The sequence below is a fragment of the Microtus pennsylvanicus genome, chromosome 20 (assembly GCF_037038515.1).
Source record: "Microtus pennsylvanicus isolate mMicPen1 chromosome 20, mMicPen1.hap1, whole genome shotgun sequence".
NCBI classification, from domain to species: domain Eukaryota; kingdom Metazoa; phylum Chordata; class Mammalia; order Rodentia; family Cricetidae; genus Microtus; species Microtus pennsylvanicus.
This window is the reverse complement of record NC_134598.1, coordinates 17,214,088-17,358,266: the sequence shown is the minus strand read 5'-3', so window position 1 is coordinate 17,358,266 and position 144,179 is coordinate 17,214,088. Positions and strand designations below refer to the sequence as shown.

At 42.2% G+C, this 144,179-nt stretch overlaps 2 protein-coding genes, 1 long non-coding RNA gene and 1 pseudogene across 5 annotated transcripts; 1 reads left to right on the top strand and 3 right to left on the bottom strand.

Moving 5' to 3' along the window:
• Positions 1-28,539: 28,539 nt before the first annotated feature.
• Csrp2 (cysteine and glycine rich protein 2) lies at positions 28,540-46,466 on the top strand. The gene is made up of 6 exons (XM_075954487.1): positions 28,540-28,664; positions 39,831-39,943; positions 42,535-42,703; positions 44,834-44,963; positions 45,562-45,655; positions 46,166-46,466. The coding sequence occupies exons 2-6, from the start codon at positions 39,832-39,834 to the stop codon at positions 46,240-46,242; spliced, it is 582 nt and encodes a 193-aa protein (XP_075810602.1). The 5' UTR covers positions 28,540-28,664; position 39,831; the 3' UTR covers positions 46,243-46,466.
• Positions 46,467-48,888: 2,422 nt separating this feature from the next.
• On the bottom strand, positions 48,889-116,692 carry Zdhhc17 (zDHHC palmitoyltransferase 17). 3 transcript variants are annotated; one of them, XM_075954857.1, is made up of 17 exons: positions 116,493-116,692; positions 95,363-95,466; positions 86,884-87,006; positions 82,905-82,982; positions 82,246-82,390; positions 77,904-77,968; positions 77,235-77,397; positions 70,896-71,021; positions 66,027-66,169; positions 64,846-64,946; positions 60,500-60,624; positions 59,602-59,664; positions 56,064-56,157; positions 54,898-54,981; positions 53,760-53,917; positions 52,775-52,869; positions 48,889-51,653 (listed from the first exon to the last, which is right to left on the bottom strand). In XM_075954857.1, exons 1-17 carry the CDS (start codon positions 116,583-116,585, stop codon positions 51,515-51,517), a joined length of 1,899 nt encoding a protein of 632 aa, XP_075810972.1. In that variant the 5' UTR covers positions 116,586-116,692; the 3' UTR covers positions 48,889-51,514. The 3 variants fall into 3 exon arrangements, with proteins under 3 accessions (XP_075810972.1, XP_075810973.1, XP_075810974.1); XM_075954858.1 differs by lacking the exons at positions 95,363-95,466; positions 116,493-116,692 and having other exon boundaries at positions 77,235-77,356; XM_075954859.1 differs by lacking the exons at positions 77,235-77,397; positions 77,904-77,968; positions 82,246-82,390; ... (2 more) ...; positions 95,363-95,466; positions 116,493-116,692 and adding an exon at positions 72,159-72,266.
• On the bottom strand, positions 90,747-91,894 carry LOC142838690 (ADP/ATP translocase 2 pseudogene; annotated as a pseudogene).
• Positions 116,693-128,583: 11,891 nt separating the features above from the next.
• Positions 128,584-132,797, bottom strand: LOC142838742 (uncharacterized). Its single transcript, XR_012908626.1, has 3 exons — positions 132,711-132,797; positions 131,865-131,949; positions 128,584-128,681 (listed from the first exon to the last, which is right to left on the bottom strand). It is a non-coding gene; the product is annotated as an uncharacterized LOC142838742 (long non-coding RNA).
• Positions 132,798-144,179: the final 11,382 nt, after the last annotated feature.

The following is a 144,179-nucleotide window of genomic DNA, read 5'->3' as shown; positions in this document are numbered from 1 at the left end:
CTCCCCTCCCCTCCTTTCCTTTTTTGAGACGGGGTTTCTCTGTGTAGCTCTGGCCTCTATCCTGGTACTCTGTACACCAGGCTGGCCTCAAACTCAGAGGTCTGCCTGCCTCTGCCTCCCGAGTGCTGGAATTAAAGGGGTGTGCCACCAATGCCCGCAGAATTTCTGTTTCTAATGAAGTCCAATGGAGCAATGATATATGAGCAGAAAAGAAAAGCCACTGTTCAAGGAGTTATGGTCCAGCAGGAGCAGTCAATATACAAAGGGCCCCAATAGAGGCTCAGCTGAAGCTCTGACCATCTCCCTCTTGAGGAGGACAACTCCTGTCTCTCCCCACTTCTCCCCTTCTCTCTCTCTCTCTCTTCCTCTCTCTCTCTCTCCCTCTCTCTCTCTCTCTCTCTCTCTGCCTCTCTCTCTGCTCTTCTTCCCTTTTCCCCTCCATAACCCACTAAATAAAAACCCAACCTCACTCTGCATGGCGTGCCTATCCATGTTTCTGTCTCACTGTGTGGCTCCCTGCCACCTTCGGAGACCTGCGGCTTGGTCTCATGGTGCCCATTTGTCTCCTTGTGGCACGCGCTGCCCCTGGCTGCCCATTGCTGCCAGTAGGGGACCTGCAGTGCCTCTGCCACCGCAGCCACTTGGGGATCCGCAGCGATTTTTACTTAATCCATTAAAATCTGCATAAGCTCCCCTCCCCACTGTCACCTGGCGAGCAAGGTATCTTGGGTTACTCAGAACTATTTGGGAAAGAATGCATAGCCCCAGTGTGGTCCTTCACCCTCATCAAATTGCCTTGCTTTTGTTTTCAGCATGCTGGCTTCTTATCTCATGTTTTCTTATTTTCTTTTTCTCCCAGCTGGAACTCTATGCAGCGTGGGAGAAGGGCCTTGTGGGTTTTATTCACCTCCATAGCTCAAGGCCTGGAACATAAGAGATTCTTGATAAAACTTTTTCAAAGAAATAGTAAAAAGGTGGGTGGAGCAGCAGAAGGAAAAAGAATAAGCGGTGGCTTTTATGTCTGTGTTGAGGTAATAGTCCTCTTCTCTGAAAAAGGCTGGTGATTCAGTCTGCATTGAATCCAAAGCAGGCGAGAGAGTCAAGGATGATTTCAACACTTTTACTCCCTCCACCTGAACTGCTTTTCATTCCCATCTGACGCCAAATATGTGGGACCTTTTCCCCAGACCAACGCATTCTCTAGCTTACCAGACACCAACTCACGTCTCCACATTCCGTTCAGTTCTGACACTACCTAACCAACTCTTTCCTCAGAGCCCACAGGTAAAGCTCAGTCCTTCAGACCGTCACTATGTCAGACAACAAGCCTATGTCCCATTGCCTCTTCCTCTTGGAGTTGGCAAGCTAACAGTCGCAAGCTCCCATAATCCTCTCTTCACGGCCAACTGTTTGCTAGCACAGCTCACAGGACTGAAGAAGATGGTTTCGTTGGAACGTACTGGAATCAATGCATAGATGAAGCGCAGGATAGGGCTGTAGATAGAGCTTCCAGGAATTCTTTGGGAGTTTCACCTCCATAGCCTCCCAGGTCGTTCACCAACCTGGAAGGTCTTGGGAGTGGTGTCATTTAAATGAGAGATGTCTTATGCATATGTGATTAAATCATTTGTCGTTAGTGACTAAATTCAACTTCTCAACTCCCTAAGTTTATGCCTAGCTCTTCTGGCAACCAGTAATTGTCTTAAAGCTACTTAGGTACTACGAGCCACCAATCCCATCCCTGTGACAATCACCTTGTAAAGAGAAAAGGGTTGCTTCAGTCCATGGTCAACTGACTGACTCTTTGCTTTGGGTCTGTGGCAAGGTGGTCCACCATGGCACTACCACGTGACAGAACAAAGATCCTCATCTTGTGCCAATCAGGAAGCAGAGAGAGACACAGAAAGTGGTCAGTGTGTCTACATCTCTGTCAAGAACGCATCCTCAAAACTCTACCTTCCTTTCAATAGGTCCCACGCTCTAAATCAGCAGTCCTCAACTTGTGGGTGTGACACTTTCCCATGGGTTGCCTCAGAAAACAAGAGATATTTATATTAAGACAGTAGCAAAATTACAGTTATGAAGCAGCAATGAATATAATTTTATGGTTGGGGGTCACCACAACATGAGGAACTGTATTAAAGGGTCGCAGCATTAGGAAGGTTGAGAACCACTGCTCTAAAGGGTCCTCCCTCTACCAGTTGTGCCGCAAATGAGAGACTAGACTTTGTGCCTGTGTACTTTTGGAAATATTCAAAGTCTAATCTACAGTGGTTTCTTTATTGTACACATTTAAAATGCATGCGATACTTTGGGACATTCCTTATCTTTAAAGATAACAGAAAGTCTTAAGAAATAAAATTAAAACTGGGGAATGTCTCAGTAGTTAAAAGCACTGGGTGCTCTTTCAGGGGGCCCAGTTCAGTTCCCAACACCCACAAGGTACTCCAGTTCTACGGAATCCCGTTGTGGAAATCAATTTAGTCAATTGACTTGTAGGGGACCAGTGCTTTTGGTGTCTGAGCTGCTACACGTCCACTGATAACCTACAAAAGAAAGCATGTGGACTGTCTTGCTCTGGCTCTTGCTTAGTGTGAGGGGACAAGAGGAGACCCAGGACAGCAGAGAGGTAGCGAGGGATCAGCAGTGAGGTCAGCCTTTCTCTATGCCTTGTGAGCTCGTCCCTTTCTATTTGCAACCCCTTAATAAATTGGTTCTGTTTACCTCTGTGTGATTATGCAATAGGTTCCAGTGCCCTCTTCTAGTCTCTGTGGGTACCAGGCACATGCGTAGGACACAGACATACGTGCAGGCAAAACATCCATACACATAAAGTAAAAGTAAGTAAATCTTTTTGAATCAAAATAATAAAATTGTCAGGGGGCTTTTACGACATCTAAAAGGTCCTAAGTGGCAGGGAACTTTAGCTTATAGCTATTTGATCTCTGATTTCTATTTTGGGAATTTAATTTCATGATGTCTAAGCTAGGGTGATAATTCCCAACCTGCCTTGTGTTGTTGTTAAAAGCGGCGCGCAGAGAAATGTTTTAAAGCTTTGCGACAGGCTCTGCAGCCAGGGATTGGTTGAGACACAGGAGCTAGGGACTAGCCACCGGTCAGCTGTTCTGACCTATGCCACCAAGTCCCTCGCCCAGGGTGCAAACAGGACTCTCCCAGTTGTAGCGTTAGTCCTTGCCAACCGTGCAGTACAAACCAAGGTTATCAATACCACTTCCCTTTTGGAAGCTGCTTCCTTGTTTATAGCAAAAAGGGAAAGCCAAACTGGTTTTTCTGAGTATCAAGTGTATGGTGTGGAACTGGAAGCTTACCATTAGCGTGCTCAGAAAACCTGGCCACCAGGTTGAGTTGAAAGGGAGCGAGCAGTTATGTTTGTTGAGAAACAGCATTTTTGCAAGTTCAGCGGGCAGTAAAAATGGTTCTAAGACTTCTAATTAAGTTGCGTGGCAAGTAGCTCAAATGACACTGTTTAGAACTCCCAACCAGCCAGTGTGGGTCCTTACACATTACCCAAAGCACTAGCCCCAAAGAGAGCAGAGCCGAGAGGGAGAATTCCAGAGAAGCAATGGGTTTGGCCAGATCATGAGACCAGGGGAAAAGAATGCCTGTGTCTAGTTGAACAGAGAAAGACTAAAAAGAGGGAAGAGGTCCATTTATAAACCTCCTTTAAGTAAATAATAATTTCACTCCTTTCTTTTTGCTGTTTTATGTTCTTAAAAACAAAATCTCCCTTTACAACCCAGGCTGTCCTGGATCTGCAATGTAAGCCAAGCTAGCCTCAGATGTTCAATCCTCAGCATCAGCCTCCCAAGCGCCCCTTTTGTAGGAGCTGCTCTGCCAGGAGCTTCTCTTGTTCACCTGTGGACCAGCTCCTTCCCCGGTTCTTCTTCCTTAAAAGTCACTGTTCCCACGAGATCTTCCATGATGCCATGAGATCTTCCATGATGACATCAGGAAAACTGGGTGCCCCTCTTGGGGTTCTTTGCCTCATTAATAAAACAATTTTAAAATGGACTCAAACAGAACATTGAGAACACAGTTATTAGAGTTTAAAAGAAAAATGCCCAGGACAGGCAAGCTCTGTAGCTGGAGGGAGGGGACATGCTGGTCCAGAGATCTAACATGGGGGACAAGTAGACTCATAGTAGGGAGGAGAGTTTTCAACAGAGTAACGAGACCCAAAATACCAGCAAAAGTGTACTTAGATCTGGCCAGCATCCAAAAGAAAGAGACAGGGAAAAAAAAAAAGCAAAGTTGCGCCTTTCTGGGGGCCTCAGAAAGGTGGGAAGACCCAGCCAAACTCATGGGGGTCCTAGGGACTGTACTCAGGGGTAAGAACTTGGGTGAGAAAATTACAGTATCTTATTAAATGGTTGTTTCCTATTTCTTTAGCATGGATTAAGATGAATCCACCTTCCAATGGGTGGTTTCTTGAGGTGATTGACCTGGTCCAACTGCAAGGTTAGGTCCCACCCAGGCCAGAGAGTCTTTTTTTCTCCGTTGACTGCCAAGTTTTTCCTTAACAGGTCTATACTGCTGCTCTAACGATGACATGAATTAGGCGTATCCCTAATTCCATACCAACTAATTCTGTTAGGAAAGAGTAAACAGTAGCTATGCTGAACACACAAAGTCAGTAAGTACTCCAGGCAATCATATGACCTAACACAAAGAGCTCTGCCTTAGGCTACCATCTCTAGTTATCAAGTCAACTAGCTAGGTTTCATAAAGTGTGGGTGAATTATATGATAATGTAAAAAGCATGAGACATAATCACATAAAGTTATCCTTATTTTTAATGGCTGTTGTCAAGGAGACCCAGATCATCTTATTTCTTATGGGGAGAAAAAAAACAAAAGCAAGATTACACCATCTGCTGTCTTTCTAATGAAGGCTGGAGTCCAAGGAGAACGCCTGGAGGATGCTCACCCCACCCACCCACCATTGTCTGTGGCTCAAACAGTGCGAATTGGACGTCCAGTGGGCAAAGTCCCAAGCCCAAACATGTTTGATATGAATGACGAAATGTTTTAAACGGGTTCTGAACTGACTTCTTTAAGAAGTGGACTGTCTAGCAAACTGTCTACCTCAGCTTCCCTCTGGTCCCACCTTAAACACACTGGTCCATTTCATCTAGATTTCCTGCTTAGCCCCAGGAGATAGGAATTTTCCAGGCCTGCCAAAAGAACCAAGGTCCCCCAGGCTAGAGTCACCTTTGTGGGGATTTCCTTTTTTTACAGCACAGTAGAAAGGGCTTTCCTGTTTCTGAGGTTTTTATCTTGGTATCAATATAACAGGGTTGGCTCAACAGAAATAGACTATGGTCTTTATATATATACTAGTAATAGAGCCAGTGAAAGCAGGAACAATAAATGTGATTGAAAAAATATATAATATCCAAATTTAAGAAAAAAGTCATAAACACCCCCCAACAGACTCAAGAAACTCACTATAAATAAATGAACAAAGAATATAGCTCAGTAGTAAAGCAACTGTGCAATGTGGTTTTAATTCTCAGCAACACACATCCCTTCCACACCTACACGCACGCACACACACACACACCAAACACACACATACACACACACACACAAATACACAAATCTACAGTCTAAGAAAAAAATGTCATTAATCACAAAGACCTGAAGAATTTACTTTCTGGTAAATTCCAAAACAAGACAGTTTTATATAAGCAAATATATATGTTTGTGTATGTATATATACACATATCTATGCAACTGGCCTATTTTGTGTATAGACATATATGCATACATATATACAAAAATAAAATGTATATAAACTGAAGGTATCTTCATAAAACAAACCAGTTAAAGGCTAGGAAGATATCTACACAATTCAGTCTGCAATTCTAGGTCAGAAGTTTCCACATCAACCAGGTGGTAGCGGTGCCCATCTCTTTAAATTCCAGCACTTGGGAGGCAGAAGCAAGCAGATCTCTGAGTTCAAGGCCAGCCTGGTCTACAGAGTGAGCTCCATGACAGGGTTTTCTCGAAAAACCAGGACAGAAAAAAAAAATCTAGTGGCTAAATTCACTCCAAGAATTCAGACTTGCTAGTATAAGGTATAGCCTAGACATTAATTTTCAAAAGTTTTTCACGTACATCTAAAATTGAACAAACAAGGTATGACATCGCATAGCTTGGGAGTCCAGCACTTGGGAGGAGAAGGCAGAAGGACCAGGAGTTCAAGGTCTTCCTTACCAATGTAGGAAGGAAGGGAGGAAGTAAATAAATAGAGCACGAACAAAAACTAAGGCAATGCTGTAAACATTGCATTGACTATCGTTAAATATTAGAACTATTGCACCTTTAAGAGCCAACCGTATGAGCTGGTGAGCCGGTCAGCATGACGTGTCTGTCACCCACTGACTGCTTTGACCAACGACATACGCAACAGTGGGTCCCCAGGAGTACCTGCAGCACCTGTGACATTTTAGCCCCATAATTCGGATAAGCATGCTCTCTCATTCACGCGGTGACACAATTAAGTAACGTCTCATTTGCAGAACGTAACCCCCGTCATTACGGAAGACACAGCGTCAATTATGCAATGGCTTGTGGTCTCCTTGGATAGACAAACGCTCGTTGAGAGAAAAGGGGATTAAAAACCATTTATCAGCAGGGTTGAAAGTTCCTTTCTTCTCATATCGCTTCATACAACTGTCGAGGTCGGGAGGCACGATCCTCAAACCTTGAGAACAAACTAGAGATGAGCTGGAACAGGAGAGCCGCAAAAGAAGGCGCTGCCAAGGGTCATGTCCTTCATAAAGGAAAACAAGCATATTTCACAGGCTGGTTTTCTATTTCAGCTGTAATCAGTTACTTGGTGGTTTAAACAACACAAATTTATCATCACATAGCCCTGTGGGTTAGAACGCTAACATGGACCCCTGAGGGCTCATACCAATGCAGGAGTAGGCTACATTCCTTTCCTTGGTTCTGGGGTTCAGATTTCTGGCCTTTCCCATCCTCTCTAGCTCCTTGGTCTTGGCTCCCCTGATCTGCCTTCAGGCCGACTACTCCGGCTACCAGCTTGCTATTTCCTGATTCTCTTTCCCAGCTTAAAAAAAAAAAAGTCCCCTCTGTCTGGCTTTTGTTGATGTGTTTTGCCTTTCTCTTCTACTTTTAAAGACGTGGTTTTAGTGGAAACTCGAGATTCTTTTCCTACTTAACGGCAAAGGATTGGCAACTTCATTTCACCTGCCCCTTAATGTTGCTTTGTCACGTGACCTAACATAGTCACATAGCAATGACAATGCAGAGGCAAGTCAAGCTAGACTGCCAATCACAGAGCAGCCAGGGAACACCCAACTCTCAGTTTGGTCAAGACTGACTACCACCTCAAATCCAAGAACTATGGTATAAGCATCCTTGGTTGGAGGAGGTGGGCACCAGTGTGCCTTACCGCCTTGACGTTTTGCTAACATTAAATAAATAAATAAATAAATAAATAAATAAATAAATAAAGAGGTAAAATCTTCATTCAGCACGTGAAACTTGGAATGCTGACCCAGTGCATCTGGTTGTCACAATGTCTCTGCTTTTATTTTTAACAACATCCTATCATTTATAATTACGCGCATGTGTCTGATCTGTCCATGGGCTTGTGAGTGGCTGGTGTAGGAGGGTCTTCTTTTTATGTGTTGCTTTCATTGGTTGAATAAAGAAAACTGCCTTGGCCTTTTGATAGGGCAGCCCTTAGATAGTCAGAACAGAATGCTGGGAAGAAGGGAAGTGTGGCAGACGCCATGATTCTAAGACCTGAGAGAGATGTAGGTTAGAATCTTGCCGGTAAGCCACAGTCACGTGGTGCTAGAGGTGGTACTTGGAGGCCGGAGGTGGCAGAGCCCCCTGGAGACTGAGTTACAGGTAGTTGTGAGCCACCCAACATGGGTGTTAGAACCCAGATCAACTTTAAAAGTAATGTGTGCTCTTAACCAATGAACTGTCTCCAGACTCGCTATGCTTTTATATTATCCGCTCTTCATTCGATAGCATCGCCACTTTGAACTGTCTTGAGTGTCATATTCTTTCTTAAATATACGAAAACTCATAGTGAAGCATGAGCTCTGGATTGCAAACGACGGTTGTTTTCAAGCCTGCTTTATGTCCACGCCTACTAGTTCAACAAAAACACAAGTGCTAACCCCGACTGAAGAACTAATAAGGAGCTTTGTTTTGTAAAGATCCAAGACAGCAGTAATCAACCGCCCAAGGCATGTATTCACAAGGCAAGTGCACCTTCCTCTTCTCCAGACCTGTTCCATGGCAGACATCACTAATCAGCCAGGAGTAACTTTAAAATCCTTCAGAGCTTGCGAGGTAATTACATTAGGAATAGCCAATCATAATTGGCGCATAAGCTCTGTTTTCCTTTCCATGTTAAAACAAACAAACAAACAAAAAACCCACAACAGAAAGAGATTCTCCCAAGGGTTTTTCCGAGAGCCGCTGTTGATCTAAAACAAAGCACCGTGGCATTTTATAAAGACGCTATGCAAGTAGTTCACGATCATGATGGAGAAATTAGGAGGAAAAAAGAAACAAATAACAAAACCCACACAAAATCCTACCCTTCAGAAATAAGCCTTCTGCCAGACGTCAACCTTTGTCCTGGTTTCTCTTCCTTTTGCATTGACAAAGGATTCAGCCCAAAGGCACTGACAGGAGACCGGGTTTGTTCAACGCTCAGTTCCAGGTTAGAGTCTGTCATAGCAGTGACGTCACAGCCGCAGGAGCTGGAGGGAGCTGGTCACGTCGCACCTGTAACCAGGAGCAGAGAGCAATGAATACAGGCAGACAGACTAGACCTGGGGCCCACTTTCTCTACTCTGACACAGTCCAGAATTCCCTGCCTAGGGCTGGTACCACCCACAGTGGGTGGTTATTTCCACCTCGATTGTCACGGACATTCTCAACAATCTCCCTGATAATTCTAGACTTTTGTCAAGTTAACAATTAACACTAAGCGTCAGATAGCCATTCATTCTTTATTCAACACATTTTATCGAGCGCCTGTGCAAGGCTAGGCTTTGAGGGTATGGCATTAATAAAGCAGACAAGAAAAAAACCCTACAGAAAAATTTTAAAAAGTCAAATATGTTATCAAATTTTATATATGGTATATCATTGCTGTTTTTTTTCTATGTCATAATTTTTGGAATTAATCTTGGGCTCTTGAGGTTTTCTCTATAGGCTTGACTAAACTAACAGCTAAGATGATCACTGTGTGCTATATCTAGACAGCCTAATCGGGCAGCTCTTTCTATAGCTTATTGCTGTGTGAGCAAAACAGACCGTTCTCCCCCACCCTGCCCCAAATAGGTAATTTGGTGACCACTGCAGACCTCAAAAACCTACTTAGGACACTAAAAAGAATACCAGTTCTATTCCAGTAACCTATTACTGCATGTGTTCCAACTTAGTAGCTTAAAATTACAGCAACTTGTGAGAGGAAAGGGTTTATTTGGGTTATACTTCTACATTACTGTTCATCAAAGTAAGTCAGAACAGGATCTCAGACAGGGAGATAGGAGCTGATGCAGAGGTCATGGAGGGCGTTGCTTATTGGCTTGCTTCCCATGGCTTGCTCAGCCTACTCTCTTATTTATTTGTTTGTTTATGTATTTATTTATTTATTTATTTATTTATATTTTATGTATGAGTGCTATGTCTGTACACCTGCATGTCCGAAGAGGACATCAGATCCTATAGATAATAATATCTATAATAGGATATATAGACAGTTGTGAGCCACCATGTGGTTGCTGGGAATTGAACTCAGGACCTCTGGAAGAGCAGCCAGTGCTCTTAACCTCTGAGCCATTTCTCCAGGATCCTAGCCTGCTTTCTGACAGAACCTAGGACTACCAGTCCAGGGAGCCCCACCCACAATGCTCTGGGCGCGCCCACATCAATCACTAGTTAAGAAAATGCAGGTTTGCCCGCAGCCTGGCATTATGGAGACATTTCTCAACTGAGGTTCCGTCCTCTGAGATGAAACTAGCTGTGTGTCAAGTTGGCAAACTAACTAGCACAACCGACCGCTTTTCCGCTTGACACACAAACGCTTCACGGTGAAGCCACAACGTTGCCTTTCTTGTTCATGCCCAAGATTGTACATTACTATTGACACTACAACATAAAACATTTTACAAACTTAAAAACTTCCAATCTTTGCAAACTCAAACAATTTAAAATTCGGCCTCTTTTAAAATCTCTTTAAAGATTCAAAGTCATTCAACTGTGGATTCCCGCAAAATAAAAACTAAGTTAAACATTCCCTTATTTTAAGAGGGAAGAAGCAGGGCACAGACACACTCCGAATAAAGTTAAAACCAAATTCCTGCTGTGTAAATAACTCAGTGACCGATGTCTAGGATCTCCTTACAATGTTCTGGGCTCCTCCACAGGGCTTGGGTCACTGCTCCAGTTCCGCCCTCGGCAGCACACACAGCTTGTCTTCTAGGCTCAGGCTGGCTCCGCTCCACCACTGCTACTGTTCCTGGCGGTCGTTCCATGATCCTGGCACCTCCAAAATACTGGGGTCTTCTGCTCCAACTAGAATGCACTGCCACCAATAGCCTCTCCTGGGCTCTCTTTAGGGACTCCACCCCTGACACGTGGTTATCTACCCTCAGCTGCTCTTCATGACCCCTTGGTGCCTTCAAAACCAGTATCAACTGGGCGACGCTTACATTGCAGAGTTCAGCTACAGGTGCAAGCAACCTTGGCCTTCTCTGGAACACGGCTTCTACGTGCTTCTACGTGCTCTCAGGAAACACTTTCCAGAAGCTTTCACGTCAGTGAAGCTGGTCTCTTAATCACCACGAATTTCTCAGCTTCAGGTGACCAGCATCAATTGTCCCAGCAAAGCAAAGGCTTCACCTCAGTAGGCCTGGGATCTTGTTAATCACAAGTGATTTCTTCAGCCCCGGCTAACCAGAACCACTGTTTCTTAACTCAAAATAGTCAATGGCCCGAACAGAGACTTGGAGTGACTCTCAAACTTCACAAGCCGGGCCTCCAGGAGCTGCTTTCCTCTCCACATTCTTCTCTTCCAAACTCCCACACTAAGCTTTGAACAATCAACGACTTTCCTAGCGCAAAGTTCCAAAGTCATTCCACAGTCCTTCTAAAAAGGACTAAAAAAGATGCATTTAATGACTTCTACACAATATTCCAGACATCACATTAAGTGTCAGGGGATATAGTAGAAAAAAACAGAAAGGTAGTCTCTGTCCTTGTGAAATAGAACTAATTATTATGGGGACGTGTCATTGTCATAGGTGACAAAAATATAAGGCAAATGTTGTATAGTTTAGACCTCTTTGCATTCCAAGTGGCTAAATCCTTACATACACCAACAGTGAGGGGGCCAGTTTAAAAGCCAAGGGTCAGCTGCAGCACATGCTGGCACGGAGTCTCACCGTCACCACTGAGAGACCCACTTCCTCAGAGTTTTGCCCTGCTTGTCTTCCTTTGTGTTTAACACCATGGTCAAATGCTGAGATCAGCAGAATTTCTCTTTCTCAACGGCTTTGATTGTGGCTCAAAATAAATCGCACCCACGGTCCTTGGCTAGCTACTCTGAGCCGGTACAATGTGGGTCTCTGACTGGGCAAATCTAGGTCTTATGCTCAACACTGGAGTTGAGCTGCCAGGAGCAGCCAGGGCCAATGAGTCAGTCCCTAGAAGACGTGAAAATGCCTTATAAAGGGAATAGACATTGGCCACCACACACACCAGTTGTCCCCTTCAGTGTTCCCAAGGAACAGTCTGTGCTCCCTATTCCGGTAAACACAGCAGCTACAATTGTACTGAGGTAATTCCTATCCTTCCTGATGCCTCTTGAAGACGATTGGAGGGGTTTGAGTGACCTAGAGACACATTAGCTGTTCCTATGCCTTTTCCCTCACCCCCAACATCCCACGTGTCCCGTAGTTTTTCCTGTGTTTCCATGAACATCATATACCCCAAGTCCTGCCCGCATTCCAGCCTCCCCTCACATCCCAGCCGCCTGCCCTTATTTATGGTGCCTCAGCTCCCTTTGCGCCCATTATTCTCTCGGTCCTAGTACTTTTCCCTCTGGTTTCCAGGCTTTCCTGTTTTTCAAGTTTCCCATCCGTCTCACCCAATCTACATAATGGAGTCCACCAATTTTCCTAAACAGTGGCCGTAGGGGAGACTTGGAGGCAGAAGACATCTGTTACAATCCACACAGGTAATAAACACACTCTGAAGGTCTTTGCCTCCGCCTCTGCCAACCAATCATGCGCCACACTGTAGTTTCAAACTGTGCTGAAAACCTGGTATCAGATGACGCGTTGGGCTGGGCAGGTTTTGAATTAGTATGGCGTAGGCATTAGTAGTAGGGCTTGCCTACCGTGCACCGTGCAAGGCCTTCCCTGACCCCTCAACACCACCTAAGACAGTGTGGAGAGCAAAAGAATGAGGCAAAGGAGAAAGATGGAAAGAGATAAAACTGGTTTTGCAGCAGGTGCAGCATTAGACAAGACCCAGGCCCTGGAGGAAGCCACATTCAGAATTCCTAGTGAGGGTGTCTCAGCACAGACAGAGCCCCTTAGGGGTCACCCCCAAGCAGTGGGCTGCAAATGACCAGGCATTTCTCCACAAAACAACCATCTGGCCAGCAGGTCTACAGAATCTCTGAGAACCTGAATAGGACTAAGGGAAAGTCTTTCCCTTTTGACCCCTGCCTGGGTTGTTAGGCTAGAGCAACCTGAATTAAGGAAGGGCTCTGCGTTGAGTCTCTTGGCTGAACCTGCTAAGCATCTTTCTGTGAAATGCTTAGGTCAGAAAAGGAATCGCTGCCAGGAGCGTTTTTTGCTGTTGTAATCACAGTTAATTCAAGTTTCTAATCCTCTGCTCCTCTAGAGGAGAATTTTGATGTGGAGAGAGAGAGATCAAAGTCAACTTGTTGACTTGCGTAAGAGTTGAGGCCGGTGCCATGGCAACATGGTTTACAGTCTCTTCTCCCTATCCATTTTTGGCATGACTCATCTTATCTCCTCTTTGTTCTGTTTCTTCTTTTCTGCATTCTTTTGCATTACGTGAATACTTTTATGATTCTCTTTACTCCTTTCTGCAACCTATTAGGTAAAACTGTGTTGTTCGGTGTTGGTCATTGCTTTGGGGTTTACCCTAAACTTACTACAGTCTCCCTTAAATGACAATGCATCACTACATAAGTTACACAAAATGCTTCTGACAGCTCCTTTCTCCCCCCAGCTCCAGGCTTTCCTGACGTCATTGCCATACATCTCGCTTGGTATTTACAGTCACATTTTGCGTTAAGCTATAAACTCCATACAATACATTGTACACATTTTGCATTAAGCTCCATACAATACATTGTACACGCTTTCAGAGCCTTCCTATTAACCTGCCCAAATACCTTTGAAACCATTTATTTTTAACAAGGAAACCGATCTTTTAACAGCTATCTGCTTTTTTTTTTTTCCTTTCTAGAAACAAGACTCTTCACTCCTTCGGGAGACACTCGCTTTTCCTCTGGCGAGAAGGAACTGTTGGTCATGGCTTGCCCTTCAGCTCTGCTGCGATGAAGCATTTCAGTGCTCATGTGAGTGAGAGAAACATTATTTCTCCTTCAGTTTTTAGGGCATTTTTGCTGGGTTTTGATATCCAAGCTGACACTTTTCCCTTCAGTAAAGATACTGCTCCATTATGAGCGCTCTTACGCTGTTGCATTTTTATTTTGTTTTGGTTGTTTGCTGTTTGTTTTTTCTGTTTTGTTTTCAATGCAGGGTTTCTCTGTGTAGACCTGGCTGTCCCGGAACTCACTCTGTAGACCAGGCTGGCCTCGAACTCAGAGATCTGCCTGTCTCTGCCTCCTAAGTGCTGGATTAAAAGCGTGTACCACCACTTCCCAGGAGGTCAGTTCAGACAAGATGTCAGACACCACTGTTACTCTCTACCCGGCTATGTATACTGCTGTGGTTTACCATTCAACTGCTTTTTAAAAAGACTGATTGATTGATTTTTATCTGTACTTAAGTGTTTTTCCTACACACACACGTATGTGCACCGTGTGTGTCAGAAGAAGGCATCAGATCCCCCTGGAACTGGAATTACTGATGGCTGTGAGCCACGATGCAAGAGCTGGAAACTGAACCTGGATCCTCTTCAAGAGCAACAAGTGCTCTTCACCACTGAACCACTGGCCCAGCCCCTCTTAGCTGCTTTTAATAATTTGGCATTGTTAATAATTTATATTCCTTGGTTTCCTTTCATGGTTTTTGTTCTTAGAGTTCGATAATTAAATTTTCATGTCTTTTGGCAACTTTCTTGTTTATTCATGCTTTTCCTGACCCTCTATGTACACCCATTTGGTCATTTAAATCTGTCCCACAGATCACTGAGGCTTGGTTCATCTGTCCTATCCTTTCTCCACGCATCTCGGTTGGATGTTTTCTACTACTACGTCTTTATTTAATCTTCCACTCCGCAGAATTGAGCAGATTATATCTCATCTCAGATGTTGGATTTCCACCTCCTGAAGTTCCATTCAGATAATTGTGTATTTCCCATGCATGTCTGTAGCACAACGCCTGCTCTATGCGCTAAGGTATGGTTCGCGAGTCGGGCAAGGGGCTGGAGATTGAAACACATACAGACAGAGGCACTGGTACCATGAATGCTCCAAGAATGCCTCAAGAATGTCCCCTTTATTGTGTTGCAGGGCAGCTTATATACGGTCTCCTTGACTAATGGCCACACCCTAACTCTCAGCTGCAAGCCCACCAGAAACCACTCCCCTGCCATCAGGAACTCCTGAGGGTCTCGTGCTCAGAGCAGCTGCAAAACAAGTTGTTTGCTCAGAGCAGCAGCAAGCATAGGAAAACAAGTTGTTTACTCTGGCAGGCAGGGGGGTTCACAGGAAAATCAGGGTCTGGGGGTCCACAGTCCCCAACACATGTCCTTAACTAGAACTGTAGGTCAAAATCCATGTGGGGTTACATGATTGAATATGAAGATTATGAAATATTGGATGAGAGAAGGAAGTTTCAGAATGCAATAAAAAATAACAATATAAAATTAATTCAGATTAAATGTATAATGGATCTGACATGTTTAGAGCAGTGTTCATCCATGTTGTATTGCGGGCAACTTCATTATAGCCTTGGTTCTGAGTGGCCAATGTGCGCTGTGCATGTTGTCATGTCACGCAGTGTGATCATGGCTGCCTGACACATCTGCTCAGATTCAGACCGTTCCTTGTCAACACAAGGCAAAGCCCTGGGCTCAACACCCAGAATTATAAAGCAAAATAAAGAAAACGACAAGCAATGTCACTTTCCGGGGCCTGAGAATTAAGGTTTCTAACAAGTTCTTGGGTGTTCTAGAAACGGCTGTCTCGGGACCATACCTGAGAATCACTATGTTCAACCACTGGTCTAAGAAAGGCTAAGGTTCATCAGTGAATGGGCGGTAGAGGGTGAGCCACAATAATAATTGGATCAAGACAAAGCCTGTCACTGGTCAAACAGTCCTGAGTTCATGCACAGAGCTGCTGCACTCCAGTGGGGGACACAGAGAACAAGCTCGTCCCCTCCTACAGGCAACAGGAGATCAACTCCTTAGGAACCATACATGCATCTAAATTAGGTTCTGTTTTTTTTTTTCTCAATAGAAAAGACAACTATGGAATGGTTCATGCATTTGTATGTTACTCTTGCTCAGGGTCCATGCTAATCATCTCTGTATTCAGTAGTTGTGTATGTATGTGTGTGTATCTCTCTGTGTGTATGTGTTTTGTTTTGGTTTTGTTTTTAACTCTTTGGGGGCCCACCACCCAACTTCCAAATAAATACATGGAGACATATTCTTTCTTATGAACGTCTGGCCTTAGCTTAGCTTGTTTCTAGCCAGCTTTTCTAACTTAATTATTCCATTTCTACTTAACTACGGTTGCCTCTGGGCTTTTACCTTTTCCTGTTCAATACACCTCTTTTTCCTTCTTACTCTGTGGCTGGCTGTGTGGGTGGGTGGCCCCTGGTGCCCTCCTCTCCTTTTCTCGCTCCTCCTCCGTCTTTAGATTTCTCCTCTTATTTATTCTCTCTGCATGTCAGCCCCATCTCTTTCTCTCTGCCTAGCTATGCCATTCAGCCTTTTATTAGACCAATCAGGTGTTTTAGGCAGGCAACGTAACACAGCTCTACAGGGTTAAACAAATGCTACATAAAAGAATGCAACACATCTTTGTATCATTAAGCAAATCTTCCACAGCGTAAATGAACGGAACATGTCTTAAGCTAATATCTCGCAACAGTATCATTCCAGTTTGCCTATAGGCAGCATCTTCTATCTCCAGCCTCCCTCTGGCTACACTATGCTTAGTCCAGAGTGGGAATCAGCCTCTCCCCAGACCAGAAGGGCAATCAGTTGGCAACCTTATGACTCAGGATTTGCTCCTATGATGGGTAGAATTATAGGAGTCAAATGATAGGAGAGAATACATGTTAAAGGCAGCCTCCCAAAGTTGGCAGGAAATTTGGTCTATAAGCCGTTATGCATATTCTGCTGCTCGTGTGAAAGTATATAAAACGATCCATGAATTGTTTTAGTACGAAAGAAAACTTGAAACGAGACATTATGTACGCAGTTGCCGACTGAATGGTAAGTAAGATACTGCCACGGTCCTGGAGAAGCATCTCGGCAAAATTACAGACAGTAAGTATGCTCAAGTAGAAAATAACATTGCATCTAGAATCCGAAGGAGACGTTTCATTACACATTCCGATATTAATCACTGGAGTGTGACTCGAACTGGCCATATCCCATGGAAACAATTGACCCCGAACTCAATGCCTCACAGGAGAAAAACCAGAGAAACAAACTTCTTGTGTCAAGAGACATGAAAAGTTACCAAGAGCAGGGTCACGATGACCCCTTTACAAGAATCTGGTCTCAGGTTGTTCTATTCCCTCTTTCCCATCCAACTTAATAGTTTTTTTTTTCTCCTTAGACTGAAGACTTCTTCCCAAGCTGAGTAGGAACACTGTTTCCAACAGGGTCAGAGCCAAAACCGGTAGGCGCTAGTGAATAGACACTCTGGCTTCTCTGTCTCTTAGGTAGAATAACTCCCCCTCTGTGTTTCTAGGTTTCGCTTCCTGATTTTCTAGGGCATTAAACTCACAGTCACAGAGGACGTGGCTCCTCTGTGGTTCTACTGGCCACCCCCTGATATTGTTTACTTTCTGGAAAGGCTACCTCCCCACACTGTAAACAGAGTATCGAGGCCTTTCCTTATCTGGGCTCCTAGTCCCACGATGACAAGCCTCACCGTCCACACTGCAGGCTTCTGTGAATGTCTTGACACTCTTAAACAAACCACGCATGCTCTAAGGACAGAATACTTCTTTAATTGCTGTATCTCTCACAGCCTAACAATACACAACCAGCACTTGAAAAAGACAAGATGGGTGGGCAAGATGGCGTCCATAGCAGTATCATCCTGGGGCCGAACACTGCTTGCTTGCTTGGGCTCCCTGTGTAGCCCTGACTGGCCTGAACTTGCTACGAAGACCGGACTGACCTTGAACTCACACAGGTCTGCAGGCTTCAGCCTCCCAAGCCTTGGGACTAGGGGTGTGTGTCACCCTGCCTGGCCCATCATCTGCTCTCTTGTTCATGGTATTCCATAATCTACAACCAAGAACCTGTTGGATGCATGTGAGCACATGTCCTTGTCCAAAATCACATGACCATAATATTATATAAATATTGAATGATGTTTTACTCTTTTGGCTTTTTGGGGGCACCACCATCCATCTCCAAAATAAATTATACATGAAGGTTTATTAGTTATGAATGCCTGGCCTTAGTTTGGCTTGTTTCTTGCCAGCTTCTCTTAACATAAATTATCTCGACTACCTTTTGCCTCTGGGCTTGTTTCTTTCTCTATTTCTGTGTATCTTTCTCTCCTTCTTTCCCTGTGGCTGGCTGTGTAGCTGGGTGACTGGCCCCTGATATCCTCTTCTCCTTGTTCTCTTGCTCTTCCTCTTCCTCATTATCTCCTTCTATTTGTACTCTCTGTCTGCCAGCCTTGCCTATCCTTGCTCCTTCCTTGCTATTGGCCATTCAGCTCTTCATTAGACCAGCAGGTGTTTTAGGCAGGCAAAGAATCATAGCTACACAGAGTTAAACAAATGCAGCATAAACAAAAGCCACACACCTTAAAATAATATTCCCCAACACATAAATAGTACTACTAGTTGAGCTGCAGAGTTTTAGAGCCAAGCAGAACTTTAGCAATAAGTTCTACTTAAATTAATCTCAAAGCAATAACTCACCTAAGCTTCCATAAATGGAGACAGAGGCAAAACCACAGAAAGTCTCCTTATTCTGACTCTACATAAAGAATTTATAGCTTCCTTATGCCCAAGGAGTCAGTGAAACAAATGCCCACCTGGCTGTGCTCCAGGTTACACACCTGCATTTTTGTTAGTATAATGTGTTCATCTGTAGTCTTACTGGCTGTAGTCAGGGGATAGTATAGATGGAAGTTTCTGTCCCATCAGGTCTCACCGTCATTTGGTACCAAAGAAACACACAGGCTTATATTAAATATAAACGGTTTTGCCTCTTAGCTCAGGCTTATTATTAATTAGCTCTTAACAACTTTAAATTAACCCATAATTCTCGTCTATGTTTAGCCACGTGGCTTGGTACTTTTTTTCAGTGAGGCATTCTCATCTTGCTTCCTCTGCATCTGACTGGTGACTGACTCTGCTTTTTCCCTTCCCAGAATTCTTCTAGTCTGGTCTACCCACGTATACTTCCTGCCTGGCTACTGGCCAATCAGCATTTATTAAACCAAAATAAGTGACAAATCTTTACAGTGTACAAGACCATTATCCCACAGCAGGATAGATAGAATGTGATACCTCTTTAATGAGTTTACTTCTCTACAGAGGCCCCATTTCTACACCTACTCCCCTGTCTGAAGCCCACCTAGACTGCTGCATGGGGCCAGTGGTTTCTTGGTCTTCATTGCTACAGAGCATCATGTAGAGGCCTGTCTGTAGGATGATAAGGTCTGTGCTTTGTTTCCCAGAAGGCATCTTCCCAGGAAGCTGGAGCTCTATAAGGTCTTCAAGGTAAGAAGAATTTAACTTTTGATTTGTTTTTTGGTTCTGTTTTGTTTTGCTTGGCTTGTTTTTAAAGTTCTTCTAGTGTGACACCAAAGAACCATTGTTGAGAGAACTTAATAATGGAAAATATGTGATATTAGATCCAGCCTGAATTTAAATCCCTCCCTGTTCTGCCATTTGTTTACTATGTGAGCTTGGTAAGTTATTCAATAGCTCACCTCTCTCATGTAAGATAATAATCAATTTGCAAGACCTCTGGAAGGACCAGAAAAAATACTCCTGCAATGTTTGACATTCAAAAAAATTAATGGATGATTATTGTAATTCTATTGAAATATTATTCAATTGAAGAACAATCAACCATGTGGATTTTGGTCCTTTCTCATTTATGATCTTACAGCTGAAGTAAGTTATAAGAGGGGTCCAAGATGGTTCAATGCCCTCTCATGGAAGACTCAACTGGCTTTGAGACCATGTGCTATATGTTGACTACTGTAAGGAGGTTTCTGGAGATCCAGGAAGGTACAAAGGGAGATGCTATCTTCAGGACTTTGCTCTTATAATTCAGAGTATTATCTCGGGAGTGTGCTAGTGATTGGATGAGTAGGTTTCTGATTTTTCATAAGAGCTCAAGTTAGGACCTCTTCTCTTTCTTTGTCAGCCTTCTCTTGCCCTCTCACCTTTTGCAGAAGAGCCCTTTGCCTTGGACTCCCAGACTCCTGGGAGAAATTTGTCTTTGTTTTGTTTTTTTATCCATAAATTACTAGGCCTTAGGCACCCTGCTTCAGAAGCACAGAATGAACCACGTCAACCCCATCCTTACGAAACAGTAGGGTGGGTCTCATTACAGCACTTCAGGCTGTGCTATGGAGTAAGTAATGAAGTCAGAACAGAAGGACAGGGAAATAAAAAAACCTGAGTCCTCCAACATATACCATTAAGAATCGGGATTGGGGTCAGGCAGTGGTGGCTTACACCTTTAATCCCAACACGCCGGAGACTGAGCCAGGGGGATCTCTGTGAATCTGAGTCCAGCCTGGTCGACAAAGAAAGTTCCAGAACTGGCTCCATAGTTACCTTGTCTCAAAAAAACAAAACAAAAAAAGAAAAGAAGAAAGGAAGGAAGGAAAGTGTAGGTCCATATTTCTCTATGGCACAAGAGCCATAAGCCCGGTCTGAGGTGGTCACGAACTCTGCAGACAAGCTGTCTCTGTTTAACAATAACCAGGACGTGCTGCTCCTAGTTTTTTTTTTTTTGTTATAAATGTAGATCACCTAAAAAGAGATGTTGGCTAAAACTGGTCAGGATATTTGATGCTTATTTCTTGGTAATTTGGAGAAAGTCTTATAGAGATGCTAATTCATGGCCTATGTGACAGCTTGCATACAGGTAGATGCGGACGTGACTAAAAGCCCATTCACCTGGTTGCCTAGGAGACAGCCTAATGTGTTTTCCCGCTCAATTGATGTGATGATATATAAGGTGTTTGGATAATAAACGAGAGATCTTGCCCTTCCATGATGACCGTGTAAGCTGCGTCGGTTTATTCCTCGCGACTCCGTTCCAGTCCAGTTAGGGAATCTTGTGTTGGACCCACATGGGCTTCAACAGGAGGGGAGGAAGGAAGGGAGGGAGGGAGGGAGGGAGGAAGGGAGGGAGGGAGGGAGGGAGGGAGGGAGGGAGGGAGGAAAGAAGGAAGGGAGAGAGAGAGAAAGAGAATTTGGAACAGGAACTACATCTTCCTGCACCGGTGTTTCTCAACCTATAAGTTGTGACCCCTTTGGGGTCTCAGATCAGATATCCTGCATAACAGATATTTACACTGTGATTCATAACAGTAGCAAAATTACAGTTATGAAGTAGCAATGGAATAATTTTATGGTTGGGGCTCACCACAACATGAGAGACTGTGTTAAGGGATCCCAGCGTTGGGAAGGCTGAGAACCACTGCTTTTTACTCCTTGGAACACTGTGGTCCAACAACCTTTAAAGTAAAACCTAGGTAGGTTTATTATGCACATAAATTGTATGACTTATAGGAGATTCTTTTTGTTTTTTTTTCTAACATTAACTTTTCCCTGTAGCTCAACACTTTCCTTATGATGTGAGAGCTATGGAGATATGACAGATTTTATTTTCTTTTACAAGAAAAGGTTCAGTTCAAATGACTGTTAATCCCACGTTGTGAGGATTACACAAAAATCCTTGCAGGCATATGTCATAGACAATAAAGTGTCTATTAATTACACAATTCATTATTGTTCCTAAAACTGCGTCAACTTTCCCTGCCTCTGTTCTCATGGAAACACACACACACACTCACACGCACGCTCGCACCCACACACGCACACACACGGTTCTAAGTGGACATTCTCCGGAGCTTTGTTTCAGTGGCCAAGACGTATGGAGATCTCATTACCTACATTTAAAGTGAAGCATACGCCTGTAACTTAATTTTAAAATCTCAAATTGCAGTGATTTTTCTAGTATCTTCCTGAATGTGGAAAAATACTCTTTTGTGTGTGATAAGCTCTATTACACATTCTAAAATTTTTTTCTTAAAATTTTGTAGTTAAATGTATATGTTTTTATTTAACCTTAGCATGATGAAAAAAATAATGTAACATAAAGGAAAATGAAGAGGTTTTATTTTCCTCAACATATCTGGTTGTTTGGGGTTGGAGATATGATGCAGTGGTTAAAAGCACTGGCTGCTCTTCTACAGGACCTGGGTTTGATTTCTAGGACCCACAGGTGGCTCACAGTCTGTGTAGCTCTTGTTCCAGAGGATCCAATGCCCTCTCCTGGTCTCTGCGGGCACCAGACATGCTTGTGGTGCACAGACACGCATGCAGTTCAAACACCCATAAAATAAGTGATATAAAACAATTAAAATATTCCTGGTGTATCTATTAACACGTAAGATAATAATTACTTACCATATTGCCTGATATCCTCGGTCCCCCACAGCACAAATCTTCAAGGGGAAGGCATGTTCACTAGTGGTTGGAATTTATTCCCGTGTTTCGTTAGACTAGTACTTACAGATGGATCTTAGCAATTGTGTGACCTCAGGAGATTATGTGTGTGTATATATATATATATATATATATATATATATATATAATTGCATATTTAGTCAGTGATGTCAAAGAGTGAGAGAGTCTTTGAGAGGAAGGCCTGAAAGATCTCAATTGGTTTGGGAGCTAGGAACTCTTCGAAGGCCCCAACAAGGGGCCCAGGGTCTCTCAAGGCTGTTGAAGTGTTAGACAAGGCTGAAATCATTTCGTTTGACAGAACCAGAGGGTCATTCAAGCTCAGTCTTGTTTTTGTTGGCCAAGGGCTTCTCTGGACTCGTCAGGAGCTCTCTGTTCCTCACTGTGTGAACCCTCCATAGGGCGTGAGTGTCTTTCTAACATGGAGGCTAATCTCCTGTCTAGTAAGTGTAAGGAGCACACCAAGCACAGCAAGCATCAGTGAGCAGCATTATTAAGCACTAATTCTTGCTTTAATGTACTTCTTAGTAGCCTTTCCTTCTCCAATAAAACATACAAGGTTTGAGGACACTTCTATTGTTTTTTGTTTTTAACTTTAAGATAGCATTTTTGCGATCTGAAAAGAAAAGATGCTCTAGAAACAGAAGTCGAAAAGCTATCTTTTTTTTTAAATATTTCTTTATTTATTACGTATACAATATTCTGTCTGTGTGTATGTCTGCAGGCCAGAAGAGGGCACCAGACCTCATTACAGATGGTTGTGAGCCACCATGTGGTTGCCGGGAATTGAACTCAGGACCTTTGGAAGAACAGGTAATGCTCTTAACCACTGAGCCATTTCTCCAGCCCCCTCGAAAAGCTATCTTAAAGTTAAAAACGAAAAACAAAAATCAGGATTAAAGAAAGCAAAATAAGCCAGCATGTTGGTACGCGCACGCATAGTCCCCGTATCCGCGAGATGGAGGCAGGAAGACCCTTTCAGCCCAGGAACGTGCCACCAGCCTGTATACTGTACCAAGACGTTTGCCCAAAATCAAACCAAGCCAGACAATAAGAAACAACAAACGCTGAGACAGTCAGCGGTTGTGAATTTGTGAAGTGGGAAAGCCAGGCGTGCTCGTGAGACCAGGGACGGTAAATACAAACTCTAGAGAAAATGTGGACGTTTTGAGACGAGGTGGATGAGGGCTGAGGTAAGGTCATCTGCTGACTGTGAATGTCAGTGAAGAAGCCGGTGCCGCTGATTGAAAGCTACAGAGGAAAGTGCGCCAGCTCCCGAGGGTTATGATAGCACAATGACATGAGTCGCCTTCTCACATTCTGAGTAAGGCTAGACCTCAGCTATGACAAAAAAAAAATGCATTTATGAGCTAGAAAAGCTGGGAAGCCCTTGTGTAAAAGAAGGCATAAATAACACGGTAGCAAACGATAATACAAAAGGAAATTAGTACCCACTGATGAGACGGGGTTAGAAAAAGAAACACGGATGAGGCAACAGGAGTCTGTGGAAGATTTAAAAACACACAACTCTGTCAAGTACCTAGAACGAGAGACTCGTTAGAATTTAAACATGTGAAACTTGTTTCCTTTATCAGAAAATGCCTTTGAGCGAATCACTGTTGGGCACCGGCATGTTAAAATCCCCACAATGCTACTAAACCTTGACTACACAATAGAGCAGCTGTGGTTTTGTTTTGTTTGTTTTGCTTTGCTTTGTTTTTCTTCTCTGTTGTCCATCAGCAAAATGAGAACTTTCCCTCTTTGGTTAGTATGCACTAAAAAAAATCCCTCTTCAGCTAGCCTGGCTGGCTTCTAGGGACCTTAAAATAAAGAGGCCTTGGGCTTGTGTTCACCACCGCCTGACTGACAGTTTTGAGGGAAGGAGGCAAGAAATGAAAACAAGGGAACTATTTGAAAAATTTAAGCTCCAAGCACAAGGTTATAAAGAAACACAACCTTGGTTCGAGTTGCCTCAGGACACTGGCCTTGATAGGGAATTTTAACTGAAAATTGGTTCCAGAAAAAATGAAGGATTTGTTACAAAGGTACCACATGTTTTGAGTGGGAAAATAAAACCTCCTTCTGGACGTTTTATTGACTCCATTTTGCCTTCAAGGTGGAAGGGGTCAAACCAACAAGGACTATATGGCAGTCAATAGGGCTCATTCTTGTCCAAAAGAACAATTTTTCCAACTAGCCTTTCTCAGGGCACACGAATTTCTTTCTACTAAAGTCTCTTACTTGTTTTAGAGAACAGTTAATACATTTGTACTACAAAATTTTCAAGAAGGCATCATGACTGGTTAGCAAAGGACAACTTCTGTTTCTCAAAAAAACAAAACAAAACTATACAGGATTTTATGATATCCATTCCTTCTTATATAACAATCATTTAGTATTTACTGTGGGCCAAGTGCTATGCTTGGTATTTTGCATGCACCACGTGATTTGTTCTCCTACAAGATACATAGTATTATTTGACAGATATGATGGTTTGAATAAGAATAGTCTCCATAGGCTCACGTATTTGAATGCTTAGTCATTAGCAAGAGGCACTGTCTGAGAAGGATTAGGAGGTGTGGCCTTGTTGGAGGAAGTGTGTCACTAGGGGTGGGCTTTCCCCAGCCAGAGTCCCTCTCTGTGTGCTTGCAGATCAGGATGTTACTCTCAGCTATTTCTCCAGCATCCTGCATGCCTGCCACTGTGCCCCCTGTCATGAAGATAACGGACTAATCCTCTGACTGTCAACAAAGCCCCCATTTAAATGCTTTCCTTTTGTAAGCACTGCCTTGGTCATGGAGTCTCTTCACAGTAATAGAACAGGACTAAGACAGCAGATAAAAACAGGATCAATAGGTTACTTATCCCAAGCTCACAGAGTTATGAGGTGACTGTTAGCTTTCCTTCCATAAATACCTAAGACAAATCAACTTACACAGAAGGAAGGTTTTCTTATGTAGCTTGGTGGTAGAGCACACACCTAGCAGGTGCTAGGCTCTGGATGGAACTCCCAGCGTCTCAAAATGAAGGGGCAAAGGTTTGTTTTGGCTTATGGTTTTGGAACTGCACATTATAGCCCAGAGCACATGGGGAAGGAGGCTCCATGCTCTCCAGGCATCTTGGGAAGCAAATGGGGAGGCGCTATGGAAAAGTCCTTTTCTACACTGTGAAGATTTGCCATTTGGATTGCTTTAATAAAAAGCTGATTGGCCGAAGCCAGGCAGGAAGTATAGACGGGGCAACCAAACTAAGGACACTGGGAAGAGGGAAGGCGAGTCAGAGGAGTTGGTCAGACAGATGCAGAGGGTTGCAGGGTCAGACAGATGCAATGAACATCCCATGCTACCAAAGGTCACCGCACATGGCAGAGTATAAATAAAGAATATAGGTTAAATTAAAATGTCAGAGCTAGTTAGTTATAAGCCTGAGCTCTTGGCTGAGCATTTACAATTAATATGTAGTCTCTGTGTTGGTTATTTGGGAACTGGTGGGCAGGAAAGAAAAGTCTGCCTGCAGGGAGAAAGAGATCAGCATCTGCAATCCTCCTTGAGGGAACACTCCTAATGACCCTAGATCTTCACCAGGCCCTACCTCTTGCGAGGTCCACCTTGTCCCACTAGTACTGTAACTGGGGCACAAAAACTTTAACTCTGGCCTTAGAGCAGTGGTTCTCATCCTGTGGGTGGTGACCCCTTGGGGAGTCAAATGACCTTTTCACAGAGGATGCATATCAGATAGCCTGCATATCAGATAGTCACATTATGACTCCCAACAGTAGCAAAATTATGCTTATGAAGAAACAATGATATAATTTTTTAGTTGGGGTCACCATAGCATGAGGAAATGTATTAAAGGGTTGCGGTGTTAGGGAGGTTGAGAATCACTACCTTTAGAGGCTATTTTCAGAACCAAGCCAGCAGCTTGCAGAGTTGAATGTTGAAACCACAGATTCCACGAGAAAGTCACCCTTCTTCCTACCACCACTTCCATCTTGAAGAGCTGAAAAGAATTTATTCATGTTCATAGCTGAAATTCAAGTTTAACCATTTGAATAAGCAGACAATATTTTAAGATATTGATAGTTAAATGCGAATACATTAGAAAAACATCAACGTACACCATTTCCAGAGTCACTGTGAAATATGCACAGACAGCGAAATACTTTTGTCTTAGGTTGCTGTGAAGAGACACCATGACCATTGCAACTCTTATAAAGGAAAACATTTAATTGGGGCTGGCTTATAGTTCAGAGGTTTAGGCCATTGTTTTCATAACTACACACAAGTAGACTCGGTGCTGTAGCTGAGAGTTCTACATCTGTATTGGCAGGCAGCAGGAAGAGAGAGACACACTGGGCCTGGCTTGAGCATCTGAAACCTCAAAGCTTACCCCCAGTGACACACTTCCTTTAACAAGGCCACACCTCCAATAATGCTATTCCCTGTGAGCCCGTGGAAGCCATTTTCATTCAAACAATCACAAGTTTCATAAATAGTTTTGGTGTTAGGCTATAGGGACAGCTGTTAAGTTTCAAACCTATAATGGCTGAGGTGCCCATTTAATATGTCAAAGCAGACCAGGCCCCCAGGTTCTCCCAGCATCCCTCAGTCCGTACCTTTCACAGGGTATGGCTGGCATATCCCTTTGTCTACCCTGAACTCTCCAACCCAGGGGCTGGGCTACCCTTTACTCAGAGACTCTTCCCTATGTAATGTAGACATTTTGGTTACCCTTCCCTTTTGTACCTTTGGCCTTCTGGCTGCTGTACCTTGTCTTCCCCCTTTCCTCACATGGCCCAGCTCAGTCTGGTCCTGTCGACATTGGACTCTTAACAGATGTGTCTGCCTCTGGCTATGCTCTCCCACACGTCTGTAATAAACTTTCTCCTCCACCACACCTAGGAGCACTCATGCCCTTTCCTTTTATTTATTTATTTTTTATTCATCAAATCGTTTGACAGAAAGGCAATGGGTCAGGTCCTGAGGCCCCTTCCACAAAGGGACTCGAGGTGACCTCGGGAGGGAAAGGACGATCATTTGCAGAAAAGGGAGCGTTTCTTATAACGCAATGTAAACAGCTTTATTCGGTGAGAACAAAACCAAAATCTACTCGGGTAAGAACGGGAGAGCTGCAGAGGCAAAACGAACAGATTGGAATCGTGAACAGAAGAACTGCCGTATTTAGAAAAGCTCACAGCAGGCGCCCATCCTTTTCAAACTCCTGCTGCAGTCTCGAGAGATGTCAATCACTACTTGCCGTGTTTTTGTACAGTACTTGGTGGACAGAGAATCTGGCTGCAGTGATGAGTTGATTCTGGATCGGGCCCAGCACAGGGCATCTACAGTATCATAAGCCAGGTCTGCACTTCGTTACACAGACATACACCCCAGAGGGGCGTTCCTCAACCCTGCCCTCTCCCAAACAGGGCCTCTGGCAATGTAAGCGGGGACCCCCCCCCCAATTGAAGCAAGGTGAGGGTACTGGTATTTACTGCCACCTAGCAGGTAAAGGCATCCTACAACGCCCCCTTAACCCCCACTAAAGAATCAACTACCCTGTTAAAAGCGCAGCGTCGCGCCTGGACGGAAGGGATGGATTGATTTGTGACAGGAGGGAGTAGTTTTGGTCATTGACTAACGGGTCACCATTTTTCAAATTCTTAGGCCAATCCACTACCGGCGGCAGAGAACTGGATCACCAGAAGTCCTAGAGAGCAACCCAAATAGAGATGGCTTATTTACCTTTCTGTCTAAAACAACACGTCAGTCATCCTCAAAACGAGGTTTTAGGTTCTTTCTGCTGTCATCGCTGGCAGCGACCTCCTTGGGCTTTTCTGACAATGGCAAACCGAAACCCGAAGCCGTGTGGCGCCAGGGTTTCTGCGTGGGTTGTGGGTTTCTTCCCCCCTCAGCCACGAGTGGTGGGGGAAAGCAAAACACTTGGGGGATGAGGTGTTTTCATAACGTCATTTGTTTAGTCTAGATGAGGAATGTTGCTCTCTCGCGACAGGAAAGCTGTGGATTCCAGAAGCTGGAACTCCGACCAGAGACTATCCTGCACCGGGGGGTCCTGCATCCCGGGAATCCGCCTCGAGGGTGGCGGGAACCCCGTGGGGCGACACCGACCTCGGTGGCTCCGGGCCGGTTCTGAGTGCTCAGGAAGTCCCAGACGCGGAGGGTAGGCACGACAAGGGATGGGGAGGAGAGGGGAGGAGACGCCGGTGCGCGGGAAGCCGCAGGAAGAGGCGGGATTCCGGTCTTTTGTCTCGCGGCCACGGCTGGGAACTAACCTAGCTCTGCGCGCCGGGGCGGAGGCCCAGCCGAGAAGCCGCGGGGCGTGGCCTGGAGGTGGGCGGGACGGGGCGAGACCACGCCCCTCTGGGAGGCTTTAAAGGCGGGCGCGCGGACCCCGGCTGGTTTTTGTAGCCGCTCGAGGTTTCCTCCGTCCTGTCCTCGCTAGCTCCGCCCGCCGCGTGCTCCCGCCTCCCACTCGGGTGAGTCCTAGGCAGCCAGCCCGCCCGCCCTGCGAGCGGTCCCTGTCATCTCCACCCCTGCTCCTGATGGTGCTCCCACCCATCCTCCTACTTCTGTCCCATTGCGGGGTCCTCTAGCACGCCTGCTGTGTGCTATGGCCATCCCTGCCCTGGGACCTCGTGTCCTTGGGGCAGGTAAATCATCCCCCGTGACCTTTAATTTCCTATCCTGTTCTCTGGGGTAGAGGCCAGCTGGGGAGTTTCTCGTGGCCGCCCATCCTTCATTTGGAAGCCTCAGGCTCCCTCCTGGGGCGATTCTCCCAAGCCTTTGGGTAGGAGGGGGTTAGAAACTCCGGGTCGCTGCTCCTGTACCCGGAGTGTGTGGATGAGCAGCCCCCCCCCGACTTTTTCGGAAACTAGGTGGGTGCTCTGGGGTGGTAGACGCCTTCCCAGATCCCCGAACCCCAGTTCTTCCCCTGCGGCATAACGGGGCTCCTGGGCATCGTCTTTGTTCGGTGGTCTCTGCCCACCATCACGGAATCTTAAATGTAGAAGAAACTATAGTGAAATTCCAGTTGATCATTCCTAGCTTTCCCCGGTACTTTCAACCTTTCGGGGACAAACGGGAATGCAAAACTGCTTGGTTAAGAAATGCTGCAACCGGTCCTAGAAGTCACAACCTGGGTTCAGAGCTCAGTTCTGGTGTAGGCATTCCTGGGATGGAGGGGAATGATCTCGAAACTTCTGCCCCCTTGGAAGCCAGGACGTTGAACTGCATTTGTTTACATGATTGCTCAAAAGTTTGACCTGTTTTGTTTGGACTGCAAACCACGTACATTTTTCTACTTTATAAATGCCTTTTAATATAGAAAGCAAAACATACGGGTTGTAGTAATTTTTTAACTTGGGCACCAAAAATAGTTTAGTTATCGACTTTCGACTTTCCTAATCTGTGCTAAGTCCCTGCTTACATAAACATCAAGAATCCAAAAAGGACAAACACAAGGTTCACGATACTTGTACCCAGATTCTTCAAGAAAGTTAAAAGGTAGATTTCAAAAGAGTCACACACAATCTCAAAACTGCATCCGAGTGATATTTGTATTCCTATTCTCTCTCATTCATTCTCTTGGAGTTGTTACTGATAATTCCATCACTTGAGATAATTCCATCTCAAGACTTTCTGTCCCCTGTATTCTTTTTATAGCCAGGTAGCCATAGAAGGGTATATCCCAGGAGTCCTTGGGATATACACTTGGGGCACTGTTTGTTTAGTTATCTTGACTATGGTTGCAGCACACTAGTTAACTGAATAAAGAAGGAAGGAGAAAATGAAGTGCAGATGTAGGGAACCAATAGGTATTCGTTAACAGATTTTGTCCAAAGTTCTTGCCATAAATTGCTAGCAGATCCCTCCCCGTGTTTTCAAAACTTTGGCTGATAGGGCGTGTGCTGAAGACCACACTCAAAGCAGTACTGATTGGAGGACTGTCCTGGAGAAACTGCACCATCGCGGGCTTGAGGAAGATTGTATCCTCGTCAAAAGATAGCGTAAATGTTGATACAGAGGAGGGGCACAGCAGAAAATGAGATGCTAGGTCCAGGCATAACCCTGCCAATAAATCGCCATGGAGAGCTCAACTCCTTAATGTTTGTTCTGTTACAAATTAGATGAACCACATGAAATAAAGAGAGGGAGCCCTCTAAGGGAGAGGAAACAGCCTGGGGAGGGTAGAAACGAAGTCGGGAATGGTTTGGTGCCCTTAACAAGTTAACTGACTGTCTGGTCTCAGTTACTTCCTCTTATGACATGGGTGAAATAGCATACTTGCTAGGGGTGGGGTGCAGGGTGTGTGTGTGTGTGATGTGTAAATCCCAGGTGCAGCCCAGGGGTGTGTGTATGTGCGTGTGTGCATCTGTATGCTCCAGGTGTGTCTCTGTCTGTGTGTAAATCCAATGTGCAGCTTCAGGTAGGTGTGTGTGTGTCTGTGTGTAAATCCAATGTGCATCCCCAGGTGTGTGTGTGTGTGTGTGTGTGTTGGATCCCTCATGCCTTTAGATCACATCCTGCACTTTTCTGAAACTTGAAATAAAATGGTTCTTGGTGGAAGTCGAGAGAGAGCTTCACCTGAACCGCATCTCCCAGTCCTTCCCCCCTGCAGACCTTCAGAAGTTTCCTCAAGGCTCCATCCCTGCCTGGACCCACATTTGCTTGCCACTTCTTGGGTTCTGTTGGTTGGGTCACCAGGCATCCTCTCTGTGTCTTGACTTCCTGGGGATCCTGTTTTTGTGACATGGGCCTTTTTTTCAGTCCTGTGAAGTATCTGGACTCCTCTCCAAATGTGTGCTTTTTTGTGTTGTTTGTGGTCCCGGGGGTCGAACCCAGGACCTTGTGAATACCAAGCAAGGTCTCTGAATGGGGTTGTTTTTCATTTTGAGACTGGTTTTGCAAAGTTTCCAAGGCTGGCCTTGAACTTTAGATCGTCCTCCCAGACTCTCCCAACTAGCTGGGATTGCAGGTATGTGCTACAGTGCCTGGTCCAAAACGTTTTAAATTTTATAAGACACAGTGTGTAGGACTCAGTTAACCAGTCCTCAGATGTAGAGGAATTGTATTTCTTACATTAAAAATCAAGATCTAGAGGAGAGTGTCTCATTCGCATTCTGGGGAAGCGAGGCACAATTTTCTGATTGTTAAATTTTATTGCCGTAAGCCGTAGAGGAAGAACAAACCATGGTGGGTTGTGTGCGAATTACTCGCATTTTTTGATCCTGTGCCAACAGTACTAATTGCTTTGGATTAATAATTGAAGATCAGGCAGATTATGATACATGCAGGTGAAGGGACGTGACAGTTAACTGTAGGGAAGGTTTCCTAGTGGCTTCACTAGGGAAAAACGAAGAGAGAATCGAATGAATCCACGAGAGCAAATACTAACAATCTCTGCCATAGCCGTAGATGACAGTGCCGCTGTTTCTTTGTGGCTGGCAATGAGCTTTGTTGGTGTCCTAAGTCAAACCGGTAACTTTGCCTTTATAGTGACCTCATAGTTAGTATCTGTCAGGGTTTCCATCCATAAGATGGGAATCATGGTAAAGCCTACTTCAGTCGTGAGGATTAAATTAATAAACTATTTAACATAAGTGAATATGGTAAATATTACAGGAGCCTTTTTTGTAATTACTTCTACCTGCTATGTAACCGACACTATAGTAAGGGTTTTGCATATATTGTTTAGTTTCAGAACTGCTTTATGATATAAATAAGCATGATTTTCATTTTTAAAATAAGGAAACTAGCAGATAAGACAGAAGCAACCTTTAATCGTTTGCCAAATAAACAGGAATCTCGGCATCCAAATCAAGGTCTCACTCCGTGTAAAGTTCATGAAGGCGATGAACTGTTTGAGTCTTGGAGTATCGGGTATTCCCTGACCGCGGATTGCTCTGGCATATGTTGGGTCCAGAGATTACCAAGCTTACAGCGTAGCTGCGTTTAACCATAGCGCGTGACTGGGCAAGCGCCGCTCACATCCGTGTCGAGGATTTTGCCGTACTCCTGTTGAAGGCGTTTGTGGCAGTGTGGACATTATTTAAAAATGGAGAGGCCAGGTTTATTCAGGTGAAGGGAGGTTTCTTTCCGAGGTGAGATTAGACTTGGAAAGTCACAGTTTGAGTGTGCATTGACGTCACTGAATGGATGAATTCTGGGCGGGCAGGAATGGATTCCTGTGCTTATGATATGGGAACTCAAAGACGGAGAACTCTTGGTGGTTCGAATGATCTCAACCTTTAATGTTCTTGTGGGGGGGAGAAAATAAACAAAAATAAAAAGCAGGGTTGTTTTAGGGATAGCTTCAAAACCTGAGTCTGCTTTGCTACTTCGGAGTTCAGTGACCTCAGCAGTCACGCGCAGTTGAACTTGGTGCCATATCCAGGCCCAGTAGTGTTTCTGAAGAAAAGGAGGCCTGAGTGGAGCTGCTGATGGTTTTCCAGGTCCTTTCTACATGCTGCCTCATTAAATCCTCCTCTCTTTCCAAATTACGGTTCAGGAAGTCGCAGCTCAGAGGTTAAAGACGTTGCTAGGATCACAGCGGTGGCAACTAGCTCTCAGACCTAAGTATTTCAAATCTTAACTTCATTCATTGCGTTGTACCAGAGTGTCAATAAGAGGTCTCGAGGTCGTGTGTACTTCCGTTTCCATGACAGACATTGTTACAGTAACCTTGACTGCCCAACCTGGGCCGAACTCAATCTTCCTCAGAGAATCCACTGTCAATGGATGTGCAAGATAAAACTGATTTACCAGCTCAGTGAAATTAAAACCATGCTAAAAAATCTGTTTATATAGTGTGTGTGTGTGTGTGTGTGTGTGTGTGTGTGCTGTAAACATGTGAACTTGTGCCGCAGACACTTTGCGGACTGTGCTCTGCCACCAGCCCTGTTTATATACTTTTAAAAATCATTTTATGTATATGGATATTCTGCTCGTGTGTATGTATGTATACCACAGGTGTGCCTGGTTCCCAAGGAGTCCGGAAGAAGGTGCTGGATCCCCGGAAGTGGAGTTACAAAAGGTTGTGAGCTCTCATTTAGGTGCTAGGAACTGAACCCAGGTCCTTTGGAAGAGTGCTTATAACCACCGAGTCATCTCTCCAGCCTGTGTACAAGTCTTTGCCACCAAAGAACAAGTCTCTAAGAAACAGACTCTCTATGTAATGGTGTGGGGGGTGTTGTAGTGGTGTGTATGTGGGGGGGTGGTGTTTGCCCATGGTCAATAGTGTCTTTATTGCTGTCTACTTTATTTTTGAGACAAGGTCACCCCAGGCATGGAGCTCACCATTTTGTTTTTAAGCTGGACTGACTGGCTAGGAAGTCCCTAAGAGCCTAATCCTTCCACCCCTAACTTTGGGATGGCACCACCACCTTTTTATGTGGGTGCTGGAGACCTGAACTCGGGTCCTTCCTCATGCCTGTGCAGCCTACTCTTTGCTCAGTGAGCCATCTCTCTAGCCCCTAACTCTTTATCTCCAGCTCCTAAACCAACAGGTAATATAATGGCTTAATAATGCCTTGGTCTGGTTTGGTTTGGGGCTCTGCCCAAAGTTGACGTCTCATGCCTGTGACGCGGGTGCTCTGTGAGGTCCACCTTCGGCCCCCAGGATGTAGTTTTATGGAATTATATTTAGATTGTTTCCTAAAGAGCAGATAATAGCACACTAAGAAAGCCGCCTCTCCCCCAGAGGAACCCACATACAGAAATGAATTCAGACGTGAGCTGGGTGAGGCGGGGAGGTCAAGCGCCCTCCTAGGCAAGGGTTAGGAGGATAAAGAGAGAATGGACAGATGAGTATTTATGATGCAGTTTACACACTCCTCCCAGCCTGGTCCGACATCCCAGCTTCTTGAGAGGCTGTGTCAGGAGGACCACAGTTGAAGGCCTTCCCGAGCTAAGAGCAGGTTCCCAGCCAGCTGAAACCACTTGGTGTCTCAAAACTTGTTAAAAAAAAAAAAGTGAGTATTAGGCTGGGGGATAAGTCAGCAGTGCAGCATGAGCCTAGCATGTGGAAGCCGGGGGTTCGGTTCCCAGTAACACACACAAGAGTTGAATATTGTGAAATGAAGCCAGACACCGTCCTTCGGGTGTCCACCGTGGAAACCTTGTCCTAACTGCTGTCCCTGTTTCTCAGGAGAGCAAGGGCAGAAGAGTTGGCCACACGGTTCTGGTTCTCACACCATGGTTACTCAGTCAGGGTTTAGTGTTGGAGGGCCAGGGTGAAGATTTGGCTTTCTTAGAAGGAGCCAGATGGAACGGGTAGCAGGTTACCAAGATACCAAGGAGCCATTCTTGGCTCCGCTGTGTTTCCTAGCTGGAGCAGCAGCAGGAAGAGATCTTAAGACTGGGACGCGGTGAAGCCTAATTTCTGTTTTCACAACAGCTTTCGAATACAAGCTTTGCCAACAGCCGTTGTACTAGGGCAGTAGCACTAATTGATATCCCTTAACGAGCCCCTCTTTCCCCAAATGGGGCTCAGGATGAGGCTGGTTTGTGAAAAAATTTCCCTTTGAGAGAGTAGACAGTAGCCAGGTTTCTAGGGTAACGGCGAAGTGTTTTGTGAGGATTTTAAAATCTGGATTTATGCACAGCGCCACGCCAAGACATTAGTGTTAAATCAGGTGACTTACAAACTCCCAAATGGGGGACACGTCCACTTAAACACACAGGTTCGGCTCTTGGGTGCCAACTACAGAGCCAGCGGTGCAAGAATGCCTAGACCCACGGCGCAGATGGCTCATTGGTGAAGAACACTTGGGATTTGGTTCCCAGGACCCACAAGATGGCCCCAAACCAGCTCTAATTCCAGCTTCAGGGATCTGTTGCCCTCTTCTGGCAACTACAGGCATTGCATCCATGTGCTGCTTAGACATCTGTGAAGGCAAAACGCCCAAATATATGAAGTAAAAATAGGTCTAAAAAAAAAAACCACCACCCAAACATGATGAATGACTTGACCCATGTGGTCACTTTGGAGGTCTCAGTAGTTACCTAGAAAAGGGCAACTTCACACCAGGTGAGTCAGACTTAGCCTCCGGTCATGGCTCAGAAGGGTCAGTCTCTCGGATTTGGATTGGCGCTTTAGACAGAGGAGAAGCAGGAAGGGAAGGTTTCACATACGCATTTCAGTCTAACGCAATGGGTAAATTCTCATCCTGGAAGTTAAGTGAGAACCCAAGAAGAAGACGCCAAGCCGAAAAGACCGGTGTTTGGCCTGCGCCGCAAGACGTCTGGGAAGAGGGATTTCATTTGCGCTCTCGACATTCTGTAAATGAGCCCACAGGATCGGGGAAAGGCACGCGGCCCAGATGGCTCAGCGCAGGCCCAGCCTGCTCTGATTAATGGCAGCTGTTGTAGAGAAGCGCAGCCAAAGGCTCGGAGGAAAAATGAAGCCTTGCCTTTCTTAAAAATATGCGCGGTGACGCCAAGAGTGACAGAAACGGAAGGTTATCGTAGATTCTAGAACCTGCCAGATTCAGGCTCTGTAGGTGGGGGCTCAGACCAAACGTGTGAAGTTGAACTTCATTTCTGGAGACAGCCAGTGCTGTAAGTGGGACCGTTGTTATACTTACTCATTTTAATGTTCAGGGATGAGGTTTGCAAGGGACGGTCGGATCAGCTAAGGGCTTCCTCGACTGTGTGGTTGAGCCGCTATGGTGTTGGGAGGCTGCTCCAAGGGTTTTCTTACTGATGTCGGATTTTATCTTGGCGGTGTCTTGGCCGTGAGAAAAGTACCCTTTCCATTTTATCAGACAAGCCCAGCATTGCACACACACACACACACACACACAAAAAGTCCAAACCAGCCTGTCTCCCTGCGCTCTCTATTGCCGAATGCATACAAAACAGGGTCGCAGGGCAGAAAGCGCAGCCCATCCACGGTCCTGAAACTGAGGCTTCCTGGTGATGCTTCAGCGTACACTAGAGAAAAGATTCTTCTAAACTCCTTACGGAATCCCGTAAGATGGGTGGGACTTTAATGTTAGACACAGCCGTATGAACAAGACCGAGATGGGGCAGAAGTGGGAACGCTAGGGATGTAGGAACAGAATATAAGGCCTGGGTATTTCCTGGGTTAGACATAGTCACACTTGGCTGCTGTGGACGCACAGGGGAAGGAGGATGGACTTAGTGGTGAATTTAAAGTCCCCGTTACCACATAGAGAAGGGGGCATAATAATTCCTTAAGACAACTAAATCCAGACTGCTTTTCGCTGGAGAGAAAGAACAACATAAATGTTCAGTTGGGTTTCTTTCTTTTTTTTTAAATGTCTGAATGTTATTCAAGGACAACTTAATCTGACTTTGGTCTTGCTGGAGCTGTTTCCTCATTGAGACCGCTCCAAAGATGGATAACAGAATCAAAGAAAGCTGGCTAGCCGGGTGAGACGAAATTGTGTGTGTTTAATATGAGGGACACACCTTGATCATAGGAGTGCCTCAACCGCCAAGCGATCACCTATACACCTGGACTGGACCTCTGTTCTCCTTAGGACTCATGAGGGAACCTCGGGCAGATGCCTCTTGCATCCGTGATCATTGCAGAAGCCAAGTGGGTAACCTTTCAGACAAGAACTCTCAGTATCACTGGTGGTACTTCAGAGGCGAGCCAATGCAGGCTGATGGAGCTCGCTCCTGTTTTGTGTGTTGGGTTTATAGTCAGGCTTAAGTCTCAATCAGGGTTGAAACAGTGAAGGATGACACATCATCAAGAGGAAAGGCCAAGTGGATACAGCAAGCCCTTAACAGCTGTAAACCCATGGAATGCTTTTATTCCTGTCTAGGCGGAAGTAGCGTTTGTTTTCTTGTTGTTCCTTTGGCTTTTTGCAAATCAATACCTTTGGACTTAGTGGTCACAAGTGACGTCGGTCCTGTTTTTGTGTGGAGGAGTGTTGGTCTTGCTCACTTCAAAGAACTGGTTCTGATCTCACATGGCTTGAAAATCACATTTAATGGCTCATATAAGTGAGGCGATCAGGAGGAGCTGGAGTACAGTCAGATCAGGGGTTCAGAGACTACACATGTCTCTCTTCCTCTCTATTGGCCCCTTAGGCTCTTTGTTTACAGTAGCCAGCGCCCCATTTTAATGCACCGTTCTGGGTTCCCCTCTCACTGAACTGGCCTGGCAAGAGGTTTGGTGTTCATACCTGGTTGAGGGTTGCCGTGGTGTGAGTGGTTGCTTTAGTCCAGAATGCCTGTTGTAACTCAATCCCCTATGTGACAGTGCCGGGAGGCAGGGCCCTGCAGAGACACTGAGAACTAAATGGATTAACACCACTATAAAGAGGTTCCGGGAGTGGGTTTCCTTTCTTGCTCTTCTGCCATGCAAGAATGGTGTCTCTGTATTGAAGACACCGTCTTAGAAACAGAGACCAGGGTCCCACAGCAGACGCCAAGCCGGCAGGCGTCTTGGTCTTGAACCTTCCTGTCTTCAGAACTCCCAGAAATACATTTCTGCTTTTGACAAGTCATCCAGGCTGAATCTGTTACTGCAGCTCCAAACAGGCTAAGACCAGCAGAGCCAAGGCCGCGGAAGTGAGTGCACTCAGGCTGTGTCCTACTGACGTGACCTGTCTGCCTCAGCGAATGACTCTGGCATGATCCCAAGCTCCTATAGGAGACACTAGACCAAACAAAGACGCTAGGGTGTCCGGATTGTTTCTTAGCAGACACTGCACATGGCAGTGTTTTGAGAAAGTCCAGATACGTTCTGGTTGGCCAGAGCCCGTGTTTGTCTAGCTTAGCATGTAAGCCCCTTCCTCCTGCCTTGGGGCGCGGGGCTCTCATCCTTTCTTGCTATTGCGGAAGACACGCGTCTGTCCGTAAGCCCGCACTGCCATTGCTGGATCTGTTTGCCTTGCCTCAGTCTCTTGGCCCAGTTGGTGGCTTGTTATCGTGCACCAGGAGTGGGCTTTTCTAAAACAGGAGCACTGACATTCTCAAGATGAGTACATTGCCTGTGCACACTCCTGGCCATCACATACCTGAAGCGGGATCACACTGTCAAGGAGCTTGTTTCGGCTGACACCCCTGGTGACTGTGAAGTCTAGGGCTGGTTACCACAGAGCTACGCCTTGTCCCACGTGTGGCAGAAAAGTGGCAAACAGGTGTGTGCGTGTTCGTATAGAGAGGTGTTGTCTAACAGCCCTCTGTTGGGAGAACTAACCTGTTTCCTCTGTAAGTGTAATAGTGGAACCTTCAGAAGCCAGGTGCCTACCACTAGGAACCAGTCCCTAAAGCTGCCACCCAGAAATTCCAGGAGTCTGGACACTGATGTCACTCTAACCATATAATCACGTTTCCAAATGCTCGCCTGAATTTTGGCTTGAACCGGTCACTTCTAACGTCTGTCGCTGAATAGGGATGTTCTGTCTACGCTACTCTGGATCGAAGTTTCGGGTGGTACTTCCAGAAGAGCGACAGGGTACCCACTGCAATGATGAATTGTAGAAATATTTAATAATGGTCTCATTGGGAAACCGTATAGAGTTCTGGAATCACCTTAATGGCTCTATGGAATCCATCCTCTTTCGATGTTAAAGATGGAAGCTCCCCCCCTCCCCCCTCCCCCCTCCCCCCGCTGATCAGGACTTCCGTGTGTTCTAATTAGGTTTATATTTGTAAGGAAATGTCAGCCATTTCCTAGAGAGGGAATAAACACACCCAGAAACTTAGCAGCTGGCAAAGGGCTCCAAATACCTTTCACAGAAGGGAAAGCCAAGAAAAGGGGTGGGGGTTGGGGAAAGGGATTGTTTCAGTGCACTGGTAGACAGCAAAGCTGACTTGGTGCACTGGCTCAGACAGCTGAGAATGCTGGCATTCAGAAGTCGGGCCATTAGCGCTGTCCCAGGAGGCCACTTTGTTAAGGGGGATTAGGGACGTTGCCCGTAATTCATAGGCAGCCCGGGCTTAACCTTCTATTTCCCATCACATCAGAGCATGCTTGTAGATTGTCTCCACATACTTCCAGCCCCTGCTGAGGGAGGGACTTGGTCGCATTTTCTGTCGGCCTGACAAACCTGCCAGGGTGGGAAAACCAACTGTTGGCTGGACTAGGGGACTTCGGGGTCAGTGAAGCGCACCACATCTTGCTTGGCAGCCATCCGCGGGACTCGATGCTTGCGGTTGTCCTAGCCACGGTCGGCGAAGCGAGCTGTCATTGGATGAACGCTAGCAGGCGCATAGAAGCATGTTCATCGCTTATGTACTTCACATGTAAAGAACTTAATGTCTCACTGAACTAAACGTGTACGTAGCAGATGACCCTACTTTAAGATTTCCAGCTGAGTTTTTAAAGGGTTCATTAAGCAGTGGGCGTGGGGGGGCAGTGTCCCCCCCCCCCCCGGGGTTTAATTCCTGTGGATTCTTGCGGCTTATTCTGCGTCTACTTTGGTGACCTGACTCTTCCACTGAATGCAAGTCCTTTGTCTCCTAGAAAAGAGAGGCTGCCTGGGCCCGTTTCCTAATGAGAGCTATAATTTGGGAGAGATGGGGCTATGCTGGAAGGAGGCAGGCCTTTGAAATACGTGGTTTATGAAGGAGCACGACCTACGCGGTCTCCTGGCCTAAACAGCCCGTGGGGAACTTGTGAGACAAGCGCAGGGCATCCTAACGCATCCTTTGTTCTGCAGAATGCCTGTCTGGGGCGGTGGAAATAAGTGCGGGGCCTGCGCGAGGACCGTGTACCACGCCGAGGAGGTGCAGTGCGATGGGCGGAGCTTCCACCGCTGCTGCTTTCTGTGCAGTGAGTATGGTTCCCCCTCCGTCTTTACAAAGGCCGCGTCTAAAAAGCTCTGGTTTACCTTTGGAGGGGAAATGACCCTAGCTAAGAGTGATACTTTAGAGTGGCAAGTGTTTTTTACGTTCTAGTCTTAGGACACCGAGTGCCCCGCCCTCTCTTCTGGCCACTTGGTCTCTGCAGTTGTTACCTGTGTCCCTGCTTCTGGGCTGTCTGGCAGCTACCTAAGTTTCTGGCACACCCTGTGTGTTTGGCTTGGTTTTGATAAGTAAGTTGATCTTTCCCCATTTCTCTTCCTAGCTGGGTTCCTCTCTGACATGTTCTTAGCACACCAGAGGCTACTACGAGCTGTTTCTACAGAAGCTCACATTTGACCTTCTATGGTATTGTTACTTGTAGTTATTGGTACCCTTCATTTGGGAGAAGAGTGTAGGTCACCAAGTGTCCCTCTGGGCATGATGGGAATTATTGTTTGTTAGGTGCGTGGTAGGAAGTATGACGCACAACGACATATTCACAGGTATTCTGAAGAGTAAACACCCCATAGTAAGAGAATCAGGAAGAGAGAAGTCCGCTTATAAGCGGTAGCCTCATGGCTTGAGAAAGCCTCCTCCCCATCACATGAAGAACTTCATGTGAGCAGACACCTGCCTTGTCTACAGTGTTACCCCGTGGAGAGTACTGTACGGTAAACACAGTTTAACATACACAGTCCACATCTTAAGCATGAATCTACTGGTCCAGGCGTGGTAGCACAGACTTTTAAACCCAGCAGTCAGGGGCAGACATGGGCAGATCTCTGAGTTTGAGGCCAGTCTGGTCTACATAGCAAGTTCCAAGGACACATTGAGACCATGCCTCCAAAAGCTGCTTACGTTAATTAAGATTTAAACTTGAGGGAAACGCTTTCGAATGTGGCTCGTCTCGCCTCTATGGATGCCAGCATTCAAGTTGTCTGGACCAATGTATACACAGCATGACTGCTTCCCAGAAAAAACAAAAACCAAAAACCTAACAGAACTGTGCTTGCAAAAAGGAGAATGATTACATATGCCTGGTTTTTTTTTGTGACTTCATTATGGCTGTTCCTCAGATTTGGTTGAACTGTTTCTTTTCCGAGGCCAGTCTGTGATTTCTTTTTAAAGGGAATCTGTATTTCAACAGGCACGGAGCTAAGCAAAATGTTGGAACTCTAAGAAGCAAAGACTTTAGAAACCGGTCTCATTTTTGGGTTAAGCCCCGATAACAACATCAATGTTTAGTTGCTGTCTGTCAGGTTTTTCGCTGGCTAGCTTTACTCTTTCCTAATACTCAGCTGACGAAACCTTCCAGGGTAGCTCTGGGTCACCCGCAGCTCTGTGAGGATTCCCTGCAGAGCCGAGGGCTGAGGCCAACAGCAAATGAAGGTTTTGAACCTGTGCTGGGGTAACGTTAACATGCACGGGCGTTTTTCCTGTTTCCCAGGCAAGTGCTCTATCCGTGAGCGATAGCCCCAGCCCTAACATACATGTTTTTGAGAACAGGTTTTGTATGAACTTACGCTGGTTAAGGCTTAAGGGCTGGAGGTAAATATCTTCTAAGCGATTAACATTTTAGCATTGAGCCTGAAGTCCATACTAAGGGCCACTTATTCTTCTAGAGAGCACTTAGTCTAAGATATTAGAAGCCCTGGCAAAGCAGCCAGCCAGCCAGCTGTTCTTCTGCTTACCTCCCCTCCCCCCCTCCTTTTTAAGGGGGTAAAATTCCTCTCTATTCCACTAAGCTTTGGTTTCCAGCTGCCTGACTATGCCACCAGTGAGTTCCTGCACAAGGTTTTTTTTTTTCTCTTCTCTTTTCTTCCTTCCCAAGCTGATTTGAAGTTTTAGAAAGTGAACTAATGTCTCCATAAAGCATGATGACATTTGGCAGTTTTATGAAGTGGGGTACGTAGAAATGTCTTGTGGTAAGACATCCATCAAGAAAGAATGCATTCTCCTTTGAGACAGGGAAAACAAATGCCGGCTTCAAACCGCTTGATAAACCACTTGATGAGTCTCAGACCCGCTCATCCCTGCCAGGGAAGCTGGAAGAATGAGGTTTCTTTTTTTTTTCTTTCCTCATTCTAGACTACAGATGAAATCTAGAATTTTGGATTTAAATCTTCATCTGGAATGTGCTTTTAGGAAAGAGAGGGCTGCAGAGGCAACTCCAAGGCGCTCACTGCTCTTGTTTCTTATTGGGTCATGATGCAAACATTTGGTTATGACAAGGCAGAAAGAATGGGCGCTAAAGGTTGAGAGGAAGGTTTGCTCTCAACAGGCGGGTTCTGTGCAGAATTTCAGCATCAGAAATTCTGACATTCTTGTGAAGCAGGTATCATACCTACCACAGAGGAAGGCTACTGAATCTGTAGGTGAAGGGGTTGCTGGACCTTTGGGAAACCATAGGATAAACTGTAGGAGGGAGACACCCTTTGCAATTTGGACACACCCACTGTTTTAAGATATATATGTTATACATATATATGTGTGTGTATAATATGCACTATTATTATATACACACACATGTGCACACACATATCGTTAAACGGTGGTTAAAACCTAACTTCCCCCTCTTAGTGGTTTGCAGGAAAAATCTAGACAGCACAACGGTGGCGATTCACGATGACGAGATCTACTGCAAATCCTGCTATGGAAAAAAGTATGGCCCAAAAGGCTATGGTTATGGCCAGGGCGCTGGCACGCTCAACATGGACCGCGGCGAGAGGCTGGGCATCAAGCCAGAGAGGTAAGAGAAAGCTTGCTATTGTCTTAAAAGTGGGTAGAACAATTAATTGCTGTTGCTCGGGTGCCAGGAGCCTGGGAGTGTCTACATATTTAGCTTGACCTAAGCAAGCAAGATGTACTATGACCTCTACTAAACGCTAATGTAAACTCTGTGACGTTCTAACGTCAAGATAGTGACAATTTTGTACTTAAAAGTCAGTGCGTATCGCAGGGACTTCTAGCCGTGGTTTTATCGGGAAAACCTAAGTCTCAAGGAAACTGACTTAAATTAACATTCCATTAGCACTCTGCAGATCCAATATCATGAAATAAGTGTCTGAATAAAGAGATGGTTCTCGTATGCAATTAAGTGGCCCATGGAAAGCCCTTAGTCACTCTTTCCTCAGGAAGTTACTGTCCTAAACTTAAAGACTGAAACAACTTCCTGCTTCATTTCATGCTGGGTAATTTCACGTGGAATTGCCTCTCCCTGTTCCCTTCCGTTCCTCTTTCCCTGATTGGGGGACTAGGTCTCCAGTATGGTCCAGGAACCGCCACTACAGCCCCTGCAGGCAATGTTAAAATGGGCTGTACTTTTTACACTTGCCTTTTAAGCGCATTCCTGATTCCTAAGGTTCAATTTCAAAATTTTTTTTTTCAAGATACATGCTTCCTCTAAACCTCCCCGTCAGTGAGAACTAAATCCATCCATGACTCCCAAAGTCAGTATTTGTGCCCTGATCGGAAAAGCACGCTGACGCAAGAAGCTGCTCTTCCTGCTGTGGATCTTCCTTTCCAGCAGCGAGCGAGCGAGCTGTGCACACGCCCAAAGTCCCGCTCTACCCCTTTTCAGGCCAGGTTTACGACTTAATTATTTTAGGCCATTAGCAAGTAAATAGCATCCTAAATAGCATCCGAGCCCCCCCCCCTTATTTGTAATTTGTATCCACACCCTGTGAAGTTGTTAAAAGCCCAGAAGGAGTTGATCTGTGTAAAGTTCTTTTCTTTAGGCGGGAGGGAGGGCAAGGTTTCTCTGTGTAGCCCTGGCTGTCCTGGAACTAACTGTAGACCAGGCTGGCCTCAAACTCAGAGATCCACCTGCCTCTGCCTCCTCAGTGCTGGGATTAAAGGCTTCTACCACCACCACCTGACTTGTATAAACTTTTTTTTTAAAAACTTCTTAATGATATATTTGTAAATTTTTTCTTGGGACTCTAATCTTCAAGTGTTAGATGCCATTTTTAGTAAGTTTTTAAGGATCACCTTTTTAAAAAAGTAACTATCAGTAGGCTGTGGAAATGTTTTGAATATACACCATTGTACAACTGAAGAACCATACTGTGGATTCATACTTTGAAACACACACAACTAAAGATTGCCATATATATGAAACAATTCATGTAGAAAACTCATAAGTGACTCAAAAACAGAGTGTAGAGAGATGAAAATTATTTAATGAAAAAAATCAGCATTTTGATATTACGATTTTACCTGACTATGTGTGTGCTTTAACAGTGCATTACAGCACAGAGCTGTCCTGCAGCACCCCTGACAACCCGACAACTTCGGGTTCTAAAAGGCCCCGGTGGCCAAGAGCATGTTTTGCATGTTCTAGTGTGCCTGCTTATGACTGGGGAAAACAGTCATGCTAATATGATTCACCCTCATAACCTGTAAGTGGTGGCAAAAATACCATCCTGCCACAAGGAAATGTAAACGGCCAAACAGGGTAGCAGGGAAACTTCCAGAATTTCTTTCCCATGAAGAAAATAGTTGACTCACACTTCACTGAGATATACTGAGCAAGTATCTGTAAAATACGCCTTCCTTTCCCAGTTATGAATGACTTCAGGCAGCCAGTGCATTTGTAGGTATTTTTAAGCTAGCAGTGATCGACTGTGGGGGAGAAAAAGTGTTTAGACAAAGGCGGGGTGCTAGGGATGGCATTGTGTAAATTCTGTTCACCCCCAGGGAAAGATACTTAAGTTCTGGGTTGGGCTTGCCTTCGAGCACCTGGGCTGTCACATCTTCCTTCTGCCCACTGCACTGGGGCACCCTGCAGGCTTCTGACCCTGCCAGAGGCTAGTGCTCCTCCTAAGCTTCTGAGGACATTTGAGGAAACCTAGCCTCATTCTTTTTCCATTTCCTTAAGTGCTCAGCCGCACAGGCCTACAACAAATCCAAACACTTCTAAATTTGCCCAGAAATATGGAGGTGCTGAGAAGTGTTCCAGGTGTGGGGATTCTGTCTACGCTGCCGAGAAGATAATCGGAGCTGGAAAGGTAAGCTGCCATTTCTAGCTGGTAACGGTAGGCCCCTCACCCCAACCCATCCCTACCCCACCCCCACCCCTACCTCCTGCACTCTTACCCCCCCACCCCCCCACACACCTGTCTCCATTTCACACTTAGGCAATGTGTTCTGGCTTAAGATTAAGCTTCTCCAACTGAATTTACGCCGGAATCACTAATTTATGGACGCGATAGCCATGCTTAACCGTCGTGTTTAAAGAAACTCTTTTTCATCATTTCTCTATTTTAAAAGGCCCAACTGTGACCACCCGGCTCTGTACAGGTTCTGAAGTGTGATCAGGGCCAGGCCATTGGATGCTCAGTAGATACCTGGCCCTGGAAAAATACCACTTAGCTCCTTGGAGCTGCTAGGGTTTCAGTCAGGAAGGTGCTAACTTCTAAGCTGCAGACTGGGTTTGCAGCAAGGCTAGAGCCTGCTCGCTGGCAAACAGCCCTTTGTGCTGCCCAGGAGGGTCAGGTCTAGCACGGGGAACTTGCTTGTGGGCTGATGTTCCCCAGCCATTTGCTGCATTAACCAGACCAAAGGAAACAGGCCTCTTGGATGTCCTAACACATCTGTCTCTTCCAGCCCTGGCACAAAAACTGCTTCCGATGTGCCAAGTGTGGGAAGAGTCTCGAATCCACAACTCTGACTGAGAAAGAAGGTGAAATCTATTGTAAAGGTAAAATTCCTTTGTTTCAGCTCTTCCTGGGTGTCTCACAACCTTTTAGGTTAATGAGACATCTGATATAAAAGGAGAGTGTAGCGTCACGATGCAAGAGGTGTTTGTGGCGCTGACCAGATCCTCCCAGTCCTGTGTGTAACTCCCCCAGGGCTAGGAATCTGGCCCAACAGTAAAGCGCTTAAGTAGCGCATTCCCAAGGCTGAGCCTGGTTGGCAGCACTGCCTCCCCAACTGTCTTTTGACTTCTTGCTTTAAACCAAGCATACGAGCGTGTGAAGGTAACAGACATTTAACTTAGCTGGGCTTGATACTTGTAACTCGGCAGGATCGTAACTGCTGTGGGAATTCCTGGCCTTGCTGCACACAAGGGTGCTTGTGACAAGCACACTTTGTATCTTGAGCTGACCTCTGACAGAGTCTACAGTTTGCTTTGAAATGTATGGAATTTGTGGTAAGCAATGGCAGCAACCGTTAATGACCTCTCAACTACTCTCTCTCTCCTTTGTAGGGTGCTATGCAAAGAACTTTGGGCCCAAGGGATTTGGCTATGGTCAAGGAGCAGGGGCCCTTGTTCATGCTCAGTGATGGTGTAAACCCAGAACGAAGCACCGCGCACACCGACTCGTCACTACCAAACACAGATGACTTTATGGCACTCACTACTGTGAAACTCCACCAGCATGCGGCACTGTGCGGCCACCCCTCTCCCTGCACAGGCAGGCTGGACCCGGCAGCGCTGCGCCCCCGCTCGCTGATTCACTAGCATTTAAGAGCATTTCTTTTACGTTTGAAATAAAGTTTCGGCTTGATTTGTGTGCCTTTCTGAGTAAACCTTCTGGAAGAGTTGTGATTTCAGTGGGAAATCATTTGGTTCCTTCCTCCGGTGAAAAGTGCCGTGTGGATACAAAACCAGCAACGTGTTGAATAGACAACTTAAGCACTAGGCTGGCACCTGCACTGTGCAAGCTGAAGAAAGGTTTAAAAAGTCATTTTTATTTCTGAGAATAATTGGTTGGGAGTAGCTTGGGGTGGGAGTGGGCTATGCCCTTTTGAAGGTGTGGCCACTAGCAGGTTTCCATGCTCGACACCCATACACAGGGGCAGATCTTTTTATCTGTCAAGATGTCTTGACTCATGGTTGCCAGGCATCACCCCCTCAGCTCCTCAGAGCCGACTGCCAGCACTGCAGCTTCTCTTCTGCCCCATTACAGGCTGCTGGTCGTTACTCTTCTTTGTTGAAGCAGTTCCCCAAAGCGTAGGTGGAAACCGTCTACATTAGTATCACCTGGGTGTTCACCGAGGCCTAGGGAGCTGGCTCAGTCAGTGTGCAAGCACAAGCATGCTTGGGTCCCAGCACCCACTGCTGGTGAAGCTGTTGCAGTGGTACATGTCTATAACCTGGGGTTGGTGGGAGGGGTCCCTGAGCTCACTGCCCAGCTAGCCCAGCTGAACTGATGAGCTCCAGGTTCATCTGTGATCAAAGAAAACACCCTATATCACCCTCTGGCCTCCGTAAGTCCCACTGCCCTTAGGACAAGGCTGCGCACGTGGGGGAGCAGGGTCTCCATTCCCCCCACAGGAAGGGCTGTAAACAAGGCATCGCGGGGCTTTAGCTAATGCACTTTACAGACAGCTAGTACTAAACTGAGCAGTGGCCTGGCCTTGCCTAACAAATTTTAAAATCAAGACCAAAAAAGACAAACTTTTCCACATAACTAATTCCATAACAAAGCTCAAAACGTTTATAATACAAAAGTCTAGCAGCAATATAAAAGTTACTAGGCATGAAAGAAGGTGGGAACCCACTGAAAACACCATCAGTAATGAGGATGGGACCACCCAGTCGCCAAAGCCAGCAGACAGCTGAGAAGAAAAACACCAGGAACACATATTTTCAAAGTGTAGAGAAAATAATTAAACTTCTAAATCAGACATTAAAGCAATAAACTACAAAGTACAAGATGAAAATACCAATTAATAGTAATGGAAGGTTAGACCCTGCAGGAAAAATTATCAGCTAGTGATGGAAATTATGAAAACAGAAAAAAGCATTTCAACAACCGTCGAAGTTGGTGCCCTATAAACAGGACCTACTACCCTGTTACCCCAGTGAGTAGCAGGCACTGCCTAACTGAAATATCTTGAGAAGGGAAAACAGAAAAATACTTGAAGAATGACTAAGAAATTTCCAAATTCGGTAAAACTAAATTGACAGAACCAAGGCAGCTGCAAATTTGGTAAAACTAAATCTAAATATCTAAGCCACAATGAACCTTTTTGATGATATAAATACAAATAATTACCAAAATGTCATCTATTAAAACTTCATCAAGCAAAGTATGGTGATTTAAAATCCCTGCTACCTGGGAAACAGAGGCAGGTGGATTCCAAGTTCCAGCCTGGACAAGAAAGTAAAAGATTCACTTCTAGTCATTAGTAAACAGAAACTAAGCGAGTCTGGCTTCCTGGAGTGTGTGACTAGCCCAACACAGGTGTTTTACTCACAACTACACATCTTCTGTTTTAAAAGTTACAAATACATTTAACAAACATGGAAGCACTTTGCGAATGAAGCTAAGGGCGATTTTCTAACAAGCCTTGACCCAGGATAGCTCAGATTCCTCAGATAACTAACCTGAACCAGGCTCCCCATCACAGAACAGGCCTCCCACAGCAAGGGCAATGAAGCAATGAAGAGGGCACTTGCCATGGAGTGGAGTGCAAATCGCTGTCCCTCGAGCACTTCTGTTCCATATGACAAACTATGACGTGAAACTACTCCTGAGTCCAGCCGCGGAGACTGCAGGAAAACACGAATGATGGGCAAGAGTCTCACCACAATTTTGCCTTTTAAATTTTCTGTCATGCCTAGCACCTGAAGTGACCAGAATCAAAGTTTCATAAGTATCATTTTGCAACATTTTATTTTAAGGCTTTAGACATACTTGTAATCAAAATCCAGATTCATACATTTCCCAAGGTCCTCATTAACTCCAGGATCCAAAATATACTAAGAAAAAAAGTCTCCTTTTGAGAAACGAACACACACACACACACACACACACACACACACACACACAGGGAGTTTAGAATACCACCAGTTTTACTCACTTAATGTAAATTCCCACAAAATCCTGCAGCACTCGACTCCAATCTGACCATGATAGAAATATAGAATATTTTCATATCGGTTTCATCGCTTTCTTGGAAGAAAATTGATCAAACACCACATTTAAGAGTCAATATTTATTTTGATTAATATTTTACAAAATTTTGACAGGTTTAATTTATGTAAGGAGGACTAATTTATTAAACACTTTACAAGTTTTTCTTTCCACAGAGTAACACAGTAAGTAGCAAAATAATAGTTGGCACAGTTATAAATAAAGAAAATATAAAATAAAAACATTCATAGCTTAAGTAAGATGCGTTTTTATGCCTAGTATTTAAAATAAACTACAAACAACAAAAATATGGATGAAAAAACTCCAAAGAATTCACGTCCAGAGCTGAGAACCCAGGAGAGCAGTAAGTGCTGCCCCGGAGGGCCACGTCCACACAGCCTGAGCGCGTGAGCAGGTTAAACTGTTGCACACAAGCCACACAGTAAGGAACGAGCAGATGCACGGATGCCTCCAGACCATCTGACAATGCTGGTGCAGACGTCATGAAGACCATGAAATGGTTAGTACTAAAAGCATCTCCTTGTAAATATTTCCCACGTAATTACACATCTACAGGGTTTGTCTGCTTTACTGAGAAGCATCTCTTCTACACGGAAAGAATATTGTACCACAAAGAAAACATGGTAACAACATTCATATTCAAACAGAACCACCATAGTCTTTAACTGTTGATAAAAATGTATCTGATAAAAATTGCAACTGAGTCTTCATGTGAAGTGACTCGAAATACAAAATTAAAACAAATCCTAGCATTTTATAAATAACCTTTGAATTTAAAAATTACCTAAATTTCCCCCCATTATTAGCCAAAACTAGCAGAGACATTTGTACAGCTAACCAGTTTTTTTACATTCTATGACAAAAAGGTACAATGCTATTACCACCCCACACCCATCTCTTCCCTTTTCAAAAATAAAGTACATATGCCAATTCTAATATTAAAACCCTTAAATACAATAAGGGTCATTTTGGGTGGGGTGACTTATGGTCAAAGAAATTACTATAAAAACGGTAGTACTGGAAATACTGCACATCAACTATATACATCTTCACTGCTCCTCTTACTAAGGCAAGGGGCGGGTATACCACTAGATTGCTTTAATACCTGTAGCCAGTATTTTACAGGGAATACTAATTCTACCTAGCACTGGACATGCAGTGAACTTGCAGGGTAGAGTGCCTATTAACAGTAATATTGAACATCACTAGAAGCTCATTAATATCTCCCTTTTCTTTTTGGTTGGACAAAATGAAATGAGCAGCTTTAAAAACACTAATACATATAGACACAAAGAGAAAACTATTTGATAAATTATTTATATACACATACACATTCTTTACACTGGTCTAGGGTCTGTCTCAGTCTGCCCCGCCCCTATCCCCTCCCACAGGTTGCTCGAACCACAGTTTGCTACAGCATTTAAGAGGACTAAACCCAGTCTCACTGTAAACAATGCCATGGAAGCAGTGACAGTCACTCAGGAGGGTATGGAAACGCTGCAACAGAACTTGATCAGTGCATCACATTCAACAGTAGACTCCAAGACTGTTTCAGAAAGCGTTACAAACTTCAAAACATATTCAATATTGGAAAAATTAAAACAACCCTGGGGCTTAAATTCTACTCTCTGATCAGTCATTAAAGAAAAGAATGTCCCGTTAGCTTCTCACTAATTCACATGTGCTATGTACAGAGATCATGCTCCATCTTTAGCTGAGACTCCATTATTTTGTCTACAATTTATTTTTCAGCTTAGAATTGAAAAAGAAGCATATCCACTTATCTCAATTAATATGAATTTTGCATTAGCTTATTTGTTTTGAACTTGTTGAAAATCCACCTCAACTTTTTAAAAAATTGGGCTGTTTGCACATGAAATTAAATCCTAATTTATGCTTCACTGGACAGCATCTGCGAGTACACATTCTATGCAGTGTAACATGCACTTAGTAGGGCTTTAAATGTCAACAAAATATTATGACTTAGTATACTCATGCAAGTGCTTTATTATCAGACCGTGAGACCTCAAAGCAAGGTTTCTAGAAATTATTTCACTGAACTAGAAGAGACCAGCGGTGCGACAGCTGGTGTAACGGAACAGCGAGCACATTTCCGTGAACATTATTTCCCCGTGCCTTTGAGAACACAGTACAGTAGATCTTTAATAAAACCACATGATTTTCATCACAGTATTTACATGTACATCTAAAATGTACATAATACTAGTCATCAATTTATGACAATTCTCCTGGAATAGACACAATACTCTTAAGTACTGCATAATACAATTTAGCCTCATAACACCAATTTTGCTTCCGTTATAACAACATGTACTCTCGGTATGCCATCTCTAGTAACAGAGTAAGTTCACTTTTTCATGACAAATGTTATGAGAACAAAACCAAAAAGTTGAGTATGTTATGAATTCCTACATCAAGAACCATGAAAATCATTCTTATGATCTTTATTCTTCCTAGAAGTGGCAGTGTGTTCTGTCCATGTTTGCTTTCGTTAGTAAAAGTATTGAAAAAAAGACCATAAAATTCACTGTTAGCCCTACATATAGCATGCTATTTGTTCCAATGATGTGGATTCGAGTGAGAGAGAGACACGGACAGACACAATCTTCAGGCACCACTCAGCAAAATTGTTTCATAGGATAAAGACACTGCTACACAAGCTGGTACCCAGATCCTGATATTTGGTCATATTCTATAGTATACTGCCTGGTCCAGTCCACGATAACAGGACGAAAGAGGCCACAGCATCGAAATTCAAAGAAGTCTATAATATTCCTTACACATCCATGGCTAAAATCAGACCCCAAAAGAAAGGAGAATTCAGTTAGTACAAATGACTTAATATAATTTTTCATGTTAACATTTTCTCCTAAGCTTAAAATAGACAGGTGCTCATGTTTCTTCTCAGCTCTACCAGTTTTTATCTTATTTTTGCTAATTTAAAACATTATACAATTGTACTTTAAAGTGACCCAATTACTTCACTCCAGTGCCCTAAACACTACTTGCTTCTAAAACATGTACACACGGACACACACACACCAGCAAAAACAAACACACCACACACTTCCTTGATTACTGGCCCTTTGCCAATAAATTGAACTACGTCCAAAATTGGGAAAAGAAGTAAAGGCGAAATTAATTATACACAGTATGAATTTGACAATGGACTTTAATAAAAGTAACAATGTATAAAGAAAGTCACGGCGAGCTTGGGGGCTTTCCGTCTTCAGTAACACTTAGAAAAGCAGTTCACTTACACCTTACAGGTATTACCTGTATCTCTCATAAAAGAGGCTTAATTTTTTTTTTTAGGATTTATTATGTTTACAGTGTTCTGCCTGCATGCCAGAAGGCACCAGATCTCATTATAAAAAACCATGTGGTTGCTGGAAACTGAACTCAGGGCCTCTGGAAGTATAGTCATTGCTCTTAACCTCTGAGCCATCTCTCCAGCCCGAGTTTTCATTTATGTAAAAGTTGGTTTCCCTTCCAGAAGTATACAATAACTAATCATACCAGAGAAGCTTGAGGGTCAGTAATAGCTTACACAAATTCAGCTTTAAATAGTTCATGAAATTAGGGCACTACTACTTCTAAGCATCAGGTGAGAGGTTAAAATTTTATACTATATATATTAAGGTAATAAAATAAATTATTATATTTATAAATATAAATGTATGCTCAGTTAATGTGACAGATTCGAGGTCATGGTGTTATGATGAACTAATGCCACTTCAACAAGAACCTTACCTTCAGTAAGAATGAACTCTAGTCTAAGAAACTCCCTACTTCAGATGCTGCTCCACAGAAAACACTTCCCTTTGATGAGGTCACTAGACATGACTGAGCTTGTGTTCTAACAAAACATGCAACAGAGGACAATATTATGTTTATAAATATATACATACTTGAATGGGCTTTCAATAGATGTCGTTGTGACTTTAAAGTGCTTGTATCTCCTGGCATTCATTCTTTCATTTGTAGTAATACCTAAACATGTTATCTAGGAAGAAAGAAAAAGCAGTCTGTTATCCTTCAAATTTTTAATATAAACAAAATTCTCAAGAGGTCTAACACAGAATAAAAAGACACAATCTGTGCTTGGTTTTTCATAGAAGATCATCAAGCCAGTTCACACAATATCACTGCAATTGTGAAAAGTAGCCAATTAAATATGAAAAGGTTAACTGGGCAGTGGTGGCATACGCCTTTAATCCCAGCACTTGGGGAAACAGAGGCAGGCAGACCTCTGTGAGTTCAAGGCCTGTCTGGTCTACAGAGCTAGTTCCAGGATAGCTAGGGCTACACAGAGAAACCCTCCCCTGAAAAACCAAAAAAAAAAAACAAAAACAAAAACAAAAAAAAACCCACAAAGAAAGAAAAAAAAAGTTACTGAAAACTGCACATATACCAACAGACACTATGAACACAGTTTCACAGTTTCATTTAAAATGAGTGGCAAACTTGATCGGGGGAGGGGGGGGAGAAATGGGAGGCGGTGGCGAGGCAGAAATCCTTAATAAATAAATGAATGAATGAATGAATGAATGAATGAGTGGCAAGTAGCATATGCCTGTAATACTAACACTCAAAAGCTGAGGCAGGAAGATCCCAAAAACCAAAGAGAGGAGATTCCTTAAAGAGTTGAATAAATACTAGTATTTGTACATAATAAAACAGTGTCGTTAAAATGAAAATTAATAGTATCACAATGCACGCTGATACATGTCCAAATGCCAAGTATTCTAGAAGTTCACTATGAGGGTGAAAGGAGGCAGAAATAAAAAAGAAAAAAAAAAGGCAAACTGATCTTGAACAAGCCAGAGTGTCTAGAAAGAGTAATTTCACAAGTTTTATAGTGAACATACTAAAGAAAAAAGTACTTGCACATACCTGGTACATCTGACACATGAGTAACACGGCCACCCACATGAAATGAAACACACTGTTCAGAAACATCCAGAACATCCAAGGGGAGCATGTGGCAATCTGAGTAATGTATGTCCAAAACCCATCCTTGGTGTATGTGGTCTCACAGTGAAGGCCCCAGTCTAAACTCAGGAAAGAGGTGACACAATTACTCTTCTGCTCACCTCAGATGTTATGGTGACACCACTAAGGAACAAGATCTAACCATCTAGATTTAATTCATGACAGAATAGCAAATGATTTTATAGTCTTAGTAATTCTATAACACATCAAAAAAATTAGCAGAGCAAAAACTAGGAAAAACAGCTGCCAAACTTAAGAAGAATGTCCTGCCTGATAAGAATAACAGCGTTATTCCCAGCGCTGGAGAGAACGTTGCCTTTAGACAAGATCCATGAGATGGTTTTGGTGAATGGGGCACAGGAGTCATGACCAGCACCTCAGTAAGGTGGGATGCCTAGCACAAAACCTGGGACCAAGAATTATTAATAGAAATAATGACCCAGGTTGGTAGGACAGTGTTCTCCGGTACGTATGTTGATCTGGATACTAGGTGAGTTCTTGGACCAAATCTTTTCCTTCATCTCTATTTGGGGATTTTGTTTATTCTATCATTTTATTTATTGCTATTTCTGCAGGTGGCAAGTCTTTCTCAGATTGATTTTTAAATCAGGACCCAAAGCATCTCTCCGCTAGACCTGACATGTACAGAAGCTCAGAACCAGCATTTTACCTAATCTCGCAAAGCACTAAGTCTAGATAAAATGAGTGACAATTGATCTTTACAAAGTAACTCCTGATATCTGCTAACACAGCAATAATTTATACCATACTTTTCAAAGTATTTCAAGTTTATTCAAATTGATTTGTAAGTTTGCTTTCTCAACCGTTGAATGGGAAAGAAGAGCTACCACCACCACGGGATCCACCGTGGCTAGTAAACCAACAAGGGACATTCACACTAAAGGCAGCTCGCCGAGCACTGTTTGCTTGTACTAGACACTGGACACATTTTCCTTCTTTTGTTATTGTTAATACAATAAATGTAATCTAAGTACACAAACATTTGTGTTTTAGGAAGGCAGAAACTACGTGTACTCACAAGAAATACAACCATAGATCATCCAGCAGATCATAAACAGCAAGAAGAACAGGTACCCCATAAAGTATCTATGGTTGCCTGCACCTAAAACACACAGAAGCAATTTATTCTAGTTAAGAAAAGACAACTGGTAACACACCTTTATCGGGTACACTAAGAAAGGTACAATACAACGTGGACAATTAACCACATACATATATTACTTATTCTGTAAAATGGTTTCCAAGAAACTTGTTTTAATAAAACTTTTAAAATAAGAATGCTTTGCAGTCACACTCACATGATGAGAGTACTGATCTCATTCTGAAGGCAAGGGAATCATCATACGTAACACAGAACCTAGTTATGGCTCTCAGTCCTACTCCTACGGTGTGAGGTCCTAATACACTGGTCCAGCTCCCTTTATAACCCTTACAATCAAGATTTTTTCTTCAAGAGTCATGCAGTCTTTGTGACCATCTCCTTTCTATCAGCCCTTCAGTCTCCAAGGCTTCTGATCACTGACTCAGTCCTCTCAGACTGCACCAGTAGCATGAAGTGTGGAATTCCTCTCTGCCTCTGCACATGCCTTCTCAGATATTACTATTGCCTTACTTTCTCCAGCTCAATGCTTAAAGTGTTACCTCCCTCGTCAGATGAGTTTTATCGTGTCCCTCAATGGGAAAGAAGACAGCATTTGCACCATAAAGAATGGACAGGGAGACAGTTAAGACTCTTCCCGAAGGATTTTTGCACACGCGCACACACACACACACACACACACACACACACACACACACACACACACACACTATACACATACATGCATCTCAATGAGTTACTATATAGACAGCCAAAAGTTAATTTAGGAAGTGTGTGGGATGTAAGAATATCTAGGATGCTGGAGAGATGGCTCAGTGGTTTGAGAGCACTGGCTGCTCTTCCAGAGGATCAGGGTTCAATTCCCAGTACCCATACAGCAGCTCATAATTGCCTGTAACTCCAGTTCCAGGTGATCCAGCATCCTCGCGCAGACATACATGCAGACAAAACACCAGTGCATATAATGAAAATAAATAAATTTAAAAATGTTTTAAAAAAATAACTATATTTAAATACTGTATTTCATTAGTCACCTAAAGTAACTTAAATTAACAAGTTACTTAGAGATTGTTAACACAACTTACCTACACAGTTACCCACCCACGGGCAGTGATGATCAAATTTTGCTATGCAGCGGTTGCACACACCACAGTGTTTGGACCTCACTGGCTTCCGAATCTGTTAAGAGACATATTAAAAGTACTATGAAGAACACTGCATTTAAAAAAAAAAAAGGTGGCGCATTACTTTAATCCCAGCATTAAGGAGGCAGAGGCAGGCGGATCTTTGTGGGTTCGAGGCCAGCCTGATCTACAGAGTGGGTTCCAGGACACCCAGGACTACACAGAGAAACCCTGTCTCCAAAGCAAGACAAGAAAAACTCACCATTTCCATTTTCAAAATACAACTGTGAAAAGACAGCACTGTGTCTTTTGAGAATTATACAAACATGTCCAAACCAACACAACCAGAAAATTGCTGTTAATTTGTTCAAAACAAAATCTATAGCAATAATGGAGGTAAAACACTCCATAATAAGAAATCTTAAAACAGTTCCTAAAAGAGAAGGAGAGAATGGAGAATGACTTTATAAAAGGTAACAGCTGGGCTTGAACCCTGTTTCTTCCGTGTGAGACTCAACTCTCAGAAAGTAAGAATAAAGACCAACTTGTTACAAGAAATGATTACACAATTTGTTTTTTTTTTTTTTTTTTTTTTTTTTGGTTTTTCGAAACAGGGTTTCTCTGTGGTTTTGGAGCCTATCCTGGAACTAGCTCTGTAGACCAGGCTGGTCTCGAACTCACAGAGATCCGCCTGCCTCTGCCTCCCGAGTGCTGGGATTAAAGGCGTGCGCCACCATCGCCCGGCTGATTACACAATTTGTATTGCTCACATTTCCAAATAATACAAACACCAGCCTTTCTAAAGCCTACATGAAAACTCATTTGAGTAATGGTCATGATGCTGGTTGCCGTTTTATTAAATACAAGTTTCTTTTGCTAAAAGGAAGGCCATGTTAAAATTGAGTCAAACAGTAAAAAAGTAAAAGCCTTTCAAATTAGAAATCTTTAAAAGAAGGTGCCTTCCCCAAATTAACAAATCTAGCAAAAAAACAGCATGTTCTTGTTAACTGCCTTCTGCCATCTCAAATGAGGTTCAACATTCCCCTGCTAGAACCATATCTAAGGAAGAAGATAAAAAAGGTCAGTAGTCACTCTTTCTTAACAAAAAGCCATTGCTCTGGTTTTTACAAGCACTGAAACGCTATGTATAGCACCTCTCCCTGTATTCTGAACGCTAAATCAGCCGAGGGAACAAACAAACGTACAGGTGTTTGTTCTTCAAAGGTTCCAACTCCACTGCTGACGTTAGGACAAGCGTTAGAGCTATTAAGCCACAAGAGAAGCAAATGTCCTGAGATCCTTCACTGGCCACACCGGTGCTTCAGTGCAAACACTACTGTTTCCCCACTACTTTGCATAGATTAGATACTATTCTGAGGTAGCCAGGAAAAAGCAGACTGTGGTAGGAAGCTCTTACACCAGTAAGAATGATCTGTGGACCAAATAAAAGGATGAGCTGTTCTTTCTCACAGATGTGACTAAATCTACTTAGAAGGCAGCAGGATGATCCCCCACTCCCATCGCTCAGCTACATTGTCCCTTAGACAACACCACTTTAAAAAAAAAAAAAACCTGAGCAATTTGCTACAAAACAAAAACACCTGGCTTAATGGAGACTGTGGAGGCAGGCAGGTAGGTATTTTCTGTCAGGTGGGGATGCCCCTTTTCTGACAGGAAAGGACAAGGACGCCCTCTGGTCTGGCCACTGGCCCCCTCCCTTCCTCTTGACAACCATTATTCCCTAACCTTCCTTCCCAATGGGGCTTGTAGAAGTACTTATAGGTCTATAAATATTTATAGATTTCACTTTTCTGTCTGAGCCAGCAGTGGTTGTTATTTTCTAGGGAGGAAAAACAAAAACAAACCCCAAGAACTACACTGGAGTGCTGGTAGGAGAGAGGCCCAGAGAGACCCTCCTGTACTTGTTTTCCCCAGGACCAGCCTGAGAGATGAGACTTGAGGGGTGATCTCACCTGAGCTAGGATGGAGTGTGAGGTGCTGAAGTGTGAATGTAACCCCACCCTGGGCAGGGCGTGCTTTCAGTCCACACTGGCCCCTGTGGTCCTTGTTCTTGGGTGACAGACAGAGCCCAGCCCTCTCCTCCATCACACATACACACTATTGGGGCATTTCAACAAGAGCGAACCTTTCATTTTGTTTCTTTGGTTTGGTTTTATTTTTCTCCACTTTTTTATCTTGTGGATGTGTGCCCCCACCACACACACACACCAGCTTTTTCTAGGGTCCAACTGTCCCCAGCTGCATGGTTCTAGTAGGTAAACTCCAGGTGTCCACCACCTCAAGTTGCATGTTTAAACTTGAAGGTTTTGGACATGAACATGTGTTGACTGTTGCTGCTAAGTGTGTGTGCATGTGTGTGTGTGTGTGTGCATGAGCCCATGATCATGTATGTGTTGGGGGAGAGGAGTTTGGATCCCAAATTGAAGAGTCCAAGAATTCATTTTTTCAATTTTTTCCAAAAATAAAAGGAGAGAGGAGGAGGAAAGTGGGTGAATTTTTAAAAACTGTCTTGGATACCTATGTGTGTTTTATGTTTTCCTTTTTAATGACTTTTTAAATGCCTGTGATGTGTCCAAGGGGCACAACAAGGCTCCCAAACAGGAGCCTACCCACAGTTCTTTCACCCCCTAAGAGATCTTATCCCAGACAGCATTAACCACCCTTGTAAAATAATGTCTGAATGTGCAAAAGGACGCAGTCAGGGCCCAAAACCACTGCCAAAGCAGAGCAGTGTGCACTTTGAGCACTCATTTACAAATGGGAAATCAAGCTGTCTAAAACCTTCCTATAATCATAAGCTATGTCAACTCCTTTATTAACTCATGTACTATTAATTAAGTATTAATTATGTACTAATAACAACACCTTAGTTTACTTGCAGCATATAATTTAAATGCATTTAGTTTCATGTATGATTTGGCAGTGTTTAAATTGACAGTGTTTAAAGTATTTTCACAAATACTATAAAAAATTGAAGCAAAAATTTAAATTTAAAATGTCTATGATAAAAATAGTCATAGCGATAACTGATTTCATAAAGAATACTTTCAAGTCTTAATGTCTGACGATTCAAAAGGACCACTTTTAAACTTAATGACAATATAGTACTCCAAGTTGCACAGACACTTCCAAGTAAATACTCAAATTGTATCTGCTACAAGACTGTGTTATCTGAAAAATAATCTATGGAATTTTTACACTGTAATTTTTAAACTCAAGATTTAAAGGCTGTACTCAAACTTTCAATTTTAAATAGTAGCAGGTTTTGCATTTTAAAGGATAAAAGAAAATGAGAACAGATATGAGCAGGGCTCTGTGTGCAGTCAGGGTCTGCTACCAGACACAGGCAAACATTCCAGACTGCATGATGCATGGGGAGTCTGGGGGAAGAGGACTCTTTCCCATATCCAGCACCCCCTCTAAGTGAGATCCTGTCAGGAGGAGGAAGAGAGAAAGAAGAGAAAATAATAAATATTACCAAGCAGGTACTGCAGAATATACTGAGATCCAGACTTCCAGTCTCTGCAAGTTCAACTATTGTCTGTGAATTTAAAAAACAAAACACTTTTTTTACTCAAAACTGAATGATGCTCACCACCTCTTTTGCCATTACTATGAATCAACATACATGCCATCTTTATCAATCTCTTTCAGCTCAAATAAGATATCCTGACTCATTCTTGCCATTTCATTACTGTATGAAAATCAAAAAACATCAGCACAATTTCTATACGGTCTACCAAAAGGGGAGGAGACCACAGCATTTGTGAAGGTCAGTCAATCATGAGCAGGAACAATTCAGTAAGATTTGTTTCCTTTTCAAATGAGCTCTGACTTGTTCTCTTGTTTTGTGTTGAGACAGGGTCTATTGTAGGGGAGACAGGTGCCGAGATTACAGGTGTATTGCTCCCCACACCAGCTACAACTGCTCTCGAAATAATCTAAAATGCCTGGTCCAGGTCTACGCTGATGGAAGAGTTTACATGAATTCAGCTTCAAATCCGTGTCATGGAAAAGGACGCCCTACATCAGTCACATACAGAGCACTCTGGCTCCTGGAATGGGGACTTAGCACTATCAGTTTATAGCTTTCTAGTTTAACAGGTAATTCACCCAGAATCCTTTGGGGTGGAGGTTAAAGAGCTGTTTCAGATGTTGATCTCTACAAACAACCAGAGCACCCTTGGTAATGGAGAGGAAGTTAAGTCATAAACTGTGAAGCCAAGCATAATGAGGGCACCAGGGTGAACCCCACAGAGAATATGGACAAGATCAGCTCTGCTTAAAATGCCACTAATTCTAAGAGCTTCCTCCTTTTTATCTAAGCCTCTCCTATCAGGGATGAAAAACTGGCAGCCAACTGGGTACATCACCACCTTTTTCTTTTGTTCTTCTGTAGCTTTAATAATCCCTGGGTCTGATTTCCAAGACTTTCCAAAATTGTAGAAAAGTGCAACACTATTAGCGAGGAAAGGAAGGTGAATAAATAAAAAGTTGAGATGTATCCAAAGTTAAGGAATCTAAAACAAAAGTTTTTACATAGAGATTTATAATCCATATGGTGTTACCATACAAGAGCACCTATCAACCAAAAATGGTGAGCTTTTCTAAACCAAAATATATTTTCCCATAGTGTTCATAAGTAAGCACAAAAACATGAAATATAACTTTCTAATAAATTTATGTCGCAAAATTTTATTTGATACTTCAAAAGTCAGTAAACATTAAAAAAATTCAGTAGGTCAATATTGCTTTTGAGAAAATGAAGGTATTTTCACATTCAAAGTTAGATACATATTTTTTTTTCTTGCACCAAAAATAGGAAACTCTTCAGATATCTGTGATGATTAGTGTCCCTATAAGGAAGTGTCCCAATGAGGGATTATCTGTATCAGATTGGCCTGTGTATACTTATCTGGTGGATTTATTTTTCTTTTTATTGATTTGTATTTATTTTCATTTGTATCCGGGGGAGGTGTGGGGGTGTGTGTTGTGGGGGTTTTGTGTGTGTGTGTGCACAGGCGCACACGCGTTGTGTTGTGGGGGATTGTGCGTGTGAGTGCAGTGCTCACAGGACAGGTGAAGGCCCTGGATCCCCTGAAGCTGGAATCATGGGCAGTTGTAAGCCCCTGACCTGGGTACCAGAAACCACACTCTGGCCTTCTAGAAGTACAGCAAGAATAACCCGAGTCATCTCTCTAGCTACCTAAACTGCGTTTTACTGAGGGAGATCCTAACTAGGATAACAGCATAGTTATCTACTTAAAGGGTGCACTTGACTACAGAAAAGCCAATAAATGTTCTCCTTTGCCTTTTTTCAACATATTCAAGTTGATGTTAATTTTAGAAAACATATTTTTAAACCTTCCTAAAACACAGAGTTTTTACCTAATAAAAATACAACAAATGTACTAGGCATTTATAAATATAAAAGAATTAAAAACTATAAAAAATAAATTGCTAAGGCAGTAAGAGTCCTGAAATACAGAATATCTGGTTTACTCAATAGCATTTTCAAGATGCGATGCAGAAAGAATTAACAAGATGTACATGCAATGCTTGTATTTCTCATGAAGGCAGTTATAAAAAGAACTTTAATGAAATAATCCTACATGTGTTTGAACACCAAACACCCACGAAATCCAAGAGAAGCACAAAGGGAAGAGGAAAGGTTCACCATCAGCACTTGCTCAGCAATACCAATTTATAGCCCATTAGTGACACACTGCCTGCCTTTCACACCAGCACCAAGAAAGGACTGCCAATTGTTCACGTGGAAAGCATTCTCTTACTCGCTCAGCTGTGGGCCTTTATGCTTTAGCATCCACAGTGAGAGAGAATGAACTCGACACCGCTAACATTTCAGGGTGGCTGCGACAGGTGATCCCAGCTCGGCCCTGTGTCAGGAAGGAAACCTCAGGCAGGGCCCTAACAGGCTCCTGCGCAGGAGTTCACAGCTAAGCCTTTCTCTTGGGCAAAGAAAAGGTGGATGGAGGCAGCCAGGTCAGACGGTGACATGCTGTCATCCTGACACCAAAGCGGACAGAAAACACCAATAATCACCCTACAGCTGATCACAGACAACGTGAAAGTCTAGACAAATTCACTTCAGTTAATCATAGAGAAGATGAAAGACGAAGAGAAAGGGCATAACAATTACATTAGCATACTTTCAAGAAAATAAAATCAAAGAAGAGAAAGGTATATAGCAGCCATAAGCCAAAGAATCCAGTCTCAAAGAAAACACAACCTAAGGACAAAAGCAAATGAACCAACAATGATCCATAATTAAATCGAACTTCAAGGGCCAATGAGATGACTCCGTGGGTTAAAAGCACGTGATGTGCAAACATGAACACCTGAGCTCAATCCACACAGCCCACTGGAAAAGACGAGAACCAGCCCCAGCAGTGGTCCTCTGACCCCTACCATGTACCATGGCAGGAACATAACCTGCTGTGCTCATACACAATAATAATAAAAGGTAAATTTTAAGTTTAAATATGAACCCTACCAAATAACTTAAGGATAAGGCAGTAAGACAGATAAAAGGGGCACATCTAGAAGAAAACAATTGAGAGCAAACAAAACAATTTTATAGGCATAAACTAAGAAAAAATAAACACACCCACAGCATAAAAAGGCTAATATAGTCAGGCTGCCCTCAAACTCCCAATCCTACCTCAGCCTCTGAAATGCTGTGAAGAGAGGTGTGTGCTCCCCATACCCAGAAATCTTCAATCTTAATAACTTCTTTCTGGAATAAAGAGGAGTTTCTATCTGACTGTTCAATCTTTTGACTGCACCCCCGAGCTTCAGCAGAACCAGAGAGATGCACTCACGACCAGGCACTTATGAGTACAAGTTTAGAGGTGACCTGGTCCCGAAACCTAGTGTCTGTCCGGTGGGTGTGCGCTTACACCTGCATGTTCACAAGATTCACTTCTAAATGCCAACCTTACAAAGGTCAGAAGAAAATGCTCTTTTAAAAGTAAAAATGCTGATTTAAAAAATATATTGTTAGTGCTTTTGACTTTCAGTCAGTACATACTAAGGTTCAATGTCTAAGAAAGAAACCCAAACCAGTACACACATAGCCACAGCTACAAAGTGAGGAGGGAGAACTGACGTGCACCAGGAGGAATTGCTAAGTACATCAATACAGCAGCAAACTTAGTTCTCTCCAGTGCTGAGCTCAGGCGAGGCGAGAGTGACCTGGAGAGCCAGAACACTCGGTCTCACGCGCAGGACGTACTGAAAAAGTAGAGTACTCCTTTCGAACTTGAGTTAGAGGACAGACTAAGAACGTACAAAGAGCTCAGTGGCACAGGCCCACAGTCCAAGGTCCATGGAAGCGGAGGCAGAACGCCCTTGACAAAAGAGTTCCAGGGAAGGCTGGGCAACATCATAAAACTTCAAAACCAAACAAGCCACATGATGTGGTAAACAAGTTCAAGTGTACTTACAATCCCAAATTATACTGTTTTAAAAAATGTTATGGCCTGGCGGTGGTGGCGCACGTCTTTAATCCCAGCACTTGGGAGGCAGAAGCAGGCACATGTCAGTGAGTTTGAGGCCCATATGGTCTACAAAGCGAGTTCCAGAACAGGCAGGCCTGAACTGTTACACAGAGAAATACTGTCTCGAATTAGACGAAAAAAAAAAAAAAGTTTTATGCTGGGTGTGGTGATACACACCTTAAATCCCAATACTTGGGAAGCAGAGGGGAACAGCTCTCTATGAGTTCGAGGCCAGCCTATCTACCTAGTGAGTTCCAGGACAGCCACCTGTTTCAAAAATAAAAAAATAAACAGTAATAGTAAATTAGAATTTTATGTTGATAATTTGGTGATGTTAGCACATGATATATGCTGATACATAATAGTACTGTTTTTAATGAAGAAAAAGAGTCAGTATGTGTAAAAGGAAATTAATCACTACCTACTAAGTTTTTTTGTTTGTTTGTTTTTTTAAGTGAGATTAAGAAAATCCTTGTGGAATCCTACTACTTGGTTAGAAAGCTGAAACAGTAGAATTGCCATGAGTTCAAGTAGAGTTTGTGCTCTATGACAAGACCCCATTACAAACAAGACCGGGGGGAGGGTCTTCAGAGAAAATGGTTGGATATTAAAGCATGGAGACTTTGATAGGAACTGTTTGATAAAAAGTTAAAATACTTTGACAGCTTTCAATTCTAGTTCTACCAAAGACCATCTATATGGCCTTTGGGTCCTAAGGCTTAAATTTTCCCATCAAGAAAAGGAATTAACACTGGCTTACAAGATATAGGCAAATGTTCATTTTTTTTTAAAGTTGATATTTATTTATTTATTATGTATACAGTGTTATGCCTGCAGACCAGAAGAGGGCACCAGATCTCATTATAGATGGTTGTGAGCCACCATGTGGTTGCTAGGAATTGAATTCAGGACCTCTAGAAGAGCAGCCAGTTCTCTTAACCTGAGCCATGTCTTCTTTAAAGATCTGGTAAATGTTTCTTTAAAACTTAGTTAACATTGCCTGATATTGTTGTGGCTGTTAAAAACAGGTTTTAAAAGCAACCTGCTAAATATACTTACAAGCATTATTTATATTAGTTCATGTTTTCCTAGGAATACTGCTTCACTGTAACAAATCACAAGCTCAGTCCTAATGACAAATCATCAAACATTTGCTTGGAAAGGGCTATCATTTAAACACATCTTTTTACAGCAAAGGATATCATTCCAAAACCAGAAGAACCATGTCACATACATCCAGAATTTGGTTGCCAAATATATCCCAAGAGGCAATGCACTGTGCATCGAATGATCAAAAAAGGACCTGTAAAACATACATTTTATAAAAAAATAAGTGCTAAAGTTCATTATAAAATGAATAGAGAATAAAATTACAAAGCCAAAGGTATTTAAATACTGAGATTGTTTTCATAGTAACAATTAGTTTGGCAAGATTCTCTTAACCTACCAAGAACCAAACTATATTTCACATACTTTGCGACTTTAGAATGTCAGTGTATCCCTGGTTGTTGCACTTCAGTCTACAGCAACTTCATCATCAGCACATTAGTCAAGGACGTTACAGTTCTGGCACATGCGGACAAGGCTGCTCATCCCTCCTAACCCACCCCATTCAGCTAAGGACGGGCACATCTTCTCAAGGAAGATGAACTGGCTGACTCACTGCAACTGCAGGCTTGTACTTCTAATACTCCCTTAGGAAAAAATACTGATAAATGCCAGCACAAACAGAACGCTTTAACCACGCAGACCAAGTAGTCTCGCTGTTTTCCTACTTAATGGCCTGTCAGAGCTCCCGACTATCAGATGAACTAAGCAGCTCCTTCTGAGAACTGACACCAGTGGATGACTAGTTCTTGAAAACTCCAGTGAAAATGAGATGCTAAATGAAGGCAAGTGAGGTAGAAGATGTGGGTCACAGACACCCTCCTGGGTTTGCTCAACAGGGCAACTTTTAGGGCAAAAAGACTTAATAAGAAAGGAAATGGTCAGTGCTTAAAGCAAGGAGAGAAAAGACTTTTAAAAGGCTAAGCTTGCTTCATGATTGTATAATGATAGTCCACTCTGCTAGTAAAGTCAGAGCCCATTGCTTTTAATGCCAATGAAGAAAGGCAATACCTATAGCAAAGTAGATATAATAATTACCTAAAAATCAATATTTTAACTATTTCTAAGAATATTTTAACTATTTTCACTTCAAAAATCATATGCTACAATTTTGTCATTAAAAGATCTTTTGAATAATTTTAATAATACTAAAGACCTAAAGATTTCACAAATTATCAATAAAGACAATATTCTAAACATAGAAAATATTAACTTGACATAGCAAGGTACAAATTATGTTCTTTCATAAATTTCAAGTTAACAATAACATACTTACTTGGAAAGAAATTGTACTGTAGCCCAAACACCACCATACATGAGCCCTTTAATGAGCCAAGAGTCAATATTTAGGTCTGCTATAAACCCAACCAGCCAAATAACCAGGAATGGAGTTCCTAGCATTACTTTCTGCCGAAATTCCTGTAAAACACAAACATTACAAAGTATTTGTATGTTTCAAATGACAACATTAACCTCAGCTATCTTTATGAAAGTATGCAACCAAAAGTAAAATTCATGCCTTCAAATTTCCTGTAGTGTTCAGGTAGTACACAAAAACCAACACCTAAAAAGGAGTTTTTTAAAATTGTGGAAAATAAGAATAGAAGTTGAAATTATGGGATTGAGTTCTACACAGCCAGACATAAGACAACAAACAGTAGGACAGATTAAGATGGCTAGTTAGAAAATAACTTATAACATTTTAATAGACGCTTTGCTACCATGTATGGTCTCATAACTTTATCATGTAGTAGAAAACTGAAGATGCTTAACTTGGAGAAGGCATTCAAAATGGTATTTTAATAGCATATTAAAACTATAAAATGAAATAAAGAGTAAAACCAAGTTCACTGGGTAAAAGCACTTGCCACACAAATCTGACCACTTGAGTCTGATCCCTGAAACCTACGATGAAAGCGTGGAACTGATTCCCCAAAACTTGTCCTCTGACCTCTACACATGTACTATGTCTGTAAAGGTGTGTGGACATACATGCATGTGCATACATACACACACAAAACAACAAGAATCAGCAGCGTTTCCTAGACCACAGAATGGAAGAATAGGTTGTTGTGGGATATTACTTTGGTTATTTGGTGGGTTATGAATGTTCATCATTATTTATGGGGGATATAGGAATATAGGATTAAAAAGACAACCATGAACCTGTTTTATATTGGTATGGATTTTTTGGTATATTGATACAAATTTAATTTTTGTACTTATGTATGTATGTCTATTCTTGTTTAAGGTATTGTACCTATGCAGTTCATTTAAAAATATGATGTATAATTAAGAATGCAGGTTAATAGAAAGTCATCTATATTAATCAAACTTAGGTATGTTTTCAAAGTTAAACAAATACATTTTAGATAGATGTTCTTCAAATGCTTTAGAAACCTACAGAATAAGGCATTTAAGATGTTTAATAACCTAAGGCTTTTCATGACAGTGAAACATGTCTGCTCTTGGTAGCATCAATCTACTTCATAAAAGAATGATGAGCATCAAAGAACCTCCATGTGGAGTTTGCTTTTACTTTGGCCAAGTTAGCCACTGGGCAGAGAAGCTGCTTTTGCCTTAACTGTTGAGAGTATGCTGTACAAACTGGACAAGCAAAACACAAAGGAAAGTGATGGTTAAACTTTGTCAAGACAATGTGGGACAGCCCTTCAAAATTTCTGCCTCATAGAAAAAACTGCCAGATACTCTAGGCTTATAGATGGATGCCCCAACATTGCAGAGGAACCTTGGGTGACTGTCCAGATAGCCAGAAGTCTTTATTGTTCCTATAGTTTTATAAGTTGCTTGCTCTTGCACTTCCTGTTTACTCAGGTAATATTAGATCTTTCTGGGGTCTAGGATGGAGTTGAAGACTAGATAGTTATAATCATAGCTTTCTTTAGTTACGATAGAAGGTAAAGTAGGTAAAAAAAAAAAACGTTAGACTCACCAAGAGAGGATAAATAATGGAGTATTTTCTTTGAATTTGGCAAACACAAAATGGATTGTATATTGTAAAAGTAATTCTTACTTGATAATTGATCCTGTAGTATATAGCTTTACTGTGTTAAAGTTAAAAATCTTTCTTTTTATTTAGACAAAAAGGGGGAAAATGTGGAATATTACTTTAACTAGGCAAAGATGTTACATTTGTTTGTGTTGCATTTGTTCAACAATGTAAAGATATGTTGCTTTGCCTGCCTAAGGCACTTGATGAGCCTAGTAAAAAGCTGAATGGCCACTAGGCAGTAGAGGGATTGGCAGGGCTGGCAGGCACAGAGAATAAGTAGGAGGAGAAATCTAGGCTTGGGGGCGGGGGAAAAATATACGAGTCAGCTAGGCACCCACCAGCTGGATGGAGTAGAACATATAGAACAAAAGAAAGATAAGCTCTGAGGCAAAATGTAGATGAAGAGAAAGAGGTTAAATTAAGTTATAAGAGCTAGCTAGAAATGAGCATAAGAAAAGGCCTAATAATAACTAATAAGTCTCTGTCATGATTTGGAAGCTGGTTGGTGGCTTAAAGAAAAGCCTGTTACAACAGGCTCTGAACACCTATCAAGTCTGTGCTCAGAACTCCAGAGGTGCTTCTGTATCCTTTGTAGACGGAGCTCATTATTGGAAGTCCACACTTGTAATATACTAACACACACAGCTCCCGGTCACACCTACCACAATTATACACCACAGCAATACTAAGTAGCACTTATTGTCTTCTTTACAGAATAGCTCTTCACAAACCTCCGTATCTTCCTTGACTAATCTTAGGTGACAAAACTACATAAAGATGCCTAGCTATGAATTTTCTTCCTTTTCTTTTGAGACAGTCTTATGGTGTAGCCCAGGCTGGCCTCAACCTCACAGAGATTTGCCTGCCTCTGCCTTCTCAGAGTACTGGCATTAAAGATCTAAGTCACCACACGTGGCTTCCATGTGATCTAACTTTCATGGTATGGGTACATTACAGTCTGTTCAACTATTTACCTACTGAAGAACATCTAATTGTCTGGTTTGGAGTCACTATAAATAAAAGATGCAATAAACAGTGGCATATAGATTTCTGTGTGAGCTTAAGTTTTCATGCCTCTGCGATAAAAGCAACTCTACACTATATGGATCACAAGTTGTTTTCTGTATAACTGTATTACAATCTCCCCAGCAATATTTGAGCAATCCAGTCTTTCTGCATCATCAGATATGTCTTTAGACTTTTTTCTTATCTCTCTCTATGTATGTACATACTTGAGAGAGAGCATTTTGCTATGTAGCCCACAATGGCCTAGAAGTCTTGACCCTCCTACCTCAGCCTCCCAAGTGCTAGATTACATACACCTTTAATCCTAGAACTTGGGAGGCAGAGGCAGGGAGATCTCTGTGAGTTCAAAGAAAGCCTGATCTATATAACAAGTTCTAGGATATCCAGGGATGTACAAACCATGTCTCAAAGCTACTGAAGGAAAAACAAGAAACCAAACTTCTAAGCTCAAGTCACTATAACACACACTGATACAACTGCAGGACAGGATGAAGGGCTCTTGCATATGTGTATGAGTAGAGTGTGCAGGTACATGGGTCAGCTGTCTTCCCCTATTGTGTTCTTCCTGACGTACCGAGTCACAGCCTCCTCACTGTTCGGCTCTTCTGACTAGTCCAGCTTGCTCCATGGATCCCCTTCTTCTGGTGCATTGGGATCATGGGGTTGTGGGATGTGATTCTAGGGATCCAACCTCCAGCCCTCAGACTCGAGAGACAAGTACTCGACTTGCTATGCCATCTCCCCAGCCCTTGAAACTCTTTCTCTCACTTTTAAGATTTACTTTTTATTTTTTAATTGTAAGTGTCAGGAGAAAGTAAATGACTGCAGCTGTCTCTAGAGGCCAGAGGGGCTGGAATTACAGGGTGCTGTGAGTTAACCTATCAAGTACTCTGCAAAAACATTGTGTGTTCTTAACTACTGAGCCACCTCTCCAGCCCCCAAAGCTCTCCTTTTACAGAGAAACAATATCCAAATATATAACCTTAAATATGGTAGTAAGGAACTTTATATATTAATATATCATCATCTTTAAATTAAAAGTAGCTTTCATCTGACCCTATAGAAAAAAATAAAAGTTTGGAATATTTACATTCAGCAAAATCAAAAATTACAGCACTTTCTAGAGTAAATCAAGTTATTCTCACCACTAGACTAATTAGGGCATGGTGTGGAACAAGGTGTTCTAAAGTACGGAAGACAGTGAAATTAAAATAAGTAAGTTTCTATATCAGCTAGTGAATGACTGAAAGTGTTAACAAGGCACGAAAAAAAAATTTCATTATCTTTCTCTGTGAAGTTACAGAACACGAGTGTAAGTTAACAAACTCTAAACACAGCTATAATCACATCAATGGGATGGACAGGGACATTCCACTTGATCAGGGAGCTTGAGTTTTTATACACAAATGAGCTTCTGCTTTCAAGTGTACCACACTTTCATCAAAACGTCTGTTTCTGTCACACTGCAAATAGTCACATTAACCTCTGTGTATTTTAGTATTACCACTACCAATACTCCATTTTCTGTCAAATTAATAACAAAGAACAACTAATATCACTCATATGACTATTGTCAAGCTAAAAAATACTGCTATTATTTAATTATTTAAGCACATTTTTTTAAATGCCAGTTAAGTAATATCTTCTTTTTTACTGGAAATGATATTTTCTAAGGAACACAGACTGTGTTTAGGAAAACATTTTCAAATTTTAAAATCCTATTTTAAGAAGACAGTTAAGCCAACAGTCATAAATTTTAAAACTGAAGGCTTGTGGAAGAAAATGGACTTTCTATGAAACAGCCCACAATGGAAGCGCTCTCTCTCTATGTTACCTTTGTTTCACAAAGAACAAGCAGCTCAGCTAATCAGACCACAGCACTCAAAACTCACAGGGAGACTGAGATGGCCCACAATGCGCATGCACGTGGAGTGCTTTCATCTACAGGACCCATCCTCCTTGAGTATCAATCATACAACACAGACAAGAAACTGCCACGTACTCCATTTTATCCTTTAAACATTACAGTGGGGAATGTAAAAATTAAGGTATTTACACCAAGTAAGCTACAGACTGAAGACTGAAAGCTTTGCAGCCTCGAGTTACCTTATCGGCCTTCAGCTTTCTAAGGAAAGATGGGTTGTCGTACCCTTTCGCTTGCCTTGCCTCTTGCAAATGGTTGATCATCCACACGTTTTTTCTTTGCTTTGCCAAATCAAGTGCTGATTCACCCTGGTAATGTAAATAGAAGATATTCACATTAAAAAGAAAACTAATATTTTCATTAATAGCTTTTAAAGAAATTCCATTAAAATAAATTGACTAAATTCATTTGGTTTCTGACATCATATAAATCAATTTAAAATCTAAATCATTACATACCTGTTATCATTTCCCATTCAAAACACAACAGGAAATACATTTTTTCATCTTACACTATAGACTCTATTTTTGCTTGCATTTTGACAAATTAGAAAGCAAATCAAAAAGTAGGTATTTTAGGACCTGCTGGATCAGAGGCTATCATTAAGCTTTTCAGTTAGGCACAATCCTTACAGCTTCACTAACAAGGAAAACATCCTCACACTGTACCAAGTTGTCAGAAGTCTGCTTTACTTCAGTGATGGTGGGAGTCTTAAGAGATTCGGGAAGAAAAGGCAAGTCAACTTCTACTTCAACCACTGTCCTGGCATTCAACCTACAGAAACTTGTCTACCCACAGAGGAATTCCCAGAGAGCAGGAGAGCAATGGGAAGGAATCACTGCATCCCAGCTAGAAGCTACGAGGTCCTTTAATACTCAAACAAGAATGCCAGGAGTGCAGTAACAAGTAAGAAACAAGAAGTACACAACTTAGTCCTAGATGCTCCTTTTAACTTTTATTAATTTAAATTTCCTACTTCTTTTGTAAATTAGACACCTACATTTCTGGTCTATTTAATGTCCTCTATTTATCTGATTCTTTAAATAAAAAAGATAAAACTGCCAAAATTTGAAGAATGATTCTCAAATTATTTTTTAAAAAAAATTGAAATTTTACTTCAAAATACTGGATTAAAAGAAAAGAAACAGGGAGTACTAAGGTACTTACTAAGTACAGAACACAGTTTTTAAAAAAAAAAAACAAAAATCAAGCATAACACTACCGTACAGCAACAAAGAATTATAAACAAACAACAACAATAAATTTCTTTCAAAAGCTCAAGCAGATTTTTAATACAAAACCCAATGGTATTTAATAAGGAACGGGCTAATCTAGGTGAGCCTTCCACAAATAGGGATATTTATTTTAGATATTCCTTGCTTATTCCAGAATTCCATCACCTAAGTTTTCAGAACCAGCTAATTAATCCAAACTATAAATATTACCTGAATTATAGCAATCCCTTGGATAACAACTCCCAGAATATCCTGCAGTTGCCTCGGTCCAGCTGAGCACCCCTTCCACTAGAGGGCCATGTGACACCTAAGGATTGCCTAGACAGAAAGATTGAGGGAGCTTTAAAAACCTTTCAACTCCTCTAGTCATCTGACCATGTTTGTATAGTTCTTTTATTCAGCTGGTAAAATAAACAAACAATTCAAGAGTTGTACTAAAACCAGGGTTCAGAATCAAGTCTATATTAGATTACTCCATGTTGCAGCAAAAATCGTAAGTAATACTAATGAATGTTCCATGAGGAAGAAGTCACATGGAGTATGTATAGACTATGTCACTGGTGTAAACAGCATTGTTTCAGGGGTTTTGGTCAAATAACCATGGCTAAGATGGAAGATCACTTGAAGTTATGCTTTGGTGGGACTGAATCTCACTGTCAAAACTAACACTCGTTAGAGACCATCGAGGTCCAGGTATTTGTGAACTAATGAACAACTACATTCTCCAAGGATTCTCACCTCCTCCCAAGAAGCTCCAGGAGACCTTCTGTCTACTGACATCCTCTGACAGTTTTAGAAAGAAAGGACTGGGCATGCTTAGGTCACTCAGGTCAATTGTTCTTTCCAAATTAAAATTTCTAACTTTATGTATATAACTACAACTGCATGATAAAATCTTTAAAAATTAACAAATTTGTTTCTTCTTATTCTTAGAACACAAATTACTTTTTTACCCTATGGTTAATATTGAACCATAACTTTAGTGCTGTGGTTGTAATATTCTTTTGATACTTATCCAATGAAAGCCAAAAATCTTCTTCCCCACCAAAATGCTATCATAATAATATTTTAAAAGTCTAAGGGTATGGGTCTATGTCATCCTAGATCTTTGTGAACCTAAATGTATTTGGCTACTTCTTATCCTTCTAAATATCAACTTTAAAATATTTTAAAGTTATCTATTGTTAAAGTAATCTTCAAAATAAGTTGTCTTTTTTGATGGAAGAAATTTGTTTTAGATAAAGGAATTTAATTCCTTTCCCAAACAAGTAATTTACAGAAGCAATTTCTAGTTAACCTAGATATATTTAAAAGAAACTTAATCTTGTTTTTAAAATAGTTATTTCAGGAAAGGACTGAATAATTAAATAATTATAGCACAGAAAATGTTTTTGATCTTGGCTGAAGAATGCAACATTTTATAGATTTAAAAATCAAATCAAGATTTGCAGCTACTGCCTACCCTTACAATTCAATTTTATTTTATATTTTTAAAGATATAGTTATTTTACTGTATGTGGATTAGTGTGTATATATACACAACATGATTGCCCGGGTGCTTGCCAAAGTCAGAAGAGGGTGTTAGGTGCCCTGGAGTTGGAGTTGGTGCTGGGAAATGAACCTGGGTCCTCTACAAGAGCATCAAATGCTCCTAACTTCTGAGCCATCTCTCCAGCCTCTAAAGTTCATTTTTATTAAGAAGATCTTTCCTAGTATTTAAAATAAAAACATAAATAAATATTGTCAAAACTATGAATAAAGGATAATGTTGAGGCGTTTCCACATTTGCAGTGACCTAAACAATGAGCTTTCTACTGCACAGTGAAAAGGCACCCTTCATGCAAAGCTCACAAACCAGTGAACCTCTATCTCCCTCAGCTCAAAACAGGACTTTCCTTCAGCACTCACAGCCTCAGCGCGTGTCAGGAGACAAGTCAGCTAAAACAAAAGCTGCCTCGCCGACTCTCAAATATAGTCTACCATGTCGCCCCTACACGAAAATATAGATATTATCTCAAATCCTTTCAGTTAGTTCCATCTCTACTCCTTGGCTAAGCTAAGAAAAACCACCAGTCTAACGGACTTTCCAATCGCTCCATTATCTTAATGATTCAATGACTCCTTCAACCAAAATTGTCTCTAAGACAAAAAACACATCCTATGGCAGTCTATACACACCCTCCTGTATCCTAGGACTTGAGCAATGATTAAGCATCGAATCTGAGCATTTATAGGCCTCTCAAGTTGCCTATTGCTCACTGTACTTCTAAGCCAAACCCAGCTAACACCCCTAAAACTCAGCATCCAACCCTCCTTGGCCTTGCAGTGTTTGTAGTTCTTCACATGGAAAACCTGCTGACTCTGCAAACCAATTCCTTCTCTTCATAACATCCACAAAAACATCATCTCGAGGAATTCTCATAATATTGCTAGCACCATCTCAGCCCTGCTACTCAACTGCATCTGATCATGAATTTACTACTTTATTCTTCAACAGAATGCATGTTCTGAGACAACACAGACCTTAATCTGTCTTGAACATTGAGACAACCTACCAAAGAACCAATATTTACTGACTGAAAGGGAAAAAATGGTTTCTATCTGGAGTGGTGACTAACACTTCAACTATACAGAGAATGACAGATCCTAATAGAAAGAGCATTTCATTCTTATTTTCTCCCTTTAACTGTATGAAAAGAACATTTAGAAACAAAAAACTCTTTCTTAGTAAAGTGGACAGAGATATTTTTCCCTCAAAGCTATAAATGTTGCTTGAACAAATGAATTATTTCCTTTAGCTAGACTGTTCTCCAGAAGGTGTTACAAAGCATTACTCTTGATCACATTGCTAGGCTAGAGTGTATAACTCAGGGGTAGAATGCTTGCCTAGCACGCATGAAGACCTGTATGAGTATGGGGACTTTTTTCTTTTTAAACAACAGTCAACAATAGGCAAAAGTGAATCTGTGCCAGATAAAATAATTTAAAAAGGCATGAGTTTAAACAGAATGTCTATAGGCACATTAGTAAGATCAATCATTTGGCACTGTAGACTCTACAAAGTATTCTGATCTTGGTTCCATATAGGTAATATGACTGAACATAAAGTACAAAAAGAAAAAAAACCTAAACATTATGTGAATACTTTCAAATACCTCTACTCTTATCATTACCTTTTTGTTGAAATTCATTATAAACTTTTCTATCTTACCAACATTAAAGGTTTATGCAATGGTTGGTAGGGACCACAACTTTTCATTAATTATTTTAGAAGATGTTAAAATTTTCATGTTGCAAATACTTAAAGAGCACGACTGAATTGTCCTATCGTTTTATGTAAATATGGCACTGGTCTCAAATTACAGAACCGTATAGCCATCTTGCTTTCATAATTATTTGGTATACTGTAAGTCCAATGCATTAATATGGCAAGTAGGAAAAAGCAAATTGAAATTAATTGCTTACAGAATTGGTTCTTTTTTTTTTTCAGTGATGTAAGCAATATCTTGAAATGTACTTCTAGTACATGAACCTCAAGACTGGACATCTAGAAGTCAAAGAGAGTGAAATGGAAAGGAAGGCAAATGATAAAAGAAGGGGAATCCTTCTTTTGGCCTGGGCTAAACACAGTTCACTAAAGCCAGTGTTTTAAAAGTTTTTTGCAAAGACAAACATTTCTCTAACATTTCTAAAGTAGCAGAACAGTACACTGACTGTCATAAATGTCAGTTTAAGCAAAACTGAAGACCACACAAATCTTCACTCTTTTAGCCAACAGATATTTGCTAAGTACCCATCCCATGTCAGTATTATGGAATACCAACTTTCCCTTTTCCATGTGTTTAGTGAACCATTCTGATTATCCTGGGTAGGAACAAGACTTAGAAGTTTAAAAAGTAGAAAGAAACATCTATCAAATTTATAGTTTATAATATTTAAACTAAACTCAAAATTTGTAATTAGACTATTTCTAGAAATTCCCTAAGCTATGAAATAAAAGTTTTAAAAAAAAGATGGTCCAAGCCATTTTTAATAGACTAAGCTTCTCTTCTTAAAGTAACTCAGTAAAGGAAGAATTTTCACCAGAACATAAAGAGATGCCTTGATCCAGCAAGAGGTACCCACTTTTTGATTCGCTATTTCAGGTTAGTATTAGCTTAAGCTCCCTTTACATTTAATTAGCATATATCCTTTATGCATTTATAAAACATGGCTCAGAAAATATTACAGCTAATCCTTAAAAACAGTTTTCAAGATAGTGATTCCTGACAGTATTTGTAGCTATTCCGATTACTGCTAAAGGACACTGTGGATCAAAAGCCTTTAAGAATGCAAAAGATGAACCAAAAACTTGAGAACCAACTTTTGACACTTATTTATGCTGTGTTTGCATGTGCACGAACATATGACACAGCACATGTGGAGGCTGGAGTGCAACTTAAAAGCTGTCCCTTCTACCATGTCATGAAGGGAGAACTCGGGTCATCAGGCTTGGCAGTCGGTGCCTCTTGCCCCGAGTCATCTTGCCAGTCCCTCAGCAAAACCTTGTGTTCGTAGACAATTTATGATGCCTATAAATTCCCCAAATTCAAGTGTACATACTAAATTGTACTTGGCTTAGATTAATTCTGTGTACTTATCTTGGGTTAACTTGCGATATACTCTATAAACATCACAAAAGTTTTTTTAAATCGAATTTAAGTCTTATTCTTTAAAGAAATAAGTTACTAAAATGACAAAGTCAAGGAAATACTAGAATGTATTATGAATGAGGTCTCTCCTATGGCTGTTAGATGATGTGAAGGTATGATGGTATGCAGGATGGTCAGAGGACATCTTTGGGGAGCTGACGCTCTCCTTCCACAGGGATGGCTTCTGGGAGTCATCCACCTTAGGTGGCCAGCCTTTTACAAACAAGTGATTTTAGCAGCTGTGACATTCTCTGATGGGATAATGTGTTTTGTAACTAAAAACTTACAAGCAACAATATTCTTAAGAAACCAGAAAGCTATTGTCCTTCATTTATAAAAGTTAGAAGCATGTAATTTTTAAAATCCAGTACAATTCCCTAATAAAAGGCCACCTAAAACTAAAAATATTTAAATATAAGATGAAAATATATGACTCAAGTTTTTAAAACAAATTATTTCACAGAGACAAATGATTAAACTACAGAAAAAGTTCTCCTAATGTTCAGTCTTAAAAAAGCAAACAAGAAAACCACATGCTTTATGAAGAGACTCCTATCAGTGTCCTCCTCCTCCTTCAACAGCAACACGTATTTACCTTGACATTTTGGGCGTCCACATTCCCTCCAGCTTCAAGAAGGAGACTAATGACTGTGGTGTTCCCTGCTAGAACCGCCCAGTGCAGAGCAGTGTTTTTGTGATACTTGTCACCAAGGTTAACTGAAACATTGAATGTTAAAAGCAATCTAGTTGGATCCACACTGAAAAGGAAAAAAACAAACAAACAAACAACAACAACCCTAATTTCAATTATCGGAATCATTACAAAGACTACACTGATTGTGGCTGCATTCTCATTCCATCCTGGAAAACAACTACTCTAGCCTCTTAATAGTACAATTAATAATTAAATAATGTGCCACCCTATATAAAGTAATATGGTGCCAAGAGACAGCATACTTGGTCCCAACTTCCCTACTTTTAATCTAAGAATTCATGTTATTAACACCTACACATTTAAAGAATAAAACATACTTCATTCCAATTCGGACTGATAAAAAATGATTTAAAATAACTTAAAAGTGAATAAAACTTTACAGTGTGATCACATGAAAAGGTCAACTGTTCTTGCCCTCTCAGAATTAAGAGGCTTCCTTCTGTCCTGCACTAGTCACTACTGCAGGAGCTTTCCAGAGCACTGTGTGTAGCATCTGCTGCTCTCTAATCACGTGTCTCAGAGTGTTATGCTGAAGTGATGGTTACATACCTATGTGTTCTATAAGCTGCCCACATTAAAGGCGTCATCCCGTTCTGATCCATCATATCTACATCCTGATAATAAAGACAGCAGAATTTTAAGATCCTAACCAAAACTAGTTGAAAACATCTAATTTATACATTATACAATCTGAAACATTACTATTAATCAAGAATGCTTCCTGAAAACTTCTCTCTCAACTTTAAACTGAAACTAAGTTCTATGACTAATTAGTCTAACTGGTTTACAAATTATGCTTTCAGACTTCCCCTTTAATATTTTATATTCAAAGATCATTTAAAGAATATTTAACATAAAATATAAAAAGAACATTTAATGTAAAATTTACATTTAAAAAACATTTAATGTAAAATGTTTTATATTTAAGATATTTTAGAATTCTAAGTGGTCCTCAAACACTATTATTACACAATCTTAACTTAAAATAAAAGACAATTTTTAATAATCTTTCACAAGATGAAATTTGCTATGTGACATTGTTTTGTAGTTTTCATTTTCCAGAGGGAAGAAGATATATAGTTTTATATCTTAATTTCCTTGACAATTTTTAGGTACTTATAAATATTATACCCATTAAATCACACAATATTATGTGTAAACACTTTAAGTATGTATTGCTTTTTCATGTAGAAAAATTACTCAGGAAAAAACTAATTTAAAAACTTAGACCATCATATTTTATCTTTCATATATTAAAAAAATACCATACTACTGAAGTTTTATTCTTTGATCTTTGGGTTACTGTTTTCCTCGAGGGTTGCTCTATTTTGTGATGATGTCTTACCCTGTAGTCCAGGCTGGCCTGGCATTAACCATGCAGCCCCAGCTGGGCTCAAACTTGTGGTAGTGTTCCTTCCTGCCTCTCAGCCCGCCAAGCAGTGCCAACACACCCAGCATTGTTTGATTTGCATGCATCTGTGTGTCCCCCCTCATTTGTGTGCTCGATATGTATGCCTCTACAAGCACATTTGTCCACATCTGCTGGTGTAGAGGCCAGAAGAAGGTATCGGCTGTCTTCTTCTAAAGCCACCACTTGATTTCCTGAGACAAGGACAGCTAGAGTAAATGGCCCCAACAGTGGGACTACCTCCACAGCCCAGCTTCGACCTGTGTGCCGCAGAGTGCTCTACAGGGAGCCACCGCGCAGCTTCATTCCCTTGATATTCCTATAACCTACCTACTTCCCAGAATTTTAAAAAGACTAATGAAATGATCCAAAATTACAAATCAATTGCATTAACAAAAAGATAACAAACACTCAAAATTTTATATCATTTTTTCTTTCCCAGCTAAAAGGGGAAAGAAAAATAAGTAAATATAAATTCTCCAAGCCTTGGTATGGAGAAACCAGAATAAGGATAATTTCCTCTGAGAGTTTCCAAAGACGGTTCCTATAGTATTCCCATTCTCATGCTGCGCTGACATCGCCCACACTGAACACAAGGCAGAATGCCCCAGCTTCAATGACAGAAAGTTCAAGTCAGCAGAACTGCTTCTGGATGTGCTCTTCAGGGAATTCTGAGGCCCCACATAAGAAGTCTACTTCCCTGTTGAAGAGCGGTATTGTAAAGTTTGGACAATGCATCAAGGAAGGCAGAGGGCTAGCTGTTCCAGTATCCCAGCTAAGAACAGGCCTCTAGCTATTTCTATCAAAACACAAGAAATATATACATGACATATTCTGATTTTAATACAATCAGAAAAAAAAGAAGCAGAAGAAAACCTAGGCGGTGTTTCTCTTAACAAAATGTATTTATTATAAAAGCATGCATAACAAGACGAACAGGTATATAATTAATATAATTAATGTGATTTTATGATTACTGATGCACACCAAGAACCTAATCCCAAGGATCCTGACAGAAACTGCACCATTTGATGCAGCAGAAAAAGGAAACATGTTTTGTTTTGTTTCATATTAAATCATTCTCCTCAGAATATAAAACAGGGGGCTGGAGAGATGGCTCAGTGGTTAAGAGCACCACCTGCTCTTCCAAAGGTCCTGAGTTCAATTCCCAGCAACCACATGGTGGCTCACAACCATCTGTAATGAGATCTGGTGCTCTCTTCTGGCCTGCAGGCAGAGCACTGAAAATACTGTATACATAAGAAATAAATAAATCTTTTAAAAAAATAATATAAAACAGAATATAATAGGTCAATAAAATTAGCTTCAGCAGTTTACAAGAATTCAGATGACAAGTTCCAATGTTTGCGAGTTTGAGGTCAATATGACACAAGCTAGGGTAATTGTAGGAGAGGGGCCCTCAACTGAGAAAATGTCTCCAGACTTGCCTGTAGTCCATTTTCTTTATGACTGATTTGGGAGGGTTCAGTTCACTGAACTGTGCCGACGGCCCTGGTGAAAAGCAGGCCGAGCAAGCCATGAGGCATGAGCCAGTAAGTAGTGCTCCTCCATGGCTCCTGCATCAGCTCCTGCCTCCAGCCTCCTGCCCTGACTCCCTTTAATGATGAACTGTTACCTGAAAGGGTAAGCAAAATAAACACTTTCTTCCCCAAGCTGCTTTTGGTCTTAGTGTGTTATTACAGCAATGGGGACACTAACTGAGACAGAAACTGTACCTGCCTTGGGGTACTTCTGTGACAGACCTGATCGTGTTTGGGAGCCTGTGGTGATACTGTCCTCTGTGATGGAATAGTTGTTGAGCACTGAGAGCCTCAGTGCTGAAGCTGTTCTGTGGGAGTGTGGAAGATGAGAATGTTCAAAAAATATAAACAATGGAGGAACTTCAGATGAAGTTCTACGAGTCCCTTAAAGAACCTGTAGGGGCATGCAACGTTTTAAAACTCTGTGGTTCTACTCGGCTGGAGCTGAACAGCTGGTTGTGGTTAACAAGAGATCAGCACCATGGAAGTGAAAGCTTTGTTTTACTAGAATGATTTATTTTGGTTAGTCAGAGCTGAGAAATTAGCAGTGATTAAGAAGAGACCAGCATAATGAAGGTAGTAAATCTAGGCGTGTGTCCTCAAGATCAGCACACAGAAACTATGGTCTAGAGAAGACTGAGGTGCAATCTTACACTGGCAGCTGAACTTGATAGTCAAAGATGGTGGCATACCATGAAGGTGGTACTAGTTTTGAAGGCATGGAGGGGTCACAGAGAACAACTGAGGCTTGGCACTGTGTGGCAGGACTGGGGACCCTGAAATGAGGCCAGAGAGGCTGAGAAGTGTGGCCCAGCTGCACCAGAGACTACAGCACTTTAGAGATGGACGGCTGTGCAAAGTCCATTGAAGGAGCCTAGAAAGGTATGAGTGGATCCCAGATGTCCAACCCACGCTCTTCACACTGACTGCTAGACTCTGGTTTTGCTTTGTTCAGGGGTGACTATACCCTAGTTCTTACTATTTGGAGTCAGAAAGTATTTAACTTTTTGTTATTATTTTATTGGAGCCTGAAGTTATGCGACCTTGGATATCTAAGAGAGTGTTTAGATATTTAAAGAGACACAACTTCTAAAGTGTGAAATTTTTAAAAGACTGGGATTTTGGAAATTTGGAATATGTTTTATATTGTGATAATATTAACATGTTATGTTGGGGACAAATGAGAAAGAAAAGGTTCTAGTTGAACTGTGATAATTCTATGTCAAGCCGACAAAGGGTTAATTGTGCTGGTTAGTTTATGTCAACATGACATAAACTACAGCCAGTTTGGAAGACGGAACCTCAATAAAAAAAAAAATGTTCTCATCAGACTGTCCTGTGGGCAAACCTGTGGTGCGTTTTCTTGATCAATGATTGACAGGGGAGGGCCAAGTTCACTACGGGTCGTGCCACACTGGTTGTCTTGTAGTCCTTGAGTGTGCTAAGAAAGGCTGAGCACACACGAGGAGCAAACCCGGGAGCAGTGTGCCCTCCATGGCTCTGCACTAGCACCCGCTCCTGTCCGACTCCCTCTGAGGATGGACTGTGGTGTAAAGCTGAGTAAACTAAAGCCCTTCTCTCCAAGCTGCTTTCAGTCTTGGTGTTTTATCACAGTAATAGAAATCCTAAGACAATATTTAAGGGAAATAGTTAAAGGAAAAAATTAATGGATTACGAATTTTTCCTTACTTTCCACTATTTATTTCTATCACACTTATAAATTAAAAACCAACTTAACAGAATATTATCTAATTTGAGAATATATTTCCTTTTAAATACACTAAAAACTCATCAAAATAACTACATTTATTTACTCTCTTCATACACCAGAAAACAGTACTTAAGTATTTCCAGGTATTATGAATGTAATCCTAAGAATAGCAGACATTTAAGCCATTAAGAACATCTAATTAAAACACACACTATTAGGACTTTTTTTTACCTGTCCTTTTGCTATAAGATAAGCGACAATTGAGGTATGTCCGAACTGAGCAGCCAAATGGATACAGCTGCATCCTTCCCCGTCAATTAATGAGGGGTCTGCACCATATTTCATTAGTTGCACAACCATGGATAAATGGCCTTGTCTAAAAAATAGAAAAATAAACATTTAAACATAAAGTTATTTCAAAGACAGTCTTGCGGAAAAAGTACACTTGGGAGGGTAATGGCGGGCAGTTAAATCATGTATTTTATGAAGCTGCTTTAGAATAAGACCTTTAAAGTAGTTTATGGATTTTGAAAGCTTTAAATGGAACAAAAGCCTCGATAATTTAATGAAAACAATCTTAACTTCTCCTTAAATATCATAATTACTATGTTAATTTCATTCCAATATAACCCTAAAAGTCCCAAGAACTAACCTGTTTAACTGTAAACACATGCACCCTTCCAAAGTATTACATTTACTAATCCAAAATATAATCAACTTTTAGAACTGGACTAGCTCGCTTCCCTGAGGACAGCTTGTAACTCTGTTTCCAATGAAGACAACACTAGGCAGCAATAAATACACAATTAACTATATCAAGTTCAGGCATATCATTAAAAACAAAAGGTAAAAGAGCCAAGGGGACGGGTGAAGTAGAAGTAAATGTAAACCTTGTGGCCCAGTGCAATGGAGTTGAATTCAGGTCTCCTCCAAGCTGATCCACAATAGCACCTTTCGAAATATAGTATCTGTAAAATAAAGTTTGCAGTTTTCATCTTCAACTTTAGATATGTGAAAAATAAAATGTTTCCCACTTGAGCTATCGATCATTTCTCTGCCTTTGAAGATAAAAAGTGTTTAGGAGAATTTCATATTAAACATAGCACTATTTTTTCTAGAAAAAGGAAATGATTTTAAAGCTATAAAAAATGCCAAGAAACCATAAAAAAAAAAGGTGATTAGACAATCACAAGGATTTTGGAATTGGTAGTTGTACACACAAGAGTCAAGAATACTATATATATAATCAGTAAGAAAAGCTTGTGTCAGCAGTTCTTGTTGCTTATGATCCAGAGTGAATGAGTTTGAGTATACACACAATAAAACAAACTGAACTTTGGGGGAGAACTCCCCATCTACCGTCTTAGCATGATAATTAGACATGAAGAGTCGAAATCAGATGCATCAATGGAAGGGACACAGGCCGGGAGCAAAAGTTGGCAGAACTAAGCATGATAATTAGAACTTTGTTTCCTAACAACCAACTTCCTTCTTCTTTTGAACCCTACAAAAGGAAGCCCTAAACAATAATCAGGACCTATGGTGGTTTGAAGGAAAATGGCCCCAAAGGGAGTAGTACTGCAAGGAGGTGTGGTTTTATTGGAGGAAGTACATCACTGTGGAGGCGGGCTTTGAGGTCTCATATATACTCAAGCCATGCCTAGAGAACACTTCCTGCTGCCTACATAAAATGTAGAACTCTCAGCCACCTCTCCAGCACCATGTCTGCCTGCATGCTGCCTTGCCTCCCACCACGACAATAATGGACTAAGCCTCTGAACTATAAGCAAGCCTGTGCAATTAAATGTTTTCCTTTAAAAGAGTTGCTGTGTCTGGGTCTGTGGTCCAGCTGCAGACAGGGTCTGTGTTGATGTCAGTGGCCCATCTCATCCCAGGGGGCCTTAGGAATCATGTGAAATTAAATCAGAGGGGCATGCTGAGCCTGCCTTGACCTTTGCAGGCCCAGGGAAATCTGGTCTTGCCTCTAGCTGGACACTTCAGCAAGAGAGCTGGCTCCAACTCTCAGGGGAGAGCTGGCCCCAGCACTTGGGAGAGACGGCCCCACTCCTCACTATAGGTGAGGGTATACAGGACCCTGAGGACATGGGTATAGGGGGGTGACACGGCCTCCTCGCCTGAGGTGGGTAACCCCAGTGGCCCAGAATGACCAGCTCAGCTACGGCTGGGCCTTTGGGTTGGCCCACCCTAACCTTTAGCACATCTAGGCCTACTAGAGCTTGTGAAGAGACTGGCCCTTAGGATCTCCATGACTCAGGACGGCCATGGGATATCCCAGAGGAGTTCCAGTGAGGATCCAGTGATGATGGTGTACCAGAAACCAAGGGCCCTAAACCAGACCAGTGACTCCCTGCAATGAACATCTGCTAGTGAAGCTGGTAAGGGTCTGCTTACTACATGATGTTCTGAGGACCCCAGACACCAAAACAAATGAAAAGGTGTTGGAAAGGCGGGAAAAGAGAAGCAAAGAGGTTTGGTTTTTGTTTTGTTCTTGTTTTTGTGTGCTTGTTTGCTTTGTTTCATTTTCTTTTGTGGAGGGGGCACTGAAAAAGTGAGAGAAAGATATGGGGGTGGGTGCGAGGAATTGGGGTGCATGATTTGAAACTCCCATAGAATCAATTATTCTTTTAAAAAGAATTTTTATATTCTTTAAAAAGAAGCTATAAAGAAACTAACAAAAATAAGTCCATGTTACCAAATTTCAGTGCAAAAATTCAAAGAATTAAGCTTTGCCAAAGAGACTGTTTAAAAAAAACGACAACACCAACAACAACAAAAAAATGAAGCTATAATTACTGAAACACAAGGTACCACTGAGAACAAAAGCAACACCAAAGCCAACAACATAATTACTGCATTCAACATACATCTTTTATAATAACTTTAAATAAAAATAGCTTCAACTCTCCAATCAAAAGATACAGGTTGGCTGAATGAACCAAAAAACAAAAATCCATCCGTTGTCTACAATAAACAACCTCAACATAACGATTCAACAGCACCAGAGAGTGCAAAGATGGACGAAAGTCCTCCAAGTAAGCAAGGAGGACAGGAAGCAAGCAGGGTCAATACCCTAATAAATGACAACAGACTTCAAACTAAAGCTAATCAGAACTGATAAAGGACACTTCGTTCTAATTAAGGGAACAATTAACCAGAAAGATATTACTATCCTAAAGATATATGCACCAAACTCTGATGCACCCAATTTCATAAAAAGAGAAGTATAGGAATTAAAGACAAAGATTAACATCAATTCATCAACAGTATGTGACTTCAATGTCCCACTTTCTCCAATGCACAAGTCATCTGGACAAAGATTAGCAGAGAAACATCAGAATTAAATGACATTATTCATCAAAGGAACTAAACAGTTATCTACAGATAATTCACCCGCACACTAAAGAACACACACTCTACACATGCAAGTGTCTCGAAACCAAAACAAACCATGGGAATGAAAAGCAAGTCTGTTGTTTTTGTTGTTTTTCCTTTTTGGTTTTTCAAAACAGGGGTTCTCTGTCTAACAGCCATGGCTGTCCTGGAACTCAAGTCTATAAACCAGGCTGGCCTCAAACTCACAAAGATTCACCTGCCTCTGCCTCCCTAGTGCTGGAATTAAAAGCGTGCACCACCACCGCCCAACTAAAAACAAGTCTTAACTGTATGGACTGAGTAGGTTGCACTATTTATTTTGAAATGTATATAGGTATATAATTAACGATTAAATAATTATTAAATATAGAATAATTATTTTATTTAAATTAAATAAATTAAATTATTTATTTAATTAAGTAACTAAAAACAGGCTATGAGTTTGAGAGAGAGTAAGGGGGTACATGGAAAGGACTAAAGGAAGAAAGGAATGGCCAAAAATTGTAATTTTAGTTTAAAAAAAGAAGCAATGACTAAAGGGGGTATATGGGAAGGGCTAGAGGAAGAAAGGGAAGGCCAAAAATATCTAATTATAATTAAAAAAGCAATAGCTGAAAAGATTTTTCCCCAACTCTGATTAAAAACGTTAACCCACAAAATCAAAATTACTTGAATTCTCATTCAAGATAAATTAAAAGAAATTCATACTTTGTGGATTCTTCATGTCAGACTACAGAAACAAGAGATGGAAAATCTTAAGGGGAATCAAACAAAACAAAACTTGAAAAGCGCAATGGTAGATGGAATTTCTCAACAGTGACAAAAACCAGAACACAGCACAGTGACCTTTGGGATGGGCAAGACAGAGAAAACAAGACATACAAAATCTATCAACCCAGATTTCTAGTTCATGTGAAAGCTTCCTTCATAAAGATGAAATAAAGCACTTCCTGACAAATGAGAGTCAGACAAGAGTGTGCACTGAAGACTGAGAACGTCAGGAGCAAAGGGCAGGCTCTGAAGGAAGCGGCCCCTCAGCAACACTAGCACTGACACCGCTTCATTTTTGCCTAGGACTTGCTTTTCCCCATCTAGAATCCATACTCAGAATGTAGGAGCCAAGTGAAATTACCCAAATTCAAGTTCAATTCTATCCTTTATTAGCAGCTGTGATATTGGACAGCATATTTATTAAGCTTTCTACTTCATAAAAAATGTTACATCGCAAATGGAGTTATTTCAACAATTATGGCAAAAAGGAAACGTGGAAAAGTACTCTATATGACTCGACTCATGTAAGCTTGCAATAGATGTTAAACATAAGTTCTTTTCTTTCAAGGTATACAGAATATACACCATGGACGCTACAGATTTTAGAAATCATTAGTTCTGATGATAATTACTTTCAGTAACTTTATAGTAATGGAAAACCTTATTAATTAAAGCTTATTAAAGAGAAGCAGAGAAAACACATACTTGACTAAATCTATTCTGTTATTGATGGCAGCCCAATGAAGAAGTGTAACATTTTCTTTGTCCGGTTGCCGTACATCATAACCTGCTTCCACCAATTCTCGGCAGCGTTCATATATTCCATATCTAGAAAAGAGAACAAGTCATGCTACAAGTACTTAAAGCATTTAAAGTTGAGCACAATATTTTCAGAAGTAATGGGTTTTATTTTTTTTTTGAGACAGGATACTCCAGGTTGGCCTTAAACACACAGCAAACTCTTGCCTCAGCTCCCAAGTTATTGGAATTGCATGTGTGACATCACACTTGGTTGGCTTGATGCTTCATTTTCATACTTAGAAATTAAAACTATTTTCCAACATACAATATTACTTTGAAAATATCAATATTTCAACATCTTTCACTAACTAATCCTTTTTTTGCAACTTGAAAATGTTTCATTTGTAATAATGTAAAATTTCATGAGGTTCAAGACAGAAAAAAAAGCAAAATTAGCCAGTTTCTTTATATCAAAACTTAGTCCACAAAACTATGCAGATTTTAAAACTAAACAGAAGCTAAAAAATATTAAATTATAAGAAAATAACAGGGACTACATAAGATGTTAGAGGAATACCATGAACAAACTCTGTTTTATAAAAATACTAGGATTCTCAATTTATAAACCTAGCTGATAATCCTGACGGCAAGTAAAACTCTGTGCTGGGGTAGGAATGGGGTGCAAAGTCCTGCGACTCAGTCAGCCCATTAACAACTGAGGGACGCCCACAAGACAGCTCCGAGCAGCGGCTCATATCTGATAAGAGGGAGGCAAGTGCAGACTGGCCCTCATCCGTGAGCATCAAAATTTACTATGTTAAAGATTTATTCTTATTTGACCAGTGTTTGCCTGCATGCATGTGCATTTACCAAGTGTGTGCTATGACCCTGGGAGTCAGAGGAGGGCTTTGGATCCCCCCAAGAACTGGGGTTACAGACAGTTATGGGCTGCCCTGTAGGTCCTGAGATCTGAACCCACTTCCTCTGAAAGATCAAGAGAGCCCCTGTCCCCCACCCCCTGCCCCAAGGTTTTCATTTAGAAGTATTTTCCAAGTATAAAGTCGATTTATTTAACCATTAGAAAGTTTTGTGAATGGAACAAAAGTCATAATAAAAAATTAAACCAAGTCAATAATCCAAATAAAAACAAAGCTTTGATTTTTTTAATCAATTAGGAAAAGGTAGAAAATAATGGTTTTAATTGCATAAAGAAAACATTTACGTTTTAGTAATATTGTTTTAGTTTGCTGTTTGTTGTTGAGATTAAATAAACACTGACCAAAAGCAACTTGAGAATAGAAAAGTGCTATTCCGTTTATAGGCTTCAGGGCATATTTCAGCTTATAGGTTACAGCCCATCATTAAAGAAAGTCTGAGCAGGAATTCAAGGCAGGAACTGAAGCACAGACCATGGAAAATGCTGCTGACCAGCTTGCTGAAGAGCAGGAGCTTTCAGCCAAGGAGCCACTTCTCCAGCCCCCAAAGTTAACAACTTTTAATTAAGTTTTTAATTATTCTATTTATTGTGTGCATATATATAGGTATGCCATGGTTCACCTGAGGAAATCAGAGCACAACTTACAGGAATCAATTCTCTGCTTTCTCTCTGTGAGTCCAAAATATAGAACTTGGGAACTTGGGTTGTGAGGCTTGGTGGCAAGCGCGTTACCAATGAGCCTTCTAGCCAGACCCTCAATATCTTCTTTTATTAAAGACTTATTTTTATCAATTCTAATTATGTGTGTGTGGTATTATGCACACATGTGTACAGGTGCTACAGAGGCCAGAGGAATCAGATCCCCCTGGAGCTGGAGCTACAGCCATCCCATGTGGGTTCTGAGAACCAAAGTCTGGGTTTCCTCCAAGAGCAGTAGACGCTTGGCCACGGACAACCTCTCCAGCCACCACCACCCCTGCTACCCTTTATTAGGAAAATTTTTAAGGATAAACAAAAACAAGAAAGAAAAAAAACAACCAGTACATTAAGCCACCAAAATCCTCCACTGAAGCCTTAACCAATTACTATTTATCAATAAAAAATTGTGAGTCAGATTATTAGGGAAAGACCCTGAAAGGTCAGAGAAGCAGGGAAGAAGTCCCCAGTGACCTCCTATCTCTTCTGTTCCTTCCTCCAAAAAGAGGCCAGATTCCCTCTCAGCCCGCCTTATTACTTCCTGTCTCCTATCCGTCTACAGTCCTCCAAACCTCTATGGTTAATTTTGGTTAGCTAGTGGCTAGCTCCACCCTCTGACTCCTAGCAAGTATTTGTCAGAACACAATAAAAAATATCACACAACACATCATCAAGCTACACACAATCATTTCCTAGCCAAAATATTAAATCTCTGGAATTATATAACATAAAAAACAAACACGTAAATTTGACATTTCTACTTTTTGTTTCTTTGGGGTTTTTGTCCTTCCTCACCCCCTGCAAAGAGCACTAGCATGAGCGTTAAAGGTGTGTGGCACCAGACCCATATAATTTCTTAGTCAAATTCAAAAAGGTCCTCCGTAGGACAAGGTTAAGAGACAGAAGAATAATAATAAGACACTAAAAGCAAACATTAGAACTTCTAATTGTATTTATACTGTACCTAATAGAGAAACAAGCTATAGGTATATTTCTAGAGACCTCATACTGCTCCGTCCCTGGTTCTATCATGCATGTGTGCAAACACACACACACACACACAGAGCACAACCTAAGTGAGGAACCGATGAGGAGGACAATGCTATCTTTAGCTGTTCTCTTGCACAAGTGTCTGATGAAAGAACCTGAGTATCACTACTATCAGTTTATGATCTAGCATACTTTTGTAAGTACTTGAAACTGGCCATCCCTAGCCCTATCTTTACTTTTTATTTTGCAGTAAGACCCTACTAAATTGCTCAGGCTAGCCTGAGACACCCTTGAACTTAAAATCCTCCTGCCTCAGTCTCCCAAGTAGGTCTGTACCACCAGACCCAGTTCTAGGCATATCAGCATAAACAACAGAATCTCACCTTGAATACGATGGTAAATGACCACAAAACATTTTTTAATATATGCAAAAATCACTGGCTATTTCCTCATGCTTTAAAGTCTATAAGGAAAATATAAGTAGACAAGGAAAGATTCTTGGAGGATGGTAGAACAGGAAGCACCAGAAATAACTTATCTACCTAAAGAGTTCCTGCACTGGTGATATCCGTGTACTCTTATTATCCTGGAACTCTGGAACCTACCGGACACTTCCAACTTCCTGGCAAATTCTTGGGTTTCAAATTGTGATTAATTTCAGGTTATAGCACAGCAGCAGACACAAATCATCAACATCCACCCCCAGCAGGCAGCATAAGCTTGTTCCAGGAGCAACCACAAAAAAACACATCAGAACCAGGGAGGGTGGAAAGGATGCTGCCTGTCTGGCTGCCGTTTGAGATGTCACGGTGTGTGTGTGTGTGTGTGTGTGTGTGTGTGTGTGTGTGTGTGTGTGTGTGTCAGTGCCCACTGCTGCTGCTGCTGCTCAGCCTTCCACCTGCTACACCCCAGCCTCCCTCAGGCTGGCAGGGCTCTGCTCTGACTCACGAGGCCACTGGCCCTTTACCGCTCCCCTTTGTGTTTCTCCTTTCTTCTTCTGGGATGTAACAATAAGAGCCACATCATTCAAAGGAAACTGCATATAGTGGGAAAATTAAAAGGTGACAATGAATGTTCAGGGAGGGTACATGCTCAGAAAGATCCAAGAGGACCTTAAATTTATATTTGGGCTGAGGTATTGGGAAAAGTCACTGATAACAATCAAAAAACAAAAGCGGCAAATCTTTTTTTTTCTTTAGATATTTTTTATTTCTTCAATTTTTATTATCAGGAGTGACTGAAATAAAAAATATTATTGAGTCCCATCATTATTGTCATTATGGAAATGGCTTTAAGAGAAAACTAGTCAGAAGAATATTATTGCTTCCCACTTTTCAAATGGTAAATAGTTGCCATTGATAAAACAGACAAGCCCAGAGAATCTGTCCAGAATGTTCAAGATATGGTGTATTACACAACATGCCTGTTCTCGGGGAGAACACCTACGACATAATTATGTGTACTTCTTGATCTCATCATACAAGACAAGCACAAAGGCAACACCCATGCCCCTGAGAACGTTGGACCATGCACCCTTGAAAAAGGCCTTGCTTCCTTCGTCATGAGCAATCTTCCTCCAGCAGTTGATTGTGCCTGTGTACATGATGTCAGTTCCTTTGCGTCCTAACTGCATCATCATACGACGGTGGAGAACCGTGTCAAAGGGATAGGAAGTCAAGCCAGCGACAGCAGTGACAGACTGTGCAATCATCCAGCTGATGAAGATGTGAGTGTTCTTGGGATCTGGAAGCATTCCCTTTGCAGTGTCATAGAAGCCAAAGTAGGCAGCTCGGTAGATGATAATGCCCTGGACTGACACATTAACGCCTTGGTACAGGCCCCTAATCCCATCAGATTTGTAGATCTTAACCAGGCAGTCACCAAGGCCTTTGAATTCCCTTTCAGCTCCAGCTTTGCCCACATCAGCTGCTAGACGGGTACGGGCAAAATCAAGGGGTACACAAAGCACAAGGATGTGGCCCCAGTGGCACCACCTGATGCCAGGTTCCCTGCAAAGTAGCGCCAAAACTGGGTCCTCTTGTCCACACCACCCAAAAAGATCTGCTTGTATTTATCTTTGAAGGCAAAGTTGAGAGCCTGGGTGGGGAAGTATCTGATGACATTGGCCAGGTTACCATGCCAGAAGGACAGGACTCCCTGTTCCTTGGGGATACGAACCACGCAGTCTATAATGCCCTTGTATTGCTTATCTGCTGTGATTTGCTTGCTGGCATGCTGCACCTGCAGCAGCAGCTTGACCCGCTCGATGGGCGCTACCGCAGTCTTGGAGATGGCCGCGGCCACTCCACCTGCCAAGAAGTCCTTGGTGAAGGACACAGCGGCATCTGCCATGTTGAAAGAGAAAGAAAAGGCAGGGGAGTGTGGAAGGGGACTGGCTTGACAACCGGCTTCGACTCCCGGACTCTGGGCAAAAGCGGCAAATCTTGAGAAGAGGGGAGTGTCTGATTTCCATGGTTACTATATTTTTAAATTCGAATGTTCGGTTTTCAGGGAGAAAACATACACATACACATACACGCTGTAAGATCAACAACCAAAGGGGTACTGGGAAAATCTAGTCATACCTTTTAGAACATATTCAGTGTGTTGCATGCACATGTGCCACAGCGCATCTTTTGAAACCTGCAGGAATCAGTTCTCACAGTTGGAACTCAGGCCATCAGGCTTGACAGCAAGAACCTGAACACTGAGCCATCTTCCCAGCTCCAGGATACATTTTTGTATAGTATTAAAATTTGTATAAATTCTATAGTATCAATACAAATTAAGGAAGTTATAATAATGTTAGGATATTAAGAATAATAGCCATGGAAACCACAAAGAAAATACCTATACAAATGAGAAAGGTATTAAGTATTTCACTATAAAAACCAATTAAGGAGCCCAAAACAATAAAGGCTACTGTTACTGTCACTGCAGTTGGTCCCCCAACAAACCTAGACGATAAGACCCTACTGCTGAAGACACCATACGGCCTGGCCACAGGAACCAAGAAAGCAGGGTGGAATTCAGATGGCTGCTTCCTCCCTTCAGGCTGATGGGGCAGAACAGTCATCCACTGTCTTACTCAGCTGTGGATCCTGTGTGCTACACTACCCACTGGCCAGGCAAGACACGCCCACTGGGACAATAATGGCAGGTCTATTATTATGGAGGTAACTGCTCTCTTACAGGCACTGAGGCCAATTTCAGAGAGAAAAATTACCTTCCGGTACAGAAACCTAATCAAAAGCTGGTGACTGCAGAGTATGGGAGCAACAGAACAACGTTTTGCTAAATGAACATGATGTGCCAGTCCAGCCGACGTGTAAATTTATGTTTATGACCAAAGATTAAGTCAGAAGTCAGGTGTGGTCAGAGGGACTGCAGGACTTATTTATAATTGATAAAAATGCTGAAAATAAGTAACTCTGCCATGAGTGAGACTTTGCATTACCCTCTCCGCAGAGCAGGGAACACTGTGGCAGAGAAACAGGATGAGGTGGGGTGCTGGCTCTCGGCATGACACAGCCATGGTACTTGAGAACTCCCAGCAGCTATGCCTACCTGCACAAGACCTGTATCAACATCTTTCCTGGAGAGTTTCCAGAGTGCCCCCCAGGACCTCTACATTAAGAGGTAGTTAGTTAATGTTGACAGGGGGAAGGGGGAAGAAAGGTTTTCTTCTCATCACCTATGTTCCTTTAAACAATCCTAATGAAACTCATTCTGTCATACACAGACACATGTACACACACCCAGACACACACTCATATACACAGGTGTGCACACACTTTTCATTATGTATAATTAGTATATGCTAATAAAAACATTTAAGTAGAAAGAGAAAAATCAAGAGAGATCTTCCTGCTCTGATATTTCTCAAGTACCTCTTAGTCAAACCAGTCAATATGCTCGAGGGGTAGATTTTTGTAATAACACGTTCTTAATGTTCCATTTCCCATGTACGAAACTGCTCTAGAAGCTTGACACATTAGACTATAACCTTTTAGGTGGGGCACGGTTGTGCACATCTTTACTTCCAGTACTTGGGAGGCAAAGGCAGGCGGATCTATGAGTTTGAGAACAGCCTGGACTACACAGTGACTTCTAGGCCAGCCAAGGATACATAGTGAGACTCTTGTCTCAAAAACAAAATAAAACACCCTCCCTCCCCCCCTCATTCACAATATCTAGACTTTTAAAAAGAAAATAGAAACTTATTAGTAAGAAGATCAGGAGAAGAAGGACAGTAAGACCATCGGTACAGGGTTAAAATACAGTACAGGGATGCGTGAAAATATATCGAATATATTATCTTATATAATTCATATGTGCTAGTGGATTTTCTTCTTGAAGTATATATATAAATGGTCAAAAAGACCAAGAAAAACATGGACAAAGTAAGTATACTGTGACTATTAATTGTTAGACAACTCTAAAATGCTGAGGGACTCAATTCATGTTCCTCTTATGTCTGCAGATAAAAAGCCTGCTGTATTCAACTTCCATATGATTTGAATTATAATATTCTTAGTTATCATTTTCTTATCCAGTCTCAAAGACCAATATAATCTGACATATGGTAAATCATTATTTTGAACATTTTTGTGATAGCCCCCGTAGTGTGTGTATATATATACAAATGCATATATAATAATTAACTGCATTATATTTGTGTAGCTGAAAGTCTTTTCTCTGTCCTGTCTGTTTCCTGTCTGGTTTCTCTCCCGTCCGCCAGTCCATGAAGCCACTTATGAAATAATCATTGGGCGGCTTAATATTAATTATAATTTTTGACTGATGGCTCAGACTTCTTACTGGCTAGCTCTACATATAAATTAACCCATTTCTAATAAGCTGTGTATCATCACATGCCCTGTAGCTTACTGACAATGCTCTAGCATCTTACTCCTCCGGCAGCTCCCCCACTCTACCTTTTTTCTCCCTGTCTCTCTGCTTGGATTTCCCGCCTACCTGTATTCTGCCCTGCCATAGGCCAAAGCAGCTTCTTTATTAAAAAATGGTAATAAAACATATTCACAGCATACAGAGGGGCATCCCACATCATATCCGTGTACCTGGTTGAGTGGTAGGGAATATGGAATACACCCTTATATTTTTAACTCAAAGGTACTTCTAAAGTTGGAAATGTTTTCTAGTTGTTCACATTAAATATTCTTTTTTTTTTAATTATTGAGAAAAGGAAAAAAAAAACAAGTTACCGCCTCCTCCCAGCCTTCCATTTCCCTCCCCCTTCTCCCCCTCCTCCCACCCTTCTCCCCCTCCCCCTACTCCTCTCCCTCTCCAGTCCAAAGAGCAGTCAGGGTTCCCTGCCCTGTGGGAAGTCCTAGGTCCTCCCCGCTCCGTCCATATCTAGAAAGGTGAACATCCAAACTGGCTAGGCTCCCACAAAGCCAGCACATTAAGTAGGATCAAAACCCCGTGCCATTGTCCTTGGCTTCTCATCAGCCCTCATTGTTCGCCATGTTCAGAGAGTCCGGTTTTATCCCATGCTTTTTCAGTCACAGTCCAGCTGGCCTTGGTGAGCTCCCAATAGATCAGCTCCACTGTCTCAGTGGGTGGGTGCACCCCTCGTGGTCCCGACTTCTTTGCTCATGTTCTCCCCACATTAAATATTCTTAAGGTAAAATAATAAACTTCCATAAAAGTTTAAGTAGCAAAAGCAAACAGCTGATGGGAATTACAGCAATTTAACTGAGATACTGACATATCTCAGGTAATAAAATACATAACTCATATTCATATTTCACTTAAAACAAATATCAAGGAAGAAAATAATCACAACAAAAACCTTACTGTGTAGCCTTGACTATGTCCCATGTGCTATAGTCATCAATATGAGTTTTTCGCCCAAGAGGTTCACCATATCCATGGTTATAATGGCTTTGTGGTTTGATTTCCTGTTAAAGAGAAAAAAACACATAAGTAAGAAAAGCAAAACTACAGAAAATAGTTTAATAGTTTTATTTTTGTTCTATTTAACAAATATTCTTATTGAAATACTTATGTTTAGCTTACTCAAAATCCATAATCTAGAGAAAAAGCATGGCCAAACAAATCTTCCCCTTGTACACATCTCAAAACTAAAAAGCTCTGAGGTAAGAAATTACAAATTAGCAATTGTCTTTTGTATCACAGACTCTTCACATCTTTCTGAAATTCTCATTCTCTTGTGACAAACTTTTCTCTTACTCTAAAATAACCTTACCTCAAATGCTACGTGCCACTAACAAAGGGAAAGGATTTACCTGCTCTCTTAGAGAAATATAACATGCAAGAACATTCCTCTTCTAACCATGGTGGCACACACCTTTAATTCCAGCACTTGGGAAGCAGAGGCAGGTAGAACTCCATGAGTTCAAGACCAGTTGGTCTACAGAGCAGGTTTCAAGATAGCCAGAGCTACACAGTGAGACCCTGTCTCAAAACAAAACAAAAAAACAAAACAAAAAAAAAAAACTATTCTCAGATACTAGCTTTTCCTAAACCTGTCTAGGAAAATAAACAGCTCTAACAGAACGTCTATCTGCCTGAATACAGTAATGCCTCCTATAATACTTCAGTCAACAACAGACCATACAAACTTGTAGCCTCAAAAACTTACTATACTAGAGCTGAAACATTATCACCTAGTATATTCACTGCAGCTTTTAGACACTCCACACAGACACACCGCAATACACTGCAGTGTTACCTCCCTGGACACTCCACACTGACACACCGCAATACACTGCAGTGTTACCTCCCTGGACACTCCACACACAGACACACCGCAATGCACTGCAGTGTTACCTCCCTGGACACTCCACACACAGACACACCGCAATGCACTGCAGCGTTACCTCCCTGGACACTCCACACACAGACACACCGCAATGCACTGCAGTGTTACCTCCCTGGACACTCCACACACAGACACACCGCAATGCACTGCAGTGTTACCTCCCTGGACACTCCACACTGACACACCACAATGCACTGCAGTGTTACCTCCCTGGACACTCCACACTCACACACTGCAATGCACTGCAGCGTTACCTCCCTGGACACTCCACACACAGACACACCACAATGCACTGCAGCGTTACCTCCCTGGACACTCCACACTCACACACTGCAATGCACTGCAGCGTTACCTCCCTGGACACTCCACACAGACACACCACAATGCACTGCAGCGTTACCTCCCTGGACACTCCACACACTGACACACTGCAATGCACTGCAGCGTTACCTCCCTGGACACTCCACACACTCACACACTGCATTGTCTATGCTCTGTCTGAACTCCTTTTCCACATATTCCCCTCACAGCTAGACTTTGAAGTATGACAGGGCAGGAACACGTATCTTTGAGGACTGTACAGCAGAGCATGACACTGGTGCTCTTTTTCTAAGACAGGGTCTCACCAGGTAACCCAGACTGACCTAAAAATCACAATCCTCCTGCCTCTAACTCCCAAGAGCTCCCATCACAGACATGTGCCACCATGTGCATCTATACTGGTGGCCTTAAAGAAAATAAAAGAATGGAAGGGATTTTTTTTCTTTTCTCATATTGAAAACACTTTAGTTCCAACACGGGGTGGGGGGAGTGGGGGAGGCAAGTGAATCTCTGTGACCATGAGACCAGCCTGGTCTACATAATAAGCTCCAGGACAGCCAAAACCAGACACTAGAAAGATCCTGTCGCAGAAAAGCAAAACAACAGAAAACAAACAGAAAAGCTTCCACTCATTTAACATTTCTTCATTTCTTGAAGAGGGTATGGAAGGACAATATTTGCAATCCCATCAACAATACATTATTAACTACCTTTCCATGGTACTGGATATTATTTTTAAATTCTTCCCTATTTAAAGTAACAGTTTACATGCTTTTAATCCCAGCACAGAGGCAGAGGAAGGTGGATCTCTGTTGAGTTTGAGGCCAGATTGGTCTGCAAGTCAGTCCCAGGACAGCCCCCCCCCCAAAAAAAAAGAAAGAAAGAAAAAAGAAGTATTTTTCTATTGCATTATTTTTGAGAGTTTCCTATTAACATTCTTTGGAGTATGAGGACTTTATTCTACTAGAGTCCTGAGATTCATTTAACATGTCTGAATTAGATCTGTATACACAATATTAGATATAACTCATTTTCTTACTTAAAGATGTCAATCCCATTTTTAGTATCGCTAATTGGTGGCTTCAGTGTGTTTCTCACATTATACGATTAATAGTTACACACATTAATCTGCTCTCAATTTTTATATTTAAATACAACTGCAATTATTAATGCTATTGACCAAATATTCTTTCTCAGGCACACAGTAAGATTGTACAACCCTGGCCATTTGAAAGAAGTCTGAGTAAGTGACAGGCTTTTATTTTTAACTGAATATGAACGAAGAATATACACTTCACTCTTACTTTCTGTGTCACAGACACCGGCAGTCCTTTTAGAGTAAAAACAGTCATTCTGGGTCTGACAGCAGCCACTGCTTACCCATAATGTGCATGCTACATGAACCGGTAACACTGATGCTGTTATCAGTTTAGGGTTGAGACTGCAGCAAGTCTAGTTTATCCTATTATCAGAAACATGAGAGCTATTTATTTGGGGAAATACTATACAAATAGATCTCTATAAATCTTAATTATATTTTAGTGATGGTTGTAACCACAATATACTTTGGCTAATTTATATTTACAGATTTCTTATATGTGGCCATATATAAAAATTACTTTAGAATAATGTCTCTTTAAATAGTCTAAAGTACAAATTAATTTCTTAAAAATACATGGAATTGTTTTCTCATTTTCATGGATCAAGTCACCTATGCTAAACATTTTACAAGACTGATTCTTATCAATGATGTGTAGCGTAAGAATGTTGCAGGTCCACAGACAAATTATCTTGGACTAGCTTAGCTCCCTAAATAGCTACATACAACGTAATTCTCTACAAAGCCTAACACCTTCTAACTATCAGGTAAGCCTTCTGGATTGTATGAATAGACCCTAGTTTCTTTTCATCAATCCCCAAACTAAGAATGACATCAGATAGCATGTCTATGGGAAAGACATCCCTGCTATGTTGAACCCACTTTCTTGACGCTTCCACTGACATCTTGAAAAGAAGTCTGGAGTTATAACTCTCTGTTCTAGTTCTATAAAAACTTGGTGAAGTTTGTTACATTTTAGAACACGGTGTCTGGGGGATTTGTGTTCCCTGGCCATGCTTAGATCTAAAATTATTTCTTACTCCCTTTTCAGGTGAGAGCTGTGTTTTGGCTTTTCACTTGAGAGTAATTATCAGTTTTACCTCCTAACTCAAGAATCTGAACAGCATTCTTTTAATACAGCTCGTTGGATGGAAATGATCTTGGAAGCTTCTTTTCCTCCTTGACCAACAGCACTCGCCAGCATCCTAACTCAACTCCTCAACATATTTCCAACAGGTTCAAAAACACTGGGTCAGATACAACATGATTCTGAAAGACTCTGAGAAAGTACCTTTTAAGCATTAAAAGCTGTCTTCTCTTTGAAAACTTAAGAGTTATATTCAGGCAAACACTGCTATTTAAACTCAGGAAAATGTCATCAGAGTGGTGCAGAAATGGTTAAAATGCTTATTATGAAAAATTTCTTAGAAGAATGTAAAACTCACTTCTCTGAGAATTACAAAAGGCATTATGCATCTAGTTCAATATGCAGCAGAGTTCAATCAGCAAGGCTTATGCAAGAAATAACAGGATTAGATACACAACTAATCCTCCCAACTGATGCACAAGCACCTCCTGATTCTGCCAACCCCCACAAGCTAGTCCTTTCCTTCCTGTCCGATGGGGGAGGACACTAGTGGTGTCCTCTTTGTGTAGAACAAACATTCTACCACTCAGCTACATTCCTAGGCTTTCTTGTTCCCTAAAAGCCATTTATTTCTACCTTCTGGAACATCCTAGCTAGAAAACTCATTCCACCTCGACTCTTGATCCCAAAGCTCAAAATGCTTTTCTTTTTCTTTTTTTTAAATATTTATTTATTTATTTATTATGTATGCAATATTCTGTCTGTGTGTATGCCTGAAGGCCAGAAGAGGACGCCAGACCTCTTTACAGATGGTTGTGAGCCACCATGTGGTTGCCGGGAATTGAACTCAGGACCTTTGGAAGAGCAGACAATGCTCTTAACCACTGAGCCATCTCTCCAGCCCTCAAAATGCTTTTCTCTAAACCAATCCTCACTGGCTCCTTTCTCTGAACCCCCTCATAACACCCTCTCATTCTGTCCAGACTCCTCCCCTATGACATTTTAACAATCATATAAAATCCTCCATGAACCTGTCCCAGCTGACGCTTTTCAATTGTATTTACCATTCTCCTCCTATACATTTGTATGCTGTGTACTTTCAAATCCTTGCTCTTCTATCTTAGCTCATGCTAGTCATCCTACTTAGAAACAGTTCTGGGCTTAGGCAACTTTTAAACCCTTCAACTCACACTATTCAAATATCACTTTCCCTTTCCCCTTGTTTCCCTCGGGCACCTAGACAGCACCTGAGCTCCCATTACTATACAAACAAATCATTAAGCACTGTGTGGAGGAATTATGTCGGTTTGTTATCTCTAACAAACCAATGGCTTAAAGCAACATAAATTTATTATTTTAGGCTTCTGGTTCAGAAACCCAGAATCACTGTGCTTGCTTGCTAAAAGCAAGAATGTCAGCTCTGCAAAAAACATTCCTTCAGCGGTAAGAGTTATTGCTTCCACTATTGTGGGGGCTGGGGACTCCTGTTGACCAGAGGATAAACAAGGTTAGAGAAGAGACAAAGTCCAAGGTGCAGAGTTGGCACTGTGCAGTTTTCTCTCAGTTACTGAATAGCTATGGAGATATTCAAGTGCAGGCTTTCCTAGCAAATTCAGTATCACAGCCTCTCCCTTTAAAATCCAAGAAGCTTTATCAGATCTTGTTCTCAGTGCTTTTGCTCCAAAAAATACAGCTGAGATGGGGGCTGGAGAGATGGCTCAGCGGTTAAGAGCATTGCCTGCTCTTCCAAAGGTCCTGAGTTCAATTCCCCGCAACCACATGGTGGCTCACAACCATCTGGAATGAGGTCTGGTGCCCTCTTCTGGCCTGCAGACATACACACAGACAGAATATTGTATACATAATAAATAAATAAATAAACAAACAAAAAAAAACAAAACAAAAATCAAGCTGAGAGCAGAGAAAAGTTGTCCTGAACACCCTATTCTCCACAGGCCTATCAGAGGAGTGTATCTCTCACGGAAAAGTAGCACGAGCTTTCTGCCCTGTGTCAGCACTGACAGCTCTCCTTCACTCAAGGGTAAATCACGCAAAACACATGGCCCTACTGGGCACAGTTTATTTTTCTTGATGTTATGCTAAATTTTTTTATCAGATTAGGAGAACACTTACAGATAAAATGATTCAGTTTCTTGAACGTCATCATTAAATTGCATTCCAGGGTAGTAGTACCAATTTATACTCTTCACCAACAACCCAACTGTTTTCTTTCCGCTATACTGAGATTGATCAGACTTCTTCATTTGGCGAGACTAAGAAACACCCAAACCTACCATTTTGGTTCCTATTTCCCTGCAGCAAAATGAAGAGAGCTTACAAAGCAAACATCACGCTACAGGAAGGGTGGCCTGGGACTCAGCACCACTGAGGTCAGATTATTCCGACAAAGGGGCCTGTGCCTGACTGGAAATGGTTTGAGATGGATGGACAGAGGGAATTATAGACAAAGAATGCCTACAACTCTTTTAGGGAAGTTTTGTTACAAATAAGAGCAAACGTGAACCTAAAAATAGATCTAAGAAAAATAACAGTGTTTGGTTTGCTTTCAAAACTGGAAATTTTTTTCACTAGTAGAAATGGTATGGTAAAGCCAAGAACTGAAGACGCACAAGAAAAAAGAAATGCCAGTGAAGGAGGGACTCAAGTCAGTATAGCCAGATATATGTAGCATTTTAAGTTAAAAACTCATGAAAGAATTAAAATCTGGATAAACAGACATATAAACATATACATCGACTAGAATATCCATCATAAAGATGCCCATTCTCCCCAAGTTTATCATACAGTTTCTACCAAGATTGCCCCAGAGTCTTTGTGGCTACAGTAACGTTATTTATATAAGAAGGCAACTGTTATTTTCTAAGTCGTTTTTAGGAATAATCATACAGCAAAAGTTACCAAAAACAGTGATAGTTTAGTTTAGAAACCTGGGAAATAGAAAAAAAAACACCAGAAAAAAAATCCATATATATGCACAACTATTTTTTGACAATATAAAAACAATTCAGTGGAGGAGAGAATTTGCTGAAAGAAATAGGTATCCACAGGCATAAATTAAGATTAAAAAGATCAAACCAACAGGAGACCACTTCCTACGTATAACCCCAGCAGCACAGACATTAAGGACCTCATTGAATAAATGGGTCCTCCTGAGACTGAGAAGCTTCTGTAAAGCAAAGGACACTGTCGCTAAGACACAAAGACAACCCACTGACTGGGAGAAGATCTTCACCAACCCCGCAACTGACAAAGGTCTGATCTCCAAAATATATAAAGAACTCAAGAAACTAGACCGTAAAAGGCTCATCAACCCAATTATAAAATGGGACACTGAGCTGAACAGAGAATTCTCAACAGAAGAAGTTCAAATGGCCAAAAGACACTTACGGTCATGCTCAACTTCCTTAGCGATCAGGGAAATGCAAATCAAGATAACTTTAAGATACCATCTTACACCTGTCAGAATGGCTAGAATAAAAAACACCAAGGATAGCCTTTGCTGGAGAGGTTGTGGAGAAAGGGGTACACTCACCCATTGCTGGTGGGAATGCAAACTTGTGCAACCACTTTTGAAAGCAGTGTGGCGGTTTCTCAGGAAATTCGGGATCAACTTACCCCTGGATCCAGCAATACCACTCTTGGGAATATACCCAAGAGAGGCCTTATCATACAACAAAAATATATGCTCTATCTACTATGTTCATAGCAGCATTGTTTGTACTAGCCAGAACCTGGAAACAACCTAGATGCCCTTCAATGGGAGAATGGATGAAGAAAGTATGGAATATATACATATTAGAGTACTACTCAGCAGTAAAAAACAAGGGCTTCTTGAATTTTGCATGCAAATGGATGGAAATAGAAAACACTATCCTGAGTGAGGTAAGCCAGACCCAAAAAGAGGAGCATGGGATGTACTCACTCATATTTGGTTTCTAGCCATAAACAAAGGATATTGAGCCTATAGTTAGTGATCCTAGAGAAGCTAAATAAGGAGAACCCAAAGAAAAACATATAGGCATCCTCCTGAATATTAACCTTCATCAGGCGATGAAAGGAGACAGAGACAGAGACCCACATTGGAGCACCGGACAGAAATCTCAAGGTCCAAATCAGGAGCAGAAGGAGAGAGAGCACGAGCAAGGAACTCAGGACCGCGAGGGGTGCACCCACACACTGAGACAATGGGGAGGTTCTATTGGGAACTCATCAAGACCAGCTGGCCTGGGTCTGAAAAAGCATGGGATAAAATCGGACTCGCTGAACATAGCGGACAATGAGGACTACTGAGAACTCAAGAACAATGGCAATGGGTTTCTGATCCTACTGCATGTACTGGCTTTGTAGGAGCCTAGGCAGTTTGGATGCTCACCTTACTAGAACTGGATGGAGGTGGGAGTTCCTTGGACTTCCCACAGGGCAGGGAACCCTGATTGCTCTTCGGGCTGAGGAGGGAGGGGGACTTGATTGGGGGAGGGGGAGGGAAATGGGAGGCGGTGGCGGGGAAGAGATAGAAATCTTTAATAAATAAATAAATTTTAAAAAATTAAAAAAATAAATAAATAAAAAGATTAAACCAGTTTTTATAATTCAAATTATATAAAATTAACTCAAAGCTTACTATAAAACTAAATATTAAAAAATACAGCCTAAAAAAGGCAGTGAGACCAGAGACATCTGAAAGCGAAAGATACATCAGGAGAAAGCATCCTATCAACAGCCTAATCTAGCTCTGTGCTTTCTATCCTACAAACCTGGGAGGGAGGGCACTGTGTTTAAGCCTTCTAGCCTGTTATCTTACAGCAGCAGCCCAGTAAACTAGGGCAGACAAGAGACACTTCACCAAAGATACAGGAATGAAAATATACATGAAAAGGGATCTGATATCATTAGTTTAATATATATCACTATTCAATAAATTATCATTTAATATCATAATTTACTATCATAAGCCACTGCCTGTTAGCCACTTCCCACACTAAGGAAATGGCTAACAGGCAAAGGCTTTATCGTCATAAATATTAGGATAGGCTAAAAGTGTCCAAGGGTGTGGCTGCCCATAACCAGCCCCAAACCCGCACTGAGGGGAGAGCATCACAAGCTACACCAGTGACACAGTTCACTTCCTGCTGCCTGCAGATCAAAATGTATAGCTCTCAGCTCCTTCTCCAGCACCACGACTGCCTGCGTGCCACCATGTCCTGCCATGATGATAATGAATCAAACCTCTACAACGATAAGCCATCCCAATTATAAGAGTTGCTGTGGCCAGGCGGTGGTAGTGCACGCCTTTAATCCCAGCACTCAGGGAGGCAGAGGCAAGCATTGATCTCTGTGAGTTTGAGGCCAGTCTGGTCTACAGAGTGAGTTCCAGGACAGCCAGAGCTACACAGAGAAACCTGTCTTGAAAAACTAAAATAAAAACAACAAAAAAGAGTCGTGGTGTCTCTTCACAGCAATAGAAACCCTAACTAAGACACTAAGAAAAAAGGTAGGGATCAGGCTGAGAAATGGCTCAGTAGATAAAGTGATTGCTTACTTAAAGCAGGATATGGTAACCTGCCTTTTAATCCCCGGCCCTTGGGAAACAGGGGCATTTTCTCCAAAAAGTTAGCTGAATATTGAGTTCCAGATTTAGCAAACGACTACCATTAATGTATAAGGTGGAGAACAATCAAGAAAGACAACCAGTAACACACACACACACACAAGGGCAAAACCATACATGAAAAAAGAGCAGAAAAAAGTCATAATTTAATAGAATTGCTGCCTCAACATTTATTTTTAGGGTTGACATAAAATATCTGAAACCAAATCATACCTTATCATCTTTGGCCTAGTTAAAACTTTCTCTACTTGGGTGACTGCATATAGCAAGCTTGTTCCTTATTCCCTAACCCCAAATCAAACAAACCCACAGCTGCTAACTATGATAAAATGTAATGGTCAGTTGTCAATACCATGTAAATAAGCTCCTCATCCATGTGTGTTTGCTTTAAAATACTCATGAACGGGGTCAGCAGACGGCTTGGCAGATAGAGGTGCTTGCTGGGTAAGCCTGGAAACTGGAATTCAAACCCTGTTCTCTGAACACGCGTGCTGACACATGCACCCGCACACACATCGTGCACACACATTCAATCATTTTAAATTTTTAACTAGGAAATCCACAACCTTGCCCTTCCACAGCAAGAAGTCAACACTATCTTATCCATGATCTTTAATAACGGCATCAAAAGTGTCTCCTCTCTTTCCTACTTCCAGTTCACCCTTTAATCTCTCATACTTACTACTAATTGTTTCTGTTTCATACATGCATGTCTTTCCTGGCATATACCTGACTCTAACTCTACTACCCTGTATCCCTGTAAGGGCTCTCCTACAGAGGACAACTTAACTTCATCACAAAAATAATCTCAAGATCAAATTGGAAAGAAGCCACAACAATGAAATAATACAATATCATCATCACACACCTGTGAGGATGCAGAGATTCTAGCATCCCTACACTGCTGAGGGGGTGTAAAATGCATTGTCACTATGGAAAACATCTTGATTTCTTAAAAAGTTAATGAAAAACTATCATGTGATCCAGTAACTGCATTCATGGGTATTTCCTCCAGATAATTAAAAACTTATGTTTATACAAATTTATGCCCACAATATTTAAAGTTGCCTTCTTTATAGTCACTGAAAACTAAAAACAACCCAGGTAATTATAATGTATGTACAAAATGGTATAGTCATACTATAAAACTGCAGTCAATAACAAAAGGGAATGCATACCACAAACACCCAACAAATCTCCAAGAACTACGGTGAGTGAAAAAAATCAAATCAATCCTCTATGGCTACATACTACATAACTGCATTCATGTAATACACTTGTGGATAGTTTGCAGCTAAAGGGTAACAACACGGGTTCTGTCTCAAATGCTCTCCATCTTTTCTTTCTGATTTATTATTTTTATGTATGGCATCCTAAGAAATCAAAAGAGGGTGCCAAATTCCCTGGAACTAGAGCTACATGGCATTGTGAGCCACCCAATGTAAGTGTTGGGAACTGAATTCTGGTCTTCTGGAAGAGCAGTAACTGCTCTTAACCACTGAGTCATGCCTCCAGCCCCTCCACATTACTTTCTGAAACAATCTCTCTCTGACCTGGAGCTCACCATGTGGCTAGACTGACTGGCCGGACTGGCAAGCTCTGGGAATCCTATTTCTGATTCCCACGCTCAGTTACACTTACATACCACTGAGCCCAACTTGTACACGGGTGCCAAGGAGTAAACTCAGGTCTTCATCCTTGCACACACAGCAAAGTTTTACCAACTAAGCAATCTCTCCAGCCCCCAGAAGATGTTTCTGAAAGATGTAGAAAGTGTAGAAAATCTATATAGGTGGATGTTGTCCAACAGAATCTGTGCTATTATTAAGACACAGCCCTTAATTCTGTACTGCCAAGGAATAGCTGCTAGCCACATAAAACTAATACATACTCAAGTTTTCAGTTTTATTGTTGGGGACTGCAGACCCTCAGACCCTGAATTTCTATGACCCCTGCCTACCGGAGTAAACAAATTGTTTTCCTGTGCTTGCAGCTGCTCTGGGCACAAAACCCTCATGAGTTCCTGGTGGCAGGGGAGTGGTTTCTGATGGGCTTGCAGCTGAAAAATCCCAAGAGCTAGGGCATGGCCATTATTCAAGGAGAGCCCTATATAAGTTGCCCTGGAATACAATAAAAAGAACATTCCTGTTTCAAGGCAGTGTCTGCCTGCCTGCCTGCCTGTCTCTCTGTGTGTGTTTCAATCTCCAGCTCCTTGCCCGACTCACAAACCGTCCCGTGGTGCAGGTGACATATTTTATGGCTAAAATTTGAATTTTTACTTTATTTATTTCAAACAGTCCCATACCCAGGGGCTACTGCATGTAAAAATACAGGTCTAAACACCACAAAAAAGTGAGATTATTTTACTCTGAAATAGAACTATGCCCAAACAGCATTTAGAAAAACACTACAAATTTTAAAACGTATTATACTACTTACATGTTAACAAGAAAATTATGTAAGAGTGTGCCTGGAATATTTGTATCTGCCCAAAAGAGCTTCGCAGCACACTGCACAGTAGTAATGGTATTATCTCTGCAGAGAAGAGCATGCGTCTGCTGGGGACTCCTACTACACACCCTTCATACCAGTTAACACTTTTGACAATAATTATGTCATTAATTCTTAATGCTTAAAAAAGTTGTGGTTTAAATTTTTCATATCTTGAATATCCATATGCTATCCAATCAAACAGAACGGATCGCATGTTAGGATAGATCATTCAAAAAGCTTAAGTTCATATTGAGTCAGCTGTGTTATACTGCTAGGCTCTAGGCGGTTCCATTTTTCCCCAGAATTATGCTCCTTTTCTTGGACTACATTCAATAAGACACACAAACACACACACACACACACACACACACACACACACACAAGAGGGGACGTCGCTCAGTTGATAGAGGGCTTGCCTGATATGCATGAAGCCCTGGGTTCAATCAGAAATAAATGACGGGTGGTGGAGCACCTGTACTCTCAGCACTTTGCAAAGCAAAACAATCAAAAGGTCAAGGTCATCCTCAGTAACACCACAAATTCAAGGCTAGCCTGACTTAAATGAGACTTAGTTTCACACACACAAAAAAAATTAAACAATGGAAATTTTTAAATCAAGTTAGTTAATTTTCTAAGTAAACAAGATCCTGTTTATCTATATATTATCATATTCAAATGTTCCAAAGAATTCAATGTTTACACCTTATTCATAATTGGGCCTACAAAACACTGAAGAGCCATGAGTATTTACAATTTCAGGGAAGATTCACGAACAAACAAAATCTCAAAGTAAAAAACAAAAACAAAAAAGCAAGATTCTCATCCATGTGCACTCATCTTAGAATGCATAGGAAACTAATTGCACAGGCTAGAGGTGAGCCATCAGTGCTCTAACAGAGAACCCTGCTCGCAGTGCCTCAGTAAGGAAACTCTCAAGTCCTGTAGCTCCAGCGCCAGGGTTCTGACACACCTGCATTCGTGCACAACCCTCATCTCAATTCTAAAATGACACAGAATTCCAAAAGATAAATAAAACCTTTAAAAGCAAGTAGTTAAAGGATAGTTGACAGCTAATTTTACTTCCTAGGTGCTATTCTAAACTTTATTTGGAGACTATAAACTGAGGACAGGACTGCTCCAAGGTACTGCAGAGGGGAAGGTCTTGATGGAAGATAAGAGGCAGAGAACAGCCAAAGGCCTCTGGAAGAGTTCACAGCAGGGAGAGAAAGTAGTAGTCAGGACTTGGCCATGGAGGCGGGGAATGAGGCGCCAGAGAGAGGAACAAGAGCAGGGTTACAGGTTATAAGGGAAATGAGGAGCCTGGGGGTGGGGGAAGAAGAAGCTCAAGAGCTGGAGGTGTTGAAAACAGTCAGGAGAAGGTGAGAAGAGTTACCTACTTGTCTTATGGAAGGTACCTGAAGGTTAGCACATGGTTTGGTATGCTAACAGGCACTATAGACAGCCATCTGTTGGAGTGATTGTTGAAGGGAACCAACCAGCTTCACAAGTTCCCTGAGGAATGCTGGCTTTTTCTACCTGACAGAAATTGGGGAGTGGAGTTTCCTTTGGAACAGATAGTTTCAAAGAATCAAAGAGGTTCCCACTGTAAAGTGCAATTGGTTACTGTATTACTAAGTCTTCAGGGTCAATGTCTGCTCTCCTCTCCTGCACTGTTTAACACTTAGAAGCCACCAAAAACAAGGGACTAGGGCATTTTCTGAAGACTTACTGCCCCGGGCTCTTCTTCCAAGCTACAGTCCACATGTGCCAATGCTGCAGTTGTCTTGCTCTTACTAGAACTTAGCTATAGTTTGAGCACAGCCGAGAATCCTCCGTTCTCAAACACCCTTTCAGTGGGTTGTTGGCTGAAATGAGGGGCTGTAGGTGTACATTATGCTGTCAGGAACAAGGAACGACAGCCCATGGACTAGGGCTGACAACTAGCCTTTTACTACATAACCAAAGAAAACAGCACCATTCACTGCAAAACACAAATCTCAATTTCAGAGTTTGGAAATGCTAAGCCTACAGCACTTAGTACCCAACTCATTCAATTTCATCAGAAGCCCTTAAAACATATGTTTTCTATTATTCTCATTTTTCAGGAAAGAAAATCAAGGCACCCAAAGTAAGAATAATTTGCCCAAGAACAGAGTTTCTAGCAATGGATATGATGTTTTACATACAAGAATGTAGTTTGGCAAAAAATCTTTCTATCAGATATGCACACAATGATGCAGGACTCTTCAAAATGATCAAGCCTCAAGTAACTATAAGTTAAACCAGCACCATGGGTTTATTCTCCATTTCTATAATTTTGTAAGTTTAACTGTGTTATACAGGGCTGGAAGATGGCTCGGTTAGTCAAGCCTTTGCTGTATAAGAAAGAAAACCTGAATTTGGGTCATAAGTATCCATGTTCTTTTAAACTCAACAGCATCACAAGTTGAAAAATGCAGTAAGGGCTGGGAATGCTCAAAGACCTGAGTTCAGATCTCCAGACCCACATAAAAGCGTAGCACTGGGGAGACACGGACAGGAAAATTCCTGGAGTGTTTCAGCCAGGCAGCCTAGCCTAATTACTGATCTCATGTCAATGAGATCCCTTCTCAGGAAACGAGGTGGACAGTTCCTGAGAACAACACTTAAGGTCCTCTGTTCTCCACATATGCATGCATACATATACGTCTGAGTACCTCCCCTCAATAAACCAAATACAGCATATTGGTTGCCTTTATTGTAAAAAACTTCCAAATAAAAACAACACAAGCTAGCTGGGTGTAGTGATGCATGCCTTTAATCCCAGCACTGGAGAGGCAGAGGCAAAAGCAGGCCAATCTCTGTGAGTTTGAGGCCAGCTTGCTTACACAGTGAGTTCCAGAACAGCCAGGGCTACAAAGTAAGACCCTGTCTCAGAAAAATACAAAACACCACCAACAACAACAACAACAAAAAAAAATCACACACCGTTAACCAGACTCAGTCAATAGATATACACTTAGAGTAGTCATTCTATGAAAGTTGTGTTGTTTTATATTGGATTTGGTACTTTTGTTATCAAATATATTTTTATGCAGAAATCTATCACCAAAAATAAAAAATCTGAACAGACTTCACAAAAAACAATCAGCTTTATATACTTTCATAACTCATGTTTATTACCCGCACTCACTCCTTCCTCAAGCCTTTATTTAGCCTTTCTTGCTCTCATTTCTACATGGTGTACTGTATCCAAAAGCACACTTGTTTACATATATACCTTTATTGTTGTCTAGATCCTGCCTTTGGGAGAGAATATACATTTTTCCTGAGATTGTATGAACTTAATTATTATATATTAGTCTATCAATTTTCCTCCTAATTTTGCTATATTTTCCTTTAGAGCTGAATAGTATTCCATTTTTCAAGAATTGAGACAAGATCTTATGTAAGCTAACCTGGCTTAGAACATATATATAACTCAGGCTGGTCTCAAATTTTCAATAATCATTTGCCATCCCACAGAGTTCTGGGCTTACAGAAGATGTGAGCTACCACGCCCAGCCTGACCAGGGTCATAGCTACAAACAGCATCACAACACACTGTTGCCCAGGGAACAAAATCTGAAGTATGGTTTCTACTTAATGTGACTTTTGCTTCACAGTAAGTAAAAAAATTTAGGGAGTCTTCTATAATGGTCAGCACACATCTGTTAAAATCCAGAGGCTGTACAACCCCAAGAGTGAGAAGTATGGACTCTGAGTGACAATGACTCATAACATTAGCTGAAACATTATCAAATGGACCCCTCTGTTGCTGTATGCTGACAATGGAGAAAATTATAAAGTAGTGGGGACAAAAGGGATATGGGAGTTCCCTGTACTTCCTGCTCAATTTTATAGGATATAGCTTAAACCAAACCTAAAATAGCTAAAAGTAAATACATAAATGAATGAGTGAATAAAAGATTTAAAACAACATAGTCAAAGGCATTTGCCTACCAAACCACAACCAACTTTGTAACTGTCATTTCTAAGACATTTAAGTATGATATAAACACATGGGCAAGGCAACCGTGATTTATATGTAGTTCTGCCATTTTACCAGCAGGTAAGACTTCCAAATACATCAATTATCTCTCTGTAAAATAGACACACAAAAGCAGTGAAAATAAACACATATGTAAAAAGTTTAGAATAATGTTTAGCTCATTATCATATGTCAGTGTTAGCAATTATTGTTATTATGTATCACACGGAGACGATAACATTAAAAGAACTTGACATAATGTCTCACACATTACATGTCAAATTAGTACCCTTCTCTTCCTGTATACGATTTTACCCATACAGCAAAACGAGTATTGAAGAGGGGAGGATAAAATGAAGGGGTACTTGTAAGAATCCCCTTGGAACTTTTTCAAAATAAATATAACATAAACCCCTATTTTAGAGAACTCTGTATGGAAGCAGGTTTCCTGTGACAAAGCTGTCCTTCCGATTTAAACATATGCATAGTCTTCATCTAACCCATGTCTTCCCCCATGAAGTTATGATAAAGTTAAGATATGAGAGGTTAAGAGTTAAGAGCTTTCAATATGTTGAAATGTTCTTTAACATAAATTTCCTGGGAGTTTCTGTGTATCATCTTCTAAATCAAGAGGTTGGTGAGACGTGGCCCCGTCATCTGAGTTTATAACAGTGGTTACAGGAAAGGCAGCTCGGTTGAGAGCACCTGCAGTTCTTGCAGAGGATCCACGCTCAGTTCCCAGCACCCACATGGGATAGCTCAGTCTAACTCAAGGGCTCTGCTGCACTCACCTGGCCTCCATAAGCATGCGCACACACACAAACACATGCACATAAATACATAATAAAAATAAGCATTGTTTGTTTGTTTGTTTTTTGTTTTTTTTTAATATTTATTTATTTATTTATTTATTATGTATACAATATTCTGTCTGCAGGCCAGAAGAGGGCACCAGACCTCATTACAGATGGTTGTGAGCCACCATGTGGTTGCTGGGATTTGAACTCAGAACCTTTGGAAGAACAGGCAATGTTCTTAACCTCTGAGCCATCTCTCCAGCCCCCTTGTTTGTTTTTTGAAACAGGGTTTCTCTGCATAACCCTGGCTGTCCTGAAATTTACTTTGTAGACCAGACTGGCCTCAAACTCAAGAGATCCATCTGCCTCTGCCTACAAGTGCTAGGATTAAAGGCGTGTGCCACTACACCCCATTTAAAAAAAAAAAAAAGGCTAAAAAGGAAAAAGACGTCCTACCTAATGTCTGCAAACCCGAATGTGATGACAGAGCTGCCAATAACCTAACAGAAGAAAACAACTTTGAAAGAAATTTCCTGTATTGTTTAAAACAAGACATTAACTTATACACATAAACAATGTATCTCTAAATGCATACATAATAGGATGAAAAGCACAAATGAAAACAGCAGAGTCATCGCTAAGGCCTGAAAGGACCCTTTAAGAAGAAAACCTGTAAAGGCAGCAGATGCTTTATTTCAACAGTCAACCACGACAAGTCATGAGAAAAAAATGTATTAAAAACAAATATAAAATTAAGCATCACCACTTAAAAAGCACACACATTATGTGGGTTGGGGGAAGACGAGGGAGGAAAGCAGTAACCCAGATCATCTAGGTGCTGAGCTCCTGGGATCTGCAGGCAGAAAGGGTTTGTGATCGTCTGCTGAAGCGCTCAGCTGGTTTGAGGCTACTATGAATCAGGAGAAGCTGGACTGCAGACCAGCACAGGCTCCCTGTCCCTTTCCCAGTCTTACAGCAGCTATTCTGAGTGACGGGGACCTGACACTGCTAGCAGGCTCTTCTACTCCATTCAGCACTGACTTGGATCCACAGAGTGTTTCATAGACATGTATATTCCCTACTAGACTATTACTTTCTGGAAAACAGTACATTTCACTTTATTTTAACTCACATGATCTAAAACAGTGTTGTGTGTACAACAATGAGATGTTCAAGTTGATTACCCTGAAAAAAAAAATCACAACTTCAATCAGAACACCAGAGTTCAATGAGATCTTGGGGATCATCTAGGCTAGTCTCTTTATCTGCAAAGCAAAGAAATTAGGAGCAGTTAAGCATCTACTAACTCGGGGTTACTGACCCAGGACCAGCCCTAATCCACGGATGGGCAGTTTATCTAGTTCCAAATATCCTCTAATTCTTCCTCTGTGATAAAATGAATTATCGCCTATTTCAACAGAGCAGTGGTGATATCAACTTCCCTTTCAGTAGACACTGTGTTGTATTCATGGCCTTCAGAAGGTTTGCGGGTCAGTCCAAATGTGTGACGGCTGCTTTCCAAACAGTAGCTTGCCTAAGACTCATGCTCACAAGGACTCTAAAAGGTAGGTAATAGCAACCCGACTTTACAAATGAGGTAAATACAATTTGACCATGATGACAGTGCCTCTTCTTGATTTAAACACACACAATTCTGAATTCAGGGCCACACCTGGTCCAAATCTGGTAAACAAGTATTTACTTGACTCACTAAACAAATGGTGTTTCATCTAAAAAGTTAAGATTTTCTTATAAAAAAAAACCTAAAATATTTCATTGTCCATATTTGTCTAAAAAAGGTTTTGACATGGGCAGTTTACATAGAAATTGGTAATTTGGCAAAAGCTGAGTCTATCTAGAGTCTTTCTAAAGTGGCTGGGACAGTCTTGCCTTGTAGCTCTGGCTAGTGGGGAGCTCACAATCCTCCTGCTTCAGTTCTTCATGCATTTGTATTATAGCTGTGTTCTACCATGTTTGGCAACAGCTAAACTCTCTAGCCTACAAATAACTCATCTATTTAACAAATACTTAGAAACCATTTTGTGATATTTTCTGATGCACAAATAGAGGCTTAAACAAATTTTTACTTCATAGCATTTAATTGCGGAGGATTCCAAATTGGAATCTAGGCCTGGGAATGAGGTTCCACTGTCAGAGTGCTCGCCTAGTGTAGAGAGCACACTTAAAGGCACACAACGAGCACAGTCCAGGGTGTGAGGGCCAGAACTCAGGTCATTCTTTGTTACCTTGGGTAGAGAGTAGGTTACAAGACACCCTACCTGAAGAGGAACAGCAGAAAGAGGAGGAGGAAATAAAACAGAAGCAGCAGACCTGTAATCCCCAGTCACTCTGACCCAAGAGCCTGTGTTCTCCATTATCTCATTTAGCCTCCTCAACAGCCCATCAGCTAAGTGTTGTCATCATCATCATCCCAATTTCACAAACTCAAGAGAAACAGCATGCCCTGTTCTGCTACCACACTGTGAGGCTCAGAACACCAGATCTACAGCAGGTGCGAGAAACTAACCACAGAAAATAACCTCTTCAGTCAGTCCCCAGTATTCCAGAATTGAAACTACTAGGCCTTGTGTTTACTGGTTAAAAGAAATATATACCATAGCAATTTAAACTGAGCAAGAGGGAAGTTGACTTTCTAGCAATATAGCATCTATTAAATAACAAACTGATGACACCTAAACTTCAAGCTCTCTATCCTACTGAGCAATCTCTAGGCTCAAGTTTAAAAAAAAAAGTTTCTGAGACACGTTCTCACTATATAGCCCCTGGACCGCCTGGAACTTGCTATGTAGACCTGTCTGACTTCAAACTCAGAGACATTCCTGACTCTGCCTCCCAAGTACTAGGAGTGAACTGCCACACCCTGCAAAATCTTGTTTAGGGAAGAAAAAAAAAGACACGTTTACGAGGCAAAAAGCCTGTTGTTTTGTTTGTTTATAGTCTGGTTTGGAGATAGGGTATCAGTTAGCCCAAGTTGGCCTCAACTGTTAAGGTTAATTTTCAACTCCTCATTCCCCTCTCTCCGCCTCCAAACCACTGCCCTGTCACCGGACTCTAAAATATATAAAACACTTGAAGTGCTTGAAATACACCCTCAAGAACAGATGAATAGAAATATTCCTTAACCACACTTACAGCACAACGTCGGAAAACTTTCTGGACATATTTTTAGGGCTTGAGTGCAAACCAAAAGAAATGTCTCTAATGCCAATTCTAAGATTTTACCACTTCCATTTTTTAACGATTTATTTATTTTTACTTTATGTGTACCTTATGTCTTTTGCCTGCGTGGATGTCTGTGTGAGGATCCCCAGGAACTGGAGTTAGAGACAGGCATGAGCTGTCATGTGGGTGCTAAGAATTGAACCCGGGTCCTCAACCACTGAGCCATCCTTCCAGGCTCTCCCACTTCAATTTTGTAAAAAGTTTACTCCTATTGCATAATAATTTTTTCTAATGAGACTTGTCCAGGCATACATTTCTAAGAAAATCTAGTTTTGTGTATGTGTGTTTTGTTGTGTGTTTTGTGTGTGTGTGTGTAATAAACTTATGAATGAGCCGATGACCGATGACGCAGAATGAGCACATGAGACAGTGGTCCCCGTTATTCACAATTTTCGCAAGGTACAAAAAAATCCAAAAAGAAAATCAATTTCACGCAAAGGAACCACCTTGGTTCGCCCTGTAGTGAACACCGCAGATGTGTGCACAAAACTCAACCTCAAAGCACGACCTGAGTTCTGCGGGGAGCTGTGCTCCTCTTTCCTGCCTTCCCCCCCACCCCCCACCCCGCATCTCACCATGCCCGGCTAACAAGCCGAAAGCGTACAGAACTGCTTCCAGGTCTTAACTAAACACAAACTCGGCCACACACTGGGAAGTAAACAACTACAGAACGTGACCGAGCTGGGACAGAGACGTGCACTTTTCATGAGAAAGATACAAAAGAAACCATGGGAAACGTGTTGCACTCTACCTTCCTAAAACAGTTGTACTGACAAGCTAGCATGTATGTGTGGATGGGTGGGTGGGAGGTTATTCCGAAGTTCCGACCCCTCTTTTTCCTTTATTTTTATTTTTTTATTTTAATGGCTTGGGGGCAAATACTCAAAACACCGAAAATTCGACGTCCTGAGCGCCGAGTTGGTTGCTATGACATATCCTGGCAGGGCATCACTTCGCCAAAGCAACTACTATCCCCCCCTACCTCCCACTCCACGAGAGAACTAACGGAGAGGACAGTGTCATCCACCGCGACGAAGGGATGGAGAGGGGACAGAAATCCAAAGCGGATCGGCTCCCGCCTCGCCCCCGGAGAGGCTTGGAGCCAGCCCGAGGGGCTCGCGCCGAGGTTCCCAAGTGTCAGCAGGCCCCCGTCGCCTCGGCACCCACCAGCAGCGCGGCGACCAGGCAGACCCAAACCACTTCCCCACCCCGGTCCTCCAGGCACCGCCAGGAACGGCGTCCCAGAGCCCGCCCCGGCCGGGCCCGCCCCGCTATCTCCTCCCCCGTTATCCGCTCGCCGCCGCTGCCGCCGCCGCGGTCGGGCCTGCTTGGACTCGCTCCTTCAGCCTCTCTCCCCGCCGGGTCCCGCGTGGACGCCTCGGCCGCCGCCCTCGCGACGAGCCTGAGGGAGCGGCCACCGCGGGCCCCGGGGCCCGGGAGAGGCGCTCGCCGCCGGTCCCTCACCTCGGGTTGGAGAAGGGGCACGCAGCCCGTTTCGGTCTCGTACTCATCCGGGCCGTCCGCCATCTTGGTGTTAAATCCCTCCTCCCGCTGCATGCCGGGAGAAAGCGTTTCAGCCTCGCGGGGCTCGGCCGAGGCGCAGGGCGAGCGCGAGCCCCGACGAGGGCGACGCGGCCGCCGCCTCCTCCTCCTCCTCTTCCCCCTCCCCCTCTAAAGCCCCCGGGACGCCCCCGCAGCCCCTCCCGCCGCCGAGGGCGCGGGTCCCGACGCGCGTGCGCGGTCCGGGCCCCGGGAGGGCGTGTGTGTGCGCGCTCTGCTGCACTGCGCCGGGGACAACGGACCGCGCTGGGCGTGGGCGCCGCGGACCGGGGGCGGGTCCGGCTCTCTGGACTCTGCTTCTCCTCGGCTCCGGTCACCCGGGAAAGGAGGCTCGGTGGAGAGGAGGACCGAGCGCCAGAGCTGCGCTGTGCAGGGCCGGGACCCCTCCTGGGGACAATCGGAGGGCCTCGGGTGTGACCCCCGGGATCGAGGATGCATCCTGCCCTTCGCCTCCCTACCTGTACCTTGGGGACACCCGAAGAAACAAGGACAAAACCTGGCTTCCTGGAAAAGCTTTTTGTTATGTGATCCTGTCTTGCCCTCTTCGGTATTGAGCTGGTGCTTTTCTAAATCATTGTTTCACAAGGTCAAAGCCCCACACATCTCCCCCCCCCCATCTGCTACATTTTAATATGACCCAGGAATTCAGAACTGAAAGCTCTCAGTGTGACCTAGATAAAAATGACTAAAGCCATCTTTAAGAGGATATTAGGGCCGGGGGGCGGGGGGACTGGTGGAACAATTGTAGAAAGGATTTGTTTCTGGTTTGAGCTCTGAGGAATTGTAAATCTCTACAGCGCCTGGACACATTTAGCAGAGAGTGATCGTGAAACATGACCAATTAGAGATCCTGATAGTAACCAGTTAAAGGCGAGTAGGCAAAGATCACCAGAAAGAAACGTGCAATCGGGCAAAAAGAGATTTATTTGTAAATCGGGAGGAATGCACCGGAGAGGAATAAAGAATAGTGGAATGGAGGAAGAAACCCCTTTGTAAAATTTAGGTTCCCGCCAAAAGACTCTGAGGAGGGTCTAGGGAGAGTTTGGATCAGATCTGGATTGGACCTCGATTCTGAGGAGGTGAGAAAAAACTGGGAATAGCAAGCATTGGATGTGATCATGAGCCTAGGGCAGTTTAATAATTGGGCGCTCCCCGTAATAAATGCAAACGACGAGAAGACCTAGTTAGTATTCGTTGGTAAAAGAGCAGCGATCGCTCAGAAAAGGATGAATACGCTGTTTTATTGCCGTTCTGCTGAGAGAAAAGAGACAATCTGTGTGTCCTCTCAGCACGGCTTTTCCTTCCGGCACGGACCGATTTTCAGTCTTTTAGCCCCGGCAGAAACCAGGAATCATGCAAACCTAAACAGAATTTCGAGTTCTCCGTTTACAGCGCCAATTTTTCTTTTCTTCAGCCAACATGGACAGAATCCTTCTTATTGTAATATTCCAGGCCGCGTCTTCTTACCCAGACGCTTTTTGCAGTTAATTAAATATAGAGAAAAGAGTAAAGAAAGTCGAGTGAAAGAAACCGCTGAGAGGCCATGGCGTTAAAACAAACAAAAATCCCACAGTGAATGAAATGAATGAGGAAAATAGGCATGGAGACCCAAAAACATTCCATGAATGTCCATGGATTAGAAGTGTTAGTGCAGGGGCACGGTGGGAATATTCATAAAGGGGGGTGTTCACCGTGGGAGCCCTGGCTTTCCAAGGTGCTTTGGTAGAAGAAGGATCAGAGCCAAATTGAGTCAGCAAAAAAAAAAAAAAAAAAAAAACCCTGCCATTTAGCCCACATAGTAGTTTGGTAGTTTTCAAAATATAGCTTAACTAGATGCCCAAGTTAAGGAAATCAAGAGGTTTCCATTTTTTTAAATGTAGATTTTTTTGGGGTCCTTCTGCTTTCTGTCCACCATTCCTTGAACCACCTCCTCCTCCTTATTGCTCCTGCCGGGCGTGAGGCTCTGTCTAAACAATAAGTAAAGACAAAGATTACTGGCTGAACCCTACAAAACCATGAACCAAGATAAACCTTCCCCTTCTGAAAAAAGTGAATAATTCTCAAACATAGGTTCCCTGAGCCTTCTCGCTCATCCCCTACAGGACATAGACCTTTATTCTTCCCTGTATCTGTTTGCCTATCGGAGACATTTGTATATGTAACTTCTGAGGAACCTCCAACTTACAGAGGAAACGATTAATGCTAAAAGTGGCTGAAAGGGAAATGAAACAGATCCGTGCCTTCCTTCCTACAATAAGGCTGAAATGAATGATTACTAGAGGACGAACTGGCAAACCAGGAGCGAAAGCAGCCGTTCTCATCTTCACCCCGTGGCACACTCCAGAGGGAATAGACGGTTTACAAGCCAGCCTGGAATTCATTGCATGACCCTGTCTCAAAACATTAACGACAGAAAAGGGCAGCGAGTCTTGGGAAAGCATATCCAATTGGACTAGGTTTCATGGACCAAAATGAGGCTGTTGGCGCTGAGCGGACGCCACCTTGGTAATTACAGGGTTCTTATCTACACAGCCTGAATCTGAGATAATATTTTCAAGGGACTGTAAGTACGGCAAGTGAGCATATTGATTGCACAGATGACGCAAGAATGGCTTTCATAGATAAGAAAGAACAAAGTTGAAAGAGAAGTATTGATCTGGTAGGGAGAGAAAAGTGAAGTGGGGGTGGGGAGGACAGGGAGATTGGAAGGAATAGGCTCCTGCAGGGTAGATCTGGTTTCACAGGTAACCTGAGAGACAGCTTTAGCCCTCACCTAATTCTAGTCCAAGTTCACCATTTCACAAGTGGGCAAACGATGGGGAGCCTAGAAACCTCCTTAAAGCCAGAGAACCAGGCTGAAACATAATTACATCTGGAAGCCTCTTGAAATTCCCTGCCTACTACTCCACTGCTCTCCCCTATTTCTTTTGTTATAATTATCTGCTGTGAACTGCTTAGCTTATTAGGTGCTTTAGAAACAAATGTGTAGGTATGTGTGTCTGCATGTGAGACACGTGAGTGGAGCTGTCCGTGAGGACCAGCCTCTTCTGCCCGTGAGGACCAGCCTCTTCAGCTGTGATGAGAGAAGGCTGTGAGCCCTGATGTAGGTCCTAGGAAGCAAACTCTGGAAGCCCTCTGAAAGAGCAGCAAATATTCCTAACCTCCAAGCCATCTCTCTAGGCCCTATTCGGTGGTGTCTTAAAATAATGGTGAAAGCATTTGCGTGAGACCTGAATCGTTAACGGCACTGTACCGCACTGTTAATTAGAGGCACAGTGCTGTGCAGCAGATCCCTAGATCCTGTACTTTATGCCCACTACCCAGCACCTCCTCTTGACCTATTCTAACTCTTGCCAACCGCCATGCCATTCCTCTTCTGTCCATTCGACGGTCTTCATATGCCTTATAGAAGTCGAAGCATGCAGTGGTTCCTCCTATGACTGGCTTGTTCCGCTTAACGTAATGCAATCCAAGATTTATCTGTGTTGTTGTCTATGATAGCAATTCCTTCTTTTTTTTAAGAACTGAACAATATTCCACTGTACTTCTTTAGCACATTTGTGTCATCCATTCACCCCTCAGAGAATGTTTACATGTCCTTCCTCTCTGGGCTGTTGGGAACAATTGATTGAAGTGCACAGTGGTGCGCTCACTATGGAAACCAGAATATGGGATTTATTAGAACGGTTTACAGGCTGTGATCCAGCTGGTCCCGTACTGGCTGTCCCACGAGGCTGGCTGTCTTGGCTGATCTTAAGTACAAGCCAGAATTCTGAAGAAGTAGGTTGTAATGTCAGTGAAGGAATGGTCTTGCTGGCACCAGCAAGGGCAAGGAGGCAGCGAAAGAAAGCAAGCTTCCTTCTTCCACATCCTTTAGACTACCCGCAGAAGGTGTAGCTCCGACTAAAGATGGATCTTCCCACCTCAAAAGATCCGGATTAAAAGTGGTCTTCTCACATCAAATTATGTAATTTAAAAAAAAAAGATTACTTTTTAAAGTTTCTGTATCTGGTCAGTTTTTTACCAACCAAATCTGGTTGGTTTTACTTTTTAGAGTTTTATTAGGTTACAGAGTGGTAGTTTTCTTCTGACATTTTCATACGTAGTTCCCTCCCATTGCTTCCTCTCCCATCTCCTCATTCCTGCATCCCTGGTGTACAGCCTTCAGCTCCTATCATCTTCCTTCCGTTTCCATATCTTGTGTGTTCTATTGCTTCTTCTATGCCCCTCCCTTAAAGCCTCCTTTCTCCATCCTTGATCATTCTCTCACTTTCTGTACTCTGCCCACACTTCCTCCCACCTCCATACTCATATTTAACAATGAGAAGCTATTATTGGGACCCACATATGGGAGAGAGCATACGTTATCTGTCTTTCGGATCCTAGACTAGCTTAATAAAATATCTTCCAGTTCTACCTACCCATTTTCCTGCAATTTTCATAGTTTCGATTTTCTTAATGACTCTATTTAAATTCCATTGTGTAGAAATACCATGTTTCCATTGGCCATTCATCCGTTTTGTATATCTAAGCAGTCTCCATTTTTTGCTATTATGAATAGAGCTGCAATAAATATGGATGTGCAAATGTCTATGGTAGAATATAGAGCCCTTTGATTATAGGCTCCGGATGGTAGAACCGAGTAGTTTTAGGGTAGTTTTATTTTCAGTTTTTTGAGAAGCTTCCACATTCATTACTTTATACACTTATTGTTGGTGGGTTTTTTTGTTTGCTTGCTTGCTTTTTGTTTTTGAGACAGAGTTTCTTGTAGCCAAACTTGGCCTCAAACGCACTATTTAGACCCATGATTTTTGCCCACTTCTCGGGTGCTGGGATTACGAGCGAGTGCCTAGCTGCTTTTTAATAGTGTTCGTCCTAACAAGTGTGTAATAGCTCATTGTGGTTTCCATTCGAATATCCCTGATGATAATTAGCAATTTGGGGCATCTTTCATAAAACTATTGGCCATTTGCATAGCTTTAGAGAAACGCTTTATGCTTGGCCTATTCTTACGGGATTGTCTGCGGTTTCTCCGTCGACCTGTAGGAATTCCCGGCCTGTTTTGGATATGGGCCCCAAATGCATGGTTTGCAAATGTTTTCTCCCATTCTGCAGGTTGAGTTTTTACTCTATTGATTGGCTGCTTTGCTAAACAGATGGCTTTTAGTTCAGCATAGTCCTGCTTGTCTGGTCTTACCTTTGCTACCTGGGCTTTTGTGTTATATCTGAGGAATCACTGCCAAGCCCCATGTCTGTAAGGTTTCATCTGCTTCCTTCCAGCAGTCTGTGCAGTTCAAAGCCTTGCATGCCCATCTCACTTTGAATTGATTTTTGTGTAAAACATGAACCTAATTTTATTCTTTATGAATGTGGAATATTTTTTCCAGGGACATCTTTGTTTCCCCCACTGTTTGACTATGTAGAGATTCTATGAAGTTTAGGATTCTTTTTAAAGCATCTGCTTTTTTTTTTTAAAAAAAAAAAAAAGGTCATTGAGCTTTTGCGGAATACATTGAATCAGTACATCAATTTCAGTAGTATGGATATTTTAACAGTATTACTTTTCCAAAATAAACCCATGAATATCTATCCATTTAACTATGTCTTTCTTAATTTCTTTCATCAATTACTTATGATGTTTAGTGTACCAGAATTTCATCTTCTTAAAGTTCCTGCTTTGTTCTTTTTGATGGCTACCATAAATGGTATTATTTTCTTAATCTCCCCCTCTGAAAGTTCATTGTTAGTGTATAGGAACACACTAATGTATGTTTCTTTCTTTGTTTTGAGACAGCCTTATTCTGTAACCCAGGCTGGCCTGGTACTCAGAGCAATCCTCCTGCCTCAGTTCCCTGAGTTGCTGGGGTTACAGCTGTGAGTCGCCAAACCCAACTTGACAAGTGATTTTTATTAGCTGATATTGCACCCTGTAACTTTATTTTTTAAGATACGGCGATTAAATATTTTTTTCCTCCACAAATGTTGGAAATAGCAACCATAACATAAATATACTCTTAATCTTAAAATTCTTACATCCTGGTTCTTCTTAGACTATTTGGACTGGCTAAATGCTGTTACGTGATCAAAATGCTTTGAATTCTATCAAGTATATTAATGATAAGATTTCTGAATAAGCCATTGTGCAGATTTCTGGGTGTCATTGGAACTGCCAGCATTAGAACTAAAAGATACTGCTGCTTAGAACTGGGTTGAGGCAAGGACCCACGTGAAACAATACTCTACAGCTCTGCTGTTAATGGAGCCTGAATCAAACTGGAAAACTGAAAGAGATATGTGGGATGGGTGTAGGTGATGATAAAGAAGCCCATTTAGGAGGAGACAAAATACACATTCTAACTAAACTTTTAAGAAAAAGCAGCTGAAAGTAGCGTTGTGTTCTTACATACTCCCCCACGCCCTTTCTCCACCTCTACCCAGCCCCTGTACGCTTCTTGTTTGTTGTCATGTAGTTACATGTGTGTTACAGCTAGTTACATGTATGTTCCTCAGTGACTACTGGGCTACAGAACTAATGCCCGGACATCTTCACTGACCCAGAAAGCTATGACTCTGGCTGCTGCAGAGGAAGTGGTCCTAGCCACCTGACATTCACTGTCTGCACTTCTTCCCTAGCCATTGCTCTTTCGCTGTGAAATGACACCATGACCACGGCCACTCTTTTAAAAGAAGGCATTTCATTGTGGTTGGCTTGCAGTTTCAGTGGCTCAGTCCCTTATCATGATGGCTGGAAGCATCTCACGCAGGCAGGTGCTGGAGAAGTAGGTAAGAGCTACATCCTGACCCACAGGCAGAGAAAGAGGCCCTGGGCTTGGCTTGAGCTTTTAAACCTTCAGAGTCTGCCCTCAGTGACACACTTTCTCCAACTAGGTCACACCTTCTAATCCTTTGAATTATTTCCAATAACACCGCTCCCTGATGACTAAGTATTCAGATATATGAGCCTATGGGGGGGCATTCTTTTTCAATCCATCATACCATCCCTGATTCTAGAGTAGGATGGATCTTTGGGTCAAGCATACTTAGTTTAGAAATAGAAGGAGTTACAGCAATGGTACTAAGGGTGATGAGATTTGACCTTGCTGGACCCCTGCTAATATATGTATGTGTTCAGGACTTCATTAGGATAAGTATTGCAGATTGTTAGTGGATATGAGGTCATTTTTAGAAAGTTCTCCAGCATTACCCATTGACAAGCCTCTGTTATTAGAGGAACATATTATGGCAGGAACCTCAGGCTCTTCTTAAATTATCCTCTTTACCTGAGAGTAAACTGGAATTTGTAAGCAGGAATCTTTTATTTCAGGCAGGGTCTCACTGTGAAGTCCTGACTGACTTGGAACTTGTTTTGTAAACCAGGCTGTCTTTGGACTCACAGAAACTGACCTGCCTCTGCCTTCTGAGTGGTGGGATCAAAGGAGTGTACCAGGCTAGGAGGTAATCTGAATATGTTTCTGTCCAGGTTTTCCAAGCTAGTCAGACAGAGTAACTGGGTTCTGACACAATTCTGACATTAATTCTGTGACCTAAGGACAATACTTAAGTATTGTACTTAAATCTGTATATCATTTTCAGTGGTATAGATATTTTAGCAGTGTTGATTTTTCCAAAAATAAACCCCTGAAAATCTATCCATTTAGCGCTCTCTCTCTCTCTCTCTCTCTCTCTCCCTCCCTCCCTCCCTCCCTCCGTCCCTCCCTCCGTCCCTCCGTCCCTCCCTCCGTCTCTCTCTCTGTCTCTCTCTCTGTCTCTCTGTCTCTCTGTCTCTCTCTCTCTCTCTCTCTCTCTCTCTCTCTCTCTCTCTCTCTCTCTGTCTGTCTGTCTGTCTCAGGGTTTCTCTGTGTAGCCTGTCCTGGAACTTGCTCTGTAGACCAGGCCTCTAACTCCTAGAGATCCTCCTGCCTCTGCCTCCCAAGTGCTGGGATTAAAGGTGTGTGCCACCACCGCCTGGCCAACTATATCTTTCTTAATTTCTTTCATCAATTACTTGTAATTTTTAGTGTACCAGAAATTCATTTCTGTAGTTAAAGTTCCCATTTTGTTCTTTTTGATGGCTATCATAAATGGATTATTTTCTTAATTTCCCTCCCAGATAATTTGTTGTTAGTGTATAGAAACACACTTATGTGTTCTGGAGTGCACCTTCCTAAGCTCCGCTCACAGAGCAAGTAGAATGGCTGAAGGTGCCCTATTAAGAGAATAAAATAAAGCCAGGTATGGTAGTACCTGTCATCCCAGCCCCCAGGAAGGGAGGCAGAACGAGGAAGAGTTCAAGGCCAGCATAGGCTACACAGTGAGATCATTCTCTATGTTAATTGATCAATTAATAAATCCCTAGATTCCCACAGGTCCAATTCAAAATACCTATCCATGTCAGCAGTTCGTCTTGTTATTTTTTGAAAAACTTGCTCTTTTTCTAGTAAATCATTTAAAAATATTTTATTTTCTTATGTGTCTGGGTGAGTATATCCAACGTGTGTACAGGTGACCAGGGCGGCCAGAAGAAGGAATGTAAAACAGAGGAACAGGTGGCTGTGATCCACCTGACATGGGTGCTGAGAACTGAATCGGGTCACCTGGAAGAGCAGTAAGTGCTCTTAACCAATAAGTCATCTCTCAGCCCCAGTAAGCCATTTTTTTCTTTTATTCCTTCCTTCCTTTAGTTTGGTTCAGTTTTGGTTTTTGGTTTTTGGTTTTTTAAGACAGGATTTCTATGTGTAATCGCTCTGGCTCTCCTGGAATTCGTTTTATAGACCAGGCTGGCCAATGTTTAAAGTCTAGGAAGATTGCATATACTTTCTTTCTTTCTTTCTTATTTATTTATTTTGGTTTTTTGAAACAAGGTTTCTCTGTAGCTTTGGTGCCTGTCCTGAAACTAGCTCTTCTAGACCAGGCTGGCCTCGAACTCACAGAGATCCACCTGCCTCTGCCTCCCGAGTGCTGGGATTAAAGGCGTGCGCCACCACCGCCCAACTACTTTAATGTTTTGAATAAGCAAGTAAGCTTAAGTTTCTTTGCCTCCCTACTTACCCAACAGCAGTTCCCAGAGTTCATTATGATTGATCGTAGTCTTTCTAAAACCTTGAAACACATAAAGAGGCTTTGGTCAGTGAGGGGCCATACATATGATAGTGGTTTTGTTAAATCATAAGGGAGCTGAAATTTTTCTCTAGTTTAGTGGCATTGTAGCCATTGTATGTTTGTGACGTACTGTGTCACTAGTGTGAGAGGTGATGCTGGTATGAACTATGCTGCCAGTTGCATGGAAACACAGTAATATGATTATATGCTTAATACTAAATAGTGATAAGAGATTATTATACTATTGGTTTATCAATCTATCATACCATATTATTATTTTATTGTGCACTCTTTTTTTTAAAAAAAAAAAAAGGACTCATTTTTGTTTCTAAAAGTGTGTGTGTGCACCAGGCCCTGAATGCTCTCGAGCTGAATTACAGGTGGTTGCTAGCAGCCCAATATAGGTGCTGAGAACCAAACTCGGGTCTTCTGGAAGCGTGGTGTGGGTTCTTAACCATTGAGCCACCTCTCCAACTCCATGGAATGGACTCACAACTCTTATAAGGAGCAGGATTGTAGTGAAGCAGCGTGCCAAAGGCCACCATCAGCTGCCTCGTGAGTCTCCCAGATGCTGTGCTTGATTGCTGAATTTCTTCTAAGCAGTTCAATCTCACATCTTATTGATTGCGATCCTAGGAGTAATAAGGTATACCATATAGCGTACTTGTGTAAACATTTGTACCATCTATGCAATGATAAAATTGCGCCGCAGATCTCTCAGACTGAGAAGTACATAGACTTATGGGCTACATCTGCTACCATTGTCAGCTTTTGCATAGACCATGAGCTATGGGTATTGTATTTTTATTTTTTATATTTAAGTGTTTTGCCTGCATGTATGTAGGGGCACTGAATGCATGCCTGATGCTCAGAGAGGCCAGAAGAATTCCCTGCAACTGGAGGTTTGAATGGTTGTATGTGGGAACTGGGAACTGAAACGGGGTGCCCTGAAAGATTAGCCAGCTCGCTTAACTACTGAATTCTCTCTCCCAGCCCCAGGTATTGCATTTGTAAATGAGGGAAAGGATGGGAAATAGTCAATCTTACATACCTTTTGTTTGGTTTGGATTTTGTTTGTTGAGACAGATTCTCTATATTGTTCTGACTTCCCTGGAACTCCCTCTGTAGACCAGGCTAGCCTCAAACTCACGGAGATCTGACTGCCTCTGCCTCCTGAGTACTGGCCCATGTCTTTAGGCTCTACATCTGTGGAGTCAACAAACCTAGGATTGGGAATATTTAACAAGCAAAAATTACACGTGTGTTGAACCTGTACCCACTTCTCTTGCCATTTCTTAAGTAATGATATATAACCACTTGGTTAGAGTTTATGTTGTATTTGGCATTACAAGCAATTTAGAGATGACAGAGCTTCTTGGAGGATGTGTACAGGTTACAGGCAGACACTATGCCATTTTGCCGTTTTACTTGAACCTTCATAGATTTTTGTATCCATAGGAGTCTTAGAGGTACCACCGCAATGCACTGTGATGCTGGAAAAGGCTTTAAAAAAACCCACGAAGTTCAGTGTCCACAGATAAAACATCTTAAAGGATGCTATCACACTGCAGTAGCAGAGTTTAATAGTGATAGTGGGAAACCATGGGGCTCGCGGACCAAAATATTTACTAATCTGATTACTGACTGGAAAAGTTTACTCATCCCTCTCTCACGGTATCCACTGGGGACACAGCGTTTTCCCACACAAAACCATGTGGTCAGTAAGGACAAACGAAATTGAGCTCTTCCCAGAAAGACAGGAAAGGAAGAATAAATGGATCAGATAGGAATCAGCAGTGTCTGCTGATTTTATCCAGAACTTTCGGCTGGTGGAAAGCAAATTCAGCTTAAAACGTCTCGATGCTGGAAAGAGAGCCGGTTTGCAACGCTTCAGTCTCAGGACAAGGTGTGAGACAATGACAGACATGGTTATTAAACACGTTACCTGCAAGAGAGAGCCCCTAATGACTTTGTAAGCATAGTCTTTTGCATCTGATCCCTGCTAACCTCCTCCTTTAGTGGTCCTTGACACCTCAACCACACGATTAGTGATGCTCCATCCCAGTGGACTGTTTGCAATTCTCTGATCTCACCAAGACTTTTCCTAGCCTTTATTCCTGATGTCGTTTCTCCCCGGAACACACTTCCCTCGTGCCTACCTGGCCAACTTCTGGAAACTTCAAGGCCTAACTCCAGTGTTGTTGCCTTTGAAAAATCATACAGAGCATCCCTAAAGTTCCACCTTACTTTGTTATCTTTCCTAGGGTTCCCTGGAAAGAAAAGACAGGGACGAGGGCGCTTCCTCACATTTATTCGCTTGGTGACATGATTCCAGGGAACAAGAATTGGGGATGGGAGAACGAGAGTACAAACCAGTAAAAAGAAAACGAAATGTGCACCACGTGACAGAACACACTTCCTGTTACAGGCAGTGGAGACCGGATCCTACTGGAGACAGTCACAGGATCCAGAACTCAGACCGATTTGCTCAAAGAAGAAGCGATAATGTACTACTCTTTGTCTGAGCTCTTACACTTTTGCATTTGCCTAGAGAAGAAGCCTTAGGGTAGGAAACAAAAGATACCTACTGCAGTCAGTGATCATGTGTCATCTTGGCTCAACTGGTAACTATGGATACGAAATGGCTATGAGGTGTCTAATACAGTGTGTATTTTTCAATCTGATTGTAGCCTTCGCGAGTGTGTGGCAGGGCCTTCAGGGTGGTGGGGGGGCAGTGTTAGCGAAGCAGACAGTCCCTTAGTGACAGAGGAACAAGCACAGCTGGTGCTGTTTTGACTCCAGGCTTGGATTTTATCCCCTCCTCACCACTCCCTGGCTAGGTGGCTCTTTATGTAAGCAGATGGAGCAATTCGCCTTACTGAGCGATGGCTGTGGCGTTTACCCATTTATAGTTGTCATTCAGCGTGGTTGCACTGAGAATCCCAATCACGTCCCTGGCACAAGATAATTCCAAGTTGCTCGAAGTCCTGTGAACTATATAAGTGGTGACAGAGAACAGAAATATTAAGCTACTTCTGTGGAAGTGGAGTGCATACGTACTGCTTCCCCTTCTATGTGAAAGCCAGCTTCTGTCCCTTCTTATTGGCAGGACTGGGAAGAATCTATTCCCTAGAGCGTTAATCTCATAGCAGGTAACCAAAGGCTATTCCGTTGTTTTATAGTAAATAGACCACCCCCCAGCACGGCGGCAGAAATCAGAGCTGTTCTGAGGTTAGGTTTCCAGTTAGCCAACCATGATTTTTCTCTGACAGAGCTCGCTTTTTTTTTTTTTTTTTGCAATGGCCAAACAGGCTGAATAACTGACTTGAACAAGAATGTGATCAAGACCAACAAATCTCCACGACGTATGTCTCTCACAGAGACACGGATGTCTGTTTCCTCTCGGGCTGTTGTCGCTCTGATTTATTATTTTGCCCAGCAGTGGTGTGCACTTCTTTTGTTTGTTTTATTTTGTTTTTTTTCCCTATCATAATAATTCTTTGCTATAGAACAGGGAGCACAATATAAAAATTCTGCCAGTTGCTACATCAACACGACAACTTGGCCTTTAGGAGTGTGAGTTTGGAATGAATCCCCGACTCCACTGGACCACTGTGAGGTGAGCCTGGGCCATCTGGTCTCCGTGAATTCCCTCTCTGCTTGGAGGCTATGGCAGGGCTTCTGATTTCTCAGTATGATGTCAGGTCAGACCCTGTACCCAGCAAGTCTTGGAACATCTGCATGTTTCCCTTGTCTCAATGGGTGTCTCTATAAATGGATACATATCCTTTGGGAAACTGTTGGAGGAATACACAGGATATGTGTTTGTGCTAGAACTCCGAGAACTTTCCTCAGCTTCCCCTTCACGTCAGAGTGTGCTTAGCTGTGTAGTGGGTAAGGGGCAGCCATGGAAACAGCAAGCGGAGGGCCTTCTGCTCACCAGCTGCCCACCCTTTGAGTTACACATGTAGGTCAAACAGCCCTCCAGCGGCTGGATGCTCCTGTAGCTTTCCCAGAGGCCCACGGGTCTGTTAGTCATTATCTCATAAGCCTGTGGGCGAGACACGTGGGCTGCTACTCGGGCCTTGTGGCTCATTATTGTAATTATGTCCACTTTCTGCCTGTCAAGGGCTGCCATCTGGCCTCTGCTATTCTGGGTGCTTATTGATTCACTGTATTAGGCAGTCCAGTTCTGCAGCAGCACCTCTGTGTCGAGTACGGTAGACAGCCACCACTGAATATCCCAAAGAAGTCAATGGCACCCTCGTCCCGGAATTTCTACCTTAGGGATTATATATCCTCTGGGCTCTTAGGAGAAACACAGTTAGGCTGTGGGCCTTAGACTTTATATTTTTTTTCCCCATAATTCTAACTTCCTTTAGCCTTCAGACACTTTCCTTAAGTGGAGGGAGGTACCGGCAAGTTCCCTTCATCCCATCCTTGCTTCAGGTACCCTTCCCAACTGTGTATTAGCAGGAACTCAGGTGTCCTTCCTCCATCACAAAAGCCCATGTTGTCAATGATAATGTGGTCTACTTTTGCATTCTGCCCTCCTCGACTTAATACTATCCAGATCTTCCTCATACCTTTGTTCAAACAAGTGATACTGTTCTTAACCTCGTCAGAGGTTAAGTGCCGAACCCTCAGGCAATAGCAGACTAGTCTCTAGGCTGGTGGTTCTCAAGACTGCTTTGAGGGGGTCGAACGACCCTTTCACAGGGGTCCCCTAAGACCATCCATGTATCAGGTGTTTACATTACAATTCATAAAAGTAGCAAAATTAAAGTTATGAAGTAGCAACGAAAATAATTTTATGCTCGTGGGGGGGGGGGGTGTCAGCACCACAGCATGAGAAACTGTATTAAAGGGTTGCAGCCTTAGGAAGGTTGAGAACCACTGCTCTAGGCAAAGCAGAGGGAACTGTTTATGCAAAAAAGAGTACAGGAAAATGTGTGAGTGGAAGCTTCATAGGCTAAATGCTAAATGTAGTTCTCTTACCATGCAGTTCCATTTCGAGTCTGATGACTGGTACCATTTGCTCTATGGATATGAAAGACAAACATCTCTTTAAAGGCTGCCCAGAGGTTGTAATGGTTAGCTTTAAATGCCAACGTGAAACAACTTGAAAGCTCCTGGGTAGAGAGCCTCAATGACAAATTGTCTACATTAGTGTGGCCTGTGGCACATGTATGTCAAGAGTTGCATCAACTAATGAGGAGACCCAGCCCATTGTGGGCAGCACCATTCCCTAGGCAGGGATCTCGAATTGTCTAGGAATAGAGAATCGAGCCAGCACAAGCTAGCAGCATGCAGGCATTTATTTCTCCTTGTTTTTGACTATGGATGTAGCGCAGCCAGCTGCTTCAAGTTCCCACCACGGTGATTCCCCAGCAATGATCGATGATGTATAACCAGGTACTGTAAGATGAACAGCAGACCCCTCACTTTCCCAAGCTGCTTTTGTTAAGGTGTTTTATAGTGGAAATAAAAGTAAAGCAGAGACTTTCTTCTTTCATGGCCTGGCCAGGACTGAAAATTGATTACTTGAGCCCATCTTTTCTTTTTCATCTGATTGCTCCCTTGGCAAAAGTGAGCCAATCCTCAGATCTTATCATTACCATTGCCAGGCTGGAGAGATCACGCAGAGGTTAAGAGCACTGGCTAATTCTTACATCTTAATTTAACCCATTTTTATTAATCTGAATATCACTGCATGACAGTGACTTACCAGGTAAAATTCAACACATCTATCTCAGGCGGCAGATCCATGGTATCTCTCTGTCTCTCTTCCTTCCTTTTCCCAGCATTCAGTTCTGTTTTCCCCCGCCTACCTAAGTTCTGCCCTATCAAAAGGCCAAGGCAGTATAAACAGAAGGACCACCTACACCACTTCTAGAGGTCCTGAGTTCAATTCCAAGGCAACACATGGTGACTCTCAGCTTATAATGAGATCTGGTGCCTTCTTCTGGCATGCAGGCCTACATGGAGTCAGAATGCTGTATACATAATAAATAAAATAAAATTACATCTAAAAAGTAATTACCATTGACTTCAAATTTTTCAATAGGAAGGTTTTCTTAGTCCTATTTTTCTTAGTCACTGTTCTATTGCTGGGAAGAGATACCATGACCAAGGCAACTCTTATGAAAGAAAGCATTTCATTAGGGACTGGCTTACAATTTCAGACATCTAGTCCATTACCATCCTGGTGGGGAGCTGGTGGCATGCAGGCAGGTGCTGGACCAGTAGCTACAAGCTACATCTTGATCCATAGACAGAGGGAAAAGCACAGAGAGATAGACTCTGGGCTTGGCGCGAACTTTTGAACCCTCAAAGCCTACCGCCAGTGACACTCTTCCTCCAACAAGGCCACACCTCCTAATCCTTTAAATCCATTTAAATAGTGGCTGGTGACTAAGAATTCAAATATTTGAGCCTATGGGAGCCATTCTGATTCAAGCCACCCCACTATTGAACCCTACCCCAAATCATTTATCAATGATGTCTTTCTTGGTGATGCGGTTGACAACAGAGCTATCCCCACTCGTGCTTTCTGCCAGCTCTGGAAGGGTTCTGACTAGGCATTAGTACCAGAACCCTTCTGGTGTAGGGTAGGGAAATCGCTTCCCACTCTACTTCTGCCGTCAAATGCCTTAGTCCTCCGAAAGACAGACTCTGAGACAAGCGTTCCCATATAATCGGTTTCCTTTGAAAAATGACTAAAGAGAACAGCCGTAGGAAAGGAGGGTACACATTGGAGAAGATAGCACTCCAATGGGTGTGCTTCCCTGGGCACCTGGAGCTCGGTCCTGCTGGGAACCTGTTGCGCCATGAGGTGGTGGCTTACCGTGAAAGATCTTAACCTACATCCATCTCAAAGAGGAGAGCTATGGCGTCTGACTCACTTCCCTTCTTCCCAGCATTCTGTTCTATCTACTCTACCAACCTATGTTCTGACCTATCAGGCCAAGCAGTTTCTTTATTAATTAACCAATGAAAGCAACACTTAGAAAGAAGACCCACCTACATCAGGAACCTTTGAAGACCTGTATAAATTGCACCTTGGAATTGTCAGAACAAATCACACAACACAGAAGAGGCCACGATGATCGACCTGTTGATTCTATTCTTGATCAAAGGTAGCGCCAGGCCAACCCCCTGACTCTGTCCATGGGATGCCAGTGCGAAAAGTAAGTAGACAAGCTTGGCCAGTCGTTCCGTGCTAGGTCAAAGAAGACTCGGGTAGAATGCAAGAGCTACTCCATCCGCAGAGGCAAGGCCATGACTGAGCACAGCCACTGTGGCACCAAAGACACAGCAAAAGGGAGCCCCACGAAAATGTGAGGAAGAAACCAAAGACGGCAGACACATTCTTGCCTCCCTTGCTGCATGAACAGACTACAGCCTAGTTTTCATCCTCTGCCTGCCACCTAGCTCAGAGGCTAAAAATAGGAACATGGGATAGATTGGCATCGTGAGCACTGAGAAGATTTCAACACTTCTGTGGTGTTCCTGCCAAAAGCCAGATCCCAAATCTACCCATGGAGAAATGTCTGACGAACAAAGTAAGGAGCGTTGCACAAAATGGTCCCCTCGTGCTCCTGTCTCCCCACCCCCAACCCCCAACGTGACTGTTAGGAAAGATAAAGTCTGGGGAATTCGTTTCACAAAAATTAAATGTGATATCTGAGCAAGAGTTTTGTGTTGCTAAAACCAACATTATTGGAGCAATTGGCCAACGTTGAGTCTGATCCATAGGTTAAATGGTACCTTTTACATGGATGTTTATTTCCTGCTTTGTTCCGTTGTGGTTCGTTTAAAGAAGTTCTTGTTTTTATGGAGTGTTAGGGGTAGGAGAATATCAATCTCTCAAATTCTCAAAGAAAATGATGATAAACTTAGAATTTGAGAAAACTAAAAACCTGTGAAGATATGAAGGATGTATGACAATTCTTTGAACAGACACTGTGACAAAAACTGAAATTACGTCCAAATGAAACTTAAATTTTTAGCATATATATATATATACACACACATGTATACAAATGTGTATGCATGTATCTTTTTATCTTAAGCACCTAGAATGATGTTTACTGTCACATAGAAGACAGCATGTGTACATTTACAAAGAGATGAGAGGGGGAATTGAACCAAAGCAAGGGCAGGTTTTAGCTGACTCTACACTTTCTTTTCCTTTGCTAATTTGCTTAGAAGAAGTTCTTCTGCCCTAAGCTATGTATTTTCCAAAAGAAGATGGCTTTGCTCATGAATATTGGTTGAGTTAATAGACATAAGTAACCATTGGTTGCTTGTTTGTTATTTTTTTGTTAAAAATTCTATGTAGCCTGGAATCGACTGCAGTACTCAAGTTTGGAAAGAGGCTGAAAAATAGATCAAGAAAGTCATTTAAGTGTAAGTTTCTTGAGCCGTGGGTCTCAACTCCACATGGGATCAGGTGACTGGATGTGATGGTTGTGAATAATTTGGCAAGAGTCAAAGGCTTCTGGACACTCGATGACCAAAATTAATTCAAAACCAAGTGGCAGGACTCCCTACACACAAGCTGCCGTGTGGGTGAATGTTGCCGTAGGCAGCTCAGCCCAGGTGCAGGACAACTGTGTTACCAGTTGGCATGTGTGCAAAGTGGTCCGTGCTTATCACCATGCCATTGTCTAACTACGGAAGCAAAGACTATCATCCCCCCATGCATTCTCCCCAGCACGTGTCAAATCACCATGTGTTTGGACTCTGTTGAAACCTACATTCATCCTTAATAAATAGTGAACTTGTAGACCGGGGTTGTTTTTTGTTTTGTTCTGTTTTGCTTGCCTTTCTCTTTTTTTGAGACAGGTGGTGCTCACACATGTAGCCCTGGCTGTCTTGGAACTCACTCTGCGGATCAGGCTGGCATCTAATTCGGAGAGCTCCACCTACCTCTGCCTCCTGAGTGCTGGGACTAAAGGTGTGTGCCACCACAGCCGACAAAGATCGTTTTAAAATAAATTTCTTTATGATTTACTATCAGCAGATGTTTGACTTGTGAGCCTGTTATATACAACCATATATCCAGAGTTGTGTTAAAAGTTTCTAGGTCTAAAAGGGGGTGACAGATGGCAAAAGTGAAAGAAATCCTGGCATAGGTAAAGGTAGTAAAGTTTAAATTCTCTGGAAATAAACTTAATAATATTTTTTATTAAATAAAAGAAGGAATACAGATGGCATATGTTTTTCACTCTACATTTCAAGCGTTTACAATATCACCTAGCATCTGTTTGTCGCTCTGTAGGAAAGTCTTAACGCCGTCAGGGAGAGCTGGAAGATAGCAGAGAGCCCCGAGGAGCCAGTTCTAGTCTCTGAGGCTTAAATGTGGTCAGTCCCCTAACTTCCTTTTACATAATCCAGGGAATTCTTTTTTTAGCCATAGCTCGCTTGAGTCAGGCTCCTAAGATCACTATAAAACCTGTCACCACCAAGACACCCACAAACCGAATCCGGCGGTTGTCACACTCAGGAACCTCACCACGCTGGAGATGTATCCATCCTGGTTTTTTTTTTTTTTTTTTTTAACAAACCCCAAACAGGACCTTCTTTTCATCCTCGCGTGGCACTCCATGTTCAGACTCTCCCCTTTACTGGTGACTTTTCTCTTGGCTGCCTCTGTTTCGTTCACAGTTGCACTCAAGATCTGGACCGAGCTCAGCTTTTCAGTGTGACACAAGTCGCATCATCGTTTTGTGTCTTCTTTCTTACATAACTTCTCTCATAATCTGCTAACTGTGTTGGTGATAGTCAGGCAACCCGCTCTCTGTAATTCTTATACTGTTTGAACCTCGAGGCTACAATAAATCATATTGTTATATAGTATTTGTGGAGAGGTAGTGAATTTTAAAAGCATGTGACTCTCCGAGACTGCAGTTCCTGGATATTAAGAATAACAATGGAGAGGCAAGTAGGCTGCAGCTTTGCATTGTGGGAAAGAGAAGACTCCCTGGGGACCAATATGAATGGAGTATATTTTCTCATATGATAAATCCATTATATGTGACCTGCTTGTCAATTCTAAATTCAATTGCATGCTTTAAAAACTTCTAAAGTCTCCATGAAATTCAAAAGCGTATATATTATTCCTTGGAAGTGATCTACAAAATAAAAAAAAAATCCAGCCATAAGAAATATAGTTCAGACAAAAATAAATATAAACAGTTTATACATAAATGATGAGGTGCTAGTTCTCAACCAGCATTATACTGAAATGTATATTAAAGCAAGGATACTATATAATATCTTATTAACAGATTGGAAAAGATTAAGAACAGACCCTCTCAGACATACATTACTGGCAAAAATTCAAGTTAGCATAAGCCCTTTTAGATGACGTTTTAGATAAATTTGTAGTATTTATCTAAATTTCAAACACATCTCGTCTCTGACCTGGAAACTCCATTTCTAGAAATTTGCTCTACAGAATCATCCCACAAGCATGCAAGAGCTCATAGTATTAAGTTATTTACTATGTCAGCTTGTCACAGGAAATATTCAAAACCATTCTTAACAGTTTGTCAGTAGGGAAGCAGTTTAATATAGGACATTTGTGTCGTGAAAGCTGCACGGCAGACACAGAACGTGAGGTAGGGAAAGCTAAATGGAAGACCACGGGGGAGGGGCCAGATTTTGTGTATGCTTAGACATCAAGATGACAGGGAAGTGCCGGTGAGTTCTGCAAAGTGGACGTTTGGTTTATTGGTTTGTTTGCTTTGTTTGTGCTTGCTTGGTATGAGATCTCTCTATAAACTCCAGGCTGTCCTGGAATTTACTAGATAGCCTAGGCTGGCCAAACTCATGGCAATCCCCCTGCCTCAGCCCCATGAATGCTAGATTTACAGGTGTGAACCACCATATCTGTGTGCAGAGTAGAATTTAAATGAGAAGAAAGAAAAGGATAATTTGTCTTAGTTACATGGTGATAAAACACCATGATCAAGGGAGCTTAAAAAAAACTAATTTGGTTTATGATTCCAAGAGGGTTAGAGTTTATGGTGGTGGGTGGGAAGGGAGGGAGGTGACTGGAGCGGCAGCTGAGAGCTCACATCTTGATCTCCAAGCAAGAGGCAGAGAACACATTGGGAATGGAATCACTCTTCGGAAATCTCCAGGCCACCCCCAGTGACACATCTCTTCCAACAAGGCCACACCTCCTAATCTTCCCAAACAGTTCTACCAACTGAAGACCAGGCATTCAAACATGTTAGCCTATGGTGACCATTCTCATTCAATCTGGCGCATTCCTCTCCCTGACCTGCTCCCCCACCCCATCCCCCGTAGCCTCCTGGCCATATGATAGTGCAAAATGCATTTAGTCCAACTTCAAAAGTTCGAATCATCTTCTATCCTCAATACAGTTTAAAAGTCCAAAGTCAGCCAGGTGGCCCACACCTTTAATTCCAGCACTCTGGAGGCAGAGGCAGGTGGATCTCTGAGTTCAAGGCCAGCCTGATCTACAGAGTGAGTTGCTATGGAATAATCCTTCTGTATACTATGTAAATATATATGTTGCTATGATTGGTTTAATAAACAAGCTGACTGGCCAATAGCTGAACAAGTTACAGTGAGGCGGGAAAGCCAAACTGAGAATGGTGGGATGAGGAAGGGCAGAGGCAGAGGAGACACCAGATAGAGAATGAGTTGGACACACAAAATGGAATGAGGTAAAAGCCGCAAGCCTCAGGGAAACACAGAGATGAACAGACGTGGGTCAAGTTGTGAGAGCTAGTTAGTAACAAGTCTGAGCTATTGGCCGAGCATTTATACTTTGTATTAAGTCTCTGAGTCAGTTATTTGAGAAACAGCTGCTGGTTATTTGGAAGCAGGTAGTCAACATAGAAAAACTCTGCCTACAGTGAGTAGGTTTCTACACAGAGGAACCTTGTTTGGAAAAAACAACAAAAAAAAAAGTGTTTTCTTTTTTTTCAAAGTCAAAGTATCTTCTAAGACTCAAGCCACTCTCTTCACTGTAAGCCCCTGTAAAATCAAAAAGCAAGCTACGTATTTCCAGTATACGATGGCACAGCATATGCACTACTGCTCCAAACGGGAGGGCAGACAGAACCAAAGCAAGATCCAAACGCACCAGGACAAACTCCAAATCCTGCTGCTCCACGTCTGATGTCAAAGGGCTCAGATCTTCCCTTGCAGCTATGCTACCTGCAACAACATTTATATCAACACACACTACTTTTATAACAAATTAATTTAATATCAATGCTGTGATACTACCCCCACGCATACCTCGATAGAAAACACCATTAACGCTATGGAGATGGTTTGGGTGATGAAGTCCTTGTCAACAAGCCTGAAACCTTGGGTTTGGGTCCCCAGATCCACGTGAAAGACAGGCACAACTGTGCACATCTGTAATCCCAGCACTGGGAATGTAGAAACAGGTGGATCTTTGGAGATAAATGGACAGCCAACCTGACCAAATCAGTGAGCTCCAGGTTTAGTGCTTCAAAAGATAAGGTGGAAAGTGATTGAGGATGACATTTCACATCCGGCCTGCACAGGCACACACACACACCACTCATATGTATATGCATATGCAAACACATACACACACATATAGCACATGCATACAAAACCACAAAAAAAAATACAACTGATTTTAGCCAGTAATGAAAATCTGCAATCTATTCTTACAGTACGTGGCATTTTACAATGCTAATAAATTGAATTAAAGAGAAACATAAATAATAGGGCCATTTCTTTTTGGTTTGTTTTTGTTTGTTTGTTCTTCTGTGAGCTTTCATTGTGTTTCTAGGAGCCAGTCTTAACCCCGGTCGCTCCTGTGCCCTGGTAGCTACTCTGTTATCTTTGCTGGCCCTACCTCTTCTCTACTTCAGGGCTCATCAGTGCCCCTTCTCTATTGCAGCTCTCTCCCTTCCGGCTGCCATCTTTCTTGATCTGTTTGACAGTGGCATCTCTTGGATGCCCCTCCCCAGTTTCTTTCTCTGTAGCCCACTGTGCCAATCTCTAACCCATAACCAGTCTCTAAAATGTTATTGGACCAGCCACTGTTTACAATATATATTAATAAATGTATATAGAGTGGGGTATAAATATACACATATATGTATTAGATACACACACATATATTATCATGCTACTTTATTGGGCTGCTCGAATTCCTCAACAACTGTCCGTTGTTGTCAGAATGGAGTTCAAACCCTAAGTAGTAGGATAAGACATTTTAAATAATTCTACTCCATTCATGTCTGGTCACTAAATATCACTAGCCTTGTAGCAAGGAATACAGTTTTTCATTTATTTAATCATCATATTCTTGTTGCCGTTTCAGTGCCAGAGTGACAACAGTTTATTTGCTGAGAAGCTTCAGCCTGTCTCTATGGATTAAACATATGCTCCCAATCTATTGAAATTTATAGGAAGCACTGCAACCGAAGATTTCTCTCCCTGCTGCCGGTCCCTGAATAAACCCCCAGAGGCTTATATTAACTATAATTGCTTGGCCAGTAGCTCAGGCTTATTATTAACTACCTCTTACTTTTGAATTAACCCATTTCTATTAGGTTATATTTTATCATGAGGCTTGTTACCTCACATCTTGCTTCTCTGGTGGCTGCTGGTGTCTCTCTGACTCTGCCTTCTTTCTCCCTGTATTCTGTTTGGTTTTCCTGCCTAGTGATATTCTGCTCTGTCATAGCCAAAGTAGCTTTATTCATCAACCAATAAAAGCAACACCTATCTGCAGCGTACGGAAGGGCATCCCACATCAAAGCACTCAGGCTCCCTGTCCCCCATCAGCTCTGACCAACTCTTTTCTTTTTCTTTTTTTTAATTTTCGAGACAGGGTTTCTCCGAAGCTTTGGTTCCTGTCCTGGAACTAGCTCTTGTAGACCAGGCTGGCCTCGAACTCACAGAGATCCACCTGCCTCTGCCTCCCAAGTGCTGGGATTAAAGGCGTGCGCTACCACCGCCCGGCTGACCAACTTTTTTATATACCAGCACGGGCCTTTGTATAGTGTGATGCTGTGCATTTGTGAACGATATGAGGCCACAGTGCCAGACCATAGCAGAGAGGAGGGGAGGAAAGAGGATATAGAGGGGGATGTGTATGTGTTTTGGTGCCTGAGAAGATCAGAGTCATGGGATTCCCTAAATTGGAGTTAAGTAGGTTGTCAACTTATGGCCCATTGTAAGTGCTGGGAACTGGATTTGGGGCCTCTGTAAGGACAGTGCACACTCCCAATTGCTGAGCCATCTCTCCAGCTCCTGTTAATTTATATTTTGAGACAGGATCTCATTATTTCACTCTGACTGGTTTGGGACTCTTTTATGTAAATTAGGTTGGCCTTGAAATTCCAGAACTTCTCCAGCTTCTGCCTCCCTAGTTCTGAGAGTCACAGGCCTGTGGCACTTCACTCAGCAGAAATAGCATTATACACACACAGGAAGCTCTCATTTCCCTGCTTCTTCAAGGAGTGCAGCAAATCCCATCGCTTATCCTTGGGATTCACAGGGTGAAAATTGGCATTAAACATATTTCAAATGACGAATTAAGCATGTTAAGCCATTAATGCGGATAAAATGATTATATATTTAGTATCTTTATAGTTCCACTAAGTGGTAGTTACTTATTAAATAATTTATATGCTAATCCATACTGCTGTTCATCTAAATCAATACCTTTTACCTGAAAAATCTCCATGAGTCATTTTACAATTACTTCTTGAGAAAGCCACGTACCAAGTTCCTTTCAAGGCAGTGGGAACACAGGGTCTGGTACATGGTAGACGAGATCTCTGTTTTGATGGAGTTTGTGTTTGCTGGGCCGAGAGAGATGGGGACAAAGGAACAAATTTAAAAATAATATAGCTCCAGACCTTTCTAACTCCAATAAAATAAATGAAATAGAGCAATAGGCTCCAACAATAAAGGAAAGGAATTGAGTTTAGTTGGAATAGAAGTTCTCAACCTGTGGAATCTTTGGGATCGAATGACCCTTTCGTAGGGGCCGCCTATATAAATATCAGATATTTACATGATGATTATAACAATAGCAGGCTTATGGGTATGACATAGCAATGAAAATAATTTTACAGGTGGGGGTCACCACAGCATGAGGAACTGTATTAAGGGTCACAGCTTTGGGAAGGTTGAGAGCCATTGAGTTAGAGTGACTCAAAGAAGATAACTTCAAGAGGAAGAGATTTCAGAGTGCCAAGGACCCTCGGGAAAATCTAGAGGGACAATAATGCAGACAACGAAGACACGTACAAAAGCCCTGATATGTGAATAGGCGTGCACCTTCTAGAAAGCACGAAAATACTGGTGCGGAATGTTAGAGTGTGATGGTTTGTTTGCTTTCAGGGTAAGAGGTAAAGATATCTTGAGCTGGGGTCCTAACACTGACTCTACTAAGTACTTGAACTTGGTCCCACCAACTGGACCCATCATGGTATGTAGGGGTATAAAGGAAGAGGGAGACTTTACCTAACTTAGAAGATAGTTTTACGACTTACTGAAATGGGGAATCTAAGAGGATTTTCTCTCTGGGAACTGCAACGTGTTTTATTTGGAGTTTGAGAAATACATAGTACATCCAAGAGGAGAAAACAGGGAGGTAGCAGGACATTTGAGCACAGAACTCAGGACAAGGTAGGCACGGGGTATTTCTCTGCTTCAGGCTACTTCCTTCTGTTAGCAACGCTCATGAGAATGAACCCCAGCCACCTGCAGTGATCTACTGGGACAATAAGGTCTATAAACAGGGACGGCCTGTGTCAATACGACTTAATCATTTGTTCCAGGAAAACTTGCCCAGAGAAGGGAAGACCATAAACCACTAAATAACCTCAGTGCTTGCCTCAGGGACTCCTTGCAAAAGAGATCATCTTTGACACACTTGGTTAAAGCTCCCAGATCAAATCATGACTTCCTTATCAAAAATTTCACTTCAGTATGCCAATCAACCCCAAACTGTTATGCCCAAAATTTACCTAGCCAATCTGTTCCCTGGGTGAGAAGCCTGAAGTTCCTCCCTTTCACTGAGGCCCAAGTCCCCCAATCCTACACAATTGTCTGCCTCTTTATTCCTGACCCCATTGAGGCCAAAGTCTCCTGATCCTACACAACTATCTGCCTCTTCCTTCTTGACCCTGTCAAGGAGCTACCATCTCTGCTGGCACTTCTAATGAATTGGGTGGTATTTTAAGTTTAGTTGTATTTGGAAGAGTTAAATACTCTATCATTATTATCATCATCATATTATCGTTGATCATCTGCACTAGTAACAGGTAAATCTGTCTGTAAATCTATCCATCTGTAAATAACTATTTCCCACCTTCTCTGAAACTCACAATTAACTTACTAAAATTCCTGGACTTGGCAATGCCCTGAGGTATGTCTCTGTTCTAATGTGTTTTTTTTTCCCCAAAGAAAATGTTCACAGAGGGTTTGCAAACTTCTCTACTGTTTCATCTAGCTACATGTAGTCTTATGACTACATCCTAAGTCTCGCCACTCCGGGTCCAGACCCCTTAAGGAAGAGTGCACAAGTCTGGGCTAAGATGAAGTAAATTGTCTTTATTTTATTTTACTTTTACATTCGTTTATTCGTTTTGTTTATTTTTTTCTCAAGATAGGCTTTCTCTGTATAGTCCTGGATATCCTGGAATTCGCTCTGTAGATCAGGATAGATTCAAACTCACAGAGATCCGCTTGCCTCTGCCTCCTAAGTGCTAGGATTAAAGGTGTGCGCCACCACGACTGGCTTATTTTATTATCCGCACACTTGCTAGCAAGGGAGAGAACGCTCTAGCTGCTTTTGTTTATGTTAGGCTTTTGTACCACTCACCAGGATGACTCAGACAGGGTGTTAATAAATTTTAGTTTATATTTATCCAAAATTCAGCTACTGGATGTCCATTATTAATCAACAGGTGGACTAAAAAACATCAGCCACCAAACCAGATGATTCCTGATGTGAGTGTGGTTTTCTCCTAACATAAGGAAAGGAACAAACATAAGTCGCTATGGACCACCCATCAGTCCCAGGCACTTCTTCTTCAGGGCAAACCTTGCTATAAAAATCCTCAAGAAGCTAGAGTCTCAGGGCTGTCTGAAGAAGCTGAGAGACTGCATCTCCATTCATTATCGGTACATCTTCCGATTTTAACTCATGTCCTGTAAATGTTTGAGAAAAATCTCATGCACTTCCTGGGGAAACACCTGTAACAAGGATTTTGATGTTTTTCCTGGCCCCTCCCTCTTCAGTCACCTCCACTGACTTTACTTACTATGACAGTACTAGGGGCCTGTTCCACTGATGCTCCGTGGCTCCACGTCCTACCCATAGTGGATTTGGCCAGAAGGAGACTCTAAGCCCACTTGAGGCCAAGGGACCAGTGAGTTTGAAGCAGGAGACTTAAGTTAGCCTCTCCGTGCCTGGATTATAGATGTATAATAAAAAACTTGCTGCTTTCTGGATTCTGCATTTTGCAGCAAGGAACAAAAAGGCCATAATTGTGCTTCAAGTTCCACAGGGACTTTGAGCCACAGGATTTAGGGCTCTTCCTGTCAGATCCTCCCCAGTCTTCCATGATGACAAGAGCAATACTGGAGACTTAGAAAGGACAAGAAGACGGGTGGTGGTGGTGCATGCAGTACTCGGAAGGCAGAGGCAGGCAGATCTTTGTGAGTTCGAGGCCAGCCTGGTCTACAGAGTAAGTTCCAGGACAGGTTCCAAAGCTGCAGAGAAACCCTGTCTCAAAAAAAAAAAAAAGACAAGAAGAAAAAGAAAAGTTATAGAGAGTCCTACCAAAGACCAACCTTATTTCCCTTCCCCCAAACCAAGTCAATACAGTATACTCCAGCTGTCCTGTTGGGATGAGCAGCTGGCACAGGATAGAACATCAGCTGTCCTTCTTCCATCCCCTCCAAACTTCTGATGGTCACGGGGGTTGGGGCTCCACTGATGATGCCACCAGAAAAGAAAGATCTCAGCCTCCCAGCTACAAGCATCCCACCTCTCCCGGTGAATACCACTTCATCCTTAGAACTGTCCTCACGCGTCATTCTTGTCAACAGAGGCACCAGTCTGTCTGGTCCTAGCCATCTGGCTTTCCCTACTGTACTAGCTAGGAAGTTACTAATATATAGGGAAGCTCCCTTTGCAGAAGCTGGGCTACAGAGTAAGCAAATCCCTAATCAGACACAATATCATGAGGATAAATAGCCAACATTCTTTGTCGAGCTCTCATTTTTCCAGGGTTGCATGTATTAAACGCATCCTTGGCTGACGATACTTATTTTCAGTTTGCACAGATTTATTAGGTGGTAACTCTACCCATAGTCAAGGAGTGTGCATGTATACTAAATAGCGTATTAGCATAGCGGAACGAATCTCAGACGGGGTTAATATTTAGGCTTTCAGGAAGACCAGATGAGTCTGTGAAAATGAGAAGGGATGAGTCAGGA

What these genes read in the sequence shown, in the direction of transcription:
- Csrp2 (XM_075954487.1), top strand. Translation starts at nt 39,832, where the DNA reads ATGCCTGTCTGGGGCGGTGGAAATAAGTGCGGGGCCTGCGCGAGGACC. An exon ending in CCGCTGCTGCTTTCTGTGCA is followed by an intron (nt 39,944 to 42,534) that starts GTGAGTATGGTT and finishes TCCCCCTCTTAG; the next exon opens with TGGTTTGCAGGAAAAATCTA. An exon ending in AGATAATCGGAGCTGGAAAG is followed by an intron (nt 44,964 to 45,561) that starts GTAAGCTGCCAT and finishes TGTCTCTTCCAG; the next exon opens with CCCTGGCACAAAAACTGCTT.
- Zdhhc17 (XM_075954857.1), bottom strand. Translation starts at nt 116,585, where the DNA reads ATGCAGCGGGAGGAGGGATTTAACACCAAGATGGCGGACGGCCCGGAT. An exon ending in TATTCTGCAGTACCTGCTTG is followed by an intron (nt 56,158 to 59,601) that starts GTAATATTTATT and finishes GTCTCTTAACAG; the next exon opens with ATTCGGAAGCCAGTGAGGTC. An exon ending in GTGGGTGGGTAACTGTGTAG is followed by an intron (nt 54,982 to 56,063) that starts GTAAGTTGTGTT and finishes TGTGTGTTTTAG; the next exon opens with GTGCAGGCAACCATAGATAC.